The sequence below is a fragment of the Lagenorhynchus albirostris genome, chromosome 9 (genome assembly GCF_949774975.1).
Source record: "Lagenorhynchus albirostris chromosome 9, mLagAlb1.1, whole genome shotgun sequence".
Taxonomy (NCBI): Eukaryota; Metazoa; Chordata; class Mammalia; order Artiodactyla; family Delphinidae; genus Lagenorhynchus; species Lagenorhynchus albirostris.
Genome location: NC_083103.1, coordinates 80,972,367 through 81,116,545, shown reverse-complemented (window position 1 = coordinate 81,116,545; position 144,179 = coordinate 80,972,367). Strand labels below are relative to the sequence as shown.

The following is a 144,179-nucleotide window of genomic DNA, read 5'->3' as shown; positions in this document are numbered from 1 at the left end:
TTGTTGTTCATCATTGCTTGTTTCATCTGTAATTCTTCTAGGTCCTCATTAAATGTTTTTTTGCATTTTGTCTATTGTATTCCCAAGATTTTTGATCATCTTTTCTATCATTATTCTGTATTCTTTTTCAGGTAGACTGCCTATTTCCTCTTCATTTTTTACATCTGGTGGGTTTTTATCTTGCTCCTTCATCTGCGGTGTTCTTTTCTGTCTTCTCATTTTGCTTATCTTGCTGTGTTTGGGGTCTCCTTTTTGCAGGCTGCACGTTCATAGTTCCCATAGTTCTTGGTGTCTGTCCCCAGTGGCTAAGGTTGGTTCAGTGGGTTGTGTAGGCTTCCTGGTGGAGGGGACTAGTCCCTGTGTTCTGGTGGATGAGGCTGGATCTTGTCTTTCTGGTGGGCAGGTCCACGTCTGGTGGTGTGTTTTGGGGTGTCTGTGCACTTATTATGATTTTAGGCAGCCTCTCTGCTAATGGGTGGGGCTGTGTTCCTGTTTTGCTAGTTGTTTGGCATAGGGTGTCCAGCACTGTAGCTTGCTGGTCGTTGAGTGAAGCTGGGTGATGGCATTGAGATGGAGATCTCTGGGAGATTTTCGCCATTTGATATTATGTGGAGCTAGGAGGTCTCCTGTTGACCAGTGTCCTGAAGTTGGCTCTCCCACCTCAGAGGCACAGCACTGACTCCTGGCTGCAGCACCAAGAGCCTTTCATCCACACGGCTCAGAATAAAAGGGAGAAAAAGTAGAGAGAAAGAATTAGTAGACATAGGAAGAAAGAAAGAAAGAAAGGAAGAAAGAAAGAAAGGAAGTAAGGAAGGAAGGAAGGTAGGAAGAAAGAAAGAAGAAAAGAAAGAAAGAAAGAAAGGAGAGAGGGAGAGTGGGAGGGAGGGATGGTGGGAGGAAGGAAGGAAGGAAGGAAGGAGGGAAGGAAGGAAAAAAGAAAGAAAGAAAGTAGACAAAGTAAATAAAGTAAAGTAAAATATAATAAAGTTATTAAATTAAAAATAATTATTAAGAAAAAAATTTTAAAAAAATAACGGACGGATAGAACCTTAGGGCAAATGGTGGAAGCAAAGCTATACAGACAAAATCTCGTACGGAAGCATACACATACACACTCACAAAAAGAGGAAAAGGGGAAAAAAAACATAAATCTTGCTCTCAAAGTCCACCTCCTCAATTTGGGATGATTCGTTTTCTAAGGAATGGAAGGAAGGAAAGAAAGAAAGAAGGAAAAAAGAAGATAAAGTAAAATAAAATAATTAAAATTAATTATTAAGAAAAAACAATTTAAAAAAGAAAAATAATGGACAGATAGAACCCTAGGACAAATGGTGGAAGCAAAGCTATACAGACAAAATCTCGTACGGAAGCATACACATACACACTCACAAAAGGAGGAAAAGGGGAAAAAATCATAAATCTTACTCTCAAAGTCCACCTCCTCAATTTGGGATGATTCGTTTTCTATTCATGTATACCACAGATGCAGGGTACATCAAGTTGATTGTGAAGCTTTAATCCGCTGCTTCTGAGACTGCTGGGAGAGATTTCCCTTTCTCTTCTTTGTTCTCACAGCTCCCAGGGCTCAACTTTGGTTTTGGCCCCACCTCTGTCTGGAGGTTGCCGGAAGGCATCTATTCTTCACTCAGACAGGACGGGGTTGAAGGAGCAGCTGCTTCAGAGACTCTGGCTCACTCAGGCCAGGGGGAGCGAGGGGCACGGAGTGCAGGGCGAGCCTGCAGTGGCAGAGTCCAGCATGACGTTGCACCAGCCTGAGGTGCACCGTGCGTTCTCCCAGGGAAGTTGTCCCTGGACCCCGGGACCCTGGCAGTGGTGGGCTGCACAGGCTTCCCAGAAGGGGGGTGTGGATAGTGACCTGTGCTCAAGACAGGCTTCTTGGTGGCGTCAGCAGCAACCAACCTTAACGTCTCATGCCCTTCTGTGGGGTCCGCACTGTTAGCTGCGGCTCACACCTGTCTCTGGAGCTCCTTTAAGCAGCACTCTTAATCCCCTCTCCTCGCGCAATAGGAAACAAAGAGGGAAGAAAAAGTCTCTTGCCTCTTTGGCAGGTCCAGACTTCTCCCCGGACTCCCTCCCAGTTAGCAGTGGTGCACTAACCCCCTGCAGGCTGTGTTCACGCTACCAACCCCAGTCCTCTCCCTGCACTCCGAAGCCTGAACCTCAACTCCCAGCCCCACCCACCCCCACCCACCCTGGTGGGTGAGAAGACAAGTCTCTTGGGCTGTTGAGTGCCACTTGGCACCGATCCTCTGTGCGGGAATCTCTCCACTTTTCCCTCCACACCCCTGTTGCTGTGCTCTCCTCCGCAGCTCTGAAGCTTTCCCCCTCTGTCACCCGCAGTCTCCGCCTGTGAAGGGGCTTTCTAGTGTGTGGAAACCTTTCTTCCTTCACAGCTACCTCCCACTGGTGCAGGTCCCGTCCCTATCCTTTTGTCTCTGTTTATTCGTTTTTCTTTTGCCCTACCCGGGGACTTTCTTGCCTTTTGGGAGGTCTGAGGTGTTCTGCCAGCGTTCAGTAGGTGTTCTGTAGGAGTTGTTCCACGTGTAGATGTATTTCTGGTGTATCTGTGGGGAGGAAGGTGAGCTCCACGTCTTACTCTTCCACCATCTTCCCCCTCTACTTCGCCTATGTTTTCTTCAGGAAATTTTATGGTTTCCAGTCTTACATTTAGATTCTTAGTCCATTTTTAGTTTCTTTTTGTATATGAGAAAATGTTCTAATTTCATTCTTTTACATGTAGCTGACTGGTATTCCAAATACTACTTTTTGAAGAGATGGTCTCTTCATTGTATAGTCTAGTCTTTTCTGTTGTAAATTAATTGAGCATAAGTATGTGGGTTTATTTCTGGGCTCTCTATTTGTTCCAAGATCTCTGTGTCTGTTTTTTATTACTGTATCTTCATAGTACAGTATGAAGTCAGAGAGCAGGATTCCTCTAGCTCAGTTCTTCTTTCTCAATATTGTTTTGGCTATTCAGGGTGTTTTGTGTTTCTACACAAATTTTAAACTTAGTTGTTCCACTTCTGTGAAAAATGCCCTTGGTATTTTGAAAGGGATTGCATTGAATCTTAAGATTGCCTTGGGTAGTATGGTCATTTTAACAATATTGATTGTTCCAATCCATGACAATTATATATTTTCCCATTTGGCCATATCCTCTTTGATTTCTTTCATTTCTGTCTTGTAGTTTTTTCCAGTACAGGGCTTTTACCTCCTCAGGTATGTTTATTCCTAGGTATTTTATTCTTTTTGTTGTGATGGTAAATGTGATTGTTTTCTTAATTTGTTTCTGATAGTTCATTGTTAGTGAACAGAAATGCAAAAGATTTATGAATATTAATTATGTGCCCTATAACTTTACCAAATTCATTGATGAACTCTAGTAGTTTTATGCTGCTGTCTTTACAGTTTTCTATGTATAGTATCATGTCATCTACAAACAGTGACAGATTACTTCTTACTTTCCAATTTGGATTCTTTTTTATTTCTTTTTCTTGTCTAATTGCTGTGGCTAGGACTTCCAATACTATGTTGTTTAAAAGTGGCAAGAGTGGACATCCTTGTCTTTTCTCTGATCTTAGAGGAAATGCTTTCAACTTTTCACTGTTGAATATGATATTAGCTGTGGGCTTCTCATACATGGCCTTTGTTATGTTGATGTGTGTTCCCTCTATGTCCCCTTTACAGAGAGTTTTATCATAAATGGATATTGAACTTTGTATAAAACTTTTTCAATATCTATTGAGTTGATCATAGAATTTTTATTCTTCAATTTGTTAATGTGATATATCACATAGATTCATTTGTGGATATTGAAAATTCCTTACATTGCTGGGATAAATCTCACTTGATTATGGTGTATGATCCTTTTAATGTATTGTTGTATTTGGTTTGCTAATAATTTGTTGAGGATATTTGCATCTATGTTCAACAGAGATATTGGCCTGTGATTTTTTTTTTGGTGATATCTTTGTTTGGTTTTGGTATCAGTGTAATGATGACCTTGTAGGATGAATTTGGAAGCATTCCTTCCTCTGCAATATTTTGGAATAGTTTGAGAAGGACAGGTGTTAATTCATCTCTAATTGTTTGGTAGAATTTAACTGTGAAGCCAAAGATCCTAGACTTCTGTTTGTTGTGAGTTTTTAAATTACTGATTCAATTTCATTACTAGTAACTGATCTGTACATATTTTCTACTTCTCCCTGGCTAAGTCTTGGGAGATTGTACATTTCTAAAAATTTGTCCATTTATTCTAGGTTGTCCATTTTATTGGCATATAGTTGTTCATGTTTGTCTCTTAAGATCTCTTGAATTTCTGTGGTGTCAGATGAAACTTCTTTTTAATTTCTGATTTTATTGATGTGAGCTCCCTCTCTTTTTTTCTTCATGCTTCTGGCTAAATGTTTATCTATTTTGTTTATCGTTTCAAATGACTAACTCAGTTTTGTTGATCACTTCTATTGTTTTCTAGTCTCCTTTTTATTTATTTCTGCTCAGATCTTTATAATTTCTTTTCTTCTACTAACCTTGGGTATTGTTTTATTCTAGTTCATTTAGGTGTACGGTTAGGTCATTTATTTGAGACTTTTCTTGTTTCCTGGGGTAAGCTTATAGCGCTATAAACTTCCCTTTTAGAGGACACACTGCTTTTCTGTGTCCCATAGATTTTGGATTGTCTTCTCTCCATTTTCATTTCTCTCTAGGTATTTTTAAATTTCCTCTTTCATTTTTTTTCAGTGATCTATTGATAGTTTAGTAGCATATTGTTTAGCCTCCATGTGTTTATGTTTTTGGAATTTTTTTTTCTTGTAGTTAATTTTTAGTCTTATAGCATTTTGGTTGAAAAGTTGCTTGATATGATTTCAATTTTCTTACATTTACCAAGGATTATTCTGTGGCCTAGCGTGTGATCTATCATGTGGAATGTTCTATGTGCACTTGATAAAAATATGTATTCTAGTGCTTTTGGATAGAATATTTTATATATATCTATTAAATTTATCTCATTTAATATGTCATTTGATGTTCCTGTTTTCTTATTGATTTTCTGTATGGATGATCTGTCTATTCATGTAAGTGGAGTGTTAAAGTCCACTACTATTATTGTGTTACTGTCAGTTTCTCCCTTTATGTCTCTTAATATTTGCTTTATGTACTTTGGTGCTCCTTTGTTTGCTGTATATATATTTATAATTGTTCTATCATCTTCTTGGATTGATCCTTTGATCATTATATAATGCCCTCCTTTGCCTCTTGTAACAGTCTTTACTTTAATGTTTATTTTGTCTGGTATAAGTACTGTTACCCAGCTTTCTTTTGATTTCTATTTGCATGAAATATCCTTTTCCATCCCCTCACTCTCAGTCTGTGTATGTTTTTAGATCTGAAGTTACTCTCTTGTAGGCAGCATGTATATTGATATTTTTGTATCCATTCAGCCACTTTATGTCTTTTGATTGGATCATTTGGTCCATTTACATTTAAGGTAATTTTTGATATGTATGTTTTTACTATCATTTTGATAATTGTTTGAGGGTTGTTTTCATACCTATTTTTTTGTTCTTTTCTTTTTTTGTTTTATCTTGTGATTTGATGACTGTGTGTTGTGTTATGTTTGGATTCATTTTTCATTTTTGTGTGGGTATCTATTATAGATTATTGATTTGTGGTAATTATGAGGTTTTTATATAGCAATCTATACATATATATGTGGTTGTTTTAAGTTACTGTTCTCTTACTTTCTAATGCATTTTTACAGCCATGCATTTATACTCTCCTCCACTCATGATTACTGTTTTTGATAACATATATTACATCTAATTGTTTTGTGTATTTCTTAATTTCTTATTGTGAATATAAATGATTTTGCTACTTTTGTTTTTTAACCTTTCTACTAGCTTTGTGTGGATGATTCCTACCTTTACTCTATGTTTGCCTTTAACAGTACAGAGTACATGGTTTGGGGTGTCCCGAAGATTGTGTCCCTGCTAGTTGTCAGAGCAAGTGCCCAAATATTCCCAAGGCAGAGTCTGGCCTGCTACATGTCAGTCTAAGTCAGCAGCCTGAGGGTTTGTGGCTTTCTTGAGTCTGTTCTTTGTCCCTGTTTGGTGAGGCTCATCCAGAAGCCATAGCAGGCTTCCTGGAGAGCTGGGCCAGTGGCTCAGGGAATTCTGAGACAGGTGCCTGCCCAATGGTGGGTGGAGCTAGATCATGAGTCCCCTGGTAGGCAGGTCTGTGCCTAGAGGCCACTGTTGGCTCTGGGGGGCTTAAGTCATCCTTCTTGATGATGGAATGGTATTGTGTTACTGTCCAGTTAATTTCTTGTGCTGTCGCATTCTAGCACTGTCACCAATAGGCCATTGGATGGGGACAGATCTTGCTGTTAATGAGCTAGAGGGAGTATTACACAATGGCACTTGTGAGCTCCAGTGTCCACATGGTAGAAAGAGCTTCCAAAAATGACTGCTGCCAATGTCTATGTACCCACAGTGAGCTGCAGTTGCCTCCTGCCTTTCCAGATGACTCTTGAAGATCAACATATAGTTCTTCCTTTACAAATTTTTTTTATTTTTCTTATTTTTACATCGTTATTGGAGTATAATTGCTTTACAATATTGTGTTAGTTTCTGCTTTATAACAAAGTGAATCAGTTATACACACACATATTCTACCCCCCTCCTACCCTCCCTATCCCACCCCTCTAGGTGTTCACAGAGCACCGAGCTGTTCTCCCTGTGCTATGCAGCTGCTTCCCACTAGCTATCTACTTTACTTTTGGTAGTGTATATATGTCCATGCCACTCTCTCTCTTTGTCACAGCTTCCCCTTCCCCATCCCCATATCCTCAAGTCCATTCTCTAATAGGTCTGTGTATTTATTCCTGTCTTACCCCTAGGTACTTCATGACATTTTTTTTTCTTAAATTCCATATATATGTGTTAGCATATGGTATTTGTCTTTCTCTTTCTGACTTACTTCACTCTGTATGACAGACGCTAAGTCCATCCACCTCATTACAAATAGCTCAATTTTGTTTCTTTTTATAGCTGAGTAATATTCCATTGTATATATGGGCCACATCTTCTTTATCCATTCATCCAATGATGGACACTTAGGTTGTTTCCATCACCTGGCTATCGTAAATAGAGCTACAATGAACATTTAGGTACATGACACTTTTTGAATTATGGTTTTCTCAGGGTATATGCCCAGTAGTGGGGTTGCTGGGTCATATTTGTAGTTTTTTAAGGGATCTCCATATTGTTCCCCATAGTGGCTGTATCAATTCACATTCCCACAAGCAGTGCAAGAGTGTTCCCTTTTCTTCACACCCTCTCCAGCATTTATTGTTTCTAGATTTTTTGATGATGGCCATTCTGACTGGTGTGACATGATATCTCATTGTAGTTTTGATCTGCATTTCTCTAATGATTAATGATGTTGACCATCCTTTCATGTGTTTGTTGGCAGTCTGTATATCTTCTTTGGAGAAATGTCTATTTAGGTCTTCTGCCCATTTTTGGATTTGGTGGTTTTTTTTTTGTTGTTGTTGTTATTGAGCTGCATGAGCTGCTTGTAAATTTTGGAGTTTAATCCTTTGTCAGTTGCTTCATTTGCAAATACTTTCTCCCATTCTGAGGGTTGTCTTTTGGTCTTGTTTATGGTTTCCTTTGCTGTGCAAAAGTCGTCAAGTTTAATTAAGTTCCATTTGTTTATTTTTGTTTTTATTTCCATTTCTCTAGGAGGTGGGTCAAAAAGGATCTTGCTGTGATTTATGTCATAGAGTGTTCTGCCTATGTTTTCCTCTAAGAGTTTGATAGTTTCTGGCCTTACATTTAGGTCTTTAATCCATTTTTAGCTTATTTTTGTGTATGGTGTTAGGGAGTGTTCTAATCTCATACTTTTACATGTACCTGTCCAGTTTTCCCAGCACCACTTATTGAAGAGGCTGTCCTTTCTCCACTGTACATTCCTGCCTCCTTTATCAAACATAAGGTGACCATATGTGCATGGGTTTATCTCTGGGCTTTCTATCCTCTTCCATTGATCTATCTTTCTGTTTTTGTGCCAGTACCATACTGTCTTGATTACTGCAGAGTTCTAGTATAGTCTGAAGTCAGGGAGCCTGATTCTTCCAGCTCCGCTTTTCGTTCTCAAGATTGCTTTGGCTATTCAGGGTCTTTTGTGTTTCCATACAAATTGTAAAATTTTTTGTTCTATTTCTGTGAAAAATGCCAGTGATAATTTGTTAGGGATTGTACTGAATCTGTAGATTGCTTTTGGTAGTAGAGTCATTTTCATAATGTTGATTCTTCCAATCTAAGAACATGATATATCTCTCCCTCTATTTGTATCATCTTTAATTTCTTTCATTAATGTCTTAAAATTTTCTGCATACAGGTCTTTTGGCTCCTTAAGTAGGTTTATTCCTAGATATTTTATTCTTTTTGTTGCAATGGTAAACGGGAGTGTTTTCTTGATTTCACTTTCAGATTTTTCATCATTAGTGTAAAGGAATGCCAGAGATTTCTGTGCTTTAATGTATCCTGCTACTTTACCAAATTCATTGATTAGCTCTAGTAGTTTTCTGGTAGCATCTTTAGTATTCTCTATGTATAATATCATGTCATCTGCAAACAGTGACAGCTTTACTTCTTCTTTTCCAATTTGGATTCCTTTTATTTCCTTTTCTTCTCTGATTGCTATGGCTTAAACTTCCAAAACTATGTTGAATAAGAGTGGTGAGAGTGGGCAACCTTGTCTTGTTCCTGATCTTAGTGGAAATGGTTTCAGTTTTTCACCATTGAGGATGATGTTGGCTGTGGGTTTGTCATATATGGCCTCTATTATGTTGAGGAAAGTTCCCTCTATGCCTATTTTCTGCAGGGTTCTTATTATAAATGGGTGTTGAATACTGTCAAAAGCTTTTTCTGCATCTATTGAGATGACCATATGATTTTTCTCCTTCAGTTTGTTAATATGGTGTATCACATTGATTGATTTTCCTATATTGAAGAATCCTTGCATTCCTGGAATAAACCCCACTTGATCATGGTGTATGATCCTTTTAATGTGCTGTTGGATTCTGTTTGCTAGTATTTTGTTGAGGAGTTTTGTATCTATGTTCATCAGGGCTATTGGCCTGTAGTTTTATTTCTTTGTGACATCCTTGTCTGGTTTTGGTATCAGGGTGATGGTGGTCTCGTAGAATGAGTTTGGGAGTGTTCCTCCCTCTGCTATATTTTGGAAGAGTTTGAGAAGGATAGGTGTTAGCTCTTCTCTAAATGTTTGATAGAATTCACCTGAGAAGCCATCTGGTCCTGGGCTTTTGTTCATTGGAAGATTTTTAATCACAGTTTCAATTTCAGTGCTTGTGATTTGTCTGTTCATATTTTCTATTTCTTCCTGGTTCAGTTTCAGAAGATTGTGTTTTTCTAAGAATTTGTCCATTTATTCCATTGTCCATTTTATTGGCATATACTTGCTTATAGTAATCTCTCATGATACTTTGTATTTCAGCAGTCTCTTTCTTTTTTTCTCCTCTTCTTCTGGAACCCCTAAAATTTGAATATTTGTGCATTTAATGTTGTCCCAGGGATCTCTGAGACTGTCCTCAATTCTTTTCATTCTTTTTTCCTTATTCTGCTCTGTGGTAGTGATTTCCATTATTTTATCTCCCAGGTCACTTATCCGTTCTTCTGCCTCAGTTATTCTGCTGTTGATTCCTTCTAGAGAATTTTTAATTTCATTTATTGTGTTCATCTTTATTGTTTGTTTGCTCGTTAGTTCTTCTACGTCCTTGTTAAACCTTTCTTATATTTTCTCCATTCTAGTTCCAAGATTTCAGATCATCTTTACTCTCATTACTCTGAATTTTTTTTCAGGTAGAGTGCCTATTTCCTCTTCTTTTTTTGGTCTGGTTTGTTTTTGCCTTGCTCTTTCATCTGCTGTGTGTTTCTATGTCTTCTCATTTTGCTTAACTTACTGTGTTTTGGGTCTCCTTTTTGCAGGCTCAGGTTCACAGTTCCCATTGTTTTTGTGTCTGCCCCCAGTAGCTAAGGTTGTTTCAGTGGGTTGTGTTGGCTTCCCAGTGGAGGGGACTGGTGCCTGTGTTCTGGTGGATAAGGCTGGATCTTGTCTTTCTGGTGGGCAAGACCACATCCGGTTGTGTGTTTTCGGGTGTCTGTGAGTTTATTATGACTTTAGGCAGCCTCTCTGCTAATGAGTGGTTTTGTGTTCCTGTTTTGCTAGTTGTTTGGCCTAGGGTGTCCAACAATGTAGTTTGGCTGTTGTTGAGTGGAGCTGGGAGGTCCCTGGTGGATCAATATCCTGAACTCGGCTCTCCCACCTCAGAGGCTCAGGCCTGACACCTGGCCAGAGCACTAAGACCCTGTGTCAGAAGAAAAGGGAGAAAAAAAAGGAAAGACAGAAAGAAAAAAATAAAATGAGATAAATTTATTAAAATAAAAATATTATTAAAATTAAAAAGTATTAAAAGTATTTTAAAAAAAAGAAAGAAAGAAGAGAGCAACCAAACAGAAATGAAAACAAAAAATCCTTGCATTATACAAGTGCTAAAATGTATACTAAAAAAAAAAAAAAAAAGAAAGGACAGACATAACTCTAAGACAAATGGCAAAAGGAAAGCTATACACACAAAAATCACACAATGAAATATACACATACACACAAAAAGTGAAAAAGGAAAAAATATATACATATATAAAAGGAAGAAAGCAACCCAATGAATAAACAAATCTACCAATGGTAATAAGCTCTAAATACTAAACTAAAATAAACATAAAACTAGTAACAAATTAGAAGCAGAAAGGAAACCCCAATTCTACAGTTGTTCCCAAAATCCACTGCCTCAATATTGGCATGATTAGTTGTCTATTCAGGTATTCCACAGATGCAGGCTATATCAAGTTGATTTTGGAGATTTAATCCACTGCTGGTGAGGCTGCTGAGAGAAATTTCCCTTTCTCTTCTTTTTTTGCAGAGCTCCTGGGGTTCAGCTTTGGATTTGGTGCTGCTTCTGTGTGTAGTTCGCCTGAGGGCATATCTTCTTTGCCCAGACAGGGTGGGGTTAAAATAGTAGCTGATTAGGGGGCTCTGGCTCACTCAGGCTGGAAGGAGGGAAGGGTATGGAATGTGGGGAAAGCCTGCGGTGGTCGAGGCCGGCATGATGTTGCAACAGCCTGAGATGTACCACGTGTTCTCCCGGTGAAGTTGTTCCTGTATCATGGGACCCTGGCAGTGGCAGGCTGCACAGGCTCCTTTAAGGGGAGGTGTGGATAGTGACCTGTGCTTGCACACAGACTTATTCGTGGCTGCAGCAGCAGCCTTAGCATCTCTTGCCCATCTCTGATGTCCACGCTTGTAGCTGTGGCTCACTCCTTTCTCTGGAGCTCATTTAGGTGGTGCTCTGAATCCCCTTTCCTCATGCACCCCGAACTATGTTCCCTTGCCTCTTAGGCAGTTCCAGAATTTTTCCCGGACTCCCTCCTGGCTCACTGTGGAAAACTAACTCTTTTCAGGCTGTGTTCATGCAGCCAACCCCAGTCCTCTCCCTGAGATCTGACCTCCAAAGCATGAGCCTCAGCTTCCAGCCCCCATCCACCTCAACATGTGAGCAGACAAACCTCTCAGGTTGGTGAGTGCTGGTCAGCACTGATACTCTGTGGAGGAATCTCTCCCCTTTGCCCTCTGCACCCCTGTTGCTGCACTCTCCTCTGTGGCTCTGAAGCTCCCTGTTTCTGCCACCAGCAGTATCTTCCCACAAAGGCCCTTCCTAGTGTGTAGAAACCTTTCCTCCTTCACAGCTCCCTCCCACTGGTGCAGATCCAGTCTCTATTCTTTTATCTCTGTTTTTCCTTTTTTCTTTTGACCTACCCAGGTACATGGGGAGTTTCTTACCTTTTGGGAAGTCTGAGGTCTTCTGTCAGCTTTCAGTAGGTGTTTTGTAGGAGTTTTCCACATGTACATGTATTTTTGATGTACTTTGGGGGAGGAAGTTGATCTCAACGTCTTCCCTCACCTTCAGTCTCTGTGTGCCTCTTGCTCTTAAGTGAGTGTTTTGTAGGCAGTATATAGAAGTGTTTTTGTTTGTTTGTTTCTTTTATCTTGTCAGCCACCCTGAGTCTTTTGTTTGGAGCATTTATTCCATGACATTTTAAAGTAGATTTTAATAGGTATGTAGTTATTGAAATTTTGTTAGTTGTTTTCTGATTGTTTATGTAGTTCTTTTCTACATTTCTCTTCTTCTTTTAGTGCATTCCCTTGTGGTTTGATGATTTTCTTTCATATTATGTTTGTGTTACTATATCCAAATTTTTGTATATATATTGTAGATTTTTGATTTGTGGTTACACTGGGTTCATACATGTTGATTTGTAACTCTACTTGTTTTAAACTTGGAGTTATTTAATTTTGTACACTTTTTTTTTTGTGGTATGCGGGCCTCTCACTGTTGTGGTCTCTCCCATTGCAGAGCACAGGCTCCAGACACGCAGGCTCAGTGGCCATGGCTCACGGGCCCAGCCGCTCCGTGGCATGTGGGATCTTCCTGGACCGTGGCACGAACCCGTGTCCCCTGCATCGGCAGGCAGACTCTCAACCGCTGCGCCACCAGGGAAGCCCTGTACACATTTTTAAAAATCTACATTTTTACTCCCCCACTGTATTTTGTATTTTTGATGTCATATTTTCCTTTTTCATATCTATCCCTTAACTGTTTTTTGTAGTTATTGTTGCTTTTTACAATTTTTTTCTTTTAATTTTAGTAGTAGCTTATTTAGCTAGTTGATCCCCTGCCTTTACTATATATTTGCCTTTACCAGTGAGGTTTTTCCATTCCTATATTTTCTTATTTATCGTTGTAACTATTTCTTTTTCACATGAAGAAGATTCTTTAACATTTCTTCTACAATTGGTTTAGTATTGATGAACTCCATTATTTTTTTGCTTTTCTAAGAAACTCTTTATCTTTCCTTCAAATTTGAATGATAACATATCTCGGTAGTGTATCCTAGGCTGCAGATTTTTTTTATTATTTTTTTCCTTTCAGCACTTTAAATATATCATGTGACTCCCTTCTGGCCTGCAAAGCTTCTGTTGAAAAATCATCTTATAGCCTTATAGAGGTTCACTTGCATGTTATTCTTTGTTTCTTTCTTGCTGCCTATAAAATTTCTCTCTTTAATTTTTACTTTTGTCTTTTTAATTATTATATGTCTTGATGTTGGTCTCCTTTGGCTCAGCTTGTATGGAACTCTGTGCTTCCTGTACCTGTATAATGGTTTCATTCTTTAGGTTCAGGAAATTTTCAGCCATAATTTTATCAAATACATTTTCAACCCCCTTCTCTCTCTCTTCTCCTTCTGGGACTGCTATAATGTGAATGTTAGTATACTTGATGTTATTCCAATGGTCTCATAAACTATTATGTTTTTTAAAAATTTCTTTTTCTTTTTGATATTTTTATTGGGTGGCTGCCATTATTTTATCTTCCAGATCTCTTATGAGTTCATCTGTACCATCGAAGCTGCTGTTATTTTCTTCTATTTTATTTTTCATTTTAGTTATTGTGTTCTTCAGCTCTTACTGGTTCTTTTATATATTTTCTAGTTCTTTCTTAAGTTTTCACTGTGCTTGTCTATTCTTTTCCCTAATTCAGTTAGCATTAGCATTCTTATTACTACTGCTTTTAACTCTTTATCAGGTAAATTATTTATCTCTGTATCTTTAGGGTTTTTTTCATGCTCTTTCTTTTGAAACATATTCCTCTGTCTTCTCATTTTGTTTAACTTTCTCTGTCTCTATGAAATTAGGTGAAACAGTTACTTATTCCAGTCTTGAAGGTTTTTCTTTGTGTTGGAGGGTCCCTATGCAGTATATGTGTGCCTCATGGTTTGGTGGTATAGCTGAATCTGAAGTGAGCATAGGCTGCATCTTTCCCTGTGTTGTGCTAACAACATCCTTGGTGGATGGCTGGTAGGATTTGGAAGAGCTGTGGATAGAGCCAGGTGCAAGCCAGGGCTTCTCCTATGCTCACTGGTTTACTAGGGCATGGAGATGGGTCCCAAGGTGCTAGAGGAGGACCTCTGAAGGAGTTGGGTTTCCTCAGGGTGTGATGGAAATTTCTGTCTTGGTTCAGGCCATGACCAGGCCTGCAGGCTTGGGGCTGCACTTCCGAGCTTGTTTCACTGTTTCCCTGGTATATACACCTTGGATAGAGGCTAGGTTGGGGTCAGAGATCTGGATCCAAACTACTGAGCTGGTTGGTTCTGTCATTTCCCACATGTGCACATGGACATGTGTGCCTGCAATGGTAATCTCTTCAATGGAGCTTCTTCTACCCCCTCTCAAGTTTGTGCATGAACTTGTAAGTCAGCAATGGCATCCTTTGCCTGAAGCTGGTTTCACTTCCTCCTGTGTGTGTGCACTAAAGCATGTGCTGACAATGGCTGCCTCTGCCCTGGTCAGAGACAGGGCTGGGGCCTGAGCTAGCTCTGTTCCCTCCAAATTTGCATACTTTCATTGGCAATGACAGCCACCAAATTAGCAGGGAGCAGTGCCTGAGCAGGAGGGACTGGAGCAGAAGCTTGTTGCAGTTTGGAGTGTGTTCTGGGGTGGTCCTGGAAAGCCAGCCAGAGCACCAGGTGGTTTTCAGTCTGCTGCTTCAAGAGCAGAGTCTTGGTTACTTACAATCCTCCAGTAAGCCCCACTGGGTTTCAAACCAGCTAAGGGGGCTTGTCTTCCCAGTGTCAGACTCCAGAACTCAGGTGCATCATATGTGGCTCAAACTCTTCACTCCACAGAAAGGATCCCCAAGCCTGTGATATCCCCCTCTTCTTCTGGGTCACCTGCTAGGGACATAGGTCCCAACTAGATAGCTTCTCCTCCCCTCCTACAGACACCATGTGGTTCTGTCTGTACAACCTTGGTTGTAGAAAAGCTGTTCTGCTAGCCATCATGTCATTTTCAGTGACAGTTGTGTCAATAAAAATTAAGAAATAGTCAATCAAAGAAAGAAATGGAGAATCTTATTCAAGCCAACACGAGGATTATAACCTGGAAGACAGTCTTTCAGAAAGCTCTGAGGATTGTTCCACCTGTTAGAGGTCAAGGCACAGTTATATAAGTTTTTGAGACAAAGGATTATATATCAAGGTAACATATTTAGTTTATATAATCTAATGATCTAATAAGTAGTGGGGTCTCATGATTCCTACAGATTTGAGAAAGAAATGTTATCTCCTAAGGAGTTACCTTACTGGCCCCAGAAGGAAATTAATTGCTTTTTTTTTCTTTTCTTTTTTTTTTGGTGAGTAGGCATTCCTATGTCTTCTACGGGGATTTAGTTAGTATATAATGAAGATGCACGGTGCACACTAAAGGCGAGGGAGTAGTTGCTCAAATGGGCAGAGAGACAATTCTATGTTTAAAAATTTTCTTCTGTTGCTTTAAAGATAATTTTATTTCATTAGTTTCTCTATATGTAGTTGTAGTTTTTATGTATTCGTGGAGGGAAGTGAACTCAGCATTCTCCTACTCCTCCATCTTGATGCCACCTCTCTCGGAATTATTCTTAGTATGAATTTCCCCTTGTGTACTAGGCATAACTTGGTTATCCTAAAATACAATTCACATGGAAAAAGAAGATAAAAGGTTAATTTCTCTTTAAGTATCAAATTTCAGAATAATTAACAACTATTCTAGCAATTTGAACTTTAAATGAAGAGTTTTTGTTTCTCCTACCCCATAAAAAAATTGGTGCACACTGTTTTTTTAAATACATCATATGTTTTTTTAATCATATGTTTCTTAATCATTTGAAGACATTATTTGTGAAGGAAAAATTGCTCCATGTTTGGCAAGTGGGAGTTGGCTCCCTATGTCTCTTTAGCATGACCCCATGAGAGATTCCTTGATTTCTGGTTCAAGTAGACATCCCACATTCATTTTGTACATTTCCTGCCTATGACCTGGAATCAACTATTCAATATTTTTCCAAGGATCCCTCATCCGTTTTAGTAAAAAATAATATTTAGAAATTATATCTGCACACCAGAAGTAATCATTGTTACTAGAGTATTATGGCTTCTAGGCCTTTTTCACAGAGCAAGGAAATATATATTTTATTAAAATTGAAGATTCCATGAACTTATTAACTGTCTTCCTACTAGAATGTAAGTTTTATAAAGCCAGGATTCTATAACTTGTGCTATTCTCACTGAAAACAGTGTATAATATTTAGTAGGGTCACAGTACATATTTTTGAGTGAATTAAGATTAATAGAGCCTAAGATATTATTGAATTGTCCTAGCACTGATTAAATTTATGAGACTAGGGCTTCCCTGGTGGCGCAGTGGTTGGGAGTCCACCTGCCGATGCAGGGAGCACGGGTTCATGCCCCGGTCCAGGAGGATCCCACATGCCATGTAGCGGCTGGGCCCATGAGCCATGGCTGCTGGGCCTGTGCGTCCGGAGCCTATGCTTCACAGCGGGAGAGGCCACAGCAGTGAGAGGCCCGCGTACCGCAAGAAAAAAAAATATGAGACTAAAATAGTACAGAACTTTTATTTTACACAAAAGCTGTTGCCAAATTTGTTCACCTAGCAGCGGAGCAATTGATCACATGCATGTCCTCCTCACATATGCATATTTTAATTTTGTAAAAGCAATGATACCACATGTTGGTATTCCCCAAGTAGTCAGTAACAAATATTTGGCAAGAACAATATCTTATTCTTGTTTTGCCTCCCTAGATGTCTGACATTTATTATGTACTCTATAAATATGTATTTAATGAATCAAAATAAACAGGAGAATGTATTATGATTAAATTCAATAATTCATATTTATCTTTCCTACATTTATCTTCATGTTTAATTTTGTAATTTAAATTAATTGCCCTACTTTATCAGATATTTTTCAAAACTATTTTTATTCACAAATATGTTTGACATTTATTCTCCCTTTCACTCTATAAAACATTCATATTTTACAATATATACTGATTACCCTCTAGACCAAAACCATTATTTTAGGTGATGTGGACATAGAAAACAAAGAAGATGGAAAAGGTCATTCTTTCCAGGAGACTCATTTTGTAGTAGAAAAAGACAGGCAATACATAAACAACAGAAAATATCAGTTAGTGATAAGTCCTTTGTAAAGAAAACAATTTACTTAGATAATTTTCTTTTTACCTTGCTCTAAAACAAGCATTCTCTGTTTAAAAGGAAATAGGTTTTCCTCCTCACCTCTGTCATTTTCTCCATCTATGTCACTCTGATTTCTGTGTTTTCAACTTTTATGTTTCTCTGTGTATATAAAATGTCCTTCCCTCTCTTGTATTTGCACATGGAATAGCTCAGGTTTCAAAACTGGAAGAGTGAATTTAAATTTGATTTCTACCAGATATTAACAATGTGACTTCCCACAAGAGCTGTAAACTAGAGCTTTAATCAGTTGTATAATTATGATACAGCACTAACATTTCTCCACAGGACTGTGACTGAATAATACCTGATTGTATATAAAGCATCCACCACAGTTCATGACACTTAGTAGGTGCCCCTTAAATACAGGTAGGTTTTTAGGTTGTCCTACCATTTAGGGATTCTCTGTTCTCTTTTATTGTGACATATTTTTCTCTTGTGCTTTTGTCCTCCAGCCTGTCTTAAGCCTTTTAATCTTACCTTCCTCGTCTTCTTAGAGGACTTGACACAATGTTCAAAAGGGAAGTGACTTTTGATATGAAAGAAAGCTGGCCCAGGGATGAGAAAAACTGGATTCTCATTCAGGCTCATTCCATCTCTCCGGCAATTATGTAGGCTCACTATTCATCAGATAAAGATGCTGCTACCTGCCTGTCCTCTCTAGTTTACAAGGTAATTGTAAGGACACTGTGTATAAAAGTACAAAAGAAACCATATGGCACAACACCTGAATTCACAGTTGTATAAAAGAATAACACAAATCTAACCCTAGCAACCAATATAATCTATTAATCTCTTACTATGTGCCAGATGCCTGCCATGTAATCCACACCCAATTTCTGAGAGGCAGTCTGGCATAATGAAGAACTAGATTCTGCTACCAGACCACCTGAGTTTGAATTCTGGCTCTGCCACTTACTTGCTGTATGACCTTGAGCAAGTTGTCTAACTTCTCTGTGCCTCAGTTTGATTTTCTAATCTGTAAAATGAACTTAATATTGACCAGTTTACAGAATCATCATGTATATTAAATTAGTACCTAATTGAAATGTGTAAGCACATATCACTATATACGGGTTCATTAAATAAACTTTGTCATTTAATCCACATAACAATCTAAAAAAGCTTTATATTATTGTTATCCCCATTATATAGTAAAAGCAACTGAAACTAAGCCCAGGGTGATATAAATTGTAAGCGAGAGAGCAGGGACCTTACATCTAACTCAAAATTTAGAGAGGCTCAGTGTGGAGGGAGGATTGTGGGGGGAGATATTTGGAAATATCTGAAGACATTTTTGGTTGTCACAATTGAGGGAGTGTTATTGGCACCCAGTGGATAGAAGTAAACAATGCTCCTGAGCATCTTACAGTGCACAAGACAGCCCTCTAAAATAAAGAATTATTTGGCTCAAAATGTTGATAATGTTTCCAGATAAAACACTGGACAATTTAAATAACATAGTATTTTTACTATAAGTAAGTCCCAGATATTTAGATAAATATGCCCCATGACATACTTGGGACATTATTTAACTGGGAGTCTTGTCTTTTTATTTGTTAAGTATTAGCTGGAAAGTATCTTAGTAACTCTTCACAAACACTCTGTGAATTGGTGGTACATGAGATACCTCTATTTGTTGTTATGAAAATGAGACTAAGAAAGGTTAACTTACTTGTTTATGATCATTGAACTAGAAAGTAGAAAAACTAAGGTTGGGATACAGGAATCTTATAAATTCATTTACTAGTGACTTTTTACTACACTCTTATTGTCCTTAATTTATTGATTCAGAAATTTGGCATTCAATACATGGGCTGTAATTAAAAAGAAGCAAGTGATTAATAACAGACAGAAAATTACTGAATTTGTGTTACACGTGGAACCACTGAACCAGTTTGCATCTATAGAGGAAACTATAACAGGTCTTCTTAGTCAACTGGGGTGCTAGGTACCAGGTCTTTCTAAAGATCTTATCTTTCATAGTTGTTTTGATGTTTCTCTGCTAAATAAAGACTGAGGACAAAGACAAACATTATTTTAAAGTATTTTTACACCCTCTTCTATTAAAGTTGCAAATGGGAGTAAAGGACAGTATGGAATTTATCTCTAATTATAAACAGAACATGTGTATGGGTGGAGGAGATGAGTAGCAGAACTGTTTCATGGGCCCCCATATGATAAAACAACCTGTTAAAACTGGCCAGAAAAATCACTTAGGTCAGTCTTCTTTTAGGTAAAAAACAGCCTCTATAAGATAAGAGGCTTCAGTTTGGGTGATGATGAGAGCACAGAGGGTCTGTGTAGGTGCTGCTTGGAGTCTGCTTTCTATCTGTGATGCCTGACTAACCGGCCAATCAGAGCTGTGAGGAGGTGCCCATGAGCTTGGGAGCTTGCAATAAATCTGATTGATTTAATCTTCAGCTTAGCAATCTCCCAGGTCAATGCTTAATTCTACTACGTCATTCTTCCCCACCTCCCCAGGTTTATTGAGATATAATTGATGTATAATAAATATTGTGTAAAGGTGTACAACGTGGTGATTTGATATATATTGCAAAATGATTACCCCAGTACATTTAGTTAACACCTCCATCAGCTCAGATAGGTTTATTTGTTGCTGTTGTTGTTGAAAACATTTTAAGGTCTACTCTCAGAATTCTCAAGTACATGATACAGTATTTTAACCATAGTCACCATGCTATACAATAAATCCCCAGGACTTATTCTTATAACAGGAAGTTTTTACTATTTGATCAACATCTCCTCATTTCCCCCACCCCTAGCCCCTGGCAACCAAAATCTACTCTTTGTTTCTATGAGTTCAGGTTTTTAGATTCCACATGTAAGTGAGATAATTTTATATATATATTACATTTTACTTATCCATTTAATTGTAGATAGACACTTCGGTTGTTTCCATGTCAGCCTGTTGTGAATAATATTGTAATAAACATGGGGATGAAGACATCTTTTCAGGATAGTGATTTCATTTCCTTCAGATGTATACCCAGAAATGGGACTGATAAATCACACAGTAGTTTGATTTTTAAATTTTTGAGGAACCTCCATGCCATTTTCCATAGTGGCTGTGCTAATTTATATTTCCACCAACAGTGTATGAGGGTTCCCTTTCTCCACATGTTGGCCAACACTTGTTATCTCTTGTTATATTTATAATAGGCATTGCAGCAGGTGTGAGATGATATCTCATTGAGGTTTTGACTTTTATTCTCCTGATGATTAGTGTTTTTAAGCACCTTTTCATGTACCTGTTGTCCATTTGTTTGTCTTCTTTAAAAAAACTATTTGGTCCTCTAACCATTGCTTAATCAGACAATTTGTTTTTGCTATTGAGCTGTATGAGTTCCTCGTATATTTTGTATATTAACCCCTTTAATTCATATGGAACCATAAGAGACTCCAAGTAGCAAAAACAACCTTGAGAAAAAACAAGCTGTAGGGATCACATATTCTGATTTCAAACTATATTACAAATCTATAGCAAACCAAACTGTATGGCACTTGCATAAAAACAGACATAGACCAATGTAACAGAATCAAGAGCCCAGAAATAAACCCATACATATACAGTCAACTAATATTTGACAAGGTGGTCAAGAATACTCAATAAGATTAGCATAGTCTCATCAATAAATTGTTTTGGAAAAACTGTATATTCATGTACAAAAGAATGAAATTGGTTTCCTATCTTATATCACTCACAAAAATTAACTCACAATGGATAGACTTAAATGTAAGACCTAAAACTCCTATGAGAATACATAGGGAGGAATGTTATCGACATGGGTATTGCAAATGACTTTTTGAATATGACACCAAAAGCACAAACAACAAAGGCAAAATAATAGCATAGGACTACATCAAACTGAAAAGCTTCTTCATGGCAAAGGAAAGAATCACAAAAATGGAAAGGCAGCCTATGGAATTCTACCTCCTTCTTTCATAAGAAGAAATCCTGAGAGACGAAAACAGAGTCTCATTTAAAAATGCTATATATATATATATATATATATATATATATATAGCCACCCACATGTGCAATGCAATAGCTATGTATCAAGATGTGAATGTGCCCTGCCTGGACAGGAAGAACCTGATTGCTCTGAGGATTTTTTTTCTTTGTTTTTTTTCTGACTCATAAGAGGAGAGCCACATGGGACTTCCCTGGCAGTCCAGTGGTTAAGACTCTGCTCTTCCACTTCAGGGGGCACAGGTTCCATCCCTTGTCAGGGAACTAAGATCTTACATGGCTCATGGCATGGCCAAAAAAAAAAAAAAACAAAAACAAACAAACAAAAAAAAAGCAGAAAAGAGAGTCACAAAGGCTGGTAGCATTTGGTTTTATTTTGTTTCATCAAGTTGTGTCTTTAGGAGAGATATTTGGGGGGTGATATTGACTAATTTTTTTTTTTTTTACTGGACTCTATTGTTTGTGTGAGCGATATTTAGCTAGAGGGGAAAGGAAGGAGTCTTCTTCCTTGACCTATATTCTTCAGTTTATGAGAAGTCAGGTACTCAGCTGGACTTTCCTGGCATTTCAGAGGGAAAATGCCAGAAAGTCTCGTGACCTCATTTTCTGAGGTTCTTTAGTGGGTCTTCCTGAATGCTCAAATGTTCATATATGACTGAATTTCAGAATTTGCATGACAGGATTACCATGGGCTGTTGTCCCTAAATAAAATAAATAAAAATGACATGAATGTGACCATTAGTGATTCTGATTTTCCTATCCATATACAACAAAGAAGTAGCACAGGTGAAGCTCCTTCTGCCCTGTATGGTAACTCACCAAAGCAGAACAAGAAGAATGGTTTGGATAAGTACAGAATTGTTTTGACTTAGCTGGGTAGAATTATGGGCATGGGCATCCATGGACTTAGAAAGAATGAAAGGGATCTTGGATACGGTAAATTAGCCACTCCCTGGGACTCCTAGCCATTAAAGAAGGAATATAGAAGAAAGAGAATCTCAGTTATTGAGGTCACAGAGTGTTATTTATTAAGATGGCTATAAGTCTCAACATTTCTGTGCTTCCAACAGATAATAGACTAACAGAGAAAATAAAAATATTTGTTGACTCAGTATATGAGAACACAATAACTCAGATGACGTACTAAATAAAAAGGTGCTGAACCAAGATGAGATCAAAATAGGGAAAAAGGGTAATGTTACAACTATAGCTGAGACTCATGACTTGAGTGACTTTGTGATTCTCAAAGTGTCCTATGCTAGACAAATATTTATTGCCAAATCTGCAAGAAAGATTCTACCCTTGCTTACAATTTGGGATTTTCTTCAGGTAAGATTCCTTAATTCTGTTCAAGGGATGTCTCAATTTACCCTTGTATCTTTGTACCTAATATCTGCTTTCTTATTCACCTGCCAGTTAATAAGTGACTTATGAGCTCTTACCCTCATATTTACTCACCCTCAGGCACCCATTCATGTGCCACAGACCATGCTGGCCTGCTATCTCTGTTCTCCTTTGCTTTGTCCTTGAAAAACCTTCCAGGTCTCTGCTTCATGTTTAGACCATATCTTACTCTCTGTTTGAAGGGGATATTAGAGAATAATAATTCAGTCCTACAGAAATCATTTGGAAGACTTTATTCTAATCTCTCTAAGTAAATAAAAGACAAAGAACTTTACTTTGTTCATTGACAGTAGGCCCTTGTTGTCCATTAAGGCTCTTGAAAGTAGAAGAACTTTCCCCCTCCCCTCCTCTCTACCTAGTTGATTTAGATATGCTTTTAAGCCATTTCTTTAGCAACATTCCCTCCCCCTACCAAAATATACAACTCATGTTTTTCAAAAACAATAGGACAGACATGCCACTCCTTCTGCATAAACAAATTGTTATTCTTTTCCCTACATTCTTTTTTTTACAATTAGAAATCTTAGAAATGTTTTCATAGTCTTCACTGTGAGATACCCAAATGCTTTTCCTTCATGAAAGATACTAAATATTAATGTCAATAGTCAGCTTAACAGGTACAAAATAAGTAACTCAATAGACTGTCTTTCTATAACTTAAAACACATGGACTTCCCACTTTCCTGAGGCCAAAGCTCACAACTCTTAACCTGGTTCAGGTTCATTTTTCTCAAAAAAACTTTTAGTAACTACTAACAAACAGTATTTTTCATCTTGGGCATATGTAACTTAAAAATAAAACATATGGATTTTAGACTGGCGTGGGGAGGGAGTGGCCACTAGAAGTTAAAAAGAAGCATTTCAGATGTTGAAAAGAGTTATAAAGAAAAACAAAATATGATAAGGGGATAGGTTAGGATGGAAAATGACTGAAAGACTACCTGGATTAGTAGTCAGTTAGGTCATACAAGTGATATAAGTAATAAAACCCAGTCTTACAAATATCTAGGGAAATGAAACCATAAATATAGAGGACAATAAGTACAAAGGTCTCAAGGCAGTAACAGGCATGGGGTGTTTGAGAAACACACAGAAAAATTATATATGTTGCTAGGCAAGAATGAAATAAACTCAAATTTTAGCCAGGGACTTGATCATATAGGTCTTTAAATAGCATGTTAGAGTCAAAAGGATATTTTAAGTAGGATGAGAAGCCACTGGAGTGTTTCATTCAGTGTCAATATAATTGCTCAGAAGGCAATTACATTTAATTGTGAAGACAGAGAAATCTCTGACACCTTGTTTCTCCTTAGAGAAGGGACTGTGAGATTGTCTGATGGATGTCTATGATTATGATCTAAGTTTTACTCGAGGATATTTACACTGGTATTTTTGTAGGATCTTTGTTCTGAAAGACATTGAACTGAAGGCAGAAGACTTTTCTGGTCACTATTGGGACAGTGGAAAATAGTAGGATAAGAATAGATATAGAGAGGTTAAGTTTTCAGGCTGTTTCAATTATCTGTATGGGAGACTATGGGTTATGGGAATAGGAGGGTAGCAGTGAGAAGGTAAGAACTGATAAATAGGATACATTTTGGTGGTAGAGTTAACAGGATATGCTAATAAAATGGATACTGGAGGAGGATGGAATTGGTAGAGGATGAGGGAACTAGTGGAGTCAAAGATCTCTAGGTTTTCAACTTGGACAAATGAGTGGAGAGTAGTGTTATTTATTAAGAAGCAGAAACATGAGAGAAAATCAGCTAGTATTATTGAAGATATCAAAAGGTTTTATGCATTAAATTTAAGATGCCTCTTATGTATCCAAGAGCAGATGTTAAAAAGATGGTGGATTACATAAATATAGACATCAGAAGAATTGGAGACATACAGTTGGGAGCTCTCAGTTTAACGTCATGGGAATGGATGAAATCACAATGAGATAAAAAGTAAAAAAGGAGCCTATGATAAAGCACCAGGACAGTTTCACAATCCCTGGAATCAAAGACAGTACTGAACTCTAGATTAAATAGCTCACCTCAATCTGCAGGAGCAATGTCAGGTAGGGAATATTGCTTCCTTGTGATTCAATATGAACTACACATGTGTATATAATATCTAATTATGATTCAATTGTTTTATGAGTCCACATTATATTTGTATTAGCTAGATAATAATGATGATGTTAACACTAAAATAAAACTTAATATATGCAAGCACTGCTCTAAGCATTTCTCATGTAGCAATATTAACTCACAAAAATCTAATGAGGAAGCTGCTATTTTTGTCCTCCCTTTTCAACTGAGGAAACTGAAGAACAGAGACATTAAGAAATCTAAGTTGACTTGGCTAATAGATGGTAGAAAGAATATTCAAGCCTGCTTCCAAAGTTCATCCTTATGACTATTAAGCTATAGTGATTCTTGAACAAGCAGGGTTTTCTATCAAATGATGCTAAAATGATAAAATAGATGTCTATGGGAATCCTGTTATTGGTGACTCAGCATCAAGTACACCTTAATCTCATTGTTTTATTACTCTATTCTAGGATTATAGTAAGTGAAACCAAAAGACCTGTTCTGTCCAGTTCTGTTTCCTTCTTTGGAAGCTCATTTGGAGCTTTTGGGTGCAATGTCCCCCAAAAGTAAGCTAAAGACTAGTCAGGGAAGAAATGATTATCAATATTCTCCAGCTGGAACCTGGCTTCCTGATCATCATGAACACATTTGCTCCAGGAGACTGACATTTGTTCTGAGCTCTGGATCTTCAGCAAGGACATTTCCTCTACCCAATCCTGTCACCAACACCACAGTAGGCCTCATGTTGTCCTGTCACTCACCTATTCCACTGTTGAGCAAGGAAAGGAAAACAACAGCTACAACAACAAAACAAACAAAACATTTCCTCCATTGTTCAATTGAAGCAAGAACCCAGATCTTTTTTTAATCTGGGAGAAGAGAGGGAGGAGCCTATGCAAAACAAAAGTCACTTCCCCTATTATTCTCAGGGACAAGCCAGACAATCCTTATGAATCAGAGACTAGACTTAAAAGAGATTCTTAGTGAATTCCAAGAATTGAGGTAGATCAATAGATTATTATTATCAGACACATTTCCTTCTAGTCTTCACCAAAGAGTCACATGCATGCATTTCTGAATCTTGTGTGTAGATCTCAAAATCAGATAACTTTCCTGACAAAGGAGTTGTCTCTTGCCTGACAATTCATCTCTGTTAACAAGATATTGGACAAAACTATAACTCTTAAAAGCTAAGATATTTTCTTACAAAGTTTTCTTCTTTCAAGAGAATAAGTCCCCTTCTCTGTGATGATTTCTAGGGTATTGGGACCAAGGAGAGAGCCAATATACTAGATATCACAACTCTATGCCACGTCTTTTAAAACTTTTGCAGAAATTCTTGCTAGAAGAACAGAGTCAGAATGCAGAAAACTCATAGGAAAACTTAAGCTTTTGTCCTCATGAAAAATTCCTGGAACTACACAAAAAAGAGGCTGGAAGGATAAGATGATCAATGAATGAAATGGAGAGTAAAATGAAGTGGAAGTTTCCCTAGATACGAAATATGCAGAGGTTCTGAAAGTTATATTTTCTAATTCTGTCTTAAGGCATTATAGGAGTTAAAATACAATTACAGGTAGGTATTTTCATGCATATGTGTGGAATCTAGGAAAATGGTACAGATGAACCTATTTGTAAGGCAGGAATAGAGACGTAGACATAGAGAATGGACATGTGGACATAGAGGGGGAGGGTGGGATGAATTGGGATATTAGGTTTGACATAAATATACTACCATGTGTAAAATAGATAGCTAGTGGGAACTTGCTGTACAGCACAGGGAGCTCAGCTCGGTGCTCTGTGATGACCTAGATGGGTGGGATGGTGGGGAGAGGGAGGTCCAAGAGGGAGGGGATATAGGTATACATATAGCTGGCTTACTTCATTGTACAGCAGAAACTAACACAACATTGTAAAGCAATTTTACTCTCCAAACATATTATTTATGCAATAATGAAATAATAATGATGCAATACATTATATGTAGATGCTAAAATATGTATATTTTAATATATAGATATTAAAAATAATGTCCCTATAAGGGACATGAAAGTTAGTGTAGACTGATATAGGTGGAGAATATTTTCAATGTTCAAAAAATTTGAGATGAATATTGAATATTAGATAAGCTTTGACTAAATGGAAGAGAGGAGGGAAACAAGGAGAGAAAATATTCTAGCAAACTGTACAAAATCATTGAGTAAAAAACTCATGTCTGTTCTTGCTTACCACTCTGACATTTTGCTCTTTTTGTCGTACCCTGAGTTAGAATCTTTTCCCCATTGCCTCTGTTTCATTTCAGAAACTCCTTCTACTATCCATTAGTAGGGAAGAATGAAGAAATAGTTCTGGGAAAAGCTAACAGACAATCAAGTAGCTGTCATATCTTTTAAAGTGTAACTCTGACTATGATGTGGATATGTAAGAAGAAACGCAATGCATCTAACTTGCCTTTATTCTGCAGACTTATCCAATATGAGAGAAGGAGGACTAGTCCTCATCATCTGTAACCCAGAGTTTATCCACCTCTCTAGGCACAATGGGTCCAATCGTGACATCACTTAGGTGAAAGGACTGCTTGAGGATGTAGGCTACAGTGTGCGTGTGGAAAAGAATCTCACATCAAGGGTAAGAATCCCTTCCCTGTGCAGTACATATAAAACTACATGCCCATATAGCTCTAATGACTAAATAGTTTTGTAATTTGAGGTCATTCATTTACTTTCCTGGAGTTTGCTTTCTTAAACTTTAAAAAGTTAAACCTGGTGTCTATAATTGTCTATACCTCCTTTGAGCAGTGTATATACATACATATACAAATATATGACACATACATATTTGTGTGCCCATGTGTGTATGTATTTCAGCCATAATATTGTCATTATTATTGTAGTTATTTGATTATTATTAAACCAAAAACTGCTCACTTTTCTTAGGAATTATACACACACACACACACACTTTGTTCCAGACCGTGGTGATGTGGTAACAGCTGAGGAAGGGGTTCATCCAGAAAGCACTGCAGTCAGAGGACACAGCCACTGACAGAATTGTGCTAACACTGGGGCATGTAGGTATGTGGAAGTGTAGAATATCTTAACTTCTGTCTTCTACTACTCTCCAGTTTCCTTCATTCCTCAGGTAGTGAATCCTACTGGCCAATCACAATTCAAATTTGTTGACAATAGTAGTCCAACGGGTATGATCCATAGTCATAAAACAGGGAAGATAAGAGCAGAGAATGGATCTTGGGACAGCAAGTAAAAAATAACCAGCCCAAGTGAGTGACATCAGGGAGGTAGTGAAGTAGGAAGTGGCCAGAATCCATCTCTCCTCCTGACAGAAACATTCTGAAGTTACTATTTTGGAACTCTGGAGCTTATTTGAAAACTTGCAGCTTCCAGGGAATATCTCACTGGTAAATTTCAGCTAATTTCAGTCCATTTCAACTTTGAGCGCAGTATTGGTTAACCCCTCTCCCAAGTCCTATGGTATGCATTTATGGTGCCACTTCTTGGATCCAGAATGGGCAGTAATAGCCTTGTCCTCCACATATCAGGGTTTTGTGTTCTGACTGTGCATTCCTGCTTTGGATTTCTGAGCAGTGGGTGCAGAAGCTGGATACCATATATTCAATACACATGGATTGAAATGGCTTCTAGGAGACTTAAAGGAGTCAGTTATTATTTTTTGGACACTTATTATTTTTGGACACTCAAAAACAACTGAAAATACGAGGGAAAGTTAGTGTAGACTGAAATAGGTGGAGAATATCTTCAGTGTTCAAAAATAAAAGCCACCACTTGTACCCAGGATCAAAAATACTGGATAAGACCTTAAGATATCAGGCTGATCTCTGGTACAGAGATACACTGAAACAAAAACAATAATAATGAATAATTAATAATAAATAATAGTAACAATAATAGCAACAATATCAATAACAACAACAGAAAACCCTGGGGTAAGAGAATAATATGATTTCCAGTGTCATTGCTTTATAAAATTCAAATACCCAGTTTTTAACAAAATATCACAAGGCACATGAAGAAACAATGAAGCACAAATTATTCAAAAAGAACAAAAATAAAAATGGAAAAAAAATATCCCTGAGGAAGCCCAGACTTACTAGATAAAGTCTTTAAACAACTGTTTTAAAAATGCACAAAAAAGCTAAAGGAAGATATGGGCAAAGACAAAAATAACATATATGTACAAAATGAGGATATCAATAAAAAGATAGAAATTACAAAAAGGAATCAAAAAGAAATTTTGGAACTGAAAAGTGTGATAACTGAATAGAATAAAAAGACAAGGAGAAAATCAAGGAAAATCTTGGTTCTTTGAAAAGATCAACAAAATGGACAAAACTTTAAACTGACAGAAAAAAGAAAGAATGAATATTCAAATTAAAAAAATCAGAAATTGGGGCTTCCCTGGTGGCGCAGTGGTTGAGAGTCTGCCTGCCGATGCAGGGGACACAGGTTCGTGCCCCAGTCCGGGAGGATCCCACATGCCGTGGAGCGTGAGCCATGGCTGCTGAGCCTGCACGTCCAGAGCCTGTGCTCCACAGTGGGAGAGGCCACAACAATGAGAGGCCCGCATACCACACACACACACACACACAAAAAAAATCAGAAATGAAAGTGGGGATATTAATTCTGTCCTTACAGAGATAAAAGAAGTATTATAAAAGAGTATATGAACAATTGTATACCAACAAATGGGATAATTTAGATGAAATGGAAAAATTCTTAGAAACATACAACCTAATAAAACCTAATCATGAAGATAAAGAAATTCAGAATAAACCTATACTAGTAAGGAGATTGAATTAATAATAAAAACCTCACAGCAAAAATAAGTCTCAGACCAGATGTCTTCACTGGTGAATTCCACCAAACATTTAAAGGAGAATTAACACCAATACTTCTCAAAAAAATTAAAGAGGAAAGAATACTTCCTAACATATTTTATGAGACCAGAATTATTCTAATACTAAAGTCAAATAAAGTCATCATAAGGAAATTATAGAATAATATCCCTTGTGAGTATAGATGTAAAAATCCTAACAAAACATTATAATAGAGTCCAACAGCATATTAAGAGGATATTCATCTTGACCAGTGGTGATTTGTCCTGGGGAAGTCAGGGTGTTTCAACATATAAATAATAAATCAGTATAATACACCATATTAAAGGAATGAATGGGGAAAACATGGTAATCTCAGTTGATACAGAAAATGACATATGACAAAATCCAACATCCTTCCATGAAAAAAACTCTTCAGAAAACTAGAAATAAAGGGGAAATTTCTCAGCATGATAAAGTATGTTTATAGAAAACCCACAACTAACATCATACTCAGTGATGAAATAGTGGAAGCTTTCCCACTGAGCTCAGGAACAATAGAAGGGTACAGCTTTCACTGCTGTTATTCAACATTGTAATGGAAGTTCTAGCTTGAGCTATCAAACAGAAAAATAAATAAAAGACTCCCAAACTGAAAATGAAGAGGTAAAATTATCTTCATTCACAGATGACATCTCCTAAATATAGGAAATGTTAAATAATTCACAATCTACTATAACTAATAAATTCAGCAAAGTTGCAGTGTACAAGATCAACACACACAAAATTTAGTTGTTTCTGTCCACCAGCAATGAACATACGAAAAGAAAATCAAAAAAGTAATTTCTTATAAAATAGAACTAAAAATAATTAGATACATAGGAATAAATCTACCAAGGAGATGAAGACTTGTATACTTAAAACTACACAACAATGCTAAAAGAAATTAAGGAAGGTCTATGTAGGTGGAAACACAGCCCATCTTCATGACTTAATATTGTTAAGATATGAATACTACCCAAAGTGATCTACAGATGCAATACAATTCCTCTCAGAATTCCAATAGCATTTTTTCTTTCTTAGAAATAGAAAAGCCAATCCTCAAATTCATATGGAATTGCAAGGGGCCCCGAATAGCCAAAGCAATTCTTGAAACAAAAGAATAAAGTTGGAGGACTCATACTTCCCAACTTTAAAATGTACTATAATGTTATAGTAATTGAAACAATATGGTACTGACATAAGGATACAGATATAGATCAATGGAACAGAATAGAAAAACCATAAATAAATCTCATATATATGGTTAATTAATTTTCTAGAAGAGTGCCAAGACTATTCAAAGTGGAAAGGACAGTCTTTCAACAAATGGTACTGGGAAAACTGGATAAACCACATGCAAAAGAATAAAGCTGGACCCTTACCTTATACCATATATAAAACTAACTCAAAAATGAATCAAAGTAAATTTAACAGCTAAAACTGTAAAACTCTCAAAACATTGGAGAAAATCTTCATCACATTGGATTTGGAAACAACTTCACGTCAGCAGAACAGGCAATAAAAAAAAATGTATAGATAAACTAGACTTCATCAAAATTAAGAAGTTTTATTCCACTTCTGGGTATATATATTCAAAAGAATTGAAATCAGGACTTTTAATATAAATTTGTACACCAATATTCACAGCAGCATTATTCACAATAGATAAAGGTAGAAATAATCCAGGCGTTCATCAACAAATGAATGGATAAACAACATATGGTATAAATATAAATGGAATATTATTCAGCCATAAAAAGAAATGAAATTCTGATATATGCTACAAGATGAATGGGCCTTAAAAACATTATGTTTACTAAAATAAATTAGACACTGAAGGACAACTATTATTTCATTCCACTTATATGCTGTACTTAGAATATGCAAATTCATAGGGAAAGAAAGTAGAACAGAGGTTACCAGAGTTTGGGAGAAGGGGATAAGTGGGAGTTATTGTTTAATGGGTAGAGAGATTTTCTTGGAGATGATAAAAAAGTGTTAGTATAGATAATGGTGATGTCATATAACATTGTGAATGTATTTAATGCCACAGAATTTTACACTTATGAATGGTTAAAATGAAAATGTTATATCATGTAAATTTGCCAGCATTAATATAATAATATGATACAAACAGCAGCAACAACAAAATAGCAATAGCAACGGCCACTTCTGAGCTCCTTCTATACATCAGACACTGCAAAGTGCCAGGCACTTTACATTTATTCTTTCCCTTGTTCAAAGCATCACTGTTAGAAAGGGTGGACATTATTATCTGATGTTTAAAGGATCTCTTTTAGACCATGTAGTTAGTCCTAAAGACATTTGCTACCCACTCAGAACTTAGGTCCTCAGACAGCACATTTTTGGTGTTCATGTCTCATGGCAGCCTGGATAGAATCTGTGGGACTATGCATAGAGATGAAAAGCCAGATGTGCTATCTTATGATACCATATTCCAAATTTTCAACAACCAAGACTGCTCTTATCTTAAGGATAAATCCAAGGTCATCATCATCTAGACCTGCAGAAGTGATGATTCTGATGGGATCCAGAGGTCAGGGATGTGTGTATCATGCAAGGTTTTACTGTGTGTTTTATATCTAGTGAAAATGACCTTGTGCTTCACTTTAGTGCCATTATACTAAATAGATATCTTTGGAAAGAATACTTAGGGGTGACAAATAGAAACTGGTATACACCTTAAATATAAATGCCATCCACTCTCAGTGAACTACAGCAAATGATGATATTAACGTTAACTCTAAATTATCTTTACATAGAATTATTAAAATTGTGCCATAAAATGGCTTTAATTTCAACATTTGCTAATCAAATTTGATGATTTCTTAACTGAGAAGTGTTTCACATGATAGTGAGGGAACAAAATTTAATACAATGCTAAGTAAATGGAAAAAGCCACACCTCAAGTTCTACATATTATATGATTACATTTATATGGCATTAAGAAAAAGGCAAAAGTATAGGGACAAAATCAAGTGAATGATTGTCAGGGGCTGAAGATGGAAGGGTTATGCTGTATCTTGATTGTAATGGTAGTTACATGACTTTATGTATTTATAAAAACTAAGTAACTGTACACTTGAAAAGGGAGAATTTTACTGTATGTAAATTATACCTCAATAAATCAAAACCAAATTTTTTTTTCACACATACACACTGTATTTTATTTTTACAAGAGATAAACTGACATCAAGCATTGTAAATTTATGACCACAGAAAAAGCAACAATGATTGCAATTACCAAACACGAAACACATTCATACTATGCCATAATATTGACATTCAGTCTAGTAATCCTCCACTGTGACAGCTCCTTTACTTTGCAGCGATAATCGATTTGTATATTTTTTGCCTCTGAGTCTCTGTGGGATTTTTTTTTTTAATTCAAACAGAAAGTCACAAAAATTATAATCATCCTCATCAGTTCACACAGTCCCATGTAATTAATTTTTTTAATCTTGATCTTTTGTTGGCACTTTTATGAATTCATCAGTTTTCCATTAGAGTTCTGAAAATGCTTATTCATTCAGTTCAGCAGTATAGTCAGTTACCAGAAACCTGTACTTGTCAGAGTCTTTTTCATGAATTCCTTGAAGATGAAACACTTTTATAGGAACATTTTTGCAAAAGCATCAGAGTACACCCAGAACTGTGTGTAAGTGACAGAAGACTTAAAAATGACCACGGTTAAAGATTTGATGAAGATTCATAACAATGAAATTGACAAGGAAATTTAGTTATTTCTGAGATATACATTTTAAAGTAATAACTAGAATTATGACTTGTAACATTATACCAGAACATATAAGATTTTTAGAGATTTCATGTAATGTCTGAAACATTTATGTTAACATATTTCCATACAAATAACCCAAAGAAAGTCTAGTATTAATTGTTTTTGTTTGTTTGTTTGTTTTTTTATACTGCAGGTTCTTATAAGTCATCAATTTTATACACATCAGTGTATACATGTCAATCCCAATCGCCCAATTCAGCACACCAGCATCCCCACCACACCGTGGTTTTCCTCACATACGTTTTTTCTCTACATCTCTGTCTCAACTTCTGCCCTGTAAACCAGTTCATCTGTACCATTTTTCTAGGTTCCACATACATGCATTAATATATGATACTTGTTTTTCTCTTTCTGACTTACTTCACTCTGTATGACAGTCTCTAGATCCATCCACGTCTCAACAAATGATTCAATTTTGTTCCTTTTTATGGCTGAGTAATATTCCATTGTATATATGTACCACAACTTCTTTATCCATTCGTCTGTTGATGGGCATTTAGGTTGCTTCCATGACCTGGCTATTGTAAATAGTGCTGCAATGAACATTGAGGTGCATGTGTCTTTTTGAATTATGGTTTTCTCTGGGTATATGCCCAGTAGTGGGATTGCTGGATCATATGGTAATTCTATTTTTAGTTTTTAAAGGAACCTCCATAGTGGCTGTATCAATTTACATTCCCACCAACAGTGCAAGAGGGTTCACTTTTCTCCACACCCTCTCCAGCACTTAAAACAAATTATTATGGTATTGCATTCTCTCATAAATATTTTACTTCAGACTTTAATATGATTATTTCACTTGAGGAATAGCTTAGAAGAGAGGAGCAGCAATAGGAAAGAAAAAGGAATGAAAAGATTGTTTTAGTATCTTATGTCTATTGTTGAATAGAGCAGATATTACCTTCCTTGACTTTGCACTGTTGTTATTGTACTATCACTAAACCAAAAACTGCTCACTTTACTTAGGAATAGTCAATAGTATTTTTTACACCATTACTGCCCCTGATCCATAGGTACCTCCAGGTCCAGAAGGTAGTTGCTATTCATCTACATCTTGTTAGATGTCAGTAGAGATACAGTTGTGTTAAGCCTATATACTGTGTGTTTGTGCACATGCGTGCAATTAACTGGAACACCTTCATAAAAGGGTGTCCTATTTATCAATATTTGCTTGTCAAAGAATTGCTAAAATGGGCTCGTCAGTGAATAACAGGGTGGTGTCCCCTCAGCAAACAGTGGAGAGCTGTGGATTAGTGATTCCCAGCAGCCTTAGCAGACAGCTCCATAGAGTCTCCAGAGAGCTGAAGGATGATGGTGACCACAAGACTCATGTGGAGAAGGTTTTTATTGCTTTCTGCTTCTTAACCCCATGTATGTATCTTTTATTTGTAGTCAAGGATTTATGGAGATAAGGCCTGCTTGCCTACATGACTTGGCTCATTATCCCAGGAAAGAACATAGGCTAAAAGTCTTTGGAAGGCATTTTTAAAGGAACAGAGAGCCCATCTAAGTTTCTGAAGCCTTTTTTATAGCTTCTTAATGGTCATCCAGTCTCTTTCTGCCTCTACATCTACACATATGTCAGCCTTCTTTATGCTCTGAGTAAGTGATCAGTCACTAGACATACAACAGTATTGGTTCAGTGAATCTAATTTGCACAATAATATTGTTTTTACTGCTGAGGAGATTTTTAAAAGAGAAAAATGAGGTGAACTCCTTTTCAGAAAGTGTATTTTCTAGTTTGTAAAATAAGAAATACAGTTATAAAATATTGTTAAAAGATCATCATAATTAGTAGCACCTGGTAAAGTGAAATTGCAAACTAGGGATAAAAAAGAGTTTAGAGTTTTAGAGGGTCCAAAGCCCATCATATTTAAGGTGATATAATTTGAAAAAGAAGATAGTATAATAGAGAGAAGAGAATTTCCAGGTCTGGACAAAAACAGGCAGAATTTCTAAAATGCTCAAGTAAAAGCTTATTCTTAATATATATTATTTTATTTATCTAATTATTTTATACCTATACATTTATATGTATTCATGTATTAGATAGATAGATAGATATAGGTATATTCTTATGTAATCTTTAGCACATTTCTGTCAGATAAACTCTGTTGTTTCATTCTTATATAAGGAAGTTTTAAGTTCACAAAAATCGTATAAATTGCCTGAATAAACAGTGGTAGTATTTTGCTAGATTTGAATTCAAGTCAGTTTAACTCTGAAGTTAAGACCATTTTAGCTAAACCAACAAAAACAATAGAGAGACTATATTATTTAGAACCTTGGATAATTCCAAAGTCAGAAACATGTAGACTTTTATGTCCAGGAATGAGCTACTAAAAAAACAGAATATAGCAAACTTAGAAAAGCAGTCTCTGTGACTATTCTAGGAATTGGAAAAAACACTGTTAATTAAGAGAGAACACTCTCAGGGTTACCTGCTGGCTGGCCTGTTATCTAAAGAGGGCATCAATGGTGTTGTATTGAATCATCTTCTGAGCCAAATAGACATAGGTTCAATAACTGCTCTATCAATTTGTAGCTGTTCTGAATTGAGAAAATTTGCAAGATTAGGTGAGAGAATATTTATTAGAAAATATGATCTATAGTATCAATTTAAACTTATCAGTTTTACATTTTAAACCATATAACTTTATTCCCCCATCTATGTTATAATCCTTGCATGATGTCTTCTGTGGTTCAAAGTACACTATGTTACTTTACATATGAAGCCAGCCCAGAAATCTGTCTTTATTTTTCCTACTTGCTTAAGTCTGTCTAGAGATATTCACAATCTATGACATTATTTAAGGGATAGATGTTGTAACACAGGATTTATAATTTCCTTTATACACAGATAATGTCCCCTGGAGAAGTGCAAGTTGTTCTCTCTTAATGTCACAACTCAAATTATGTTCAAAAATATTCTTGGTGTTATCTGACAGAAATATTTGTGATGGTAAGTACCATATTATCTGACATGCTGTGTATTTATTCATACAATCCAAAACAAACGTGTATAACAACTCATCCTCATATTTTATACCAATGACAGAGTATTATTCTCACTGTGACACACCTTGCTTTTTTAATTATTCTAAATTACTAAGCTCTGGTAGATGAAGAAAGTTGATACATGTTGAACTTCTCTATTCAAAATATTAAAAATCTTATAAGAAAGAGATAAAGAATATTGTAGAGAAAAATATAATTTATTAAGATAACGTGGTATGAAACAGTATTTACTTAAATATTTGATTATGGGACACCTTTTGTATAAAAATTTATTTTTGATATATATTTATTTCCTTTATAGATAAGAACTAGAGCTATCTGATGCAGATAAAGCAGTAAAAAAGACAGATGCATTCCTGCTAATATTCTAATAGGAGGTACAACTAGTAAATATCACATTGTTAAAAAAATATGTAATTTCCAACTTCTAGGGAAAAGAATAATGGGGTTCTTTGAGAAAGAATACGGGAAAAGTTCTATGTCAGATGCGGTCATCTGCAAATTGTAAGTTTGGTAGCATGGGGCAATTTTTGTGTGTTTTTGACTGGCATAACATTTATTTACTGGCCAATGGAAGAGAGATGGCAGGGAGTGGGAAATGAGTGAAAAAGAATCTGAGGTAAAGCCTTAAGGGACAAGAATTTGGGATGAGAATCTCAGAAGACTGAGCCAATCAGGTTTCAATGGGGATTGAAGAAAAAATTCTTCAGGGTTAAGGTCTCCAGTGCATAAACACTGAGGTAAAAATTATTGCTAAAATCTAGGAGTAAGAGACTTCTGCTTCCAGCTAAGATGGCCTAATAGAGACTAGATTTATACTCCTATCTAAAATAAACAAACAAAAATAAACAAAATATAATATGAGCAACAGTTTTCAGTGAAATGAACATCAGGTAATGAAGGATACTGATCTCTGAGAAATGTGAAATAAACAAGGACGAGTCCTACAATTACCTCAACTTACTATCTCGAGGAAGTTTCCAGGTGAAAGCACAGGGAGGCAGGAGCAAGGCAGAAGCTGTTTGAATCCCTTAGGAGACAGAACTGAGAATTCAGGGAGAAAAAAATGTAGATGGATTTCACAGAATAAACTATCAAAGAGAAGAAACTATCATAGAGAACTCTGGAGGTCTTCAGAGGGTCCTCATTGAGTTTTTAGAAATGTACAGCATGTGTGTGAGGAAACTACTTGAGTCAAGACAAAACTATCCTAAGGAATTAGAGGGAACAATACTATGGTGCATATACAGAGCCAGGAATAGTGCCTATTGCCACCAGCCAGACTAGAAAATCTCATAATTTGCCTGCAGACTATTCATAATTGTCTTTTCTAAGTTGTAGAGTATAAAAAGCACTGAAATAAATAATTCTGTCCTTCCTAACAGATCTTAAAAGCAAGACCCAAAAAGATCAAACTGTTATAAAGTAACTTAATGAATCTGAGAACAAAGCACAAGAATACATACAAAAATATTCAGCGGCTTCCCTGGTGGCGCAGTGGTTGAGAGCCCGCCTGCCGATGCATGGGACATGGGTTTGTGCCCCGGTCCAGGAAGATCACACATGCTGTGGAGCAGCTAGACCCGTGAGCCATGGCCACTGAGCTTGCACATCCAGAGCCTGTGCTCTGCAACGGGAGAGGCCACAACAGTGAGAGGCCCACATACTACAAATATATATATATATATATATATATATATATATATATATATATATATATATTCAGCACTTGAAAATATATAATTCAAATGAAAATATATAATTCAAAATACGTGACATCTAATTTTAAAATGTCAAGTATGCAAAGAATCAAGAAAGTAAAACTCACCATTAGCTGAATAATAAGTCACTCAAAACTGATCCATAACTGGCACAAATATTAGGATTAGCAGAAAAGGAAGTAAACAGGTATTGTGACAGTATTCTATATCTTCAAATATTTAAGTAGAGTCATGGAAGATATCCCAAATGCCCATTATAGGTGCTGGAGTAAACAAACTGTATTATATGCATACACTGGCATACTACTAAAATCTACACAGTGAATTTTCTAATTAAAATAAATTTAACACTTAGCCTAGAGTGCAGGGAGCAAAACTGGTGCCCACATGCAAAAGCCAGTTTGTTTGTAATTGTACAGAGTTTTAAAACAATAGTCATAGAGCTATCAATATTTAATTTAGATATTTCAAGCATGTGTGAATGTACACACACACACACACACAGAACATTTTAGTAACTCTGGATCCTTATTGTCTTAAGATAATAAGGTAATAATGCCCAAAGTGTTTTATTTTTAAATTTTTTTAATTTAATTTTTATTTTATATTGGAGTATAGTTGATTTACAATGTTCTGTTAGATTCAGGTGTACAGCAAAGTGATTCAGTTATACATATACATATATCCATTCTTTTTCAGCTTCTTTTTCCATATAGGTTATTACAGAATACTGAGTAGAGTTTCCCATGGACATTAAGTCCTTGCTGATTATCTATTTTATATATACTAGTATGTATATGTTAATCCCAAACTCCTAATTTATCCCTCCCTCTCACGTTTTCCCTTTGGTAACCATAAGTTTGTTTTCAAAGTCTGTGAGTCAGTTTGTGTTTTGGAAATAAGTTCATTTTATCATTTTTTAGATTCCACATATAAGTGATATCATATGATATTTGTCTTTGTCTGATTTCCTTAACTTAGTATGATAATCTCTAGGTCCATCCATGTTGCTGCAAATGGCATTATTTCATTCTTTTGCATGGATGAGTAATATTCCATTGTATGTATGTACCATCTCTTCTTTATCCATTCCTCTGTTGATGGACATTTAGGTTGCATCCATGCCTTGGCTGTTGTAAATAGTGCTGCAGTGAATTTTGAGGTGCATGTATCTTTTCAAATTATGTTTTTTTCCGGATATATGTCCAGGAGTGGGATTGCTGGATCATACGGTAGTTCTATTTTTAGTGTTTTAAGGAACCCCCATACTGTTCTCCATAGTGGTTGTACCAATTTACATTCTCCAAAAGTATTTTCAGTAAGTAAATTGATAAGCATGAAGGCCTAATATATGCATTTTTTTACTAGCCCATTTTTCATCAAATATATCAAATATATCTAAAATAAATTGGCCACATTGAGTTTATTTCTGGGATAATTAATTGTACATGTGTTTACAAAAAGCAATGACTTCTTGTCCCTTTCCGGACTCCTTTATTTTTAGTATTAATGAGTCTTCCAACATTCATAACCTGCTTCCCTAATTAATTTCTCCTCCGTAGCACTTACCACATCTAATATTCTGAATATCCTAGTTACGCATGTTCGGTTTCATGTTTGTCTTTTCATTTTGAATGTGAGGCCATGGTGGGTAGGGGACCATTGTTTGTTTTGGCTAAACCCTGGCACCTATAACAGTGTCTGGTATGGAGTAGGTCATCCATATATATTTGCTAGATGAATGAATAAATGTGTTGCACAAAAGATAGAAGGAAAATCTGCAGATAATTAACCTTGGCTATTTTTCTAGTGTAAAATATTTATATTATAAATAATAACACCACTTATTGTTTGTTTATCATGTGTCAGGAAATGTTCTATGCAATTTCCACATTTTCACCTATTTAATGCTCAAAACTGTGTATGTATGTACTATTAATGAAAGCATTTTACAGATAGAGGAAGCAAAGCATAGAAAAGTTCTATACCTTGCCCAAGAACATATAGTTAAAATGCTAAGTCCAACATTCTGAGTCTGGAGCCTGTGCTTTTATCTCTGCATTGCCCCTCAAAACAGAGCCACTTGAAAAGAAGAGTGTTAGATTTGATTCTGGTGAGAAATGTTTCTTTCCTAAAAATAGAAAATATAGGAAGTTCTTTCAGTAGAACTTTTTAGGAAGTTCCCTTCCTAAAAGCTTCACAGAGACAAACAGCTCCTAGGACACAGCCCAGAGTCATGAGGTGGGACCATGGATCACAGTGGTTCATCTTCTCCCAGTACTGTAGGTTGAATGTCTGTGCCAAATTCACATGTTCAAAACCTAATGCCCAAGGTGATGGTATTAGGAGGTGGGACCTTTGGGTGTTGAATTGATCATGAGGGCAGAACCCTTATAACAGAGATTCCCAGAGAGATACCTTGTTCTTTCTGCCATGTGAGGACAGTGGTGAGATATTGGCAGTCTGCAACTCATAAAAGGAACTTCACCACAACTCAACAATGCTGGCACCCTGATCTTAGACTCTGAGCCTCTGGAACTGTGAGGAATACATTTCTCTTGTTTATAAGTCATACAGTCTGTGGTATTTTGTTAGAGCAGCCTGAATGAATGAAGATACCAAAGAATGAGTTGCTTTTGCAGATCACACTTCATTATTATGTGAGTTTAATTGTATATATACTTTCTCACTCTTTTATTATTCTGTAAGCCCCTTTCCCTTCCTACCCTGACGTGAGTCAAGTTCTCGTGAAGGATACACTCCCTGATGTGGCCTAAGTTTCAGTAATCTGATAATTTCTTTGGAACAACAACAAAAAATGCATATATATGCATGTGTCATGGGTATTTTGCAATGTGTACACGCCCTGCTGAAAAGGAAGGTGGAACATGCTTTCAGTTTCATACAACACACCAAGGCTAAGAGAGAAAAGCTATGGCCGGTGAGTTTCTTTCTTTAAAGAATAGTTTTGGAAGGGGCTGGTTTTTGCAGAAACCATAATTAAGTTCTGTGAATGTTTAGGTGAGCAGAACAGAGGGAGTGCAAAGAGAGGGAGGGGTGGGGGCAAAGGGAAGGAGAGAAGGGGCCCAGAAGCCCCACAGTCTTTAAAAAGGGAAGACAAGGTCCAGAAAGGAACCGGGCTTTACTGGCTGGTATCCTGCTGTCATTTTGCAATCTTAACTGAATTCTTAAATGTCATAGTCTGACAGACGATGCAGAATTGGCATAGAATGGTACCGGCAGTTGTTGTCCCCAAAGGAAATGGGCAATCACTATTTCATTATTTTATTATGCACAATTGAATAAACATGAGGTACGTTATGATGACCCCTGGTTTTCAGGTACTAAGTTGGAGGTAGTAAATCTGAGTCTTCAGGCCACACAGTGAGCATATGGGTAATACTGAGGGAAGAATAAGAGATGTGGGTGTCCTCAGGATTACCACACTGTGTGGGGAGGGACATTTTATTGATTAAAGCTAAAGGATTCTATAATCCGTTGCTGAGATGAAAGGAAAATGAGGCTGTTTCTGTGACTTGAGGCATCCTTGTGTTTCCAACAGACAAGGTCCTGAAGGAGAAGAGAAAGCTGTTTGTCCACTCAGTGGGCATGGGTACAATAAATGGCTTGCTGGATGAGCTATTAGAGAAAAGAGTGCTGAACCAGCAGGAGATGGAGAAAGTAAGAGATGAAAATGCTACAGTTATGGATAAGGCCCGAGCTTTAATAGACTCTGTTATTCGGAAAGGGCCCCAGGCATGCCAAATTTGCATCAGTCATATTCGTGAAGATGACTCCCTCCTTGCAGGAACACTGGGGCTTTCCTCAGGTAAGGGTCAATGACTCAGACTGAAGTTCATGTAGGCCATGTTTCTTTATGCCTAACATCTGATTTCTTCATTGGTCATGTTAGTTTGCAAACAACTTCCCTACCTCTGGCTTCAGGGCCCCATTTCTATATCAATGGTCATTCTGCATCCCCTCTGTCTCTTTTCTTCTTTGTTCCTGTTCTTTTGGTGTTACAGGCCTTCTCTTTTTTTTTTTTTTGTGGTACACAGGCCTCTCACTGTTGTGGCCTCTCCCATTGTGAGCACAGGCTCCGGACGCGCAGGCTCAGCGGCCATGGCTTACGGGCCTAGCTGCTCCGTGGCATGTGGGATCTTCCCAGACCAGGGCACGAACCCGTGTCCCCTGCATTGGCAGGCAGACTCTCAACCACTGCGCCACCAGGGAAGCCCTTAGTGGCCTTATTTTGATTAAAGCTTATTTCCTATCCTGAGAATGTCGTAGCTCATTTGTTGAAGGTCATGAGAACAGTCTTGAAAAGCTTCATGCTATATCCTCTAGTCCTCCTAGCAAGGCACTATTGATTCATCTAGTTAGTTAGTTAAAATAGTTAGTTAAAGCCTAGAGGTCCCTAGGAACTTATGTAGTCATCAGACACAAAGGTTTAAGGTCTGTAATCAAATACTTTGTCCAACTTCTCTCCAAAATTTTGCTCTCCAGGTGGAATAAAATATATTTCAGGGATAGTGGAACTCTCAGAGAATAAATTCAACTTTTACAGAAAAGTAAGGATTTTAAGCAGACTCTTTTAGTTGCCCCCTTGCATTTTCTTTTGAATAAGATTGTGCACTAGCATGGTACTCTGGTGGGGACCATTCTGGGAGGCTCAGCTCCCCTACTCTAGTCTCCTGAGGGCCCAGTACAGGTTCAGCCATCTGAGCTGCCACTTCTGTAGTTCCCTAGTTCCTCCATAAAAAAAAAACAAAAAACAAAAAAAAAAACAGGAGCTCTGATGGACTTACAGTTACGGGTTTCTTTTGTGCTTCTGGAAGTCATTCAGGGGAAGAAGATGTTATTTGAAAGCAAGAAGCCATTTTTTTCCTAAGGATTGAGAGAAGCCTGTGTCCCTCTGAGTGACACAGCAAATGTTTTCTGTGTCGAATTTCTTTGTGTGTGTTTTTTTTTTTTTAACATCTTTATTGGGGTATAATTGCTTTACAGTGGTGTGTTAGTTTCTGCTTTATAACAAAGTGAATCAGTCATACATAAACATATGTTCCCATATGTCTTCCGTCTTGCATCTCCCTCCCTCCCACCCTCCCTTGTTTTTTTTTTTTGATACATATTTTACTTTAACCCCTGCCTCAAGAATTAAAGACAATCAATCAATAACAGTAAGGTTCTAGAATATTTGTATAATAACCAAAGTGTCTTCTTCCTTGTCATATTTCTCAACTCAGTCCTTGAACTGTAGAGGCACTTATACAACTCGTGATAATTCTAATTCCTGGAGTCTGCCTCCCTAGTTGTCAGATGATGCCTCCTCTGTCAGGGTTGTCATGACTTGTTTCCTCCTCGTCTATTTGCCAGTTGTTTCAGGGTGCTAGTATATGATAATTGGATGTAATATTTAAATGTACTGTAAAGACAGAGATATAAAATAACTTCTTAGCAGACACAATACTACAATAGCAAGGCCTCCTCCAGAAAATGTTCTTGAATTTATTGATGGTTAATTTAGTCCAGCAGTCTACATGGGAAAGATGGGACAAACTGCAGCCTGCTTCCTTGGACTTGAAGTTTTGTGGGATGTCCTATGGCTCTCCTCCATTCACAACAGAGACATGAACCATATTTTGCCTATAGAAATCTTGTCTTCAATAGGTACTATGAGAGAAAAACTTGGAGTATTTTTAATTTGTTGGCTCATGTCAATTCTTAAGTTTCTGGAATAAGTTTCTCAGGTGGGTGTTGCTACAGTGAGATCCTTATAAAACCTTAAATAAATTAAATCTCAATCCTTGTCCTTGAAATTGACAATCACAATGCATAGTGACCCCAGAGAAGATATTAATAGATTTGAGTGAGTAAGGCAAATGCAGATTACAGAGGCTGTGTGTCTAACACATTGGGGTAAGAATCTTCAGAGACTGTGACTATTTTAATGTCCTTCATCTTTCCTCAGGTTCACAATCTGGAAATTATCTTAATACACAAGAATCCCAAGTGGTGGTTCCTCCTTTCCCAGGTAATGGTATTTTCAAAGCAATGTCATTCTTTGAACCCCACCTTCCCTGACATTAACTACAGATTAATGGGATGAATCCAGGGTAAGGGGTGCTATGAGTAATTCCCACAGATTTATTCTATACCGTTTTCTCTTCTTACTCTATTCTGCTTTAGCAGGAGCTGTTTCTACAGCTTCACTATCATGTTTATACCAACAAATTCTGAATCTGTATCTCAAATCCTGACTAACCACTTGAGTGCCACACTTCACTAAGTGTCTACTGAACGTGTACACTCATATCTCCTGCAGACACTTTTACTCTACATGAGCCCAGAGATAGCTTTCCATCCTTCCCCCACCTTGCTTCCCTTCCACTTTCCTCTATCTTGATTAATGGTGCCACCATCACCCAGTTATTCAAACCAGAAACCTGAAATTACCGTAGACTCTTTCTTCTTCCTCACTTCCAACATTCAAGCAGCAGCCAGATTTTATTGATTTCTCTCTCAAATTCAGATCTGTCTCTGCAGTTCTACTTCTACAATTAGATTTCAGAGCCCCCATTGCTACAGTGTTCCATAATTCTCCAGTCATAACTCTCAATATATTTTTCTTGTAATTTTTTTAGTAAATACATCCTTTTCCCTCACAGAACTTTAAGCTTAATGAGGAAATTGAACATATCTGATTTATTTATAGATAACATCTAATAGAAGTTGACCTGTAATGTGTATGAATATATATTTGTTAAGACTATTTCACTGAATAATGTGGCCAGAGTCACTACTATTTGCTATGCCATTAGAAAATATTTAGCACATGCCAACTGTGTTACAGACCCTATTCTATAAACTATTTAGAGAGTAATGAATGAAACAAGAAAGGGTCTTGCTTTTATTGAACTTACATGAATATATGAGTAGTGAATGAATAGGCATTTAAGAAGCTCCACCATCAAATTAAAGCCAACCGTAAATTTAGGGATGGAAATGACACTACACATATCTGTATCAGTTAAGATGATATGGAACGTTATAACACAGACATATTTATAATGGCTCAGATATGATAGAAAAGCTTTTCCCAAATCACAAAAATTCTAAAATGGGCATTTTTCATCAGAAGGCAGCTTTCCTCCAAGTGCTAATTCAGATACCTAGGCCTCTTCCATCATCTGATATCTGCAACATATGATGTCAGAATAACTGTGGTAATAGCAGTCAAGTTAATGACATTGGAAAGAGTATGTGGGATCATTTGTGATAGATTTTGCTAGGCTTGACCTGGATGAATCACACAGTATTTCAGCTTGCATCCCATTGTCTAGAACTTAGTTATATGGTCACACCAAGTCACTGGATTTGTTGGCAATATAGATCAGCTATGTGTCCAGGAAAAAAAGAATAAAGTGTCTTGTTGAACAGCTAGCCAGTCTCTGCCACAAAACTTAAATGAAAAACTTTTAATTCTACACAATATCGAAGGTAGCACAAGAAATACCTAGGTCCCAAATCACAAAGAAGTTCTTAAAAATATTTCATTCTCTACCCTGAAAATGGTGGTCTCAGCTTTATTGAATCAAGGTCAATATGCATTAGATTTCTTATTAGCAAACTTTATATTTGTCTGAATCTAGCCTCTTGCTTATCAAATAATCAGTGCTTTACTTGTCCTGGAACAGTATTTCATCCACAGTTGTGGATAGATTTCATCACAAAGTGACCCTTTTCTCTTAAAATAAAAATACCCTTAATTTGGAAGAAATTTAGAGGCCACAGAAGCAAATATTTCACCAAGTTTAGAAATTACTCTAGTGAATCAATTAAGGGTGCATATTTTCTTAGCTATTTCATGGGATGGGACACTCACTATAAAACCAAATGCCATAAGAAAAATTAGTTCTAATAAAATCCAAATATTTATCTTTAATGTTTTCTATTGTTCTCCAGACTCCTTTATGAAGGAATACATTTCTTCCACATAATACTGATTTCTATAGTTTTCTCAGATATATCCATTCTAATTATCTCTTACTTTCTCCACAGTCAACACACTTCATGCTACCTTGGTTTACCTGACTATACATCATTTTCTTCAAATTCCCCTTCAAAATTGAATATGTTTCTTGCTTGAATAGTTTAGTTTCTAAAGGATCTTCCAAATATCAAGAAAACTTATTTCTATTTGGAAACAAAGATTACGTTAATTTCTTTAGAAAATACATCACATTATTGGATGGTGTTGAACTTGTGATCAAAGAAACCCCCAAGGCTTTTTTCACATGAACTGCTGTGGAAACTCTTCCTCATATATTTGTGCAATCAATGCTTAGTGCTTTACATCTCTCTAAGAGTACACCTTGGTTTTCGTATTTATCATTCTATTTCATATTAATTCTAGTTCATGTATTCAATATCTTCTCCTTCTCATTATATGTACACACAGTAGAGAGATCTTAAAGGTTAGGACAAAGGCTCACTTTCTTTCTTTCTTACTTTTTTTCTCTCTTTCTTTCTTTCCTTCACATCTCTAATGCCTATCATGCCTGTTAAGCAAATAAATAACTAAATAGATACATAAACATATTTTTTAAAAAAATCATTGAAATAGATTCATTAAGGTCTACCTCCATTATCCTAACTTTCAATTATTTGAAATACGTTTATATCTTAACTATTTTATCTAACATATTGTTTTCTGAGAATTTTATCATGCATGGCCTTAAAAAACTCCCTTTCGATTATTTTAATGAAAAAGATTTGTGAAATGCTGATTCCAAGAGATGAAGCGTTGTGATAACTGTATCACACCACTGGAAATCTCTGGCTTGGAATATATTCCTTTAGCAGAGATGCATTTAATGATGCTAAGGACTAGCCCAGGATTGTCTTCCTAAAGATTAATTTCCTCCTCTGTGGCTTCACACACAGATGATTCTAGGAGGAGCACCAAATGGGACACTCAGGAATGCCATTATTCATAATGTTTCTTGTCTCTTGCAGCTCCTCAGGCAATGCAGGACAACCCAGTTAAGCTTGCATCTTCAGGGCCAGGAGGGAACCTCAAGCTTTGCCCCCTAGAAACAGCCCAAAGGATATGGAAAGAAAAGTCAGCAGAGGTGCTGTGCTCAGAACATAAGGATCCGGGTGAAATATACACTGGAGACCATTCAAAACTGCAGTGTTCTGCCTTAGAGCTAATTTCCTTGAGAGGTTCTGGAAAACCATCCTGCTCTTCCCTTACATAAAGGATTCCTATTTCCCAGGTTTATGTAAAGATTTCCAAGTTTGGTCCAATCCCCTGAGTGAATAATTATAATGATAACAACAATAGTATCTATTTAATGCTTAATATGAATCAGACACTGTTCTAAGGAAGTTGCTATTAATAACACCTTGAACCCTCAAAATAACCCATTTTAGATATCAGGAAACTGAGACATGGATTGTTAACTATTTTGGCTAAACCAGTAAGTCAAGGAATACATTTTAAAATTGAGTCATTATGACTCCAAGCCAGTTCATCTCACACAGCCCTACCTCTCAAAAGTAATTAAATCAAGTGCTCAGCTGCCATCTGGGCATTTGCAAATTTCATTCCACTCCTATGGTAGGACTCATTCTCCCTCCCTGCTTTTATCCATTTACAAGAGATTAGGTTTCTATGTAGGACTAAGGGAGGATAAGCTGTCTTATACCTACAAGATGAATATTTAATTAGAGAGAACGAGACTGTGCATCCAACCTGCATTTCTTACAGATTTACCCAATAATGGAAAGGTCAATCCGCACACGTATTGCCCTCATTATCTGCAACACAGAGTTTGAAAATCTTCCCAGGAGAGATGGAGCTGATGTTGATATCAGAAACATGAAGATGCTACTAGAAGGTCTGGGGTACAGTGTGGATGTGAAAGAAAATCTCACCGCTTCGGTAATGTCTGTCATAATGTAGAGACAATGGTCATGCCCTTTATATTCCTAAATATGTTAGAAAGATTGGTTGTAGAACCAGAAACTTAATCTCTTGACAGTCTAAAATCTAAATTTGTTCTTGTAGGGTACTTCATGCTTCTAACCTAGAGTCTTTTTTTTTTTTTTAACATAGAGTCTTTTAGCAAGGGTCTGGTAAAACTTTTAACTGGGAAGTGTTCTATTAATTCAATAATGTCCACAGCTAAATAAATAAATAAATAGTCCCTTACATTCTACCAGAAATCCCTGAATGCCATCCCATAACACTTTCTTCACCTTTCCGTGAATTGAAACTTAAATTTTCCTTTTGTATTTCATTGATTTTCATATTATTCAGCAATTCCTTAATGTCTCTTTATTGGATTCCAAGGTGCCATGATAAACAATCACATAGTTCAAAATCAGTGGTATGTCTCTTTCAGGATATGACTATAGAGCTGAAGGCATTTGCTGCTCGCCCAGAGCACCAGACCTCTGATAGTACTTTTCTGGTGCTCATGTCTCATGGAATCCGGACTGGCGTTTGTGGGAAGAAATACTCTGAAGAAGTCCAAGATGTATTAAAAGTCAACACCATCTTTCAAATTTTGAACACGTGGAATTGTCCAAGTTTGAAAGACAAACCCAAGGTGATCATTATCCAGGCCTGCCGTGGTGGTGAGTGCTGATGTCTGTTAGAACACAGACGCTGAAGTTTTGATCTCATCCTCTGTATGTATCCAGTATTTTTCAATTCCTTTGAGTCTACTCAAAAAAGGTTACAATCTTTTTTGGTGACAGTAGATGTTCTTTGACATTACAAACAAGATTGTAGCTTCTATGAATTGTATGACTGGTTGGAAGATATTTGTTCCATTTTCAGCTGAGATACCACTTTTAATCTTAAGACTTTGATACTTGGTTGGGATACTTGGATGGGATATATTCATTTGAGGGTTAGGAGAGATAAGATGAGCCTCTTAAGATAAGCGTTGTTGAAAAGATAGTTTTTGAAAGTTATGTGTGTATCTGCATGTGAATTAAAGCTAATGACAAATAAATTAGTAAATATGGTTGAACAGATGTTTAGGGGAGGAAGTTCTCTTGACTACTGATAGAACAAGGGACCGAATCTTGTCTTTCCAGAGAATCAAGGAGTGGTATGGCTAAAAGATTCAGTAGAAGCTTCTGGAAACTGTTCCTTATTGGCTCCAGAAGATTTTGAGGATGATGCCATTAAGAAAGCCCACGTAGAGAAGGATTTTATTGCTTTCTGCTCTTCAACACCAGGTAACGGGTATCTGTGTAAGACACGTTTGTGGGCATTACCAATGCAGAAACTTACAACCATCCATTAGAGTGTGGATATCTGTGTTGAACTTTTCGTGAGACTCTTGAAGACTAACTCAAGCCTTCCTCTCAGTTACACCTTCAATTCCCCTTATCCATGGAGACCAAATAAATATACATATATTTTTACTAAATTAGTAACTAGTAAACTCCCATGGTGCAAAATATTTTCCTGGACTGTGAGAAATAAATAGAAACATATCCACACTGAAGTAAATTAGAATCTGACTCCACATACCAAAAGGTCTACATTTTGGGATCACTCAACAGTTCAATTTGCCTAGACAAGTATTATAAAACTGTGGTATTTATAAAAGGGGTAGGGAGAAGGAGAAAAGCAGACAAAGCATATTGGGTCCCTAAGTTAAAGTTGTTTCAAACAGAAATATGGAGTTTATGAAACAGAAACAACCTGAATGATTCTAAGTCTAGGTTTTAGATTAAGAGTACTGCCAATTATATTTTGACTCTGTCATTTAGTACTCTGTATGTAGCTTCTCTGGGCTTTGTTTGAATTCCTCACTAATATATGTGAATACAAATATCATTGTTGTAAGGATTAAACGAGATAATAAATATGAAATATTGAGCATGACAGAGTAAAGTGCACATTAAATGATGGCAACTATTAAAGATGTTTCTATGTTGTAACTTAATTCAAGGTTTTACCTTGAGTTACTTTCCATATAAAGGTTTAAATAAAAGTCATACACTATGCTTTGGAATTTCTTGGACATTGACATTCTCTTGATTACTTCCAACCTTAAAGACTTGCCTCTGATCAAATAGTTTCATTTCCAGATTATTTTCTATAATAAGGTGCCATCTCTCCGGAGATAGCCTGCTTTTTGCATTCTGTTGATCATAATCTTTTTTTTAAAATCTTTATTGGAGTATAATTGCTTTACAATGGTGTGTTAGTTTCTGCTTTATAGCAAAGTGAATCAGCTGTACATGTACATATATCCCCATATCTCCTCCCTCTTGCGTCTCCCTCCCACCTTCCCTATCTCACACCTCTAGGTGGACACAAAGCACCGAGCTTATCTCCCTGTACCATGTGGCTGCTTCCCACTAGCTATCTATTCTACATTTGGCAGTGTATATATGTCCATGACACTCTCTCACTTCGTGTGTTGACTATATCTTGATGTAGAAATCAATTTTTTTCAACAATTGAAAACAATGACACTAAGCAAAACCTCCACACATTTACAGTTTGTGTATATTTAGCAGACTTAATATTAGACATAACTATTTTTTTTTAATCCTTTGATCCCAGCCTTCCACAAGAGATTTACCTCTGGCAATTATAGACTTTGTAGCCCCCTGTCTTCTTGTCATCCATCTTGGTGATTTCTGTCTCCTTTTCATTCACTTTCCTTACCCTCATTTCCAGATGATTCATAGAAACTCCAGTTCAGTTGTCTTCAGTTTCCAAAAGTAAACCTAGTTTCACATTCTCTGGTATTAATCCCAATTACATTGTATGTAGTGCTCTTCTGAAGAAAAGTGACCTTCCCCTACCTAATTTCACAAAGAACTTACAGAGATACCAGCCTGCAACTCTCTCCCACCTACTTCCTTTAACTGGAACCAGCTTCATAAGACAGTTGTAGTTTTAAATAGGATATTAATCCATTACTATTTTACCTTTTATTACCATGTTTATTGGCAAAAAGGTTTTTAAAGCATGTAACCATGTTAAATGCACAGCTATTGATACTTTTGTTATATATTCCTTTGCATAACTTTAAAATGGCTTATAACTTCTATGTCCCTACTATTTTGTATAATTATTCTTTTTCAATGTCTTTTCCATAAGACTGTTTTGTCCTCCAATAGAATATGATCTTTCCCTCTGAAATTTTTTCTAGGTATGTATTTCTTTGCTGTTGGTACCATTTTCATATTTAGTTAATATTTTCTTTGTCTAAATACCTGATGGTCAGTATTATTTGATTTTAATTAAATTATAAAGTAGATAAACTGAAATATTATTAATATGATTACCTTGTATAGACTGGGTATTATATATCCTATATTCCCCCAGATCCTTGTGATACATTACATCTAATATGAAAATATATCTTTGTGGCAGAAGTTATTACCCTACCCATTGCAGTCAAAGCCATTGCATTTCAGAACATATAATTAACTATCAAGTCACTAAGTAGTACTCCTGGGATCCACACTCAGGTATTTCTTTCTCAAAGCCCAGTCACTCCCTTCCACCCCATTCTGCCTTTCTCTCCTTGTCTACTAGACTTGTGTTTCCTTGAACTCAGAGACTGTGCTGTCCTAACATCTATACCTTATATAGCATACTTCACATGACTTTAACTATTGTCAAGTATCAGTGAAAATATACACACTAAATGATGAATATATTCAGTTTAAAATGGCATACAGTCTGTAGGAAACAACATAAACTCAACATCCTGCCTCAACTGGAATAGAAATCCTAGGACTCCATTTTTGTGGTCAGGCAAGACTTTGCATGAAATTTGGAATGTGCTTTCTTCACAGATAATGTTTCTTGGCGACATCCTGTATTGGGTTCTCTTTTTATTATTAAACTCATTGAACATTTGCAAGAATATGCCTGGTTTTGTGACCTGGAAGAAATTTTCCGAAAGGTAGGTGCTAGATACTTCTTACACTCTACTTACCTGTTTGTTCTAACTCTCTACGGAGCAGTTCTGGACATGTTTTTCTACTAAAAACTGCTCTCCATTTCAAATGAGTTTTGAGGGTCTTTGGTGAGTCAGCCAACCTGGAAGCCAGTTCCAAGTTTTGTGACCTAGAAACCCCCTAGAAGACAATCAATTATTTGAACTCCTCTCTTTTCTGAATAGACAAATGAGTGGACTTTAATTTGCTTGTATTCATATCTATTAGATTCAGTAGCTTTTAAAAGCATGGTCATTCCATCTTAGATGTGTATTGCTGATATGTACAGAGGCACAAACTTTTTGTTTTTATCACTTATTTTGCTATACTTTTTGCAATTTTTCCAGCATGAGTGAAAATTCTTTTACTCAGGAAAAAAAAAAATCTACAGACCTTCTTTTACTTTTAGGTTCGATTTTCATTTGAGCTGCCAGATGGTAGGGCACAGATGCCCACTGCTGAAAGAGTGACTTTGACAAGATGTTTCTACCTCTTTCCAGGATATTAAAAAAGTAAGTTGTAGGGACAGATGTGTGTGTGTAGTATGGGGCGAGGTTGGGGGAAGAGTGCTGAACTACATCCTGGTCAAGATCTCAAGGTCTAATATAATAAACAGTGGATAATGAAAGGATGCCTTTCTGTTGTTTAGTGCAGAGCACACTGCACTCCTCTCAAAGTTCTTCAGAGATAGATGGCCCTTTCTCAAGGTTAGCTGATATAGATTGAGAGGTGGCCAGAGATGATGAAAGCTCAGTTTTAGATGTTCCTCCCCTTTACCTCAGCAGGGCAATATTTAGACATAACATGGGCTCTTCCCTCTTATGAGTCTGTGTGACCACTTGGTGGAGTGATTTTATAACTTGAATTTCTGTTAGTAGAATTCATTTTTTTCTTTTATTTCCTCTTCCTTTTCTTTAGGAAGCCAGTAGTTCTGCCACTGTATACATGTTTTGGGATCCTGTCAGCAGAAAAGAGACATTTCTTTAAACATTCCAATAAATCTGAAATAAAAATGAAAGGCTGTCTTTTTTTTTTTTTTTTCCACCACTCTTAGAAGGCAGAGGATGGAATTTGGAGCAAGTAATGGATTTGGAGTCTTTAGACTTCATAAGACCTGAACTGGCTAACACCATTCTTTCCTTCTAGAAACCATTTGCTAGACTTTCTGCTTTAGGAATACAGAAAAAATTACAGTAGGTACCTGAATTCAAAGAATTTAGAGCTCAACAAGAGATTCAGAGAAGGTAATGTGATAAGTAACTTATCCAAAATCCCAGAATTAGGATGAAAAAGTCATGACTACACTTAATGTAATTCTAACCCTTCCTTAATGAATTTCAGGAATACAAAGTAAGTTTTTTCTTTTTCTAATTTGGGTATAGTCGGTTTACAATGTTGTGTTAGATTCTGCTGTACAAAGAAGTGAATCAGCTATAGTATACATATATTCTCTCCCTCTTGGATCTCCCTCCCACCTCCCCGCTTCCCACCCATCTACGTCACTGCAGTGCAGAAGCTCCCTGCACTGTACAACAGGTTTCCACTAGCTATCTGTTTTGCACGGGGCAGTGCACGTACATCAATACCAATCTCCAAATTCATCTCATGCCCCCTCCCCTCACAGTGTCCACATGTCCGTTCTCTACGTCTGCATCCTTATTCCTGACCTGCAAATACGTTCATCTGTACCACTTTTCTAGATTCCACATATATGCGTTAATGTATATTTGTTTTTCTCTTTCTGACTTACTTCACTCTGTATGACAGTCTCTAGGTACATCCACATCTCTAAAAATGACCCAATTCTGTTCCTTTTTACGACTGAGTGATATGCCATTGTGTATATGTACCACATCGTCTTTATCCATTCATCTGCCGATGGACATTTAGGTTGCTTCCATGTCCTGGCTATTGTAAATAGTGCTTCAATGAACATTGGGGTGCAGGTGTCTTTTTAAATTATGGATTTCTCATGGTATATGCTCAGTAGTGGGACTATTGGGTCATATGGTAGTTATATTTTTTGGTTTTTTAAGGAACCTCCATACTATTCTCCAAAGCAGCTGCATCAATTTACATTCCCATCAACAGTATAAGAGGGTTCCCTTTTTTCCACACCTTCTGCATCATTTATTGTTTGTAGATTTTTTGATGATGGCCATTCTGACCAGTGTGAGGTGAGATCTCATTGTAGTTTTGATCTGCATTTCTCTAATAATTAGTGATGTTAAGCATCTTTTCATGTGCTTTTTTTGATATTGAGCTGCATGAGCTGTTTGTATATTTTGAAAATTAATCCCTTGTCAGTTGCTTTGTTTACAAATATTTTCTCCTATTCTGAGGGCTGTCTTTTTTGTCTCATTTATGGTTTTCTTTGCTGTGCAAAAGCTTTAAGTTTTATTAGGTCCCATTTGTTGGGTTTTTTTGTGTGTTTTTATTTTCATTACTCTAGGAGGTGAGTCAAAAATGATCTTGCTGTGATTTATGTCAAAGAGTGTTCTTCCTATGTTTTCCTCTAAGAGTTTTATAGTTTCCCATCTTACATTTAGGTCTTTAATCCATTTTAAGTTTATTTTTGTGTATGGTGTTAGGGAGTGTTGTAAGTTCATTCTTTTACATGTAGCTCTCCAGTTTTCCAGACACCACTTATTGAAGAGACAGTCTTTTCTCTATTATATATTCTTGCCTACTTTGTTGTGGATTAGGTGGTCATATGTGTGTGTGTTTGTCTCTGGGCTTTCTATCCTGTTACTCTGATCTGTATTTGTTTCTCTGCCAGTGCTGTAGCTTTGCTTTTACTGTAGCTTTGTAGTACAGTTTGAAGACAGGGAACCTCATTCCTCCAGCTCTCTTTTTCTTTCTCAACATTGCTTTGGCTATTCAGGGTCTTTGTGATTCCATACAAATTGTGAATTTTTTTATTCTAGTTCTGTGAAAAATGTCATTGGTGGTTTGATAGGGATTGCATTGAATCTGTAGGTTGTTTGGGGTAGTATAGTCATTCTCACAGTATTGATTCTTCCAATCCAAGAACATGGCATATCTCTCCATCTGTTTGTGTCATCTTTGATTTCTTTCATCAATGTCTTATAGTTTTTTGCATACTGGTCTTTTACTTCCTTAGTCAGTTTTATTCCTGGGTATTTTATTGTTTTTGTTGCAATGGTACATGAGATTTTTTCCCTTAACTTCTCTTTCTGATTTTTCATTGTTAGTGTATAGGAATGCAAGATATTTTTGTGCATTAATTTTGTATCCTGAAACTTTTCAAAATTCATTCATTAGCTCTAGTAGTTTTCTGGTGGCATCTTTAGGATTTTCTATGAATAATGTCATGTCATCTGCAAACAGTGACAGTTTTACTTCTTCTTTTCCAATTTGGATTCCTTTTATTTCTTTTTCTTCTGTGATTGCCATGGCTAGGACTTCCAAAATTATCTTGAATAAGAGTGGTGAGAGAGGACATCCTTGTCTTTTTCCTGATCTTAGAGGAAATGCTTCCAGTGTATCACCATTGAGAATGATGTTTGCTATGGGTTTGTTGTATACGGCCTTTATTATGTTAAGGTAGGTTCCCTCTATGCCCACTTTCTGGAGAGTTTTTATTATGGGTTTTGAATTCTGTCAAAAGCTTTTTCTGCATCTATTAAGATGATTGTATGATTTTTCTTCTTTAATTTGTCAATATGGTGTATCACATTGATTGATTTGAGACAGAAGAATGAATAAGTGAGCTGGAACATACAATGGAAATAACTGCCAAGGCACAGAATAAAGAAAAAAAAGAATGGAAAGAAATAAGGACAGTCTCAGAGACATCTACAACAACACTAAATGCACCGACATTCAAATTATAGTGGTCCCAGAAAAAGAAGAGAAAAAGAAACAGTCTGAGAAAATATTTGAAGAGATTATAGTAGAAAACTTCCCCAATATGGGAAAGGAAATAGCCACCCAAGTTCAGGAAGTGCAGAGTCCCATGCAGCATAAACCCAAGGAGAAACATGCTGAGACACACATTAATCAAAATAACAAAAATAAAATTCAAAGAAAAAAATATTTAAAGTAGCAAGGGAAAAACAAAAAATAACATATAAAGGAATCCCCATAAGGTTATCAGCTGATTTTTCAGCAGAAACTCTGCAGTCCAGAAGGAAGTGGCAGGATATACTTAAAGTGATGAAAGAGAAAAACCTACAACCAAGAATATTCTACCCAGCAAGGCTGTCACTCAGATTTGACAGAGAAATCAAAAGATTTACAGACAAGCAAACGCTAAGAAAATTCAGCACCATCAATCCAGCTTTAAAACAAATGCCAAAGAAACTTCTCTAGGCTGAAAACACAAGAGAAGAAGAAGAAAAAGACCTACAAAAACAAAAACCCCAAAGCAAAAAACAAATGATAATAGGAACATACATATCGATAATACCTTAAATATAAGTGGATTAAATGCTCCAACCAAAAGGCACAGACTGGATGAATGGATACCAAAATAAGACCCATATATATACTGTGAACAAGAATCCCACTTTGGGGGTTCCTTGGTGGCACAGTGGTTGAGAGTCTGCCTGCTGATTCAGGGGACATGGGTTCGTGCCCCAGTCTGGGAAGATCCCACATGTCATGGAGCAGCTGGGCCCATGAGCCATGGCCTCTGACCCTGCACGTCCGGAGCCTGTGCTCCGCAACAGGAGGAGAGGCCACAACAGTGAGAGGCCCATGTACTGCAAAAAAAAAAAAAAAAAAAAAAAAAGAATCCCATTTTGGACCCAGAGACACATACAGACTGAAACTGAGGGGATGGAAAAAGATTTTCCATGCAAATGGAAATCAAAATAAACCTGGGGTAGCAATACTCATATCAGATAAGCTCGACTTTAAAATAAAGACTGTTATAAGAGACAAGGAAGGATACTACATAAAGATCAAAGGATCAATCCAAGAAGAAGATATAACAATTATAAATATTTATGAACTCAACATAGGAGCACCTCAATACATAAGGCAAATGCTAAGTGCCATAAAAGGGGAAATCTACAGTAACACAATACTAGTGGGGGTCTCTAACACCTGACTTACACAAATGGATAGATCATGCAGACAGAAAATAAATAAGGAAACAAAAACTTTAAATGACACAGTAGAGCAGATAGGCTTAACTGATATTTATAGGACATTCTATCCAAAAGCAACAGAATACACATTCTTCTGAAATGCCCATGGAACATTCTCCAGCACTGATCACATGCTGGGCCGCAAAGTGAGCCTCAGTATATTTAAGAAAATTAAAAGCATATCAAGCATCTTTTATGACCAAAACACAAGGAACTTAGGAATCCAGTACAAGAAAAATACTTTAAGAAACAAAACACAAGGAGGGTAAACCATATGCTAGTAACCAACCAAAGGATCATTGAAGAGATCAAAGAGGAAATCAAATCAAAAAATACCTAGAGACAAATGAAAATGAAAGCACACCCACCCAAAACCTATTGGATGTGGCAAAAGCATTTCTAACAGGGAAGTTTATAGCAATACAATCTTATCTCAGAGAACAAGAAAAATCACAAATAAACAACCTACCTTTACACCTGAAGTAACTAGAAGAAGAAGAACAAACAAAACCCAAAGTTAGTAGAAGGAAAGAAATCATAAAGATCAGAGCAGAAATAAATGAAATAGATACAAAGAACACAATAGAAAATATCAATGAAACTAAAAGCTGGTTCTTTGAAAAGATAAACAAAATTGATAAACCTTTAGCCAGATTCATCAAGAAAAAAAAAAAAGGAGAGGGCTCAAATTACTAAAATTAGAAATGAAAGAGGAGAAATTACAACTGACACTGCAGAAATACAAAGGCTCATAAGTGACCACTACAAATGACCATAAGCTAATAAAATGGACAACCTGGAAGAAATGAACAAATTCTTAGAAAGGTACAACCTTCTGAGACTGAACCAGGAAGAAACAGAAAATATAAAGAGACTGATTACAAGTAATGAAATTGAAACTGCAATTAAAAACCTTCCAAGAAACAAAAGTCCAGGACCAGATGGATTCACAGGTGAACTCTATCAAACATTTGGAGAAGAGCTAACACCCATCCTTCTCAAACTCTTCCAAAAAACTGCAGAGGAAGGAACACTCCCAAACTCATTCTAAAAGGCCACCATCACCCTGATACCAAAACCAGACAAAGATATCACACTAAAAAGAAAATTACAGACCAATATCACTGATGAACATGGATGCAAAAGTACTCAACAAAATACTAACAAACAGAATCTAACAACACATTAAAAGGATCATACACCATGATCAAGTGAGGTTTATCCCAGGGATACAAGGATTCTTCAATATACAAAGTAATTTGATTCAACTCTAGGTACATAGTAGTTTACAGTCTTATTGATAAGATGGGACAGTCAACAAACATGAAACAATCAGCAGACAGTACATGACACCCTATGAATAAATGCTAGGGTGACTTGTATGCAAAACAATGTCCCTGTGTGGTGCACAGATAATGAGTTTGGGGTGAAGTTTTCACTTAGCAAGGTTAGACTTAGGAAGAACTGGAAAAACTACTCTTTTACTTGCAAATATGAGCCTTTTCTAATCCTAACCCATTAACAATGAAGGTGAATTTCTGTCCTTTTTTTTTTTTTTGGACTTGTCAAAAATACACCTTTTTTTTTTTTAATTGGCGTACATATATATATTTTGGAGCATAGTTGATTTACGATGTTGTGTTAGTGTCAGGTGTACAGCAAAGTGAATCAGGTGTACATATACATATATCCACTCTTTTTTAGATTCTTTTCCCATATAGGTTATTACAGAATATTAACTAGAGTTCCCTGTGCTATACAGTACGTCCTTATTAGTTGCCTATTTTATCTATAGTAGTGTGTATATGTTAATCTCAATCTCCTAATTTATCCCTCCCACCCCCCTTCACCTTTGGTAACCATAAGTTTGTTTACTACTTCTGTGACTATTTCTGTTTTGTAAATAAGTTCATTTGTACCATTTTTTTTCAGTTTCACATATAAGTGATACCATATGATATTTCTTTCTTGTCTGACTTACTTCACTTAGTATGATTTGCAGCAGCATGGATGGACCTAGAATTTCTGACCTTTTCAAGACCTTCAAGTTGAGCATTTCATAGTCTTTTTTTTTTTTTCCCTTTCACTAACAGTTCTTCTGGATATATATCTTTTGTACTATCACACAGTCATTCTACTACAGCCTGAGACTACTTCTATGGTCAGTCTTTGTTCAGAATATAACAAAAAGAGAGGTGAATAGTCACCCTCAGTAAAAATTAAATGTTAAGGGAAGCTTAGGCAGTTAAAGAAAATCATGAAAGGAACGGAGACAAGGGTTCAGAACTTATTTCCAATAAAAGTGTAAGATGATAGGGAGATGGAGAGGGAATAATACCACCATGATCAGCACAGTTAAAACAGGAAACTAAAGTTATTTGGGTAATCCTTATCCAGAAATGAAAGGGAACCTGTTAGTTTTAACTTCTTCATGATTTGCACTTGTAGCTGAGCAAAGGAGAAATAATGAGAGATCAGAAGCAGAAGGACAGAGAGAACGAGGTGTGGAGCAATGAGGAAAGAAAAAGAAAATGAGGGAAAAACACAGTCAGAGATCCCAACATAGGTTGGAAAATATTTTGTCAATTCATTTTTTTGGAAGAAATAATCCTTCCCAAAGGATTGGGAAATCCATTTGCTGACTACAGGGGACTTCCTGACAGTGAACGCAGAAGTTCTGAGCAGCAGTTTCCCAATCTATGATTAGGAGTCCCCGCCCCCTGAGTGGAGGAAGTGTCCAGTAACTTTCATTTTCAAGCCTGTGCTCTTTTCAAGGCATCAGGAAGGGACTACGGTTGTTACATATGGCTGGTGAGCAAGGGTCCTTTCCTAGCTGAGGGTCAGGAACTTGGGTCTTAGAAAACACTTATTAATTGCTTTGTGACAGGAAGAAATATACAAAAGGGAAGTGAGCCAATCCTGTGCAAGCTAAATTCCTTATTAGCTCTGTGTAACTTGAACGGGGGGACACTGTCTCGGAGATGCTGAAGGAGAGTATGGTGTCCAGATTATCTCAGAGCCAGGAAGAAGTTATTTCCTTTTTTGCAGCTCCTGGTAATCAAAGTGAAGGGTGGATAAGGACAAATAGAGTAAGTTATTTATGTGTGAGAAAACTCTTAAAATTCCTAAATGCACTCTGAAATCTTCTCAGCTTCCTCTTGATTCCATAAAATTGTCCCCGTAATCAGATAAGTGAGTCTTTGAATTCCCACCCCCCCCCTTACTATATCCTATATTGAATTATGCTCTTTGTCTTTGTAAAGTAACTACATTTTCCTCCCATTCTAGCTGTGGTGCTAACTACTCTAGCACAGTATTTCTTGGATTGCTATCACAGTTTTTAACTGGTCTCCCTCTCTCCAGGATTTAACCCTCCTATCCATACTGCATACTGCTTTCAGGTCACATATCTTACACACAGAAACTGGAAAGTATAAGAGATGGAATCATTGGCTATTTATGTAGCTAGTATTCAGGTATATCATATCACTTCTTTTTGAATTTAGAATTTTATTTAATTTATTATTTTTTTATGTAGCAGGTTCTTATTAGTTATCCATTTTATACATATTAGTGTATATATCACTTCTTTGGCTTCATTTTCTTCATTTGAAAAGGAAGAGGTTCAACTAGATCAGTGGTTTCTAAACCTTACAACAAATCTAAATAATCTGTAGACATTAACAAATTTAGATTATTTCCCCCTTCATAACCCCGAATTACTCAACCATGGATAGACTGTAAGCATTTATAATCTTTTAAAGATCTACAAATGATTCTTATGTAGCTGGACTAGGTTTGTCTGCAGATTAGCATTGTTAGGAAAGATGATCAGATCCTTATCTTTCAGTTCTTACCTTCTAGGTATTTACAAATGCAATTTTCTTACTCAGGAACATACAATGGCTCTGTATTGCCTTTTAAAAAATGTCTGAACTTGTCAGACAGGTTTTCCTACCTTTCAAAATATATTTATTCACTTTACCATTAATCTCTCTAAAGCATGATTTCAGCTTCATTAACAAACATTTACTTGCATTCCCCCCCCCTCACACTTTCTTGCTATTGTGTTTCTTTATTTCTTATTTTCCCTGTAGTGTAATTCTTTCCAAGGTTTCTGTCTCATCTCACACATTTAATTTAAGCTCCTAAAATGTAAGGACTGACTGTTTTCTTATCTTCTTCATGGTGCTCATACAGCATTTGACTGGGGAGTAGTACATTAAATTCACACTCATGGCTGCCTCTTTAGCTAGGCAGGATGACCTTACTTGTTATTGAATTGGAATCAGGACATCATTAGATAATAGATATGATAAACTGAAAAGCAGTAGACAAAACAAGTAAAGTGACTCAATAAACATAAACTAATGAGTTTGGTTGCCATTGTTAACTAATTAACAACTATAAGGAAAAAAATGTTAGCTTAGGGAGAAACAAGTTTCTCTGGGAGCATATTGCTCTGACACTCAGTCTAGTCTTAAGCATCAGGGAGAATTTCCTAAAGAAAATGCCATGTCATCTGAGACCTGAAGATAAACAGGAAGCAGTTGAGAAATAGAAAGGAATGTTGGGTGTGAGAAACTGTACACATAAGGATCCCTAAGTAAAGGCTTTGTAGAACCTGAAAGAAAGGTAAAGTGTTTAAAATGTAATGAGCAAGGTGGGTATAGTAGCAGAGGATGAGGCTGAATGAGAAGACCTAGATTAGATTAAGCTGAGACATTTCATGGTTACGTCTAGATTTTTAGAACACTGACTTTGCTTCATTGAGAAGAACAGATTAGAAGGGGACAAGAGTAGATTTATCAGACTCTTAGAGTAATTAAACAAGAAAGGATGTTGGCCTGAACTAGAGTATCAAACAGTTAGAGAGGGAGAAGTAGTCAGATTCTGCAAATATATAGCAGATAAAATCAATACAGTTTGAAGTGAGATGGAAAATAAGATATAAAGAAAGCAGAAGAGGTTCAGTATCACCAGCTTTTACTGATTTGGTGCACTTGACTGTAAGATACCATTAACTAGTACATATAGGGAATGAAGAAGGTGATGAAAAATGAGAAGTTCAGCTTTTAAAAGTTGAGTGTAATGAGTTTGTGGGATACAGAGAAGGGATGAATATATGAGCCTCAATTTGGGGATCCACCTTTGGGCTGAATCTATAAATTCAGGGATAATTTATTTATTATTTAAAGCTAATAACTGAAGACATGAGAATGTGTAGATAATAAGAGGATGTAAAGTAAACATTCTTTGGTTTTATTGTTAACCATATTTCTCCCAGTACCACTTATTCAGTCAACACTCAACCTGTTGAAGGCAGAAATAAATAAAATAGAAACCCAGAATTTAGTCAGAGTAAACATTTCATAGATTAACCTGCATGTTGTTCATAATTCTTCAATCTTTCTGTTCTGACACGTGTATACTCTAGTGTAAGACAAGTGTTTCTGCCACCTTTTCTAAGAAGAAGCATTTTGTGACCTCATCTGCAGAAATTTACCCAGTCTTTTCTGAGTCCCTGAATCACTTTCTATTCTCTTAAGTAACTCTTTACCAAGTATCATGTAAAGTAGTTTGATGATTTGAGTGGGGACTCGATTCTGAACCCCTGAGTTTGAATCCCTTCCTACCCTCTTACTAAACATGGTGTACTATTCACAAAATTTGGATCAAATATTTAACTAACTTCTCTGTGTCTGTTTCCTTTACTATATAATAGAAATATTAATATACATGTTACATGGAATTTTTATTAACTTTAACTTATAAGATTCATATGAAGCACTTGAGACCAATGGGGCTCAATGAATATCAACTATTATTACTGAAGCTGTACTATGTTTAACTTTATAGAATATGGTGTAAGAACAGAATTTGAATCCTAATTTGTGTGATCTGGGCATTTTATTTAAATGATCTGTAAAATAGGGAAAATATTAACCATCTCATTGGATTATTGTGAGGGTCCATCATATTAATATTTATAAAGTATTTAGTACAGAGACTTATAAATAATAAAAATATTGTATATTGCTTTAAATGTATTTCTTTTTAAATCCTAAATGCATAATAGATGTTAGCTGTTATTAAATGAACTGATATTGGGTAACTTTTTATTCATGCTTTGTAATGTCCATGTTTCTTTCTCATAATATTTGCCCAATAAACATTTACATAAATATTTGCCCAATAAACATTTACATTTACTGCCCAATAAACATTTAAGGAATACTTCAAGACAACATGAACAATGAGGCTGGTGCTTCTGGGGCAAAGTTCTTGTTCAATGTCTTGGTGCATTTTTTTTTAGAATATGTCATTTTGTGTCAAGACTATCTTTATATCTAGATGAACTTTATAACTGTCTTTGTAGATTTAATTAAGTATTGATGAGATACCATGCCTTCCCATGCACTATCCATTCAAATAATACCTGTGGTATTACAATAAAATACTTATTAATTTGACTTCCTTAATCACCCACAAAAGTTCTAATTATCCCAGACAGTAATATATTAACCTGATGTCATATTGATCTACCATATTGAAAGATCAGTCATCAGGTTATTTTCAATTCTGAATTTTTTATTGAGACAAGATCAAGTAAAAGGAAGCTTTGTATTTCTGACAGAAGACACACGCAACAAAAACCCACTTAAGATTTTGGAATCTGTGGGCAAAGAGCTCATTACTGGCGTTTTGGATGACTTGGTGGGAAAAAATGTCCTGAAATTGGAGGAAGAGGAGAAGAAAAAAATTTATAACGCCAAGCTTGAAGACAAGGCACGGGTCTTGGTGGACTGTATGCGACAGAAACGCCATGAAGCAGGTCAAATCTTTGTTCAAACCTTCCTAAACATAGAAAAATATTCCACCAGTATAAAAGGTAAGACTGGAATTATTTTCAAGGGATATCTTAAATTTTTCAGATCTACTTGGCTCCAAGGCTGCTCCACTGTCCTCTAAGTTCCCCATCCTCCTATTACTAAAGTATAATTTTCACTAAACCTATCATTGTCCTTTTAGAGGCCACCTTGTCATTTGTGGGAAGGTATCTAATTTCCAATTAGCTTAGAAGTTGAGTCCTTGTGTTTAGGTTGATCATAGAGATCGCTAATTGCAGAGATTTTGTAGTAAGGGATACCTGGAGTTGAACTCAGGTTTCTGTCACTTTGGACACTATGTGACTTCATTCAAGTTTCTTAACCTCCCTAAGCATCAGTATGAGCATCTGTGAAATGGGGACAATTTCAGTCACTTCATCACAGGCTTTGTAAAGCTAGGAACATAATGGCAGACACAGATTGACAATTCCTAATATTTTAGCTCCCTTCTGGAACTCTCCTCTGAACTCCAGATATATTTAGCTCTAGCTGCATATTCAGCATTTCCACTTGAAGGTTCCACTGGCTTCACAAAGCTAAGATATATAAAATGAAACACTTTATTCTCCACATCAAATCTATTACACTTCTTTCCCCTGTTTATCTCATTAGACAGGACTATAATCCACTGAGTTTCTTAATCCAGATCGCAAATGTTTTCTTCACCAATGAATAATAGCTCTTAGCAGAGTGCCAGAGACATAGCAGGCATGTAATGAATATAGGATGAATAGGCAAATGAAGAACATGCATGTAATAAATATTAGTTATCAGAATTATTTTTAGCTTATAATATTTAAATGTTTACTGTGCTTATTCATTTCTGTGAGTTACAAAATATGATCAGGAGAATACTTATTCAATATAAACTGTCCAATATATTAACATCTTTCAAAACTTCACTTTAAATGAATTATGAATATTACTAGAGTCTAAATATCCTCAGATCCAAGTTCACCAGTGATGGACTCAGTTTGGTATAGAGTTTAACCTAAAATTCCAGCCTGAATACTAGAGTTTATCAATAATAATAAGCAATAATAAACAACATGCAACATAACTGTAGAGACCTCACTATAGCAAATAAACTTTTTCAATAATCCCTTCTCTATGGAGAGGGACACTCCCACCAGCAGGAAGTATACACTAGTCTAATAAATGTCCAAGATTGTGGCCTAGGCTATGTTATCATTAACATTTAAGTCGGTCCTTGTGCAGGTTTATTACTTTCTCTTAAACCTGGGATGGGATAAAAACAATTTGGATTTAAAAACAAAATAAGAGAACAGACTTGTGGTTGCCAAAGGGGAGGGGTGTGGGGGAAGGATAGATTGGGAGTTTAGGGTTAGCAGATGCAAACTATTACATATATAATGGATAAATAACAAGGTCCTACTGTATAGCACAGGGAACTATATTCAATATCCTAAAATAAGCCAAAAAGGAATAGAATAGAATAGAATAGAATAGAATAGAATAAAATAAATAAAAACAAGATCAGAGATAATTCAACAAATGGGAATCAGAATTGAAATAAGGGGAACTTCAAAATGATTTTAGCAACCCCAGGAACTAGAATGAACCTTAAACTGAAATAACCTATCCCATCAGCAGAGTCTGTGGCAGGCAGGCGGCAGGTATAGACCGTTTCATGAAGTATCCAGTAGCCCCCTGAGTTCTACTGTACATGGAACCTCCAGAGGAATCTCAGGACACCTAGAGTATACTGGCCCAGGAGAACAGGAAGCTTGGTGAGTGGGGCTATTAGAATATGTAAAAGTCCTAGCCAGGCCTTTTGGGCATGGATATAATTCAGAGGGTTCTTAATGAGATACTGAGGAAATGGAGTGGGGGATAGGAAGAATCTAAGCTATTTGTTTCAATTATTTAGCAGTATATGTACATACTATGTGCCAAGCACTGTTATTCAGTCAGAGAGATAATTACTCAAATTCCTACTTGCCAAGGGAGAAGGACTTGTCTTATCTAATATCAGTATCTTTAGTTTTGTTTCAGTTTAAGGGGTTTCTTGAGCATTTCATTAGGTAACAGATAAAACTCAGATATTAAAGTTTTTATCTAATCTGCTTATTTTCTTATTTCTTTTTGCTGTGCTCTCAGGCCCATGGGTACTCCTTCTGAACAGCAGGCTACACTATATTACATTGTAATGAAATGATTCAGTTTCATGATAATTTTACTATTAGACATAAGATAGTCTAATTTTCAGTTTTCTCTGTAAATGTTGTATCTATATATAGACATATAATGGTCATTAGGAGATGACATTTATTAAATTCAAGAGTACACCAAACTTGTAAATGACCTGGAAACAGGAGACTTTCAATGACAAAACATACCCTCTGACCAGGGACTATCCCAAGACCCTGGACTTCTTCACATTGGCAGAATCTTCTGGAGTAGGAAAGGAGAGTATGTGTCAGTACTTTATCTACAGAAATAAATGTTAAGACAGTTTGGTAGACTTAAAGACATACCATTTGCTGTATCTCCAGAGCTTACATATTTAGCATACTTTTTAGAAAGACATTTATAAAAAAATATTATTTAAAAACTAATGGAAACAAATAAATGAAATTGAAAAAAATTATAAAGTTTAAAAACTGAAAAATTTACAGAAGATAATATTGCCTTTCTAATTAAAATAAAATAAAATAAGAGACTGTCTTGGTTCATTCATGTAAATGAACATAAATGTTTATTCCTTTCATAGACAAAAACCTTGTTATGTTAGGTCTTGATAAACCTCTTCTGATTTTTATTTATGAGGAATCTCTTCCTTCCTTCTCCAAGGGAGGGCTCTGGACTTTCCCATTCTCTTGCACAATCTTAGTCAAATGAGGCCAAACAGTTTCAGAAAATATTACATTTCTCATTTCCAACAAGGAGAAGTTATTTCCTCACATTTTAAAACATGGGTTGAAAATTTAGGGCTGGTTATTCAGCACTTTGGAGGCAAGGACATTCAGAGTAATGTAGCATCTCTGACAAAAAAATTGTACCTTCGACACTGGATGCAATACTATGATTAATGCATAGCATTTCTCCTTTAAATAGCTGATTTCACAACTCGGTGAATCATTGAAGCCTATCTCCTCCGGAAAGGTTAAGAATTCATGCTGAGGTTGCTGAAAAAATAATACCTGGTTGGTACAGGATTTAGGATTCTATTAAGTATTTGAGTGTGTATGTGTCTGTGTTTGTTGTGTGAATTAGGAGTGGACTTGAGATGTCATATTACCCAATATGATAGCTACTGGGCACACGTGGCTTTTAAGTGCATAAATTGTGGCTAGTAACAGGTTAAAATGATACTATTTTGGATATATTGTTAAACAAAATATATTGTTAAATTAATTGATTCTGTCTGTTTATATTCAATGTGGACATTAGAAAATTTTAAATTGCAGTGCCCTCCCCACCTGCAGCTGAGGCCAAGTCAGGAAAGAGCAACAGGCATCTAAAAGCACAGGAAGGCAGAACCTGTGAGATCTGACCTCAGCTCCATCCCCAAGAAATCAAGTGGCCCAACCCCTGAGGGACAGACCCCAACAGACCCCCACCCACCAGTTTTTTCTCCAATGTGCATAGATCAGATCAGGATGAAGGGAGGAGGCAAGACTCTATCACAACCTATGTGTTTGGGGTCAGGTGTCCCCCAACAGGTTTGTCTGTGTTTGCACCTTGTCCTGTGTCTGAGGTGCTGTGGCTGTATCCTCCTCCTGCCCTGGGATATTTGTATCTCCTGGCTTTGTAATAAGTGCTGCATACTCTCAAAAAAAAAAAAAAAAGTGACTCAATGTGAGTGTGACTTAATTCTATTTCTAGTAGATAGCACTCTGATAAATATTTACTAAATGTACTCTTGCTCACAGACAGTAGAAAGTCCACACAGATGAGTAATACCCTAGAGTAAAACCACTGGAAAAATCAAACTGTTTTCATGAGTAAAGGGAAGGCTAACTTTGACCCTAAATCATTAAGGTGTCTTCTTCATAATATCAAAATCTATTATTGCATTTTTGAGTGGATCTGTTTTTACTACCAAGGATTTCTCCCTTCTTTCCCAGTCGTAATACATCTGTCTCCTCACACACAGGTTAGTTACAACTATAACCCAACATGTTAAAAATCTTTTTCCCAGGATAACCCTTTTCTGTCAGTTTTCTTAGGTGATAACTGGGTCACATCGTCAGATATCACAATTTATATTATGCGATGTATTCTGCAGCTCCTGAGGAAATCGTGACTGGACCAGATGAGTCAGCAGAAACTACAGATACCCTCAAGCTTTGCCCTCATGAAGAATTTCTTAAACTGTGTAAAGAAAGGGCTGAAGAGATACTGTGCTCTGTACAGGAAAGAGAGGAAGAGAGAAAAACAATTGCTTTCACTAATTACACAATTTCTTAAAGCATTAGTTACAGAGTGGCAGGGTGGGACAGTGGATTCCTTTTTCATAGATGCTTTGAGCAGGAAGAAATCACATGGCTTCACACAGATTCCAATTCTCTTTCAACCCTATGATAAAATACAAGTCTCTCACTTTTTTCATTTATTTGTTGTCCTATATATTTGGGATTTATTAGAATTTTAGCTGTAGTCATAGAATCAAAATATTTATAAGATAACATGGCTGAGTAGTAATTGTTTGCATTCCAGTTAAAAATTATTAACACCTGCAAAACATTATAAATTAAAATAATACCAGAATGGGCTTCCCTGGTGGCACAGTGGTTGAGAGTCCGCCTGCCGATGCAGGGGACACGGGTTCGTGCCCCGGTCCGGGAAGATCCCACACGTCGCGGAAAGGCTGGGTCCGTGAGCCATGGCTGCTGAGCCTGCGCATTCGGAGCCTGTGCTCCACAACGGGAGAAGCCACAACAGTGAGAGGCCCGCGTACCGTAAAAAAAAAAAAAAAAAAAAATAGTACCAGAATAATGTTACCCAAGGCAAAGGATCTTTATTTTTAGCTGGAGTCAATGGCAAATATCTCCTGGTTTTTACAAAATTTGATCTGAAACTTGATTGTTAAGAAAGATTTGACTAGGTGGAGAAGAAAGAGAAGGAGAGGGTAGGAATTGTTCTAGTCTCCTGAAGATTCTCGAGTAACCATCACAAATATAATCTGGATCATTGTCTGGGCTTTTGAAAAATAATTCCCTTCCAATCTGTACTTCTTTCTATTGTCGATTCAATCCATTACTAAAAGAGAGAAGACAGTGTCTTCTGGTACAGGATAGGAGAGAGGACATCTATGCAAGCCCTTAAAAGCAACAGTGATTGGTGTATGAGGGTTTAAGAGAGATTTAGGTAAATCAAACTCACTGCATATCAATTTCCTGCAGATCTATCCAATAAAGGAGATAAAGGCCCGCACTCGTCTGGCTCTCATTATATGCAATACAGAGTTTGATCATCTCCCTCTCAGGAATGGGGCAGCCCATGACATCATGGGAATGAAGGGGCTGCTTGAGGGCCTTGGCTACAGTGTGGATGTGGAAGAGAAACTCACAGCCAGGGTAAGGGCCCCTCACCCACCCCAAACACATACATATTCAACACATATCTTCCTAACAAGTGAACTTTATAATATTAAGCAAATAACTTTAACAACCATAGGTCTCATTTGCGTGTGTGTTGTGTGTGTGTGTGTGTGTGTGTGTGTGTGTGTGTGTATCTAAGTGTGTGAATGTGTGTTATAAAATAAAAATATTAAGACAGGTGAAATCTATATCTCTTTAGATCTTAAAATATCTTCAGTTCCATAAAACTGTACAAAAACTGATTGGCATATGTACCCACAAAATTCTTAATTCTGAAGTGGGATGATTGAGATTCAGCCCCAATATTTCCCAGAAAATTCTGGAGTAATGAATGTTAGCAGGAGTGTGATCACCATATAAATACTGAATCCTGACTGTTCCAGGGGCTATTTTGGCATTGGGGATGGGTCTGTAAATGAGACAGAAGGTTCCCAGCTCACACTGATCTAGGTTCACTTGGTGGGGGGTGATCAAACTATAAGCAAAACAGAACATTTCAGAGATTTGATGTATCTGTGTGTCTCTAAGATTGAAAAGAAGTGAAAAGGAAATGAAAAGGAAAAAGGAAACATAAGAACAAATTGGTGAGTGAGGAGTAATAATGTTTGATGGAATGGCCAAGAAAGACATTTTGAGGAGGTAATATGGGATCTGACATATGACTATCAGAGACAAGATAACTCTGGAAAGATGTGAATGAAATATATTCCAAGCAGGCTCGACTACAAGTGAAAAGTCTGAACCTAATATGAAACTGGCACTTGAAAAGTACAGAAAGACCAGTGTGACTAGAGCCTAGAGGAGGAGGAAGAATGTCAGAAGGGAGAAGTATACTTATGTCACAAGTTTTATTTTATTCTAAGTATGGTGGGGAGTGCCTTAGAAGGGAAGTGGTATGATACATTTATTATTCAAGGTTTTTATTAAGTAATGAGAGAAAATACAGAGATGAAAATGAAAGTATATAACGACAATAAGCAAATGTAAAATGTATTGAGGACAGGTTATATAATGTCAGAAGGAACAAAAAGTTGAACCCATTGATCCATTATAGAAATAAAAATAAAACTATCATCAGGTAACCACTATGTAAAGCCACCATGCTTGGAACGTTACAGATGTTTCTTATACTGATCATAATAAATAGGAGGTCAGTTTAATTTTAATGCTTGTCCTGTTAAAGTAACCCTTTGCAGTCTTTTTCAGGATATGGAATCAGTGCTGTGCAGATTTGCTGCCTGTGAAGAGCACAAATCTTCAGACAGCACATTCTTGGTGTTCATGTCTCATGGCATCCTGGATGGGATCTGTGGGACTATGCATAGTGATGAAAACCCAGATGTGCTACTTTATGACACCATTTTCCGGATATTCAACAACCGCAATTGCCTCAGTCTAAAGGACAAACCTAAGGTCATCATTGTCCAGGCCTGCAGAGGTGGTAAGTTCTGAGATGAAAATTCCAAAAGTCATAAAGGTGTTTGCAGAGGACTGTAGTATGTTTTGTTTCTAGGGGAAACAATCTTAAACCCCATCCAGTGAAAATAAACTAAATTGAATTATTAGGAAATTCCAATTAGGGGGCTGGTATCATGAGACTCTGTTTTGTTAGCTGAGAAATTTCTGTTCAATTTGATTCAAGGTAAGTGGTGAAGGAGATCACCAGAATTCTCAAATCAAAGTTAAACAAAAATATTCCAACCTTGGAATGAAATCATTTAAATGACAACTTTACTTGTAAATGTTTTACAGACATTTTGACATTCTCTGGCTTGAGAATAATTTCATTTGAAAGTCAGGCTATTATGTGATAGCAGTATCTTTTTTTTTTCTCATATATTATTGAAAGGGAAATGAATAAGTAGATGAGGGAAACTGGGATTGCAGTGACATTTTTCTTTGCTTTTTTTTCCTGACTCCCAGTTCCCTTTTAGCTTTTTGGAACAGTGTTTGAAGATGAAAAGCCAAAATAATTTAGCTATAAAATGATAACTATGCTCTGAAATTATGCAGATAAGGCTTTAACTTCTTTGTTATTCTCAGCAAGTGGGTTCTTCCAATTCTAAAGTGCTGTCACTATTAATTGGCATGTTGCTCAACAACACAAGAAAAAGGCAAACTGTTGTATGTGGGGTGGAGATACACCTGTATGTGTGTATGTATGTGTGCACATGTGTGTGTGAAACTGGTTAGAATAAACATTGTAAAAGAATGAGGTGGGCAATTGTAATAGTCATACTGAGGGAGACACACAGTGTGTAGGAAATTGATGTCTCTACAGCAAATCATGGGGAATTGTGGGTCAGTGACTCTCCAGCAGCCTTGGCAGACAGCTCTTCACAGTCACCTGAGAACCTGGAGGAGGATGCCATTTACAAGACCCATGTGGAGAAGGACTTCATTGCTTTCTGCTCCTCAACCCCACGTATGTGTCTTTCAACTGCAGACATGGATTTGTGGGTCTGAGGCTACCTCTGAAGATTCTAAAAAAACAAGATAAGCTCTGGGCAGCAATTATTTGACACAAATTTTGAATGCTGTCAATATATTTTACTTATTATTCACTTTTAAAAATTGACTTTTATTATATGTTGCACTTTACAGACAAAGGTATAGTAACCATTAAAACAACCTAATACAAGAAAATCCCTTTACCATCACACTAGTTAAAAACAAATGATTGATTCAGTTTTCTATTAAATCCATTCAACATTTTGAGTAGAGTTTTTATGGATCTAGGGACTGATGGCCATTTCTCAAAAATTATCAACTCCAAGCCATTTTCTCCATATTTCCCATCTGGTACTATTTAGAGTGGTATCCCAGCAAGAAGGTGGATGCCCTTTTAAAGGAAGAAGAAAATGATACAATGGGACTTATTAGGACTACTATTAGGGGAACAGTATCTAGTCCTTGAACTTTAGGTAATCATCTTGAGAAGCCTTATATCTGAGGGTTTCTAATTTACATATTTTTAAGTACTTTTACCACTTTATGCAGGTATAATTAACATACAAAAAGCTGCACATATCTAATGTATACAGTTTAATGAGTTTGGAGATAAGTATATACCTGTGAAATTATTACCACTATCTATACCAAAAACATTTCCCTTCCCTCCAAAAGTTTCATTAGATCTTTTTATTTATTTTGCTCACTGTATTGTGAAAGACATCATGGTATATAATCTGTAAACAATCACCTATGTGAACATGAGGAAATTCTTTAATCCTTCTGAGCTTCTATTTTTCATCTGTAAAATGGGATAATTACAATTATCTCTCAAGCCTCCTTTAAAAGCCAAATGAATAAGCATAAGTCACATAGTAGAAAGTCAATTCCCAAAATACAAGGTAATCACTATGCAATGACCTACAGTTTTGATGAGCTGCTTCTTTAGTTCAACTTCTTTATGGAAAATGAGTTAATGAAAGGTTGTAAGTTCTTCCCCTAAACATGTCAAGATAATTCCCAAGCTATGTTTTAAAAGACAAAAAATGTAAAAAAAAAACATGGTGAAGGCCACAGCCCAAGGCTTACCATTCCTTATCGTCATAGATAATGTGGCCTGGAGAGACATCACAAAAGGTTCTCTCTTCATTACTCAACTCATCACATGCTTCCAAAAATATTCTTGGTGCTGTCATCTAGAGGAAGTATTTAGAAAGGTAAGCTCCTCTCTCCTTTTCTAATCATGTATTTGTTCAGGAAGAGTTTACTATTATTTGCCTTTCAAGTGACAATGACAGATTTTTGTCAGACAAACAAAAGTAGAGTGGTACTGGTTTCTGTAATCCATGTGTTTAAAATCTGATTTACAAAAAGACTATGTTAATGTACCACAGCAAAAGATCAAAATAGAACAAAATATTATAACATGTGAGCTTGTGTGTTATGGGCTATAAGTTCTTAAAATTCAAAGAATGGAAAGTATTTTGGATTAATTTTCACTGCTTCATTTATTCAATAAATATACATTGGATGGTCTACTTGGTAATGGGTTATATCTTCATGACACAGGGGTAAATGAGACATATGTGACATAAGGCTACCTAGAACTAACATTCTTGTGAGAGAGATGGGTACTGAATAAGTAGTCCAACAACAACAATAAAAAGTGTGTGATACAGGTTGTGATAGGATCCAAAAGAGAAAGTCCTAGGACACATGAGAGAGAATGTAGGAGAAAAATTCTTTGAATAGAGTGGCCCAGAAGGGAAGACTTGATACTTCTTCCCCAACTCAGGACATTCCTTATTTACCCCTTCCTTCCTAATTTATTTTCCTCCAATAGCTCTTACTACCACCCACCCAGTATATATTTTGTTTGTTTATTGTCTGTATTTACTCACTTGCATGCAAGCTCATGAAGGCAGGGATTTGTTCAACACTCAACAAGCTGGAAGGGAGGAATTAATATTCACTGAATAAATAAATGTATGAATGAGTGAATAAATGTCCCTCCTTTTTTAGGGAGAAAAGTATTGGTATTAAGAACGTGGGAAAGTGTGGTTATTTTTAAACTAAAACCATAAAGAACAATAGCACTCCCATGGGAAAAGAAGGATATACCTTTAGTAAATTGGAGAAGATTGCATTGTAACCTGAGTCACAGTCTCTGTGACTAGGAGCTTAGGAAGTTAAGTCCTATTGGATGAATAGGATTTAGACATACTTTCAAGGGAATTCCTCAGAAGAGATTAGAAATAGTGGATCTAGGTAAGTAGGATCTCATTGATCAGTCTACAGAAAAATACTTCAGAGCTCATCTTGATGGTGAATGTGAATATTGCTCATCATTCAGGCTTTAAGGACAAAATCCTGGGATTTTAACCTTATTGAATTGAGGAGTTAACCTTGTTAGAGTTTGAAGATAGAGGCTCTCTGAGGTCCACTTTTCATGAACGAACACCAAGGGATAATTAATTATCAGATCTGTAGATCAGAAGTGGAAACTAGGAAAAAAATGCAGTTTGAAAAGACTTGAATTAGGCATGAAGTGTGTATTTTGAGATAAAGAGCATATTCTGACATTAGGTGTCATTTCTAAGGGGTAGGGTAGCAGTGACAGGGAATAAGAATGTCCAAGGGCTTGGTTCCATCGATCCTAGGAGCACCCTTCATTCGAAGAATTTTTTGGCTCATTGTGCAAAACATATTTTGAGAATGCATAAGAGGTACGTATCAGCCAGAACCTCTTTTTGTTTTTAGGTACAAAAAGCATTTGAAAAACCAAGTGTTAAAGCCCAGATGCCGACCATTGAACGACTCTCCATGACAAGATATTTCTACCTCTTTCCTGGCAATTGAAAATAGTAAGTATCAAGAGTTTTTGTTGGCAGGCAGAATAAGTGGGACAGTGATATTAGTAGTGAGGTCCAATGACCAATGACAGCCTATTGCTTTAGTAGTCAAATTAGTAAATTAGTATTCCTTGTTTATGTAGTTTGTTGATTAGTTGCTAATTTTTACCTTATTTATATGCATCTGGATCCACCCCTCCATCTCTACAATCATCAATCAATAAATCAATCAACCAAGAAGGTAAGCCAAATCAAGACAGAAAGTAATAAACAGTGAAGGACACAGGGTAACAATTATTAGCATAGACATGTACTCATGCTTCCATTATTACCTATATTCATGTCTCTCTCTCTCTCTTTCTCTCTCTCTCTCTGACACACACACACACATTATTAGTTACCAAATATTGCCTCAGATTAAAAAAAAAAAAAACAGAAAAAAGAGGTGACTGTAGAGAAAGCAGGACTGTGGTCCTCTGAGTGCAGGTGTCATATTACTGATACTGAGCTACCATTACTATACAGTATAAAATGCACCCTGGAAGAGTTTGTGTCAATGAAGACTCTGGTTCTCTGACTGTTCTCACAGTGTAGATCACAGAACATTCTGAGTCAGTTCTCAGATTCTTTTTTTTTTTTTTTTTTTTTTTTTGCGGTACAAGGGCCTCTCACTGTTGTGGCCTCTCCCGGCTCCGGACGCACAGGCTCTGCGGCCATGGCTCATGGGCCCAGCCGCTCCACGGCATGTGGGATCTTCCTGGACCAGAGCACGAACCCGTGTCCCCTGCATCAGCAGGCAAACTCTCAACCACTGCGCCACCAGGGAAGCCCCTCAGATTCTTAATTACTGTTCAGAAACCCCTTCAATCACCCATATTAACACTTAAACAAAAAATTTTTGGTCAAATTATTTTAGAATGTGTTTATTGAGTTTAGACCCAACAATTATTTACTCACTCATAACAGCTTTATATCACACTATATTATAAGCATATTATTAATCTCCCTCTCAGAAACATAATTAAGTTTATATTTTATAGTAAATTTTATCTCAATTCTTGAAATATTTACCCACCATCTTCTACCCCTGGTTTCTGACACCCTGGCTACATAAATGCATAGATACTTCAGCAGAATAGCTTTGACTGCCTAATTAGTCCAATAGAACCATATTTGGGGATTGAATTATTTATTTGACTAATATTTATCACGCACTTACTATGTTCCAAGTTCTGTTCTAGATGCTTGGAATGTACCAGTGAACAAAATAAATGGAGTCCTTGCTCTCAGAAAGCTCATACTTTAGTGAGTGGAGACAGACTCTAAATACACAAGCAAGTTAATATATGTTAGAGAGTGGTAAGAGCTAATAAGAAAAAATAAAAAGGGCTAAAGAGACACAAAAAGATGGATACCGGGGCTTCCCTGGTGGCGCAGTGGTTGAGAGTCCGCCTGCCGATGCAGGGGACACGGGTTCGTGCGCCAGTCTGGGAAGATCCCACATGCCGCGGAGCGGCTAGGCCCGTGAGCCATGGCCACTGAGCCTGCACATCTGGAGCCTGTGCTCCGCAACGGGAGAGGCCACAACAGTGAGAGGCCAACGTACTGCAAGGTAAAAAAAAAAAAAAGATGAATACCATACTGTTATAAATAGATTACTCAATAAAGGCTGCTTTGAAGTAATGAAGTGATTTGAAATCAGAACAAAGAATGGATAGAGTAAGGGAGTGAACCTTATGGCTCTAGTGGGAAATGAATCCCAACACCAGAAATAGGAAGTACGGATGCCCTGAGGCAGATGTGTGCTTAAGACTTTTAAAGTACTGCAAGAAGGCAGCTGGCTAGAGAATAAGAGTGGGAAAAATGGCAGGGTAAAATTCAGAAAAATGGTGAGAAGCTTGATCACATGGGCCTTGATGATCACATGTAAATGTTTTAAAATCTTTTATCCTAAGTGAGATAGGAAACCCTTCAAGAGCTTTTGAACAGAGAAATGATATAATCTAACTTAGATTTTGCAAAGATCACTCTGAGTACTTTTTGATGAATAGACTACAAAGGTCACAGATAGAAGCCAAGGGAAATGGCAAAAGCATATGGAAGAATCACAGTAAGGGTTGGATTGAAGGCTTCCAGGGATCACTATCTTAACCGTCTGTTCTTTTTCTCTTCTTCAGAAAATCACAGGAAGTTCAGCTGTTTCAACTTCAAGAAGCACTTTTACCAGTACAGAACGCATGTTTAACCTTTTGTCTTTCAGTGAAAATGAAAACAAATGAACTGTCGTTTTGGGGGGTCTTCTAATAGAGAATAGAATTTCAGTTAAAATGGTGGATGTATGGAAATGAAGTGGAAGAAGCAAACTGGATTTTCTAGTTTTATTGCATATAATATCTGCACTTCATTGAGTAAGGGGAACTGGTCATGACTTGCCCTCAGCAATAGGGTGAAAGGAGATGGTGCCCATCTGGAGACAAGAGCTGTAAATTGGTCAGCTCCTCCTTTATACACTCATTAAGCCCCAGGCCTAGAATTGTGCAGAAGAAGTTTCCTAATATATTATTTAACCAACATCATAGCTTGAGTTCATTTTTTTCTTCAGTAAGTTATGATTTTAGCAAATTATGCCTATGTGTCTTTCTTCCCATCTATAAGTTAATTTGCTTTCTTGTTGATTATTTTCTTTCCAGATTTCTACATATTTCCAAGCTTCAGGAAAATTTTATTATTTAGCAAATATTTGGTTATTGTCTAAAATAAATTGGGCTTTTGATTCAAGATTGTGTAACTATGTTTGTATGGAAAGACAAATATTATTAGATAAAGAACAGCAAAGAGATTGGGGAGTGTCAGCAATGGAAGAGGAGAATGTTAAAATTTCTGGAAGGGTGAATCTTGGTAGAAGAATTCTGGCCCATGGTCATCTGAGCTACTAAGTAAGGAGATGTACCACTTCTGTTACATACACACAGAATTCTGAATAAATATTTTAGTACATGATGAACTGCATTAAAAAATAAAAGGATTCTCTAGATGTCAAGTACAACCATAATAGGTAATATTTATTATTGTATGTCAGGATTATTTTAAGGATTTTGATTGTTATAAGGGATTGTGTGTATATAAGTAGCTACTTTAACCCTCATAACAGCCCTATAAAGTAATCACTATCAATATTACCATTTTACAGGTAAGGAAACAAAAGAAAAGAGAGCTTAAGTGATGTGCCCAAAGTTACACAGTTAGTAGGTGGCTGCACCAGGATTTCAAGGCAATCTGGCTTGCTCTGGAATCTGAATTATTAACCACTGTACCACCTTACATCTCCAAAGCAAGGAGAAACTGAAATTGTATGGGTTTGAATTGTAATTCAAACTTCAATTTAACTGAAGTTTGAATTGTAAGGTTAACTAACACTACAAAGATTCATGATGTTTAGGTTTCTGGACTTCATTTGTCCATGTGGAGACATGAGACACATCCCAAAGTTCAAAAATATACAGGGAGAGACTTCATTCTCTGACTACTGCATGATAATATTAAAAACCTAATAACATAAAGACTGCCACACATTTCCACATAGTTGGAAATAAGAACACACACAGATAGTATACACATATACAAACATAAATTATGAAATATACATAAACACATATAAAAAGAAGAAAGGAAAAAAGTATAAACTAAGCATTCAACTTGAGAAGTCAGAAAAATACTGAACCACTTAGAAAATAGAAGAAAGCAAATAATAAATATTAAAAAGAAAAAAATTATGAGATGGTAACAAAACAAAAAATTGAACAGATCACTTAAGAAAAATCCTGGTCCTTTAAAAACGAATGGTCAGATAGCAGACGTTCAGCAAGATTGAGTATGAAAAAATAGAATTAGCACAAAGACAATATTAGAGATAAAAAAAGTGCAACAAATAGAGATAAACATAAATTTTAAGAAAACCATAAGAGAATACAATACATAACATAGATGGAATTCTAGAAAAAGTGAATTAACAAGATTAATATATAAAGAAATTAAAAGACAAATGGATCAATAAACATTAAATTAATTATTTTTTGTCATATCTACTGCAAAAATAATTAACAGATCCAAGTGACTGTAGACAAATGTCTTACAAAACGTTTAAGAAATTGATAAACTCAATTTTACATAAATGCTTCCATAAAATGAAAAGATAAGTGAACTCCAATTCTTTTGCAGATCTAGTACAAAACTGATATGAAACTAGAGAGGTAGAAGCAAAGTTAGAAAAATACAGGATGATTTTTCAGGAACATTGATGTAAACATTCTAAATAACATGTTAGCAAAGCAATTCTAGCCATATATGAAACATTACTAATATTTTTTAACCAGCTAGTATTTATTCTGGGAATGCACTTATAGTTTGATAATAAAAATAATTATGATAGCATTCCTCAAAATAAGAGATTAAAGGGAAAATTGTGATATTTTAAGAAGTTTAGAAGGCATTCAATAGTATTCAGAATTTGTTCATAATAAAAAAGAAAAACAGAGAGAAAAGCAATCCCTTAATCTAAAAGCATGTATCTAATAAAAGCCTATCAGGAAAAAAGGAACAAAGTAATAGCACTTAATATGAGAAAATCTATAGCTTTCTTGTACAGAAATATTGAAGTATTATCTTTAGATAAAAATTAAATTTTACACTAGACTTCCAAGACAATAAAACCAAAAGTAAAAATATTTGGAAGCCAAGAAACAAAACCATCACTATTCCTGAAAAATATGACATTATTTATTGAAAATTTCTTAGAATTAATATATAGTCCCCACATTTGCAAGAATTGAGTCAATATACAACATTTAATAGCATTCTTATATTCAAAAGACAACCAATTAGGAAGTACTTTTTGCTTTTTTAAAGCCTCTCTTTGCAAAAGCAACAAATATAACATACTTATAGAAAATTCTAAACAAATAGTTGCAAAGTATATGTGGAAAAATATTTTTTTAAAAATATTGAGTGATATAAGAGAAGATTGACTAGAATGAGGGATAGATCACCATCATTGATAAGACAAATAAATGTAAAAATCTCAATTTTCTACCCATATTAATCTATAAACCCAACAGAATCCCATAGAAAATCTAACAGAGTATTTTCTTGAACTTGACAGATTGTTTATACTGTTTGTTTGGAAGGTGAGACAGTAAGAATAGATAAGAGTAGAAGTGATGGTCATGAGCAAAATTCATGTTTTGAAAGTAAAGTCAACAGACTGGATAAAGTTTTGAAAAAAAAAAAAAAGAATTACATGTTCCACTCTGAATAACCGGAACAATGAAATTGGCTTGAATAACTGTAAGAATAAAATGGAAAACACTCTCAGAGGAGGTAGATGGGAGGTGGGGGTTGAAGTGTCAAGATTGAGATATCTACCAGACATTCAAATAGATGCCCGTTGACATTGGCTATATGAATATGGTATTCAGGGAACAGGCATAGGCTGAATGTTAAAATGTTGGGTGCCTTCCTATACATAAACAGTATTGAAAACCAAGATACTGGATGAGGCTGCTAAATAAGTGAGGAAAAACAGAGCAGAGACAAAAGATATGAATTAACTGGCAAGCGTTACTAGAAGAAGCAGCCAGCTGAAGTAGCAGGAGAATCAACACAGGGTTGTTATTTGAAAGGCGAATGAAGGGTTTCAGGAAGAGGTGAAAATATTACTGTGAAGTGCTTCTATAACTCAAAAAGGCTATTGGGGATTAAATATTTAATTTGACAATGTGGAAGTCACTGGTTACATTAACAAGAGTCATTTTGGTAGGGGGCTAGAGACAAAATGGTGATTGGAGCTGGTTCAAGACAGAATAAAAAACATTTGGAGACAGCAATGATAGACAATGATTTTGAGGAGTTATGGGGAAGTGGGATCAGGGAGGATTTTTTAATATGGAGTATTATAATGTATTTTTATGGTTATAGTGTTGATATGAGTAAGTGGGAAAATCAATGATGTAAGAGAACAATATGACTATTGTTAAACAATGTCCTTGTGTAGGTGAGAGTGAGTGAATAGAATGAAGAGAGTGATGGTTTGGCCTTAGATAGAATTACAGGAGTGAAGGCCAAGTATAGGAGACCAGGTAATTGTGAGTTAGTAGATCTTGAGACTAGAAATATTCTTTGGAATAAAATTATTTGGGAGATTGGACCCAAAGAGAAGGAAGTATAGTCCCAACATATCACTTTTCCAGACAGACTGCAATATGTACATAGCCAAAAATAATGTAAATGTTCTTCATTGGTTCTTTAACATTTGGTTATTATAACAGACAAAGCACAGAAGGCTTGGTTGTGGATACACAAGTGAATGAAAATCTTAATAAGTTGACAATGTAAAATAAAAATATAGGTTAAAAATATTGGTATAATTGGAAGTGAGAAAAGACAGAGGAGATTGTATGAGGGCAAAAATCTTCAATTTACGTAGAAGAAAAGTAAGCTACTGAGCAACACTGATGGAAGAGGAAATGAGGGTTAAATATATTATTTAATATTTAAAAATTGTGATATCAAATATTAGGTAGAATAAGATGTAAATGAGGCAGTGTAAATGAACTGCATCTCATTTTTCAAGGTAATCAATGGCATTGTTTGTATTTGATATATAAGAAAATAGAGGGATAAAATAGGCAAGTTATTGAGAATTCTGAAGATTACCACTAGAAAATAAAAATAGAAATCATTTAGGCAAGTGACATGTAGGATACAGGATCGAAGATTGGGAGCGATACTGCAGAATATGTTTTTTATTAAACACTTTGCTGTACTACTGGATTATTTACCTTAAGTGTGCATAATTTGACAAAATATTTTAAAATTATAATCTATCAACACTTTAATACTGTATAGTCATCAAAAATGAGATAGTTCTTTATGTCTTGACTTTTTTAGAGGTTTGTCATACATTGTCAATTTTTTAAAAAGCAAATTATTGATAATATGGGAAAGAAGTTATAGGTAAATATGTGTTTATCAGTTATCTATTGCTGAGCAACAAACTACCCCAAACTGCAGTGGCTTAAAACAATAAACATTTACTATTGTTCACAAGTTGACCAGTTCACTGAGTGGCTCTTGTCTTTGGAATTATTCATGTGTCTGAGATCACCTGCATGTAGGGTAAGCATCTATACTGACATTGTTGGGACCTACTATATTTTTGGAAAGCATCTGGCTTTCTAAAGTGTAAATACAGAGTGAAGTAAGTCAGAAAGAGAAAAGCAAATATCATATATTAATGCGTATATGTGGAATCTAGTAAAATGTTACAGACGAACCAGTTTGCAAGGCAGAAACAGAGACACAGATGTAGAGAACAAACGTATGGACACCAAGGGAGGAAGGTTGGGGGAGATGAATTGGGAGATTGGGATTGACATAAATACACTAATGTGTAAGAACCTGCTGTATAGCACAGGGAGCTCTACTTCACTGTACAGTAAAAACTAACACAACATTGTAAAACAACTATACTCCAATTAAAAAAAAAAAAAACTGGTCTAGCATGACCTTGGCTGAGACAACTGGGCTTTCCTGTATGTGATGTCTCTTATTCTCTAGTAAACTAGGCCAGGCTTATTCACATGGAAGTTCAGGTGTCCAAGAGGTTAAAGCGCACAATGCTTCTGAAGATCTGTGCTCAGAACTACACAATGTCCCTCTACTGTATCATGTTGGCCAAAACAAGTTACAAGGCCAGTCTGTAGTCAGAGCAAAGGGCATGGATACAAGTAGGCCAATGATTGTGGCCATTAATAAAATCAGTATTGTATTATGTGTTTTTTATAAGAATAGAAAAAGATTCACAAAGATAGAAGCTAAACATATAATTGCATTATATATTTATAGTGTTGTATGTTTGTAATGTGAAATTAAAGAAGCTGGATGATCTTACTCTGTTTCACAAAATTTTCTATTGTTTCATTTTCATGGAAAACTTCTATGTATTATTTTAAGAAATTTTTAAGAGTTCCTTGTGCCTTTAACAGATAAAAGTATACACATGAATCTCATGGATAAACAATACCCAGAACTGACAAAATAGCAAATGAGGAGAGAAGTAAAGAGATCATTTATCTGGGTTTTTAAAACTGTTTGGCATATCTCAGTCAATTTCTCGCTCCCCTTCACCCAAGGCTTCTAAGTTCACACTTCATTTCCGGGGTTGAGGAGACATCAGTCAAGTGAGGCACCCCTACTATTTAGTGGCTAAGGGGTGGCACAGAGACAAATAAGGGTCAATTTGACTTATTAACTGTGTTAAAAATAGTCTGGAAAACAGAACATAGAAACTTATGTTTGTACCCTTGTGTGTGTGTGTGTGTGTGTGTGTGTGTGTGTATGTATGTATTTCATTCTGGTGACTTTGTTACAGTAAGGAGAAAAGTCAGTATTCACTTCCTGTGTTCTAAAAAAGAGAAGCTTCATATCAGAGGAGGAGTCAAATTCTATCCTGTCAAAGTATGAGAGAATTTGAGAAGCTACAGTTTCCTTTTTAGGTAATGCTGGTCCACTGAGAACAAAGAAAGAAAGCTGCTTTCATTTTCATTGCTTTTCCTGCCCAGGGAGCTGGAGCAGCAATGGCTGGTGAGTCACTCCAGGTTTTCTGTTTTTTTTTTTTTTTTTACATCTTTATTGGAGTACAATTGCTTTACAATGGTGTGTTAGTTTCTGCTTTATAACAAAGTCAATCAGTTATACATATACATATGTTCCCATATCTCTTCCCTCTTGTGTCTCCCTCCCTCCCACCCTCCATACCCCACCCCTCTAGGTGGTCACAAAGCACCAAGCCGATCTCCCTGTGCCATGCGGCCACTTCCCACTAGCTATCTACCTTACATTTGGTAGTGTATATATGTCCATGCCTCTCTCTCGCTTTGTCACAGCTTACCCCTCTCCCTCCCCATATCCTCAAGTCCATTCTCTAGTAGGTCTGTGTCTTTATTCCTGTCTTACCCCTAGGTTCTTCATGACAATTATTTTTCTTAGATTCCATATATATGCGTTAGCATATGGTATTTGTCTTTCTCTTTCTGACTTACTTCACTCTGTATGACAGACTCTAGGTCTATCCACCTCATTACAAATAGCTCAATTTCGTTTCTTTCTATGGCTGAGTAATATTCCATTATGGCTATGTTTTGTGGGGAGAAAGAGCTCAGGAGGAAGGAACGGGTGAGAGGAGAAGGAGCAATGAAGGGGGCACACACAAGACACAACTATTTTACTCTGAGACTGTAAGGGATGGAAGCTTGGGGCACAGTAATGAGTATGGTAACAAAGTGTTTTAGACAATACATTACAACTTCTTGGAAAAATGGAAAATTTAGAAAATCCGGACCTATGTTCTTAAATCTTTCTTGTTGATTTTAGGCTTTTCTTTGCACTTTGGACTTGACCCAGAGTTCTCACCTAAATGTTACCTTGTCATAGTGAAAGGCCATGCAGTAAAAATGCAGAGTAACTTGAGTTTCCTCCATATTTCTGCTCTCTGTGTGAATTTTTGTTTATAACAGTGAGCAAACCAGATACAGTTTGTGCTCTCAATCTCTGCACAGAGAGTTGCCCTGTCAGCCCTGCCCATGGAAATAAAAATGCATTCTTTTACAGGTGTAATATGTTTTACTGCTATACATATTGAATATAATGTGTTTTTAAATTAGGTATTGATAAAAATGACAGGAAGTCAGTCAACTCTCACTGACTTACAGTGAAGTTGCTTCACTTCTCTGGACCTCAGTTTCCCCATCCAAAAAAAAAATTAGAGAATTGATCATCCATAAGTATTAGTCTAAGTGTGGTCCTCAGACTAGCAGCTTTGGCACCACCTCAGAAATTGTTAGTAATGTAAATTCATGGGCTCCACCCTGATCTATCAAAAAAGAATTTCTGAGAATGGAGTGCAAAAAGTTCTGCTTATCAAGCTTTTTCAGGAGATTCTTTTTAAAATCGAGAACCACTGGCCTGGAATCAGATATCTAAGCTCCTCTCCGTATCTAAAATCCTATCATTCTCACAGAGAAGAGACTACCAAAAGAAGGTCCAGTCAACATGGTGAAGTTAAGGTCCAGGAATGTGCTTGATGGTATTTTTGATGATTGATGGAAAATAAAGTGTTAAATAGGGGTGAGTTACAAAGATTAGGGGAAGAAGTGGACCACATCGTGAAAAGGACTGGAGACCTGGTTTATGATCTCATTGAGAAAATGCAAATGGCAGGCAAAATATTTAAGGACCATTTCTTCAACCCCAAGAAACAACTGAGTTTAAGTGAGTATCTCAGTAAAGGGCTAGTAACTTGTTCTTTATCTACTATCCTCATGCAGTTTTTGTCTTCGTATTTCTTTTTGCAAGTGGATAATATACTATTCACATTTCTAGCACCTTCTTTGCCTGACTGTCTATCTTATTTACTGCCACAAAATGCCCTGATCTACCCAGTCCCTGTTCTATCATCCCCAGTCTGACGCAGATTAGGTGATGAGTAAATATTTGTTAAAGGAATAAATGGTGCTGGTGTTGTATTAAATTAAATGATAGTCTTTAATTAATCTGTGCTACTCTGGCCATACACTGTGGCCTTTAGAGTCATTCCCAGATACAGAATGATCAGTAGAACAAAATCCACCATCTTATTCTTAGCTGTGGATTACCCAAGGAAAAAATCTCTGAGAACCTGTATTTCTCCTTGTTAAAGGAAGACAAAGGGAAATTGAAAGTTTGAGGAACACAGATGTGTCCTTCTCTCTAGAGCAGGTATTGGAACACTTTTTCTTTGATGAGCCAGAGGTTAAATATTTCAAGCTTTTTGGACCATATGGTTTCTGTAATAATTACTCAAGTCTGCTGTTGTAGTATAGAATCAGTGATAGAAAGTAAGTACAAAATAAGTGTGGATGTGTTCCAATAAAACTTTATTTACAAAAACAGGTGTCAGGCTGAATTTGGACAGTGGGCCATAGTTTGCTGACCCCTAGTTCAGAGTAAAATTATACATCAGTATATCCCCAATTCTTGGAACACCCTCTGAGACTATTTTGCTATTGTTGAAAGACTAACTTTTGTACAACAATGTATTTTTCTTCCTCATAATGAAAAGTGCTATTTCAGAAAACCTTGATTAATGAATTTGAATATTCCTTGAATTACAGAAGAAGAAGATAATGAGCTCTTTTTTGTTTCAGAGAAAATCTGCCTCCTTTTTCACTTGGCACAAAGTTACAGTTTTCTAAAACAAACCTGGAACTTAGAGAATGGGGCAAATCTCCATGCTCCACAGAGTAGTCAGCCCCATGCTGAGCATAGTCATTTCCTAGTCAGTGAAAGGGAAAGAGTTTGAAGTGTATAGGTTCTATAAATTTAGTTCTGCTAACAAATTTTATTTTACTATTATTTCAGGATCTCATCTGGAAACTGAGAATGATGAATCTGAGAGCACTGAGTCATCTTCTTCTTTGACAGGTAACTGACTCCAAATTTCACATCTCAAGTGAAAACTCTTAGACCTCTAGTGCAGTTAGAAAGTATTTCCTTAAAAGCCTAGAAATTCTATGCTCTCAGTCAGTTTTCATCTTTGGAAATACCCTTCAGAATAGAGCATTGATCCTTAAATTTTTTCATTCCACCTCAGAATCTGAAGATGAAAGTGAAAAAAGTAGAGATGAGGAAAAAGTTGAATCAGCCCAGGCATTGGCTCTCCCTCCAACAGGTAACTGCCCCCAAACCCAGTGGCTCATGGGAACCCTCATTCATTACTTGGGATAAGGCAGCTGTACAACGTCCCTACATTATAGTGGAAAGACCACTAAACTGAGGCTCAGAAAATCTGGCTTATTTCTCTCCTCTGCACCTAACAAAGTCCCTTAAAAGTAAGGTTAGCATTTACATCCCTGATATTCAATTCTCCTAAGAATGTAGAAGTTGAAAGTGAAGATTATGAAACTGAGAAGAATGCTAGATTGTCCCAAGTATCTGTTCTAACTATGATAGGTAATATCATGGACACATAATGACATTATTAGAGCAAAGACAGATAAAGAAACTCCTTATGGTGTAGTGGAAAGAGAACTGAAGTAAAACCCAAGAAATCTGTAACACTGAGCCCACCACTGTCACTGATTAACCATATTTGCTGGTATAACCAACGTTTCTGAGACTCACATTTTTAAATGGAGTTGATCACATCTTTGAAAGGATTCATAAAACATCAAAGATATAGGCAACTACCAACTGCACAAAACAGAATAAGGATGTGATTAAGAAACACATTAAAAAAAACAGCATGAGTCACACATACTTATGTGGTCACCAAAGAATCTGATGAATTATTGGGCCACTTTAAAGAACCATAGCATCCATAAAAAGGGTAATGATAGTATTGTCTTCTGAGTACTATATTTTCAAAAGTTACAGAAAAACTTACAAAAGGAATAAAAACTTTGTCATCTTTATTCATTGTTATATTCATTCATACATTATATATTCATACACTAATTGAAAATCTACAGTATGCTACTTTAATTACTGTGTTTATAGCAGTGAGCAAGATAAAGTTACTGCTTTCATACAGTGTAGTAAGGGCAGATATATAGTAAACTCTCAAAAAATAAACAGTATAATTTCAGGGGATGTACACAAGAAAGAGGATTAGGTCATAGAAAGTGATATTGTTGTTGAGGGTAGTGGTACACATGAGTCAGAGTGAACAGTTATGAGAACTCTTTTGAGATTATATTTCAGTATATAACTGAACAATAGGAAGGGAATTGTGCCAAACTTTAAGGCAAAAACATTCCATGGAAAGAGGAAACAAGAACAAGAGCTGTGAGTCAGGAAAGGTCTTGTCATGCAAAAGGGTAATAGAGAAGGCTGGTCTGGCTGGGGAGTAGGAAATGAGGGGAATATGGGTGCAGGAGTTGTCAGATACACTGGGATGGCCACAGTATGTGGGGTCTCTGAGAGAAGGAAAAACAATTCGGATTTTATTTGCAATGCAAAGCCTTTAGAATTTTTTGAGCAGAGGAGTGATAAACATAGAATAGAAAATCTACTTGTAAGCTATTTAAGTGTTTCAGTTAAGAGATAATAGCTTTTAAGCTGGGGTTGCAGTAATAAAGATGATAACAAGTGGTTATATTTGGGATCTATTTTGGAGATAGAATCAATAGAAACTACAGATGGATTGGATATGGGCTAATGAAAGAAATGAAGGATTTGTAGAGACATGAATAGACCTAGAGGCTGTCATACAGAGTGAAGTAGGTCAGAAAGAGAAAAACAAATATGGTATATTAACGCATATATGTGGAATCTAGAAAAATGGTACAGATGAACTTGTTTGCAAAGCAGAAATAGAGACACAGATGTAGAGAAAAAATGTATGGACATCAAGGGGGGAAAGAGGGAGGTGAGATGAATTGGGAAATTGAGATTGACATATATACACTAACCTGTATGTATTTTATACTAATATGTATAAAATAGATAACTAATGAAAACCTGCTGTATAGCATAGGGAACTCTACTCAATGCTCTGTGGTGACCTAAATGGGAAGGAAATCCAAAAAAGAGGAGGTATATGTATACATACAGCTGATTCACTTCATTGTACAGCAGAAACCAGCACAACATTGTAAAGCAACTATACCCCAATAAAAAAAATAGAAAAAAAAAAACGATTCTAAGTTTTGGGCTCGGCAACTGGGTGAAAGATATCAATTCCTGAGAGAGAGAAAATTTGTGGTTTAGAGAAAACTTGCGAGAAACCTATTTGTAGAAGAAGACGGTATCAGAAGTCCTTCCTTGTAAGTTTAGTTTAAAACATGTTACATCCAAGAGAAAATGTTGAATAAACAGGTGATGTACAACTGAGGAATTCACAGAGAGATGTTGGTACCACCTAGAAGAGGCCACCTAGGGAGAGATGTTGATAGAGAATAACAGAGACTCTAATACAGAATAATTCCACTTTGGGAAGTTTGGCAGAAGAGGAAAAGTTAGCAATGAACAGACAGATTTTGAAAGAGTAGCTGGAAAATGTAGGATCACAGAAGCCTAGAGAGCATGTTTCAAGAAAGATGTGTTCAACCATGCTAAATGCTAAGAAAGCAACAAATAGTCAGTGGTAACTTTGATAACAGGTATTTTGCTTAAGTTGTGAGGATAATAGCCATTTTATGCATACAAGAAAAAAATCAGAGTTGAAAGCATGAAAATGGTGAAAATAGACAATGCCTTTAACGACTGTGCTGAGAAGTGGAGGAGAGAAATGGTACAATAGATGGAGGGGAAACAGAGTCAAGGAAATGTGTTTTTAAAAGATAAGATTCTAATATGCCAACGGGGATAGCATAGAAGGGAGAGAGGTAGAAATTGATGCTCTAGAAGATAGGGCTGAATAAATGCTTGAATAAAGTTCCTGTGTGTGAGAGGGAAAGGAACTCATAAGGAGTGGTATCACGCTTAGATCAGAGGAAGAACATATCTTTCTTCTTTTTTTTTTTTGCGGTACGCAGGCCTCTCACTGCTGTGGCCTCTCCCGCTGCGGAGCACAGGCTCCAGACGCGCAGGCTCAGTGGCCATGGCTCACGGGCCTAGCCGCTCCGCGGCATATGGGATCTTCCCGGACCAGGGCACAAACCCGTGTACCCTGCATCAGCAGGCGGACTCTCAACTACTGCGCCACCAGGGAAGCCCCATATCTTTCTTTTTGGTAGGAGGGAAAGAACAGAAGGTTCTTTGTTTTTTGTATTTGTTTCATCAGTATCTTATAGTTTTCTGAGTACAGTTCTCTTGCTTCCTTAGGTATGTTTATTCTTAGGTATTTTATTCTTTTTGATTCAATGGTAAATGGGATTGTTACCTTAATTTCCTTTTTCTGGTCTTTCATTGTTAGTGTATAGGAATGCAAGTGATTTCTGTGCATTAATTTTGTATCCTGAAACTTTACCAAATTCATTGATGAGCTCTAGTAGTTTTCTGGTAGCATCTTTAGGATTTTCTATGTATAGTATCATGTCATTTGCAAACAGTGACAGTTTACTTCCTCTTTTCCAATTTGGATTCCTTTTTTTCCTTTTTCTTTTCTGATTGCTGTGGCTAGGACTTCCAAATATACGTTGAATAGTAGTGGCAAGAGTGGACATCCTTGTCTTGTTTTTGATCTTAGAGGAAATGCTTTTGGTTTTTCACCATTGGGAATGATGTTTGCTGTGGGTTTCTGGTATATGGCTTTTATTATGTTGAGGTAGGTTCCCTCTATGCCCACTTTCTGGAGAGTTTTTATCATAAATGGGTGTTGAATATTGTCAAAAGATTTTCCTGCATGTATTGAAATGATCTTATGGTTTTTATTCTTCAGTTTGTTAATGTGGTGTATCACATTGATTGACTTATATATGTTGAAGAATCCTTGCATCCCTGGGATAAATCCCGCTCAAACATGGTGTATGATTCTTTTAATGTGTTGTTGGATTCAGTTTGCTAGTGTTTCATTGGGGATTTTTGCATCTATATTCATGAGTGATATTGGCCTATAATTTTCTTTTTTTGTGATATGTTTGGCTCGTTTTGGAATCACGATGATGGTGACCTTGGAGAATGAGCTTGGGAATGTTCCTTTCTCTGATGTATGTGGCCCAGGATGTAATCTGTTGTGGGGAATGTTCCATGTGCACTTGAGACAAAAGTGTATTCTGCTGCTTTTAGGTAGAATTACCTATCGATATCAGTTAAGTTTATCTGGTCTAATATGTCATTTAACTCTGTGTTTCCTTACTAATTTTCTGTCTGGAAGATCTGTCCTTTGGTGTAATTGGGGTATTAAGGTCACCCACTATTTATTTTTTATTTATTTTTATTTTTTGCGGCACGCGGGCCTCTTAATGTTGTAGCCTCTCACTGTTGTGGCCTCTCCTGTTGCGGAGCACAGCCTCCGGACACGCAGGCTCAGCAGCCATGGCTCATGGGTCCAGCCGCTCCATGACATGTGGGATCTTCCTGGACCGGGTCACAAACCCGTATCCCCTGCATCAGCAGGCGGACTCTCAACCACTGTGCCACCAGGGAAGCCCAAAGTCACCCACTATTATTGCATTACTGTCATTTTCCCCTTTCATGGCTGTTAGCATTTACCTTACATACTGAGGTGCTCCTCTGTTGGGTGCATATATATTTACAATTGTTATAATTTCTTCATGGATTGATCCCTTGATCATTATGTAGTGTCCTCTTTGTCTTTTGTCCTCTTTTGTCTTTATTTTAAAGTCTATAAATATTGCTACCCCAACTTTTTTTTTAATTTCCATTTACGTGGAATGCCTTTTTCCATACCCTCACTTTCAATCTGTATGTGTCCCTAGGTGTGAAGTGGGGTCTCTTGTAGACAGTGTATATATATATATATATATATATATATATATATATATATATATATATATATATATGGGTCTTGTTTTTATATTCATTCAGCCAGTCTACGTCTTTGAGATGGAACATTTAATCCATTTACATTTAAGGTAATTATTGATATGTATGTTCCTATAGCCATTTTCTTAATTGTTTTAAGTTTGTTTTTGTAGGTCTTTTTTCTTTTCCCTTCCTCTTATGTTCTCTTCTCTTATGGTTTGATGACCATCTTTAGTGTTGTGTTTGTGTTGATTTTTCTTTTTTATGTATATATCTATTGTAGTTTTGGGGTTTGTTGTTCCCTTGAGGTTTTGATTTAGTACTCTATATATGTACAAGATTGTTTTATGTTGCTGGTCTCTTTCTTGCCTAGAGAAGTTCCTTTAGCATTTGTTGTAAAGTTCGCTTCGCAGTGCTGAATTATTTTAGCTTTTGCTTGTCTGTAAAGTCTTTGATTTCTCCAACGAATCTGAATGAGAGACCTACTGGTTAGAATAATCTTGGTTGTAGGTTTTTCCCTTTCATTGCTTGAAATATATCGTGCCACTCCTTTCTGGCCTGCAGAGTTTCTGCTGAAAAATCAGCTGATAACCTTATGGGGATTCCCTTGTATGTTATTTGTTGCTTTTCCCTTGTTGCTTTTAATATTTTTGTTTGTCTTTAATTTTTATCGGTTTGATTAATATGTGTCTTGCTGTGTTCCTCCTTGGGTTTATCCTGTATGGGATTCTCTGCACTTCCTAGACTTCAGTGAGTGTTTCCTTTCTCATGTTAGGGAAGTTTTCATCTACAATCTCTTCAAATGTTTTCTCAGGCCCTTTCTCTTTTTCTTCTCCTTTGAGTCCCCTATAACGCAAATTTTGGTGCATTTAATATTGTCCCAGAGGTCTCTGAGACTGTCCTCATTTCTTTTCATTCTTTTTTCTTTATTCTGTTCTTGGCAGTGATTTCCACCACTCTGTCTTCCAGCTAACCTATTCATTCTTCTGCCTAAGTTGTTCTGCTCTTTATTCCTTCTAGTGTATTTTTCATTTCATGTATTGTATTGTGCATCTCTGTTCTTTAAATCAACTAGTTCCTTGTTAAATATTTCTTGTATTTTCTCAATCCATGCCTCAACTCTTTTTCTGAGATTTTGGACCATCTTTAATATCATTACTCTGAATTATTTTTCAGGTAGATTGCCTATATTCTCTTCATTTAGTTGTTCTTGTGGGGTTTTATCTTCTTTCTTTATCTGGGACATACTTCTCTGTCATCTCATTTTATCTAACTTTCTATGTTTACAGTCTCCTTTCCACAGACTGCAGGATCTTAGTTCCTCTTGTTTCTGGTGTCTGCTCCCTAGTGGGTGATGTTGGTCAAGGGGCTTATGTAGGTCTTCTTGTGGAAGGGACTGGTGCCTGCCCTCTCACAGATGGGCCTGTGTCTTGTCCCTCTGATGGGCAGGGCCATGTCTAGGGGTGTGTTTTGAGGCAGTTGTGAGCTCAGTACAACTTTAGGCAGCATGTTTTCTGATGGGTGGAGCTGTGTTCCTACCTTGGTTGTTGTTTGGCATGAGACTTTCTAGCTCTGGGGCCTAAAGTTTGTTGGATGGGACCAGGTCTTTCTGCTGAAATTTGGACCTCTGGGAGATGTCCATTCAATATTCCCTGGGGCTTCTACTACCAGTTTCCTTGCCTTCACAGTGAGTGATAGTTAACATCTGCCTTCCCAGGAGACCCTCTAAGACCCCTAGGTAGTTGTAGCCTGGGTTCCTATGGAGGTACTGCTTTGTGCTGTGTCCCTCCAAGAGTGGAGTCTCTTTTTCCCCCAGCACTGTGGAGCTCTTGCACTCAAGCCTGCTGGCTTTCAAGACTAAAATGCTCTGTGGCTTCTTCCATCCAATGCCAGACCCTCAGACTGTATTGGAGGGCTATTTTATGTGGAACCTCTCTGTGTAGCCTGCATGGGTTTAATATTTTTTGGTGCAAGGGTTGTTTTTAATATAGATGTCTGCCACCTCTTTCCTCACTGTATGATGACTGTTATTCCCTTTATAGGAGGTGTGACTGATGTTGTAGTGTCCAGAGCTTGCACTGGATATTGAGCAGGGCCTCCCCTTTGCCCTGTGGTTGCTACTTCCTTGCCAGAGGTGGGGTATGATCCCTAGTTGTTGGAAGAGAGGTCCCCAGATCTGTTTCTTAGCTGTGTTTCTGATCTGTGGTTGAGGTAGGCAGGATTGCAGTACTCCTACTGGGAAGGAAGCCACTGAGTATTCCTCCTCTGGAGCTGTTCACCTATGGGTGTGCTCTGTTGTGTCACCTTTCACCCATTGTGAGAGCTCTCAGGTTACACTGCTGTTGGCACTGCTTTCAGTCCCACCTTAACTGTGGGTATGCCAGCCACTGGCCCTGGTATCTCTCAGATGTTTTTTCACCAGACCTCCAGCATAGATCCACTGAATTGAGGTCCCAGGATTGCAAGTAGTCATGGATCTGGACCTACTGTGGGTGCTATGGGGGCAGCTCTGACTCTAGCCTGGCCCAAACCCTATGTATATGTGCCCACAAAGTCTACAAATGCTAAAGCTAGGTCCATCTTGGCTGTGGGAGCACTTGTTGCCCATTCAGACATTCTGTAGGTGCTGAGATTACAAGGCTGGTCACGGGGGTGTCAATTGAATCTTCACACAGCTGTGAGGAGAGATTTGAGTTTTTCTTCCTTAGTTGCATGTTCCCTGTGGGCTCAGCTGTGGTTTCAGCCCCACCTCTGCATGTGGGCCACCCACAGAGGTCTGCCCCTGAGTCTTCCCTGGAGCACACGAGTCTGCCCCAGTGGGGAGGGAGCTTGGATGCAGCACTGAGGCCAGGGTCACAAGAGCCCTGGTGGTTATGGGAATGCAGTAAGGCAGTGGTCCTGGGCATGAGGGAGCTGGCCTGGGGAGGCAGCGGCCAACATGTGGGGAGAAAGGCTGCAATGACATCTCCACCCCTTGTCACTTAACCTTAGCACTTTTCTTCTACGGCAGTCCAGGTTTCCTCCACAAGAATTCCTGGTTGTGGATTTCCTCACTCCTGTCCCCTCAAGCTATCTCCTTGCAGCCAACAGCAGTCCTTTCCCTGGGTTTGCTCTCCATACACCATGTTCCAACACCCAGGCCCTGTGCACACCAGTGGACACGCATCTCAGGCTGGGGCATGCAGGGCTGTGGCACAGACTGTCTGTGTAGTTCTCACTCTGTCCTGCCTGCCACAAACCAGTTGCTGCACTCTCTTCCAACAGCCTCAGAAGCTCCCCTTTTGTCCCAACTGATCTTCCCACAGGTGAGGTGCTTCCCTGGATGCAGCAACCTCTCCCCTCCTTCAGCTCCCCAACCCAGGGGTGCCGTTCCCATCCTGCTTCCTCTCCTCTTCTTTTTCCCTTCTCCTTTCCTCATCTTACCCAGTTATGCAGGGATTTTTCTTGTCCTTTTAGGTGCCTGAGGTCCTCTGCTAGTGTTTTATTTTATTTTATTTTTTGTTTTTGCAGTACATGGGCCTCTCCCTGCTGTGGCCTCTCCCGTTGCAGAGCACAGGCTCCGGACGCGCAGGTTCAGTGGCCATGGCTCACGGGCCCAGCCGCTCCGCGGCATGTGGGATCTTCCCGGACCGGGACATGAATCCGTGTCCCCTGCATCGGCAGGCGGACTCTCAACCACTGTGCCACCAGGGAAGCCCCCCTCTGCTAGTGTTTAGCCATGTTCTGTGAGAATTTTTCCATTTGTAGATGTATTCTTGATGTATTTGTGGGGAGATATGAGCTCCATCCACATTCTCCTACTTCTCTGCCATCTTGACCTCCATCAATGATATTCTTATGCAAAAATATTAGAAGGAATAGAATGTTTGTTGCCTAAGGGAAAATGTGAACCAGGGGATACTTGATAGCTATTTTGAAGTATGAGAAGATAACTCTTCATTAACAAGCAGTCATTAACTTTTAATCTGTGCCAGGTATCATTCTAGATACTAGGAATACAGAGATTAAACACAATTAATATAAAAATAATTATTTATATGGGGCATTTACATAAAAAAATAGAAACATAGGGAAAGATAAATTGAAGTCATGGGAGAATTCATGGGCTTTACAGGAAGAGGAATTAGATGTTTCTTTCTGTATGTTCCCAATGTGGAAAATATATATCAGTGCTTGGAAAGTTCACACTTTATGATGCTCAGAACTGTTCAAAAATGCCTTAGAATGTTGTAAGTACCCTGTTAGTGGAGATATTTCAGAGAGTGGTAATAATAAAGTAGGCATATAGTCAGCAGAGTTCAAATATCTGAATAATGACCTTATTAGGCAAGATGAACATTAGGCTTCCTTCCCAATCTTAGATATCATGTTTATGTGAGTCTAGTGTGTTGGGTCTGAGAAAGCAATCAAAGTTATGACCACTACCAAAAACAGAAATTTATGGTGGGTTCAGTAAGAAGCAGAAAGCAAAAGGGGGAGTATTCAAGATTTGTGTTTTAGTCATTTTAAATATGAAATGATTTTCTTATTATACTAAACTTTGTGGTGGGCTGGCAGTAAGCATTTCTGGAGAATGAAAGCCCAGTCAAAAGATCTGCATGACTTCATGGCAGTGGATGCTACTGTTTAATGAGCTATTTTTTCTCTTTTAGCTCCTCAGGAAACACAGGCTTCCCAACATGGGAAGTTAAAACTTTGTCCTCCTGATCATTTCCATACACTGAAGACAACAAAGGCAGATGAGGTGATATGCTTTGGAAGATTTTCCATTTAAACAAGATACTGGGACTCACTCAATTTTAGTTCTTGTTACAAACGTCCTAAGATCAGACCAAAGGCACAAGATGTTATTTAATCATCTTATCTAATTAACTGGTTCTTACATTTGATTTCCTGTCTCTTCCATCACTCCTATCCTGAACTCCTGAACTCCTATCCACCACCCAACCAAAGCCAAGTTCCTAGAGTGTATACTCAGACCTAGTATATGTTTTCAATTTCAGGTATTGTCTCTTTCCTCAAGAGAATTTATTTCCATTTCCAGGCTCTCCAGCCATCCACTATTTAATTGAAAGGGCCTGTTTTGTATGAACTTTGGAGGCAAAATTAGGAGGTCTGGAGCAACTCATTTTGTGTCTGTTAATTGCATTTATATCCAGTAATGGAGAATGAAGTCTGGACATGCCTGGCCCTCATCATCTGCAACAAAGAATTTGACTGTCTTTCTAATCGATATGGTTCTGAGGTTGACCTTTTGGGAATGCAAGATTTGCTTGAAAACCTTGGATACTCAGTGGTTGTAAAAGAGGATCTCACAGTTCTGGTAATGGACCAGGAGAGTGGGACAAGCTTCCTTCCCTCCTAAACAGTTTTGAACTTCTTTCTTAGCAGCTGTAAGAATAAAATGCATGTTATAGAAATTATATTTGCTCCAGAATATGATTCCCTTTATTTCAGCCTCCTCCCGTGCACAGTCTCATAGAAAATATTTAGATCAGCTCTATGTAGCAGTATTTCCCCCCAAATGTGGGATCTTTCTAAAGTTCTCAATCTGGGAGGCATCTATTACTTGATAGCCTGGGTGAGACATAAGCTCTGGACCCTGAAAGTTACTGATATCTACAAAAAAAGCTTATGAGACTTTTACAATCTCAACATCATGTGTGTAAATGTAAAAGTGTGTAGAAAAAAATTGCACATACACACATAAAGAAAATGTTGTTATTCTGGCCATGCCAAAAATAATCCCAGAGGGCTTTAGACAAACCATTTTAAACCTAACTTTCTGCTGTTCCAAGATGAAGGAATTTGTTGTGTTTCTAATTTTTGTCAATAGAAAGTTCTCTCTGTCTCTGTCTCTGCCTCTGTCTCTGTCTCTCTCTTTTTTAATAAAAACTTACAGGAACTCCAACATGTAAAACAGATGAAAGCAAAGCTCTCGTATTAGAGACATATCATCTCACTTGCCCCTCATTATACTCCATCTCCCAGTATCTTCTTAAGTGTAAGCTTCCATTGAAAACCATTGGGCTAGATGTTATGTAAAATCTCTACTAACTTTAATATTTTACACATCTAATTTCCTGGTTTTATGTCAGAATGTAATTTCTCTTACAATTCCATTCAGTCCAAATCACCTGATTCTTTAGTGCTTGCTCCTTTTTGTGAATTCCACCTAGTATTTGAGTATAAACTATATAAGGAGAATTCCTCAATAGTAATTCTGGAGTGTTTTTCAGGAAATGGAAACAGCACTAAGACAGTTTGCTGCCTGCCAAGATCCCCAATCCTCAGACAGCATATTCCTTGTATTTATGTCACATGGCACCCTGGATGGAATCTGTGGGACAGACCCAGATATTCTTCGTGATGATACCATCTTCCAAATTTTCAACAGCTGTAACTGCCAGAGTCTAAAAGATAAACCCAAGGTCATCATTATGCAGGCCTGCCGAGGCAGTGAGTCTGAGTTCAGGAAACCCAGGGAGTGGCCATGTACTTCTTTCTATTAGTCTAGTGTCTAACCTTCATTTTCCCAGGAATGGGGAGAGAAACAATATTTCAGTACAACTCTTAGGTCCAGTCCAGAAAGAAATTGTAATAAGCCTGTACTATTTTTCTTTTTTTTAAGAAATGATAAGTAGCCTAGAATAATGAGGAATATCCTGATTATTTGGGACTAGGTTTTCAACATGGTCATTCTAAACTTAAGTGGGCTTTATGTGGTTCCCAGTCAGTGAGGCAGTTTTTCTAGTAGCAAGACATTTGCATTTTTAATAAATGCCATATTGAAAGGAATAATTGTAAAAGACTTTCTGTGTGTATGTGTGTGTGTTAATATAACATCTTTTATAAGACATGGATGTCTCAGAAGGTGCTGGGATTTTTTGGGTGACTGACATGAGAGAAGCCTCTGCATATAGGTATGACCAGTTCTTGCAGTGTTCCATCTGGAATGATGCCATTACAAACGGCCATGTGGAGAAAGACTTCATTGCTTTCAAATCTTTGACTCCATGTAAGTGACTTCAGAGAGAAAAATTTCTAGATCTCCTATTAGTTTCTTGATCACAGGCTTGGTTATGATCATATCTTATCACTAATATAAGAACATTTCTTCCCTAACTAATGAGATATTTAGGTGGGGAAGATATTTAAGTATTGAGATTTTCATGACTGGAAACATGTATGTATTGATACTGGAGGAAATTTTCAAAATAAACAGGACTTCGGTGAAGACCCAGATTTAAGATAGTCTATACATAAGTCAAGAGGTTTTTTAGATGTAGCAATGGCACAGAAATGTATCATCTTCTCAGATTTGGTCCACCTGATGATCTACTAACAACTAAATGAGCCAACCAGTGAAACTGTAAAGCTTGCTCAACACATGCTTGCTCAACACCTATCGGCCTGTTATTTGAATCTAGTCTTAGGTTATTAGTTAACATTCAAATACCTGACTTCATGAGAGTGCAATCAGTGACTGAAAATCCTTCTTTGGCAGGAAAGTCAGAGTAGAAGGTAGAAATAAAAGATATTCTTGATTGCTCATGGTCATACCTGTAGAAAATCTATTTAACAGTCATTCGTGATATTGTTTTATCAATGATTTAGATAACAAGGGAAGTTTTAAAACCTAGTTTATACAAGTTCTAAGTGCTTTAGTGTAGTAATTTCAAATTTTAATGTGCATGGGAATCATTGAGAACCTCATTAAAACATAGATTTCTGATTCAGTATGTCTGGGGCAGGGCCTGAAATTCTTCACTTTTTAAAAGCTCCATGGTGATGCAGTGTTGTTGGTTCATGGCTGCTTGTGACTAGGAAGGGATTAGAGGACCCTCTGAGTCTACCTGGGGAAATAGGAAAGAGACCATACAGGAAACACCCATTACACAACTGGAATAGTTCTACTTCTCTTTGTTTTACATATTGGAGTTTTAATTATATTTTATTTGAAAGAAGAGTTCTGTGCTTTTAGCTATTAAAGGAAGTTCAAAAAGTATATGCAGTCTGATACATACTCTAAGAGATTATTTAATTTAATTGAGGAAATAAAGTCTAATATGTGAAATTCTTGCATTAATATTTTTATATACATAACTATGTGCAGATAATGTACTAGGTGCAGGGCATGTGATACACAGTTAAAGCAGGCATGGTCACTAAACATTACAGATTACAGAGTGTATGGTCAGGCCAGAGAGACAGAAATTAATTGGGGGAAAATATCTGTTATGTTTAACAGAAATAAATAATGATTGTCAAATGTGATGTGTTTTAAAGAAAAACTTTGTGCTCACATTTGAAAGATGAAGGAATTACCCATATCAAGGGCATGAAAGACAAAATCAAACAGACTCACTTATGTCACATGGTTTTAAAATGGAGCCGAGAGGCCATTAACGAAGTGAGCTTTATGCACATCCTCACCAGCTGAAACATGAACTTTTTTTTTTTTTTTTTTTTTTTGCGGTATGTGGGCCTCTCACTGTTGTGGCCTCTCCCGTTGTGGAGCACAGGCTCCGGACGCACAGGCTCAGCAGCCATGGCTCACAGGCCCAGCTGCCCCACGGCATGTGGGATCTTCCCGGACCGGGGCACGAACCCGTGTCCCCTGCATCGGCAGGCGGACTCTCAACCACTGCGCCACCAGGGAAGCCCTGAAACATGAACTTTTGAGCTGGACCAAACTACAAATATGCCAAATATTCCAATAACTCTGCAAGAATACCTGCTACTTGCTCCAGCAATGGACTTTTGCTGAGTGATAGCGTTGGCAACCAATCATGTTCAGTCAAGTCTAGCTTTCTGCCTTGCAACACCAATCAAAATTCTTTGTAAGCAAATTATGTAAAAATTCCCTTTTTTGTCTTTACAAACCTCTGATTTTGACCCTTAGTGGGACACTATTTGGATTGCTACCCTAATCTGTGTGCCCCGAATAACAATTCTTTGATCCCAAATAAATGTTTTTGCTTGATTATTGCCTCTTAACATTTTTAGGCTGACAAGGGTAAGAGAGGAATATTCCAGACAGAAAAAAAAAAAAGCAGTGTACGAGGAAGGCGTGAGAAAGAAAGAAAGGAGCTTAGAAAAGAGAACCAGAGAACCAGTGTGGCTAAAACACAGAGCCAGGGGACAGTAACCAGAAGGAATTTGGAGAAGTACACAAGAGCCACATAATTTGAGGCCTCATATGTTAAGGAAGGATTTGGTCTTTTGTACTAATATATTTTAATACTAATTTTACTTTATACTACTAATTTTACTTTATACTATTTCATTGCTTAGGTGACCTTTAAGCAATGAAATGATAAGATTTTCTTGCTTTTTTTTCTTTTTAAAAAATTTATTGAAATATAGTTGATTTACAATGTTATGTTAGTTTCAGGTGTACAGAAAAGTGATTCTTTTTTTACATTGTCTTTCATTATAGGTTTTTACAAGATATTGAGTATAGTTTCCTGTGCTATACAGTAGGTCCTTGTTGGTTACCTATTTTATATATCATAGTGTGTATATTTTAACCCCAAACTCCTAATTTATCCATCCCCCCTTTCCCCTTTGGAAGCCATAAGTTTGTTTTCTATGTCTCTGATTCTATTTCTATTTTATGAATAAGTTCATTTTTATCATTTTTTTAGAGTCCACATATAAGTGATATCATATATTTGTCTTTGTCTGCCTTACATCACATAGTATGATAATCTCTAGGTCCATCCATGTTGCTGCAGATGGCATTATTTCATTCTTTTTGATGGCTGAATAGTATTTCATTGTGAGATATATATATATATAATCTCACATTTTCTTTATCCATTCATCTGTCAATAGACACTTAAGTTTCTTCCATGTCTTGGCTATTGTAAATAGTGCTTCTATGAACATTGGGGTGCATGTATCTTTTTGAATTATGGTTTTCTCCAGATATATGCTCAGGAGTGGGATTGCAGGATCATATGGTAGCTCTATGCTTAGTTTCTTAAGGAAACTCCATACTGTTTTCCATAGTGGCTACACCAATTTACATTCCCACCAATAATTTAGGAGGGTTCCTTTTTCTCCACACCCTCTCCAGCATTTATTATTTGTAGACTTTTTGATGTTGGTCATTCTGATTGGCGTGAAGTGATACCTCACTATAGATTTGATTTGCATTTCTCTAATAATTTGTGATATTGAGCATCTTTTCATGTCCTTTTTGGCCATCTGTGTGTCTCTTTTAAGATGATCACTGTGAGGATTCTGTGGAGAACGAATTACAGTACAACAAAATTAGATGTAGGGAGATAGGTTAAAATGCTATTGCAGTATTACAAGCCATAGGTGATGATATTCTTGGGATGAGGTAAATATTTGGATCCAGGAAATAATTAGTATATAAAATTTATATGGCCTAGTAGTTTAGCAAGTATGTCTGATGAACATGAAGACATGATTGAGGTGACTCAAGTTTGCAGTGGAGAACTATGGTTTATTCATTAAAATGGAAATCCTGCCAGAAAATTTGAGATGCCTTTGGCATATTTCAAGATGAAATGAAGAGTGGAGAGTTACATAGCTGTATATTCCAGAGGAGAGAGCGTTTGAATTTTGGGAGATGCTTGCCTAAGAATGATATCTAATATTCTAAAAATGGATCAATTTATCTAGCAACAGAGAATAGAAGGAGAATAGATCCTAAAGCTAAGGTTTGAAGAACTCTAGAGTTCACGATCTGAGACAGAAATATTAGTCAACAAATTATACTAAGAAAGTATGGTCAGGGAATAAGAAAACTAGGAGGATGTGTTGTCAGAGTTATGAAGAAAGAATCTGTTGGAGTTACCAATATTTTCTGATGTGAATGGGAGACCAGGTAAATGTGGGGCCTGATAAATGACCATTAGACTTAATGAATTAAAGGTCATGTATGACCTTGGGGAAAGTCATTTGGTAAAGTTGTTGTGGGAAGGAGAAGACAGACAGGAGTGAGCAGGCTAGGAGGAAATGAAGATGTTGAGTATAGATAAATTGGAGAAATTTAACTATAAAAAGGAAGGAGAAATAGGAAGGTAGTTGCAGATAAAGTGACCAGAGAATATTAGCTTTTTCTGATAAGAGAAATTTGATCACATTGCAATGGTAAAGAGAGGTAATAATTCAAAAGATGTTCACCTAGAGTCTGTCATACTGAGTGAAGTTAAGTCAGAAAGAGAAAAACAAATACCATATGCTAACACATATATATGGAATCTAAGAAAAAAAAAAAAAGGTCATGAAGAACCTAGGAGTAAGATGGGAATAAAGACACAGACCTACTAGAGCATGGACTTGAGGATATGTGGAGGGGGAAGGGTAAGCTGGGACAAAGTGAGAGAGTGGCATGGACATATATACACTACCAAACGTAAAATAGATAGCTAGTGGGAAGTAGCCTCATAGCACAGGGAGATCAGCTTGGTGGTTTGTGACCACCTAGAGGGGTGGTAGAGGGAGGGTGGGAGGGAGGGAGACGCAACAGGGAAGAGGTATGGGAACATATGTATATGTATAACTGATTCACTTTGTTATAAAGCAGAAACTAACACACCATTCTAAAGCAATTATACTCCAATAAAGATGTTAAAAAGAAATAGATGTTCACTCAATAAAACAGTGAGTGCAAAAAATTATAGTATTAAAACAGTATGGATGAAGAGCAGGCCCAGAGTCAAGGACTGCCAAGACCTGGCTTCTTTTATTCTATTATGTAGTAAATGCTCAAAGGATTTATGTTCTTTTCTACTACTTGCAGTCCTAGAGGTTGTAATGTTGGTCCTGCCTACTAAGAAAGTCAAAGGAATTTATAATTGAGGGTCTATGATGGCTTCTTTGGGACTGTTATGTAAACATCTCAGCATTGTCCAGATTTGACCTCCCTCCTTCCTACGAAGCACCAGAATCAAACTTTGTTCAAAAGTTATGGCTCTAAGAGTCTTGTACACTTATATGGTGGCTGAATCCCCCCATTATTTTAAAACTGTTTATTTTAAGGCAATGTTTCTTGGATACTTGACACAAATGGCTCTCTTTTCATTTCCCAACTTATCTACTACTTCAACGAATATTCTTGGTGTTACCAGTTGGAGGAGATTTTTCGAAAGGTAGGAATCTCTATGTCTTTTCAATTTATGTCCCAGAAAACTCTGTAGAACTGTTTGCAAAGCTTTTCTGTGAATCCTGAAGCTCTTAAGTCATCTTGATGCTCCTTCCTGTACTCCAAGTTTATTTAAAGAGGAAGTTTTTGGAAGCACACTACGTAGAACCAGAGTGAGTTTTTCTTATTCTGATAGGCTTGCTTATTTAATGAGTGCTTTTGAGAGTACTATTTCATTTGTGTAGGTACTATATCCAAAGAAAAGCTAAAAAGTTCTTCTGTTTATATTGTACTATCTGACCACAGCCTTAATACAAACTGTATACTATATACTCACTTCTGAGAAGAAGTCCAGAATTCCCTTTTAAATTTTTTAAAAAAGATTTCTTTACTATTTTAGGTTCAACATACATTTGAGACCCCAAATGTACTGACCCAGATGCCCACGATTGAAAGACTATCCATGACACGATATTTCTACCTCTTCCCTGGGAATTAAAATCATGCAAAGCATCCAGGTAAATGTATCCAAGAAGTGGATTTGGGTGCTCCCTGCTCAGAGTCTATACAAAAAGTCTGTACAGAATGGAGAACAATGACAGAGTGCTGCAGCACCGTAGTCACCGAGGCTTGCCTTATCTGCCTTTTCTTACTGGCTGCTGGTGAAACTGTAGTTTTATTTAACTTTAGCCATTGTATAATGACTGCACATGAAATGATAAGTCCAATGGTAGCTTGCTAGAAAACATTTCAGTCCTCATTTCTCTCAAGGATCTACTCAGTGAATATAAAATATTTAGTTTTTATGCATGCACAAAACCAAATAATAGGACATGCTATGTAGAGCAGGTGTTTAGCTTCCTGACTTCTGAGAAGTCAGTTTTGCTGAGTCACATCCCTTCTCTGTTTGTGATGAGGGCTGCCTGGACCACAGTGTCAACTGTTATTGCTGGATCTATGCTGAGGCAATGAGCTTCTAGCGTAGATCTTCCCATTTGGGGATGACGGGTCCATAGCCCTTTTGTGAAGATACATCTCACAGGAGAGATGAGTTCTATTTATATCTTATCTCTAGAAGCCCAATTACTCATGTTCTCTTCTCTTTATTTTTTCCAGGAAAATTAAGGCATTATGGTTCCTATGAATCTACTATTTTAAAAGGTCAACTTAATTAAGAATATTTTTATATAAACTTCCCAACTGCCCATCCTCCAAAAATAACAGGGTAAAATCACTCCTATACTACTGCTGTATTAATGCTTCATAAATTCTTTTAAAATTATGCTTGCTTTCTCATTTTACCATAAATATGTCATGCTCATTACAAAACAAATTTTAAGTATAGAAAAACAAAAATTTTAATGAAGAAATAATACTTGTTAACCTTTTTGGTATTTCTAGATGCAAGTCTAAATACTTCTACATTTTTTTGTTGCCAAGATCTGTCATATGCATACAAGAAATAATGCTGATAATGATTGGCAGAGGAATGAAGATACATGTCTCTTTTTAATACTGTTACTAATTTAATAGATAAAAATAGTCAATTTCGGGGGACTTTGAAGATGGCGGAAGAGTAAGACGCGGAGATCACCTTCCTCCACACAGATACACCAGAAATACATCTACACGTGGAACAACTCCTACAGAACACCTACTGAAGGCTGGCAGAAGACCTCAGACCTCCCAAAAGGAAAGAAACTCCCGACGTACCTGGGTGGGACAAAAGAAAAAAAGAAAAAAACAGAGACAAAAGAATAGGGACGGCACCTGCACCAGTGGGAGGGAGCTGTGAAGGAGGAAAAGTTTCCATACACTAGGAAGCCCTTTCGCGGGCGGAGACTGCGGGAGGCGGAGGGGGGAGCTTCGAAGCCGCGGAGGAGTGCACAGCAATGGGTGCGGAGGGCAAATCGGAGAGATTCCCGCACAGAGGATCAGTGCAGACCGGCACTCACCAGCCCGAGAAGCTTGTCTGCTCGCCCGCCTGGGCGGGCGGGGCTGCGAGCTGAGGCTCAGGTTTCGATTTCGGTCGGAGCGCAGGGAGAGGACTGGGGTTGGTGGCTTGAACATAGCCTGAAGGGGTTAGTGCACCACGGCTAGCCAGGAGGGAGTCCGGGGAAAGGTCTGCACCTGCCTAAGAGACAAGAGACTTTTTCTTCCCTCTTTGTTTCCTGGTGCGCGAGGAGAGGGGTTTAAGAGCGCTGCTTAAAGGAACTCCAGAGACGGGCGCGAGCCGAGGCTAAAAGCGCGGACCCCAGAGACGGGCGGGAGATGCTAAGGCTGCTGCTGCCGCCACCAAGGGGCCTGTGTGCGAGCACAGGTCACTATCCACACCCCTCTTCCGCGGAGCCTGTGCAGCCCGCCACTGCCAGGTTCCTGGGATCCAGGGACAACTTCCCCGGGAGAACGCACAGTGGGCCTCAGGCTGGTGCAACGTCACACCGACCTCTGCCGCCGCAGGCCCGCCCCGCAAGCAGTGCCCCTCCCTGCCCCCCGGCCTGAGTGCGCCAGAGCCCCCGAATCAGCGGCTCCTTTAACCTCGTCCTGTCTGAGCAGAAAACAGACGCCCTCCAGCGACCTACACGCAGAGGCAGGGCCAAATCCAAAGCTGAGCCCCTGTGAGCTGTGAGAACAAGGAAGAGAAAGGGAAATCTCTCCCAGCAGCCTCAGAAGCAGCAGATTAAAGCTCCACAATCAACTTGATGTACCCTGCATCTGTGGAATACCTGAATAGACAAGGAATGATCCCAAATTGAGGAGGTGGACTTTAGGAGCAAGATGTATGATTTTTTTCCCCTTTTCCTCTTTTTGTGAATGTGTATGTGTATGCTTCTGTGTGAGATCTTGTCTGTATAGTCTTGCTTCCACCATTTGTCCTAGGGTTCTATCCGTCCATGTTTTTTTTAAATTTTTTTCTTAATAATTAATTTTAATTTTAATAACTTTATTATACTTTACCTTCTTTCTTTCTTTCTTTCTTTCTTTCTTTCTTTCTTTCTTTCTTTCTTTCTTTCTTTCTTTCTTTCCTTCCTTCCTTCCCTCCTTTAGACAACGAACCATCCCAAATTGAGGAGGTGGTCTCTGAGAGCAAGATTTATGATTTTTTCACCTTTACCTCTTTTTGTGAGGGTGTATGTGTATACTTCTGTGTAAGATTTTGTCTGTATAGCTTTTCTTCCAACATTTGTCCTAAGGTTCTATCCGTCCCTTTTTTTTTTCTTTTTTCTAAATAAGTATTTTTTAATTCAATAACTTTATTATACTTTATTTTATTTTACTGTATCTTCTTTCTTTCTGTCTTTTTCCTTCTTTCCCTCCTTCCTTCCTTCCTCTCTCCCTCCCTCCCTCCTTTCTTTCCTTCTTGCCTTCTTTCCTTCTTTGCTTCTTTCTTTCTTTCTTTCTTCCTTCCTTCCTTCCTTCCTTCCCTCCTTTCCTCCTTTCTTTCTTCATACTTCTACTAATTCTCTCTACTTTTTCTCCCTTTTATTCTGAGACATGTGGATGAAAGGCTCTTGGTGCTCCAGCCAGGAGTCAGGGCTCTGCCTCTGAGGTTGGAGAGCCAACTTCAGGACACTGGTCAACAAGAGACCTCCCAGCTCCACATAATATCAAATGGCAAAAATCTCCCAGAGACCTCAATCTTAACACCAGCAACCAGCTTCACTCAACGACCAGCAAGCTACAGTGCTGGACAACCTATGCCAAACAACTAGCAAAACAGGAACACAACCCCACCCATTAGCAGAGAGGCTGCCTAAAGTCATAATAAGGCCACAGACACCCCAAAACACACCACCAGACATGAACATGCCCACTAGAGAGACAATATGCAGCCTCATCTACCACAACACAGGCACTAATACCCTCCACTAGGAAGCCTACACAACCCACTGAACAAACCTTAGCCACTGGAGACAGACATCAAAAACAGCGGGAACTACGAACCTGCAGCCTGCAAAAAGGAGACCCCAAATACAGTAAGATAAGCAAAATGAGAAGACAGAAAAACACACAGCAGATAAAGGAGCAAGATAAAAATGCAACAGAACTAAAAAATGAAGAGGAAATAGGCAGTCTACCTGAAAAAGAATTCAGAATAATGATAGTAAGGATGATCCGAAATCTTGGAAATAGAATGGACAAAATGCAAGAAAAATTTAACAAGGACTTAGAAGAACTAAAGATGATACAAACAATGATAAACAACACAATAAATGAAATTAAAAGTACTCTAGATGGGATCAACAGCAGAATAACTGAGGCAGAAGAACGGATAAGTGACCTGGAAGATAAAATAGTGGAAATAACTACTGCAGAGCAGAATAAAGAAAAAAGAATGAAAAGAACTAAGGACAGTCTCAGAGACCTCTGGGACAACATTAAACACACCAACATTCGAAATAGAGGTTCCAGAAGAAGAAGAGAAAAAGAAAGGGACTGAGAAAATATTTGAAGAGATTATAGTTGAAAACTTCCCTAATATGGGAAAGGAAATAGTTAATCAAGTCCAGGAAGCACAGAGAGTCCCATGCAGGATAAATCCAAGGAGAAATATGCCAAGACACGTATTAATCAAACTGTCAAAAATTAAATACAAATAAAGCATATTAAAAACAGCAAGGGAAAAACAACAAATAACACACAAGGGAATCCCCATAAGGTTAACAGCTGATCTCTCAGCAGAAACCCTACAAGCCAGAAGGGAGTGGCAGGACATACTGAAAGTGATGAAGGAGAAAAACCTGCAGCCAAGACTACTCTACCCAGCAAGGATCTCATTCAGATTTGATGGAGAAATTAAAACCTTTACAGACAATCAAAAGCTGAGAGAGTTCAGCACCACCAAACCAGCTTTACAACAAATGCTAAAGGAACTTCTCTAGACAAGAAACACAAGTGAAGGAAAAGACCTATAATAACGAACCCAAAACAATTTAGAAAATGGGAATAGGAACATACATATCGATGGTTACCTTTAATGTAAATGGACTAAATGCTCCCACCAAAAGACACAGATTGACTGAATGGATACAAAACAAGACCCTTATATATGCTGTGTACAAGAGACCCACTTCAGACCTAGAGACACATACAGTCTGAAAGTAAGGGGATGGAAAAAGATATTCCATGCAAATGGAAACCAAAAGAAAGCTGGAGTAGCAATTCTCATATCAGACAAAATAGACTTTAAAATAAGGACTATTAGAAGAGACAAAGAAGGACACTACATAATGATCAAGGGATCGATCCAAGGAGAAGACATAACAATTGTAAATATTTATGCACCCAACATAGGAGCACCTCAATACATAAGGCAAATACAAACAGCCATAAAAGGGGAAATTGGCAGTAACACATTCATAGTAGGGGACTTTAACATCCCACTTTCACCCATGGACAGATCATCGAAAATGAAAATAAATAAGGAAACACAAGCTTTAAATGATACATTAAACAAGATGGACTTAATTGATATTTATAGGACACTCCCTCCAAAAACAACAGAATACACATTTTTCTCAAGTGCTCATGGAACATTCTCCAGGATAGATCATATCATGGGTCACAAATCAAGCCTTAGTAAATTTAAAAAATTGAAATTGTATCAAGTATCTTTTCCGACCACAATGCCATGAGACTAGATATCAATTACAGGAAAAGATCTGTAAAAAATACAAACACATGGAGACTAAACAATACACTGCTTAATAATGAAGTGATCATTGAAGAAATCAAAGAGGAAATAAAAAAATACCTAGAAACAAATGACAATGGAGACACAATGACTCAAAACCTACGGGATGCAGCAAAAGCAGTTCTAAGGGGGAAGTTTATAGCAATACAAGTCCACCTTAAGAAGCAGGAAACATCTTGAATAAACAACCTAACCTTGTACCTCAAGCAATTAGAGAAAGAAGAACAAAAAAACCCCAAAGCTAGCAGAAGAAAAGAAATAATAAAAATCACATCAGAAATAAATGAAAAAGAAATGAAGGAAACAATAGCAAAGATCAATAAAACTAAAAGCTTGTTCTTTGAGAAGATAAACAAAATTGATAAAACATTAGTCAGACTCATCAAGAAAAATACAGAGAAGACTCAAATCTGTAGAATTAGAAATGAAAAAGAAGAAGTAAAAACTGACACTGCAGAAATACAAAAGATCATGAGAGATTACTACAAGCAACTCTATGCCAATAAAATGGACAACCTGGAAGAAATGGACAAATTCTTAGAAATGCACAACCTGCCAAGACTGAATCAGGAAGCAGTAGAAAATATGAACAGAACAATCACAAGCACTGAAATTGGAACTGTGATTAAAAATCTTGCAACAAAAAAAGCCCAGGACCAGATGGCTTCACAGGCGAATTCTATCAAACATTTAGAGAAGAGCTAACACCTATCCTTCTCAAACTCTTCCAAAATATAGCAGAGGGAGGAACACTCCCAAACTTGTTCTACGAGGCCACCATCACCCTGATACCAAAACCAGACAAGGATGTCACAAAGAAAGAAAACTACAGGCCAATATCACTGATGAACATAGATGCAAAAATCCTCAACAAAGTACTAGCAAACAGAATCCAACAGCACATTAAAAGGATCATACACCATGAGCAAGTGGGGTTTATTTCAGGAATACAAGGATTCTTCAATATATGCAAATCAATCAACGTGACACACCATATTAACAAATTGAAGGAGAAAAACCATATGATCATCTCAATAGATGCAGAGAAAGCTTTTGACAAAATTCAACACCGATTTATGATAAAAAACCTGCAGAAAGTAGGTATAGAGGGAATTTTCCTCAACATTATAAAGGCCATATATGACAAATCCACAGCTGTCATCATCCTCAATGGTGAAAAACTGAAAGAATTTCCACTAAGATCAGGAACAAGACAAGGTTGCCCACTCTCACAACTGTTATTCAACATAGTTTTGGAATTTTTAGCCACAGCAATCAGAGAAGAAAAGGAAATACAAGGAATCCAAATCAGAAAAGGAGAAGTAAAGCTGTCACTCTTTGCAGAGGACATGATAATATACATAAAGAATCCTAATGATGCTACCAGAAAACTGTTAGAGCTAATCAGTGAATTCGGTAAAGTAGCAGGATACAAAATTAATGGACAGAAATCTGGCATTCCTATATACTAATGATGAAAAATCTGAAAGTGAAATCAAGAAAACACTCCCATTCACCACTGCAACAAAAAAATAAAATATCTAGGAATAAACCTACCTAAGGAGACAAAAGACCTGTATGCAGGAAATTATAAGACACTGATGAAAGAAATTAAAGATGATACAAATAGATGGAAAGATATACCATGCTCTTGGACTGGAAGAATCAACATTGTGAAAATGACTCTACTACCCAAAGCAATCTATACATTCAATACAATCCCTATCAAACTACCACTGGTATTTTTCACAGAACTAGAACAAAAAATTTTGCAATTTTTATGGAAACACAAAAGACCCCAAATAGCCAAAGTAATCTTGAGAACAAAAAAAGGAGCTGGAGGCATCAGGCTCCCTGACTTCAGACTATACTACAAAGCTACAGTAATCAAGACAGTATGGTACCTGCACAAAAACAGAAAGATAGATCAATGGAACAGGATAGAAAGCCCAGAGATAAACCCACGCACATATGGACACCTTATCTTTGATAAAGGTGGCAGGAATGTACAGTGGAGAAAGGAAAGCCTCTTCAATAAGTGGTGCTGGGAAAACTGGACAGGTACATGTAAAAGTATGAGATTAGATCACGCCCTAACACCATACACAAAAATAAGCTATAAATGGATTAAAGACCTAAATGTAAGGCCAGAAACTATCAAACTCTTAGAGGAAAACATAGGCAGAACATTCTATGACATAAATCACAGCAAGATCCTTTCTGACTCACCTCCTAGAGTAATGGAAATAAAAACAAAAATAAACAAATGGGACCTAATGAAACTTCAAAGCGTTTGCACAAAAAAGGAAACCATAAGACCAAAAGACAACCCTCAGAATGGGAGAAAATATTTGCAGATGAAGCAACTGACAAAGGATTAATCTCCAAAATTTACAAGCAGCTCATGCAGCTCAATAACAAAAAAAACAAACAACCCAATCCAAAAATGGGCAGAAGACCTAAATAGACATTTCTACAAAGAAGATATACAGACTGACAACAAACATATGAAAGAATGCTCAACATCTTTAATCATTAGGGAAATACAAATCAAAACTACAATGAGATACCATCTCACACCAGTCAGAATGGCCATCATCAAAAAATCTGGAAACAATAAATGCTGGAGAGGGTGCGGAGAAAAGGGAACACTGTTGCACTGCTAGTGGGAATGTGAATTGGTTCAGCCACTATGGAGAACAGTATGGAGGTTCCTTAAAAAACTACAAATAGAACTACCATATGACCCAGCAATCCCACTACTGGGCATATACCATGAGAAAACCAAAATTCAGAAAGAGTCATGTACCAAAATGTTCATTGCAGCTCTATTTACAATAGCCCGGAGATGGAAACAACCTAAGTGCCCATCATTGAATGAATGGATAAAGAAGATGTGACACATATATACAATGGAATATTACTCAGCCATAAAAAGAAACGAAATTGAGCTATTTGTAATGAGGTGGATAGACCTAGAGTTTGTCATACAGAGTGAAGTAAGTCAGAAAGAAAAAGACAAATACCATATGCTAACACATATATATGGAATTTAAGAAGAAAAAAAATGTCATGAAGAACCTAGGGGTAAGACAGGAATAAAGACACACACCTACTGGAGAACGGACTTGAGGATATGGGGAGGGGGAAGGGTGAGCTGGGACAAAGTGAGAGAGTGGCATGGACATATACACACTAACAAACGTAAGGTAGATAGCTAGTGTGAAGCAGCCACCTGGCACAAGGATATCGACTTGGTGCTTTGTGACCGCCTGGAGGGGTGGGGTAGGGAGGGTGGAAGGGAGGGAGACGCAAGAGGGAAGAGATATGGGAACATATGTATATGTATAACTGATTCACTTTGTTATAGAGCAGAAACTAACACACCATTGTAAAGCAATTATACCCCAATAAAGATGTTAAAAAAATAGTCAATTTCATTGGAACATATCTTTAATGTCTTTATTAGCTAGATCTTAATATGAATTATTAATTCATATTATTTTCCTATTTTTTTTCAAGTTTTTTGTGTATTTCTTATCAACTTATGCAAATACTCCCTGTATTAGAAGGAAGGATTAGACCATGTTCTTATGTTATTAGATCATGGTCATATGTTAGCAAGTATTTCTTAGTTTGATATTGTATTTTGTGTATGATATTATGTGACATGTAGAACATTGACATTTTCAGTAATGACATCCACTTATATTTTTTCTGCATTTACTTCTACTTTTTAAATTAAATATTGCACTACTTCATCCATAATATTTTAAAATTGCTTTTAAGATTTTTTTATCTTTCTCTAAATTATATATGTTGTTTCCTATGAATTGTGGGATACAATTATTAAGAATATTATTGATATTTTTTCCAACGAATTACAAATTGTGAAAGAAATACTTGTTGATTCATGCTTCATTTTCTTACTAATTGTTTAATATTAATTTAGAATGTGCTCTGGGCTACTTGTTTTTTGATAATATATAATAAAGATACTAGACTTTGGTTTTTACATTAGGGAATCTTTGACTACCAGAGATTGGAATCCACTCAAACTAGTCTCAAAAAAAAAAAAAACCCACCAAAATAACAGTCTTAAAGTAAGCATACAACAGGTAATCTAATATTCCTACAAGTGGAAAACAAAAAAATAGCCATGTCTCTGGAAATCTGGTCTAGAAAATTGAAAGTCAGGAAATCATTCTCTCTGATTAGCCCCTCCAATGTAGCATGGGTCTTTCTTTTAAATCTTGCATCTATAAAAATCTATAATTTTTAATAAATTAGCTAACTTCTCTGACACAATTTTCCAAGTATGAAGTGGATACACTAACACTTGACTCATATAGAGCAGGTACAATATTATGTGTATGAAGTGCCTCCCTGTTACACTGCCTGTCACATAGTGAGTAATTTTGATAGTAGAAGTCATTACTGTTACATGCACTGATTTATCTTTCAGGGCTATGCCACATCACACTGTTAATTACTATTGCTTTATAGTCTTCTTTAGTTCTCCCTGTTCACAATCTTCTTATTCTTGTATTGTATATGTTTTCAGATGAATTTTAGAAAGATGTTATAAGTTTTCTGACAACTAAAAGGGGGTTTTAATGGAATTAAAATAAGTACATCCTTAGGACTATGTTTTATGTAATCATTAAGCCACATATTATATTTTTATCTTTAAGCAAAAGTTAAGATTTTCCTTCAAATAACTTCCTCAAATTTTTCAATAAAGGTATTCCTGAATAGATTGTATTTTTTACTGTTTTGAATGAAAATAACTTCCTCCATAGTTTCCAACTGGTTATTGCTGTGAGTGTTAAGAAAGGAAAATGACAGGCACTGTTGATTCTTAATTATATATAAATTTAATTCAGCAGCCATATTGAACATTCATTGTTGTAGAGAATCTTTCACTTAGTTTTTCTTTTGAAAATTCTACATATAAAATTTTGTTATCTGCAAATCATAAACTTGTCTTTCCCTTGCCACTATTCACAGCTTTTATTTCATATTCATGAAATTTTATATTTATCACATACCTCTAGATAAAATAAACATTAAAATAGTGATAGTGGGCATTCTTAATTATTATTTTAGTGGAAATGCCTCCAGTGTTTCATCAGTAAGGATAGTTTTCCTTCTATTGATTTAAGCAAGATTTTTTGATAATAAAGTGTATATTTACATTGTTATTTTCATATGTTTTTTCTCCCTCTAAGAGATGAATGTTATTTGGGCCCTTATGTAGACTAGAGCAAAGAGAAAGAAAATATGATCTTTCTATTTGAACTACTGATAGAGTATATTAATAGGTGTTCTGATATCAAGCAATGATTATATTACTGAGACAAAATCTTTGTCAAGAAAAAAGAAGAGATGAAAAAGTACATGCCCAATCCCTTTCAGAGGATCTTTTCTTCCAATAAGCAATTAACCGTAACTTAGTCAAAAAGCAAATCATACCTCCAATGGAAGCTGAGAAATTAAGTGTTTATTGAATGTTGCCACATGCCTAACCAAAAAAATTGGAGTTTCTACTAGGAAAGGAAAAAGAAAACATATTTGGTCTCAACAGTGTCTCTACCATACATTGTTTCCATAGTCAATGGATACCTAATATCCCATTTAATGGATATATTAGAATGTATATTACTAATTTAGGTAATTTCCAAATTTTTTATCTTAAGCAATTTTAAAATTTAAAAAATCCTTATAAATATATCTTTAAGTTTCTCTCTGATAATATTATTAGGATAAACTCTCAAAACTAAAATGACAGGGTCAAAAGCATTAAAATTTTAAAATTCTATGTAAGGTATTATTCAAAAAATTGTCCACATGTGCCCTTCCCATGAGCCAAAAGTGATATAGTCTCTTTTTCTATATTTTCATCAATATCATGCATGATCAATCTCCTTAATTTGTCAGGTTAAAACAAAATCATTTTAATTTTTATGTATTTGATTTATAAATTGATTAAGCTTCTTTCCCACACTTACTGGTCATTGTATACTATTTAAATGTTAGCTGGTGCCTCCTCTTGCCCACAAGTTCTATATAGGGTTGTCTTAAACTCATAGGAACTGGCACCTAGGCTACCTCAGTGACTTCAAACCCTTCCAGGGCTTCTCCTTCTAACTAAAAGCACATTCTTACTTCAGAATTTGCTAAAACCCCTGGCTGGAAAAATAACCCCTCCCTTCCCCATATCTATAAGACTTGCTACATCCCTTCTTTGGATGTCTGCTAAATTACCTAACTTTATCAGTGAAGCTTTCCCTAACCACTCTAAATAACACAGCATGCCCTTTCCTGTCTCTGATACTCTCTACATCCTTACCCTGCTTCATTATTTGTTTTACAGTACTGATTACCATACGACACACCACATAATTTTGTTTTGACTATTTATATGTCCATCTCATTTCATGAGACTATAAGCTCCATGAGGGCAGTGACTTTGTTTGTTATTGTATTCACAGAGTGTAGAATAGTGTCTGGCACAGAGAAGACACCAATTTTTGACTAGGTGAATCAATACATCTAGAAAACATTTTGCCATGTAGCTAGAGAGATAAAATATGTAATACACTTTGCAAATAGCTTTGCAATACAAACTTTTTTTCAGTGCAAAACTTAGTTTTTGTTGAGAATTGCTATTTCTTATTTTATTAAACCTAAGCCATTTTTTTCTAGATTCTTCTTGAGAACATCTACTATTTATGTGCTAGAAATTCATAATACATTCTTTTCTTCACAACCAAACATTTTTCATTCTATAAATACTGTTTGTGTGATTGTTCTCTGACTAATTCAATAGTGGCCATTGGAGATACAACAATGAAAAAGATAGACAGGTTTGCTACTTATATAGAGTTTATTTAACATAAATATCTAAAACACACTGTTATCAAATGAATGTTTGTGTTCCCCCCAAAATTCATACGTTGAAATCCTAATGCTCAATTTGATAGTATTAGAAAGTGAGGACTTTGGGAGATGCTTAGGTCATGAGGGTAGAACCCTCGTGAATGAGATTACTGCCATTATAAAAGTGGTTCCAGAGAGATTCCTAGCTCCTTTCCTCTTGTGAACATATGAGGGGAAATCTGTGACCAGAAGAGGGACTTCACCTGACCTTGCTGGCACCCTGATCTCAGACTGGAAGCCTCTGGAACTGTATGCAGTACATTTCTTCTGTTTATAGGTCACTAGTCTGTGGTATTTTGTTACAGCAGCCCAAATGTTAAAATGAATATCATGTTCTGAAAACTGAACTAAGAATCTCAGTCCAATTCTGTTTTTTCCAAAATTATTATGTTGATGGCTGGCATTTCCATCCCCACACTTTTCCTTGCCAGAATCCCAGCTTTGTAAGTTAGCTCCTTCTTTTTCCTCCTTTGACATGAAATCAATCACCAAATCTGCCAGCTTTACTTTGGCATTTCCAAATCTTCTTTGTTCTCCCCATAATCACTCTCACCTGTTCAGGTCAAACCCCCTTTATTTCTCATCTGAAGTAATACATAGACTCATCACTGGTCAACATAAATTCACATTTGTCTTCCTCTAATACACTAGACTATCATTGGTGAGATTGCTCTGAAATGAATGTCATTCATCATTCACAAATTTATTAGTTCCCTATTCTTTTCAGAGTAAGCTACAAACATACTCTCATAACTCACAAACTCTGTTGTGTCCTTACTTCCTCCAAAATTTCCTCTTCTATTTTGAATCCCAGCTATGTTGAAATACTTTCAAGTCTCCATGTTTTATGTGCCTCTGAATGCATTATATGCCTTTCTGTGTACTAACCTTGCTTCCCTGGAACAACTCACAAAACACTTTATAAATATTTTCTTATTGAAGATTCAGTTTTCCAGGGTAATTTTCTTTGATACTTTTCTCCTAGCTATGGGTACTCCTCCAACATGTTCTTTTTTCTTTCTTTTTTTTTTTTTTTCGGTACGTGGTCCTCTCACTGTTGTGGCCTCTCTCATTGCGGAGCACAGGCTCTGGACGTGCAGGCTCACGGGCCTAGCCGCTCCGCAGCATGTGGGATCTTCCCGGACCGGGTCACGAACCAGTGTCCCCTGCATCAGAAGGCGGACTCTCAACCACTGTGCTACCAGGGAAGCCCCTCCAATATGTTTTCACATGTTCTTGAGGGGCAGTATTTATCAGGCACTGTCCACACAGGACAACAAAAGATACTATTGTATATAGATAAAGAGATGAAACTTAATATACGGATTTATTAATTTGGTATTCAAACACTGTAAAAGAAAAAAAGGAATATTGAGGAAACACTAAGGTGATATCTGCAGGAAGCATTTACTAATCAATCTAGGGTAGAGGGAATTCAAAAGAAGTAATTGTGTTATCAAAACCTAAGTTATTCAGAGGGGAGGGCCTTCGAAATTAGTACTCAGACCTCTGAGAAAGGGCATAATGGTGTAGCTTTGGTTTTTTAAAGCCTGATCATGGAAATTCCGTGAAGTAGACTCTAGACCTCTGAGGAAAAGGCTCTACCCACTTTTGACGTGAGTTCTCTCAAGGGGATGGGATGAAGCTGCTTCTAGGAGTGTTGCAATAAGCCCAGATCTGAAACTAATTACCGCTTCTGGAATAAAGGGTCATTGCTTTGCCAATGCTGACAGGAATAGATAAACAAGTAATTTCTTCTCTTATCCTTATGCTTTCTTATCTCTGTCTTTACCCTTTATTGGTAGAGCCTAACTGGATGCTAGCTGACCAAAGAAAAATTGTTTGCAGAATTCCAGCCCCAACATCATGAAGTAGAATATGGAAGGGTGAATTTGAAATTAATAAAGAATCGTTTAATGATTGGTACAGTGCCGGGCTTTGTGTTCTGTAGGTTGTCAAGGTCATTCTGCTCTTCTTTTCTCAGTGCTACATTAGTATTACCACAAAATTCAGGTTGTTCATAACTGTATCATTCAGGATTCAGTCAGAGAAGCAAAACTACCTGGAAGCTGATAAAATGGTCTGCGTAAAGATAATGCCTGTGTCAATGACTGGGGCCTAAAGTTCACTGGGAAAAAAAGAGGTGAGCGAAGATGGACTTGAAGTGAAGGAAGCAACTCAGCTGAAACCTACAAGGATTACATAGAAACCAAGATAAAAGTCATCAGTCTTTCACTGTCTCCAAGCCTCCAACTTCAGAGATGGCTGTGTCCTTCAGGACTCACATCTGTAATTCAACATTTATCAGACCCAAGAGATGAGAAAGCTGAAGGAGGAAATCAGACTGGACCTGGAGGAGTTTGGGGCCTGGCTGTTTTTCCAAGCTAAGCATGTAGGTGGTAATGCTGTAAATTGTCTCATGTCCTTCACTGACCTTCCATATTTAAAGAAAACATGGCTGCTGCCTCACTGACATTCCAAATCTCATGAAAATATCTCTTGTGGCTGAATCTAACTTTGAACTTGCAGGGAAGGAAATTCTGAGAAACCTAGTTCCAACTTAGTAAGTTGACACAATACAAAACTAAAAAGTAACCTGCATTTGGTACCCTATAAACATGTATGTATATATGCTCATAATATTGATTCACTGAGTCTCTCTTCCCTTCTACATTCTCTTCCTAGATGATATTTTTCAATTTTATGGTATTTAATACTATCTATCAATATATTTTAAAATATTCTCACTGTATATAATTGATAGTTTTGTCTTCTAAATTTCACATTAGTATTTAACTAATTACAAACTACATATCTCCCTTGGAGCATAATTCCAAAATTGAATTTGTGTAAATTACTCACCTGTACAGTCCCCAACTTACTTCTTTTCCACTCTTCTCACTTTTTTTTTTTTATCTAGTGATACACGTATAGATAAAGAAACTTGGGAGTATCTTTGATATCATTCTCTTCTGAAAACCCCACTTAAATTTTGTCACCTAGATATATAGATTCCCTCTCTGTTTCATCCATTTCTCAACATCCTATACTTTCAGTCCAGGCTGAGACACCATCATCTCTCACCTGAACTACTGCAAGTGTGTCTTGATGCCATTAAAACACGCAAATTCTCCTTTTTTGTTGGGGATATATTGGCGAATAGAAAGAATAGGTTTTGTGATTATGATACTCATCAAATTAAATGGCTCAGGGCTTCCCTGGTGGCGCAGTGGTTGAGGGTCCGCCTGCCGATGCAGGGGACACGGGTTTGTGCCCCGATCCAGGAAGATCCCACATGCCTCAGAGCGGCTGGGCCTGTGATCCATGGCTGCTGGGCCTGCGCGTCTGGAGCCTGTGCTCTGCAACGGGAGAGACCACAACAGTGAGAGGCCCGCGTAACGCAAAAAAAAAAATAATAAATAAATGGCTCAGCCAATGGCATTCTGTAATGGGCATTTTCTGTACTGCTGAGAATATTCAATTCTACTCTGGAAAACAAGAAAACAACAAAGTGGATGGAATTCATAAGAAATGTTAAGTATAAATAGTAATATGCTACAAAGTAAACATATGAGATATAAGCAAAACTCATAGGATAGGTTTATATATAATGAATAAAAAGTAACTCTTGGAATGTAGGCAGAATTCATATGATTTAGTAAGTATAGATAGTAAGTTAGTAAGACTGACAAAGACAGAATAAATATAAAATATAATGAAATAAAAATATGCTGCTTAAAGATACAAAGGGATGAAAGACCAACTTTGTGATCATGCAACCTCTAGACTAGGACTTGATCATATATGAATTTAACACCATTTGTTGACAATCCAATAGAGTCCCATTCTGGTCATACAAGTGCTCTATCCAAGGAATGCAAGTAAGACCAAAGGCTGTTAAACAAGCTAATTGGCAGCTACCCTTGCATCAAGTACAATTCCCCTGCAACTCTGACAGAACAGGTGTGTGTCATTGGCTCAAGATATATCCCTCTGTTACTCTTCCTTGATCCAACCTCAACTCTGGTCCTCATCACTAAAACTTCAGTTGTGAAGGTTGATATAGCAAGAGAGAAGCAGGATTTATGAACATTGGGAACATCGGGACTCAAGGAGAGTGGTCCTTTTAACCTGCTTGCACCTATCTAAATGTGTTAATTTGACCTATTTCATTCTCCTTCCTTCTTGCTCAGTGTTTTAATTGACTTGATAAGCCACGTTTTCACTTTTATTTAGTCTGAAAGACTTTCTATTTCAAATTCTGGGATAGCTTCTCGGTTAGTATATTGAAGACTACCACTTCATTAACATAATTTCCTACATAATACTTCTCAGCTAATGCTGTGGGCTTTTGTGTTGAAAGAAGACTTGCAAAGGAGGCAAATGCTTCGAGAACAATAATGCCAAGGCTATTACTTTTCAAGTCAGATCAAAATCAAGTTTATAGGATAAATTTACATTCTTTAGTGAGACTAAACCATGTACTCTTTAGAGGATATTTAATATGCTTAAAACTCATGTGTTTTCCCTTGAGTAATTTGGGAAAAAATTATCTTTAACATTTACTGGTGGAGAGAATGAAGAAGATTATCTATCTCAAGGGAATGGAGCCCTTGGCTTTTATCAGAGTTAGCCAACCTTAGGCTGAAGAAGCCTCCATTAACATCAGTCCAATATATGAGATGCCAGACTTTGAAAGATCCAAAAAGGAAAAGGGAGTCTAGGATCCTTTGAGAGTTTAAGGAAGGCAAATAGGAGAAATGTTCTAATTAAAGTTGGCCTTTAAAAGAAGATATGCATTTTGAAGATGAGAAGAAATTATATAAGTGAAACTTACATAGAATACACATAGTTTCCCTAAACTAGTGTGCACATACATACATACACACACACGCACACACACACACTCTGAGATATGAGAGAAGGAAGACACACCTCTCACACCTCCCACTCGGCCTTGCTTTGGCATGCTTCCATAGCCCTTCAGTCTCAGAAATGTTCAATCCTCTACTGGATTTGAGTGTATCTTTGGTCTGACATGACAATTCTCAAGAAGAATCACTCACATTTTCTAAAAACTTTAGAACTGGAAAAGGAGAGTGTTGACTTTCTTCCTTATCTAAAGAAAACTATATAGAGAGAAGATGGTGAGGTGATACCTTATTGTAGTTTTGATCTGCATTTCTCTAATAATTAGTGATGTTGAGCATCTTTTCATGTGCTTTTTGGCCATCTGTATGTCTTCTTTGGAGAAACATCTATTTAGGTCTTCCACCCATTTTTTGATTGGGTTGTTTGTTTTTTGATATTGAGCTGTATGAGCTGTTTGTATATTTTGGAGATTAATCCTTTGTCGGTTGCAAAAACTATTTGCAAATATCTTCTCCCATTCTGTGGGTTGTCTTTTTGATTTGTTTATGGTTTCCTTCACTGTGCAAACACTTTTAAGTTTAATTAGATCCCATTTGTTTATTTTTGTTTTTATTTTCAGTACTCTAGAAGGTAGGTCAAAAAATATCTTGCTGCAATTTATGTCAAAGAGTGTTCTGCCTATGTTTTCCTCTAAGAGTTTTTATAGTATCCCACCTTACATTTAGGTCTTTAATCCATTTTGAGTTTATTTTTGTGTATGGTGTTAAGGAGTGTTCTAATTTTATTCTTTTACATGTAACTGTCCAGTTTTCCCAGCACCACTTATTGAAGAGACTGTCTTTTCTCCATTCTCTGAACCACAATTAACCAAGAAATTTCTCACCTTAGTTACTCCACAAACTCTGTTTACTTGCTGTTTACTGGCATAAAAATTACTGTTTTTTCTCCTTCAGTGCATTCATCACAATTTGTAATTATATATTTTCCAGTGTGTGTGTTTGTTTTATTTTTTTTAATGTTTATCTTCCCTTAGTACTAAACATTCCATTAGGATTAGGAACATGCCTATTTTATTTCTGTATACATAGCACCTACCATAGTATATGAAACAGAATTGTTCCTCAGAAATATTTATGATATGGGAAAAATTCCCAACTAAGATATATGTTCCCCAAAAGTATATGAATTCACCAATGCTGGATATACTGGATGTTAAGCTAGATGGAATGGAAATAAAATCACTTATAGATAAGAATTTAAATACCATTTATGACTCAAATTCAAAGTATTTTATCTTCATGCCAAGATACTAGAAGTCCATCGATCCATGGAATTCTAGCATCTTGGCATGAAGATAAAACATGATCCATGGTCTCCATGATTCTTTCAAGAGTGTTAGATATTGATAAGGACTCATAGAATAATAAAAAGAGTTGCAATTTGAGAGATTTATTCCTCTTTACTTCAATTCTATTTGACCACAAGAAAATCTTCTTCACAATGATATTTGTACTCTCCAGAATGGATTTCCAAAAATAAAACTAGAAACCTTCACTTCCATTCAAATCACTAGATCAACCTTTTTTCATGTTCTTTAGATTCCACATGTAAGTGATATCATATGATATTTGTCTTTCTCTGTCTGACTTACTTCACTTAGTATTATAATCTCTGAGTCCATCCATGTTGCCCCAAATGGCATTATTTGATTCTTTTTAATAGCTGAGTAATATTCCATTGAATAAATGTACCACATCTTCTTTATCTATTCATCTGTTGATGGAAATTTAGATTTCTTCTCTGTCTTGGCTATTATAAACAGTGATGCAATGCACATGAACTTATTTACAAAAGAGAAATAAACTCACAGTCTTAAGAATGAACTTATGGTTACCAGGGGGGAAGGGTGGGAGGGAGGTATAGACTGGGAGTTTGGGATTGACATGTACACGCTGCCATATTTAAAATAGATAACCAACAAGGACCTACGGTATAGCACAGGGGAGTCTGCTCAATATTCTGTAATAACCTAAATGGGAAAATAATCTGAAAAAGAATAGATACATGTATATGTATAAGTGAATCACTTTGCTGTACACCTGACGTGAACACAACATTGTTAATCAACTATACTCCAATATAAAACTATATTGGAGTAAAAGTTGATGTAGTGATTTTAATGGAAGTTAGAGATACAAAGAGAGATAAAATATGGTCCTTGACTTTAAGGCACAGACAGTTTGATGGGGAGTCTTCTCAAAAATAGCTATTTAATGTTCAAGGTAAGCATCTGGGACAAAGGATACACAGAGAACAGAAAGGAGGAGCAAATAACCTAGAGGTGCACTATAAAGAAAGAGTCTAATATTTGAGTCTTAAACATTGGGTAAATGATAGATAAGAAAGGGCAGAGAAGATAATTTCAGACAAAAAATCCCAACATAAGTGTAATATAAGCATAGATGAATGATGGCAAGTTTCATTAATGGGATTATATCTCTTTTGAGGTACTGGTTCTTAAAATGCAAACTGTAATCATTGTTTGTCTGGGACTGACTCAGTAAATTCCCTGGAAAGGAAGGATAGTTTTTATGGCTAGGGTCCTATGCCATATGCCATATACAGACTCTTGCTGAGATTTGCTCTTTTATTTAAACATACTATATGCTTGGATCTCTTGCTCTTTGCCTCTCTCTACCACCATCACACCCACTCTCAATCTATTAAATGGTGCTTATGTGGCTAAAATTCCTCACTCTGTCGATCTCTTTTCTGCGGGGAAGTGTCCACTCCTCCTCTACTTTGATTTACCTAGTCTCGAGGTACTCAAGTCCCTTCCTGAGTTGTCATATTGTTTCTATCTGACAATTCTACCTTTATTAATCTCCATTAACTTAAACTCTAACATGTTTACATGTCAATCTTCTGGTCCAGACCCTTCCTTCACTCTCAACTTTTGACTATCCACACTACTAAGAATGAAAGTGTTAAGCAACTTTAGGAAATGCTGGATTGCAACTTAAATGTATAACCTAATCAGAATATTGTTTCAGGAAATGTAAAAGAAAATTTTCAACAGACCAGAAAAATAAGCAAAAAACAATTTATTGCAATAGGGGAGAAAGTTTGAAGTCAACTCCATTGAGAAAAATACAGGAAGAATCTTTAAGCACTGGGGTGAGCTAGTGGAAAAGTACTGAGAGACATTAGTGGAGAGATTGGTCAATGCATTAGGCCATATGTGTTTGCTGATTGGTGTTTATGGAATTTAGGATCCTGCCTTCTCACCAAGACTGGAAGATAGGGGCACTATATTTCTTGAGAAAGACATTCTTGGATAGTAATACTGGCAAGAGACTAGAAGAAGATTTACATCTCAAGGAACAGAGAGAAAATCTACAATTGTAAGTTTTCTAAGGTAAATGCTCTAAGAAAAGGGAGGTCAGAGTCCTATAGTGAGGTAACAGCCTGTCTAAAATTTAGTCATGCCAAGGAAAATGTTAGGCTGTCTTGGTCAGAAAGCAAGGTCATTAAATGCAGTCCCCAGCCCACAGTTCTAAGCATTATAAGCCTATTTCATTTTTCTACATCAAAAAGTTCATGGTAGGATCAGAATCATATTCACTATTGCCTCTACAGTTTGGAAAATAAGACAAGCTTCTAAAACAGAGCTCCCCAATGGACTAATTAACGACTGTTGAATTTTAAAGTCTTACCATGTAATCTGTCTTCAAACAGGTTTACTGATCCAATTCCATCTCCTTACATCGTGATTACACTCATCCAGGAGGGTAAGAAGGCTCTTTTAAATGTTGCCATCTTCCCCAACTCAAAAATTATTTTTCACTATATCCTATTTTACGGATGATCTATGTAGACTTTAGGCTTTGGAGCACAGCCTATCCAAAACAAGAGCCTTGTTAATAACTTCCATGGATGACGGTTTATTGATAACTTCCATGGATGACAATATATTGTTTCTGTGTCATGATCTTTGAAGTCACAACATGATCTAATTGAAGAAACATTTAAGGAATTCTTCTAGTCAAAAAAAGTACAATATCCCAGTAGTTGTTAGATTACCCACCCTTTACCCTAGAGAGTTGCACTAATTGCCCACTTTTCAATTAGATTTTGATTTTCAGGAAACTTTGACAATGCTTGTCCTACATATATCTTTAAACTTGATGTGGTAGGATCTAATAGTTACTACATTTTCTGTGAAATATTAGCCACCTATATATCAATGGTCACCATGCAAACGTTTCATATTTTAAGTTTAACTTCATTTGTTTGTGGTAATGGCAGAGAAGGCAGGGTTTTGTAATCACTGACCTAGTAAATTCTCCAAGAAAATATACAGAAAAATAAAAAATAACTTCTAATATTCAAAGTTGGTTCATTTCACTTCAGTTTTCAGTAAAAATTTTACCTCTTCTCAGAATCTTGCACTGACTACTCTATCTAAAGTAGATTCCTGCCCTACTCACCCTCCATTGCATCACAGCTTCTTTCTTTCACAGCATTTATCATGATCTGCATTACTTTTAAAATTTATTTATTTACTTTATTGTCTGTCTTCCTACTAAAATACATTTTTTTCATTCAACTAAACTTTTTCTTTAATAGTCTATTAGCTTTCAAATGTATAGAATAAAGTCTATCAAAAACTGGACATTCTTGAACATTTTTCCCAGAGAAATGAATATTTATGTTTACACAAAAACTTGTTTATGAGTGTTTATAGCAACTTTATTTATAATAGCCCCAAATGGGAAATAAGGCAAGTATTCTTCTATGAACAAATGATTAAATAAAAAGTAGTACCTCTACATGATGGAATACTATACAGCAGTATAAAGGGATGGACCATTAACACAGCAACTTGGGTGGATCTCAAGAAAATTGTTCTGAGTAAAATAGTCAATCTCAAAGATTATGTACTGTTTGATTCCATAGTTACAAAATTCTTGAAATAAGAAGAAAATATAGAGATGAAGAGCAGACCAGTTTTGTCAGAGGGTAGAGATGCGGAAATGGGAGTTTGCTGTGGCTACAAAAGTATATCAGTTCATCAACATAACAGTGGTGGTGGTTACAGAAATCACATATATTAAAACTGTGTGTATTTTGGAGATTAATCTTTTGTCAGTTGCTTTGTTTACAAATATTTTCTCCTATGTTGAGGGCTGTTTTATTATCTTGTTTATGGTTTCCTTTGCTGTACAAAAGCTTTTAAGTTTCATTAGATCCCATTTGTTTATTTTTGTTCTTATCTTCTTCACTCTAGGAGGTGAGTCAAAAAAGATCCTGCTGCACTTTATGCTAAAGTGTGTCTGCTTATGGTTTCTTCTAAGACATTTATTGTGTCTGGCCTTACATTCAGCTCTTTGCTCTGTTTTGAGTTCATTTTTGTGTATGGTGTTAGGGAGTGTTCTAATGTTATTATTTTACATGTAGCTGCCCAGTTTTCCCAGCATCACTTATTGAGGAAGCTGTCTTTTCTCCATTGTATATTCTTGCCTCTTTTGTCATAGATAATGTGACCATATGTGACCATAGGTTTATCTTTGGACTCTCTACCTGTTCCATGGGTCTATATTTCTGTTCTTGTGCCAGTACCATACTGTCTTTATTACTGCAGGTTTGTATTATAGTCTGAAGTCAGGGAGCCTGATTCTTCCAGCTCCGTTTTTCTTTCTCAAGATTGCTTTGGCTATTCAGGGTCATTTGTGTTTCCATACAAAGTGTAAATATTTTTGTTCTCATTCTGCAAAAAATGCCACTGGTAATTTCATAGGGATTTTACTGAATCTGTAGATTGCTTTGAGTAGTATAGTAATTTTCACAATATTGATTCTTCCAATCCAAGAACATGGTATATCACCTCATCTGTGTTGTCTTTGATTTCTTTCATCAGTATCTTATAGTTTTCTGCATACAGGTCTTTTGCCTCTTTAGGTAGGTTTATTCCTAGGTATTTTTTTTGTTTTTGTTGCAATGGTAAATGACATTGTTTTCTTAATTTATCTTCCTGATCTTTCATTGCTAGTGTATAGGAATGCAAGAGATTTCTGTGTATTAATTTTGTGTCCTACAACTTTACTAAATTCTTTGATTAGCTCTAGTAGTTTTCTGGTGGCATCTTTAAGGATTTTCTATGTATAGCATCATGTCATCTGCAAACAGTGACAGCTTTACTTCTTTTCCAATTTAGTTTCCTTTTATTTCTTTTTTTTGTAAAGGTATGTGAGCATGGCTTCAATCTAAAATGCAATACACACACACACACACACACACGCACACATATATTTTCATCTCTGGAGCTGGGAATAAGAAAGTAGGGCATATGTTTTTAATGAAAAAATGGACAAGATAACTTGAACACAGCAATTACTTCAGCTGTCTATCATTATGTTTTTATTTTATTTTGTATTGAGACAGTGTTGTTTTCTATATTTTTATGAGAAATATTAAATTGCAGTTTCCTTAAAGAGGCATTTATTTAAAGTGTATAGTAAGTGCTATACTTGCTGTACAGAATCTGCAATCATTGTTAATTGGTGAATTTCCAACTTGCTTGCTGTGTTGAGAGCCTCATTATTTTGTTATTATTCCTTTTTCATTTGTACTTCAAATTTGTGTAACAAAAATATACTAAACTAAAATTACACTTTCAAATACATAATACTATAACTAAACTACTTTCTATGCTTTACAGATGGTGCAAGCTCGACAGTGACAGGTTTTGCATATCAATGACTCCTTTATGCCAGTTAGTCAGAATCATGTAAAAGTTATTTGTGGTGCTGACTTTCACTTTACTAAAATAATTTTTAAAATTACTTTTCATTTTATGTATGAATTTACAACATAGATTTGAAAATAAAATCACAATACATTTTTATTCATTTTTTATTTTTTAAAAATTGTATTTAGGTATACAACATGATATTTTAATATACATATAATAGTGAAATAATCACTACTTTCAAACCAATTAACATATCTATCTTGTCACAGATTTACAATTTTTTGCATGTGTGGTGAGAGCACTTGAAATCTACTCTTAGCAATTTTCAATATGCGATACAGTATTATTAACTACAGTCATCATGCTGTGCATTAGATCTCTAGACTTCTACATAACTGCAATTTTGTACTCTTTGACCAACATCTCCCCATTTCCCCACCCTTGATAACCACTGTTCTACTCTCTGCTTCTACACATTCAATATTTTTAAGATTCCATGTATAAATGAAATCATGCAGTATTTCTCTTTGTGTATTGCTTATCTCACTCAGCATAATGTCCTCCAGTTTCATCCATGTTGTTGCAAATGTAAAGATCTTCTATTTTAAGGTTGGATTTATTCAATAATTTCTTTATTTATCCATCTGTGGACACTTAGATTGTTGTTTCCATGTCCTGGCTATTGTGAATAAGGCTGAAATGAACATGACAGTGCAGATACCTCTTCCAGGAACTGATTTCATTTCCTTTGGGTATATACCCAGAAGAGGAATTGTTAGATCACATAACAGTTTTATTTAATTTTTTGAAGAACCTCTATTTGATTTTTTGAAGAACAATTATGTTCCATAATGGCTGTACTAATTTTCATTCCCACCAGCACAGTACAAGCATTCTTTTTTCTCCACACCCTCAAAAACATGTTATCTTTAATCTTTTTTGATAATAGCTATCCTGGTATGTATGAGGTGATATCTCCTTATGGTTGTGATTTGCATTTCCCTGAAGATGAGTAATATTGAATACCTTTTAAAACATCTGTTGGCCATTTGTATCTTCTTTGGAAAAACATCTATTCAAGTCATCTGCCCATTTTTTTTATTAGATTGTCTTTGTTATTGAGTTACTTGAGAACAACACATTTTTATTAGTGAGAAGATATTTACTTTAGGTAGTACTTTCATTTTTACTTTCAGAGATCCAATTACCTGTACATTGTTGTTTTCTGTTAAAGTAACTTTGAAAGGAAATTGTCATAGTTACTATATTTTTTCTCTAATTTGATGGAGAATTAAATGAGAAATGAAACAGATGAAGGTCAATTTATAAGCTGACATGATAAAGTCATGTTACATGATGAAGAGTTCACCTTGAAATTTCCAAGATTAGTCTAAATACTTTTAAGTCCAAAATAGTTGAAGCAAAATGGTTAAGGTTAGGGTATTGATAAAGATTACTGTGCTCTCCCTTAGAAAATTTCTGGGTTTCTCCCTTTATTATATCAAGTTGGGCCAACCTCATGTACATAACACACAGCCAGACAATGTGGCTACCTTAAATTCAAGAGCAATTCAATATCTCATACTGGTAAATATCTTTAATCATTTAGTCACCAATATTTTTGCAGAAGAAAATTTTGTAGTAATTAAATGGGTGATTTTAATATTATTTCATTTATTCAAAGAACTATTAGATAAAGTATTAGACATGAAGGGAAGAGGGAAAGAACAAGAAATGATATACCTCATCCCTTACCTTGGAATTTAATGGAATTTATCTATATATAAAATATATTTGAAACTACATTAACTTTAATATAAAAATGAATTATAAGTAAGGGCTCTATGTTAGCAATATGAGGCAGATTTTTGTTTTTGTTATATTATTTATTTTATTTTTAATTTCAGGTTTATTGAGGTACAATTGACAAATAATATTATAAGATATTTAAAATGTACATCATAATAATTTGATATATATATGTATTGTGAAACGGTTCCCCATCCAGTTAATTAACACATCCTTCACCTCATATGCTTATCTTCATTTTTATAATATTTATGTTCTACTCTCTTAGCCAATTTCAATTATACAATACAGTGTTATCAACTATAGTCACCATATTTTAAATTATCTCCTCAGACCTTCTTTTTTTTTTTGTGGTACACAGGCCTCTCACTGTTGTGGCCTCTCCCATTGCAGAGCACAGGCTCTGGACACGCAGGCCCAGCGGCCATGGCTCATGGGCCCAGCCGCTCTGAGGCATGTGGGATCTTCCCGGACCGGGTCACGAACCCATGTCCCCTGCATCGGCAGGCGGACTCTCAACCACTGTGCCACCGGGGAAACCCCCTCAGACCTTCTTATAGCTAAAGTTTGTACACTTTTACCATTTTCTCCTTGTTTCTCCCACACCCCAGCCTCTAGCAACTACTTTTCAAAATTCTGTTTCTATGAGTTTTATTTTTTTTTAGGATTCCACATATAAATAATAGAAAACTTAAAGCTCTACATTTTTACTCTCCTCCCTCCATTTTATGCTTTTGATGTCACAATTTACATATTTTTACCTTCTGAATCCATTAACAAATTATTATAGTTATAATTATTTTTAATACTGTTATCTTTTTAATTATTTATGGCCATTTCTTTAAGATCTGTTTCTGGAGTTTTATCATGTTCTTTTGTTTGAAACATATTTCTCTGTTTCTTCAATTTCCTAAACTCTCTATGTTGGTGCTATACATTGGATATAAAATCACCTCTCCCAGTCTTGAAAGTGTGGTCTCATGGAGGAGATAAAACTTATTGTTCAGCCCAGCCCAAGCTCTTGATTCTTTCTCAATCCTTTGTGATTGTCCAAGCTACCATCTTTGTTTAGCAGCTCCTAGTAGTTGAGATTGTGTCAAGACTAGTCAGTGTTCCAAGGGTGATGATCTCAGTCAACACCTAGATTGGAAGACAGATGCTCAGGAAGTGGATTTTAAAGTATGAAAATAGGCCTATTTCAGGGAAAGACTATCTGCACTGAACCCTGAAGGATAACTGGTAAAGAACTATTTTTTTCCTTGCTACAGTTCTGCAGGGCTAGGGAATGGAAGCCCATCTGGCTAATGGAGCCAGTCAATCAAGGGGTACATTCTCTGGGTGGCTGCTACAAAAGCTGGAGAACAAGATCTGTGAACAAGCTTCTTCCAGGGAGACTCTAGGTACTTGGAGTGGGTCAGAGGGAGAACACAGAGATTGCACCCATAGGACTCCTGGATCTAATGAAAGGATCACAGTCATACTCTAGATGCACACTAAATTAAAAGCTTGACTCTCAGGCTGCAGCTTTTAAAGTATGCAAATAGGCCTCTTTCAGAGAAAGACTGAGAGATTAGTGTTTCTGTCAGCTCTCCCTGTGTTGAGCCCTAGGGAGATAGCTTGTTAAGAATTGCTTCTTTGTTCTCAACAGTAAGAAATGGAAAGCACTTCCTCTGAGATCAGGAGCAAGAAGAAGGTGTCCACCCTTGCGACCTTCATTCAACATAGTTTTAGAAGTCCTAGCCATGGCAATCAGAGAAGAAAAAGAAATAAAAGAATCAAAATTGGAAAAGAAGAAGTAAAACTGTCACTGTTTGCAGATAATATGATGCTATATATAGAAAATTCTAAATATGTTACCAGAAAACTACTAGAGCTCATCAATAATTTTGGTAAAGTTGTAGGATACAAAATTAATACACAGAAATCTCTTACATTCCTATACACTAACCACAAAAGATCAGAAAGAGAAATCAAGGAAACAATCCCATTTACCATAACATCAAAAAGAATAAAATACCTAAGAATAAACATACCTAAGAAGGCAAAAGACCTGTACTCAGAAAATTATAAGATACTGATGAAATAAATAAAAGATAACACAAACAGATAGAGAGATATACCATGCTCTTGGATTGGAAGAATCAATATTTTCAAAATGATTATACAACCCAAAGTAATCTACACATTCAATTCAATCCCTATCAAATTACCAATAGCACTTTTTATAGAATTAGAACAAAAAAATTAACAATGTGTATGGAAACACAAAAGACCCCAAATAGCCAAAGTAATCTTGAGAAAGAAAAACGGAGCTGGAGGAATCCAGTTCCCTGACTTCAGACTATATTACAAACCTGCAATAATCAAAACAGTAAGGTACTGAAACAAAAATAGAACTACAGATCAATGGAATAGGATAGAAAGTCCAGAGATAAACCCATACACCTATGGTCACTTTATCTATGACAAAGGAGGCAAGAATATACAATTGAGAAAAGACAGTCTCTTCAATAAATGGTGCTGGGAAAACTGGACAGCTACATGTAAAAGAATGAAATTAAAACACTCCCTAACACCATACACAAAAATAAACTCAAAATGGATTAAAGAGCTAGATGTAAGGCCAGACAAAATCTCTTAGAGGAAAACATTGGTAGAATACTCTGACATAAATCACAGCAGGATCTTTTTGAACCACCTCCTAGAGTAATGAAAATAAAAGCAAAAATTAACAAGTGGGACCTAATTAAACTTAAAAGGTTTTGCACATAAACAAAACAAAAAGACAACCCACAGAATGGAAGAAAATACTTGCAAATGAAACAACAATCAAGGGATTAATTTCTGAAATATACAAACAGTTCATGTGGCTAAATATCAAAAAAAATACAAAAAAACAAGAAACCCATTAATAAATGGGCAGAAGATCTAAACAGACATTTCTCCAAAGAAGACATACAGATGGCTAAAAAGCATATGAAAGGTGCTCAACATCACTAATTATCAGAGAAATGCAAATCAACATACAATGAGGTATCACCCCACATCAGTCAGATTGATCATCATCAAAAAAATCGACAAAGAGTAAATGCTGGAGAGCATGCTGAGGAAAGGTTATCCACCTACACTGTTGGTGGGAATGTAAATTGGTGCAGCCACTATGCAGAACAGTGTGGTGGTACCTTATAAAACTAAAAATAGAGGTACCATATGATCCCACATTCCCATTCCTGTGCATATATCAAGAGAAAACCATAATTCAAAAAGATACACATACCCCAATGTTCATTGCAACACTATTTACAATAGCCAGGACATGGGTGCAACCTAAATGTTCATCAACAGATGAATAGATAGAGAAACTGTGTACATATATGCAATGGAATATTATTCATCCATAAAAAAGAACTAAATAATGTCATTTGCAGCAACATGGATAGACCTAGAGATTGGCATACTGAGTGAAGTATGTAGACAGAGAAAAACAAATATCATATGATATTGTTTATATGTGGAATCTATAATAGGGTACAAATGAATTTATATACAAAACAGAAATAGAGTCACAGCTGTAGAAAACAAACTTATGGTTACCAAGAGGGAAAGAAGGAGGTTTTATAAATTGGGAGATTGGGATTGACATGTACACACTACTATTAATATATATAAAATAGATATCTAGTAAGAACCTACTGTTTAGCACAGGGAACTCTACTCAATATTCTATAATGACCTATATGGGAATAAGAACTAAAAAAGAGTGGATATATATATGTATATATATATAACTGATTCACTTTACTGTAGAGCAGAAACTAACACAACATTGTAAATCAACAATTCTCCAGTAAAAATTATTTAAAAGAAAAAGAATTGCTTCTTTGTCTGCTACAGTCTTGTGCATCTCATGGATGCAAGCCTCACTGACTTTCAGAATTAGGTGTTTTGTGGGCTGTGCCGCAGGTGGACGTATTAAAAGATGAGGTGCTATATATTGGATCCAAACCCTTTGAACCTCAGGGAGAAGCTGGAATCTGTGAGTTCCCTCCAGATGGTATTTTACTGTGCCAGGGGTGGTGCTTATGGCAAGAGTGTGTCTCAGCCTGTCCTACCCATTTTGATGTGGGTACTGTGGGTTTTTGTTAATTTCTGGACTTCTTTCAGAAAGAGTTGGTCTGTGTGTGGCTGTGAATTCAGTGCATAGGAGGAAGTGAGTTCCTGACCCTCCTATATCACCCTCTTGGACTGGAACCCCCCTTTTTTTTTAATATTACATTCCTTTCTATATCTCCAGTGTTTCACACTTAGTAGACACTCAGTTCATGTTTGTTTAATTAATGAAATGCCATTGTGGAAACAGTTAATTGTATTTTTACTCTTAAAAGACAGTTAGGTAAGTGTGTAATTTCTTCATTGTTTTATATGATAAGATTTTATTTCTCTCCAAAATGTGATGGCTGGTCAATAATAAAGGAACAATAAGAATAATACTCCTACAGTCATAAATAAACACATAAAGAATGAGAGAGGATGAATGATGTGACTTGTTTTGGAGATGGTGGAAAGTAATAGGAGTTTTTGAACATAGAATGCTAGCCTTCCACTTATCCTTATCTTCTACTTAGAGCCACATAGCTCCTGTATAACTCTTGTGTAGATATCATGTGTAACCACAGCTTCTTTTCTGCTGATATCTTCTGACTTTGGTCATATATCTTCCAGCTTAAAAATCTCAAAGTCCTTTATAATAGCATCATTCAACGGTTTGTTTCAATTTATATTCTTAATTTTCTAATGTCCCCTCATTTGTAAAGCTACTGAAATCTGACTCCTGTCACAACTACCTCACAGAAAATGCATTTTCCAGGGTCACTAATCACTCTTAAATCCAAAGGAAAAATTTAGTTACTTGACTTCTCTCCAAAAAAGTCATGGTTTATTTTTAACCTCCTATATTCTTTGCATTCAGTGGCACTTCTCTCATTAATTTTCCAAAGACAGGCTCCACTTTTACAACTTACTTTATATTTGGTATTCTCAGTTCCTTATTTATAGACTCACTTGTCCTCTTTTATATGTAGAATATCTTATTTGTTTCTATGGATTCAGTGGCCATGTATACAGACATGGCTTTAAAATCTGTATTTCCTGAGGTCTAGACCCATAAACCCAACCCTTTATTCAAACTGTCCAGTGGATGTATTGCAAGTTCAAATGTGATGTCATCTTATCTCTGATTGCCCAGTATATTGTCAGGCCACCGAAAATAGCTGTTCTCTTGCTTTCTGTACATCCCCTGCTCAACCAGTGCCTGCTTCACCTACACAGTATTCACATGACTGACCTTCTTACATATTTGCCCCCACCTCAGCTAGTGATTGTTCTAATCTTTAGATCAAAACATCTCTACCATGATAACTTAAAAAAGTGGTAGTGAGGGCCATGTCCCTCTGCTAGTTTCCCTAGTAACTGATGAGCCAAACTGACATCAGTTCCCCCTATAACTGGTAACCTCCCCCTCCCCCTCAGTGCAAAGACTGCCACCATGTCCTGCCCACACATTGGTGTGTCACTCCAGGACCTTGCTTCAGACATGTAAGATCCTCTTATCCATTAAACTATTGATATCTCTGCTGCGGATACGGGATGTTTCTTCAGTCTTGAAGCTGAGTAAGTACAGGGCTTGCAGGCTTGCAGGGTGCAGTTCAACACCCAACATGCTATACATCTAAATTTCTCTGTTGAATTAATTGTACCAGCAGCAAAGCCAGAAACAAAGAGCCCTCCTTGCCTTCTCCCTTTTTTTCTACATCCACACCAAATTGACCTCTAAATCCTATGTCTCTCAAAGCTACCCATTATCTCCATTTCTATTGCCAAAATTTTCATTAAGTCCAATATTGCCTTTCACAAGAATAATTTTTCATATCTCCTTACTGGAGTCCTTACCCTATGAAAGTTTTCCTGCTTTAAATTCTCCAATATTTTCCCATTGTCCTTAGGATTAAATCTACCAGACCTGATCTACCATAGTCAAGCCTTGCCTTTCATAATCTCTAGGTACTCCCTGTCTTGTACTCTAAAATAAAGTAACAACCAATCCTCTTATCCCTTCATTGTTCTTTTTTCTTTTTAAAAACATCTTTATTGGAGTATAATTGCTTTAGAATGGTGTGTTAGTTTCTCCTTTATAACAAAGTGAATCAGTTATACATATACATATGTTCCCATATCTCTTCCCTCTTGCGTCTCTCTCCCTCCCACCCTCCCTATCCCACCCCTCTAGGTGGTCACAAAGCACCGAGCTGACCTCCCTGTGCCATGCGGCTGCTTCCCACTAGCTATCTATTTTACGTTTGGTAGTGTATATATGTCCATGCCACTCTCTCACTTTGTCCCAGCTTACCCTTCCCCCTCCCCATATCCTCAAGTCCATTCTCTAGCAGGTCTGTGTCTTTATTCCCATCTTATCCCTAGGTTCTTCATGACCTTTTTTTTCCCCCTTTGATTCCATATATATATATATGCTAGTATACTTTGTTTTTCTCTTTCCAACTTACTTCACTCCGTATGACAGACTCCATGTCCATCCACCTTACTCAAATAACTCAGTTTCATTTTTTATGGCTGAGTAATATTCCATTGTATATACATGCCACATCTTCTTTATCCATTCATCCGATGATGGACACTTAGGTTGCTTCCATCTCCTGGTTATTGTAAATTGAGCTGCAATGAACATTTTGGTACATGACCCTTTTTGAATTATGGTTTTCTCAGGGTATATGCCCAGTAGTGGGATTGCTGGGTCGTATGGTAGTTCTATTTGTAGTTTTTTAAGGAACCTCCATACTGTTCTCCATAGTGGCTGTGTTAATTTACATTCCCACCAGCCGTGCAAGAGTGTTCCCTTTTCCCCACACCCTCTCCAGCATTTATGGTTTCTAGATTTTTTGATGATGGCCATTCTGACTGGTGTAAGAGGATATCTCATTGTAGTTTTGATTTGCATTTCTCTAATGATTAAAGATGTTGAGCATTCTTTCATGTGTTTGTTGTCAGTCTGTATATCTTCTTTGGAGAAATGTCTATTTAGGTCTTCTGCCCATTTTTGGATTGGGTTGCTTGTTTTTTTGTTATTGAGCTGCATGAGCTGTTTGTAAATTTTGGAGATTAATCCTTTGTCAGTTGTTTAACTTGCAAATATTTTCTCCCATTCTGAGGGTTGTCTTTTGGTCTTCTTTATGGTTTCCTTTGCTGTGTAAAATCTTTTAAGTTTCATTAAGTCCCATTTGTTTATTTTTGTTTTTATTTCCATTTCTTTAGGAGGTGGTGCTGGGAAAACTGGACAGGTACATGTACAAGTATGAGATTAGAACACTCCCAAACACCATACACAAAAATAAGCTCAAAATGGATTAAAGACCTAAATGTAAGGCCAGAAACTATCAAACTCTTAGAGGAAAACATAGGCAGAACACTCTATGACATAAATCACAGCAAGATCCTTTTTGACCTTCATTGTTCTTGCTTTCCCTTAGACATGCACCACACCTCTTCATGAGACCACTTGGTGTGCATCTCTGCTTCCTCTTTTTTTTTTGATAGATAACTTTTAATCATCATTTTGGTCTTAATATCAATCTATTACTTTTTTTTTTGATTTTCCTAATTTAGGAATGTTGGGTACCAATATCTGTTTATCTCCTTTCATAGCATTTATCATTCTTTATTTTAATTGTTGCTAAATGGTATATCTCTCTGTTAGATAAAATACAAGGAAGACATTGTCTGCCCCTGTTACTAGTATAATGCTTAAAACATAATATAGATAAAATATATATTTGTTGAACAGATAAATGCATTAGTAACAACTAAATGAAGTATATTTTATTTTCGCTAACTCATACACAATGAAACAAAATATTCATATGTATATATATGTGCAACTAGACAGTGTAAAAAGTACAAATATATTGACTTTTTCATTAAAAATGAAGTGGAAACCTTACATATTTGAGGTATTCTGGTATGTACTGCAGATGAAACAACCAAGAGGAAGAGGTTGTACCTCCTTTTTCAGCATATAAAGTTCAGTTATTAAATGCTGTTCAACAATGTGCTTATGAGATAGTGTCTTTCACTGTTTTATATATAAGTATAGTAAAATTCACTCTCTGTTGTGGCTACAATATTTTTGTTTAACGCTAGCCTTGAGGCAGGAAAAAACCTTTCTTGGCGTTACCCAAGAAAATGTATACCATGAATATTAGTGTGGAGAAAATACATTAAATTTCTTTTATCTTTTTAAGAGAAACAGAAGAAAGGTTTCTTTTACACATCACAAAGCATTTCACTCCAAACATTACTACTGAATATTTCTTGATTATTGTGTCTTCTAGATTTGATCTTTTCTTTCTTTAGGTATTTAATATTCCTCTTGGATTTTCTTGTCAGAAAAATTTAGTTAGAGCTAGATTCCCTGATTTTTAAAGCATGCCTAGTAAAGTATCAACCAAAAACTATTTATCAAGTATCTCAAAGGTTGACATATCTAAGACCACTGCCACTGTCAAATGTCCAATCTGTCCAAGATAGAGACCAATGTTGAGCCCTTGATAGAGCACTATCCATAGAGGATAACAGCAAAGCATTTGTTGGAATGTTGATTACATTGAATTTCTTCTCTCCTGGAAAGGTCAGTAAGTCATTGTGACTGGAATAAATACATATTCTTGGTTAAGTTTTCATTTATTTCCTATCCACAGGACCTAAACAAGTACACTCTCCAAGGTCATATATATCCCCATCTACATATGATTTTCAAATAATATTATGTAAACCAAGGAAACCATTTTACAGCAAAGGAAGTGTGGGAATGGGCATATGATCATAAAAATCTACCAGTTCTAATACATACTACAAAGACTGCCAATCTGAAAGAATGATGAAAGATCCTTTTAAAGGTGCAGCAGAGGTGTCAGTTTGGATATTATACATACTCTGTTAAAATGGCACACCAATCTTCTGATGTAGGTTACACTCTAAATCAATAATCATTTTATGATGCTATGTCCCTAGTAGGTAAAACACATGAGTCCTGGAATTCTGAGAGCAGAGGAGTGGCTCCACTTCCCAATACTCCTAATGATTCAATAGGAGAGTTTGTGCTTCCTGTTTGTACTACTTGTATATCTTTGGTTCCAGAAGTTTCCAGAGGACATATGATTCTCCCAGAGCACCAAGGAAGAATCTCATTAAAATTTAGCTATGACTAATGCTAGTCATTTTGGGCTCCTTGTGCCAAGGGTCTAGCAAACAAAGAATGGAGTTATTTTCCAGATATGAGTAAATGACCTTGACTGTCATAAAACAGGGTTGATGTTATGCATTGAGGGAGGAGGACAGGGAACTACACTTGGCATCCAGAGGGTGAATTGGGGTAAGTCTTGGTACTCTCCTCCTTAACTTAGATGACAGATTATAAAGTACAGCAGCCAGAACGTTAGAAAGATATTAGTGAACAGGATCTTGGACACCTTAGTGATGTGGGTCTGGGTCATGTAACCAGATAATTCTCCAAAACTAGCAGAGATACTAGTTAAATGTGAAGGGAATATAGAAAGTAGAAAACAAAGGAATTATGAATATCAATTGTAGCCCTGGGAACAGTGCAGCACCTGGAGCCATACTTCCTCCCACTTTATGTTAGTTTCTCTATGAAAAGAGACAGTTTAGAATTCTGAAGGAGCTGTTCCTAGATGGAGTAACCTTACATACAAATCAAGTGCATCTGATTGGCTCAGTGAGACACTGCTTTGTGTTACGCAGATCCCCCTTTATTACTAAGACACTCTCTTCCCCAAGGAATGCTGGCTGCTGAGGGTTCTCTACTAAGCCCACACATGAATTAGACTAAGAAGAAGAGAACAGGCAAAACCAAGAACATGTTCCTTCCTATGGTATAGCCCACATTTAATTACTAGGGGGGGTGAGGTATACAAATATATAGTCCCATTATTTTATATGTCCCTAAAATTTCACCCTAGCATGAATGTGCTCCCCATGAGATTAGCCAAAGCCTCAGTTGAAATTGCATTGCATTTAATATTCTTTCTCAGCCCAATGCTGTTTTTTATTGTCCCTCATATAAATTGTTTCTAAAGAATATTCCTCAGCAAACTTCCTGCACTAATCTTCATATCAGAGTGTGTTTACCAGGTGACTCAACCTATGCTAGGCTAAAAGTGTTTATATACTATAAAGCACCATATTATTATTGGAAAAATAAATGATCCATGAAATATTTTTTATAATAACATGGAGAATGCCTGGAATATAAGTACTGTAGCTAATATAAGAAAGACATGGTGGCTGTATCAATTTACATTCCCACCAACAGTGCAAGAGGGCTCTCTTTTCTCCACACCCTCTCCAGCATTCATTGTTTGTAGATTTTTTGATGATGGCCATTCTGACTGGTGTGAGATGATATCTCATATGGAGGTTCCTTAAAAAACTAAAAATAGATCTACCCTATGACCCAACAATCCCACTACTGGGTATAGACCCTGAGGAAACCATAATTCAAAAAGAGACATGTACCAAAATGTTCAATGCAGCTCTATTTACAATAGCCAGGACATGGAAGCAACCTAGATGTCCATCAAAAGATGAATGAATAAAGAAGATGTGGCACATATATACAACAGAATATTACTCAGCCACAAAAAGAAATTAAATTGAGTTATTTGTAGTGAGGTGAATGGACCTAGAGTCTGTCACACAGAGTAAACTAAGTCAGAAAGAGAAAAACAAATACCGTATGTTAACACATATATATGGAATCTAAGGGGGAAAAAAAGGTCATGAAGAACCTAGGGGCAAGATGGGAATAAAGACACAGACCTACTAGAGAATGGACTTGAGGATATGTGGAGGGGGAAGGGTAAGCTGTGAGAAAGTGAGAGAGTGGAATGGACATTTATACACTACCAAATGTAAAATAGATAGCTAGTGGGAAGCAGCAGCATAGCACAGGGAGATCAGCTCGGTGCTTTGTGACTACCTAGAGGGGTGGGATAGGGAGGGTTGGAGGGAGGGAGACACAAGAGGGAAGAGATATGGGGACATATGTATACGTACAACTGATTCACTTTGTTATAAAGCAGAAACTAACAACAACAAAAAGATAAAACATAAATGTCCTTCTAGAGAAGATCATCCAATACTTTCTATGGTAAGGGTGATGAGGAAGGTAGAGGAATAAAACAAAACACTGATTGAATCTATGTAGATTGACCATAATACACTGGACCAAAAAAGACCACTTTAAAAGCAAATTCCATTGGAATATTATAGATAAACAGAAGTATAATTAACATATTGAGGTAGACAGCATTATCTTTTTTTTAAATGTCAACTATGTCACAAATTGCTCTATGGAACATATTTAGCAATCATATGAATATTTCACAATTAAAGAAACCTCAATGTCCTTAAATGATATAGTAACTCTCATGCACTGAAGATTGAAGATATAAGATAGTGTTTCAAATCACATGGAACCTGGGCACTTGATTAGCATCATTTTTTTTTAATCCCGAATTTTAAAATATTTTAAGTCATTAATATACACAACTTTTCATGGAAAACATTCTATTTATTCTTTTTTAGATCAGGGATGAGCTAAAATAGATGTTTGTATATATGTTTCTAGATATATAGTTATATGCAATAAAGAAGAGAAGAAAATGTTACATTCATTCATTCATTAAACAAATGGTCATCTAGTGGTTGGATAGTTACTATTTTATATTTACTGAGCAGAAACAATGTCGCAGGAGATATGTTAACAGATTTGTATGCATTTCCTATTTTCATAGTGCCCTATTCTATACTGAAAGATACATTTTTTTATAATCTCAGTTTCAAATAAAGAGATAGAGGTTTGGAAAGTAGAAGGAATATTTTCCATGTCACATAACTGGAAAATATTTAAGTTGCAATTTAAATCCTGTCTCTAGAGCCTAACATAAAGTAAATAATGTCAGTAAGACAAGTAATCACTGGATTACTTGAGCAGAAGAAAATATGATAAGACATAAAAAGAAGTACAGATGCAGTGTTAAGGGAGTATGAAAACGAGAGATGTAATATTTTTATTTCCCCTAGATTGACAGTTGAAGGTGTGAAAACTTTAAAATATTTTGATTGAGTACATGAACAATTTATCATACAGAAAAGGTACTATGAATATGCATGCTCAAACAGAAATAAAATATACTATCTTAACATAATGTAACATAAAGTCCATATTTACATCCATATCACTTTTGTCTGGCTGAACTACATTCAGGTCTGAAAAACTCAAATGAGTTGACTAACGTGATTTTTTTGGTGGGGAAGAGGGACTGGTTACTGATACAGATTAATTAAAATTAGTAACTTACTTTGTGGATGTGGAAACAGTCCCAAATAAAATTCTTCTTTGAGAGCGTGGCAAGAATTTTTTGAGCTTATTTTTTTATCACTTTTTTCTCCCATTCCTCCATTCTTGCAAGTAGACAGAGACACCTTGTTTAATACATGCTAAGAAGTTTGTGGCAGGGTTTCTTGGCTTTGATTTCCCAAAGATGGAGAAAATATATGAAGAGACAGTGATTTATAACATCAAAATATTAATCTCTGAAGTGAGAGAAAAGAGATAGGTGTGGAGACCAGTGAGCATCAGAGTTGGAAACTTTCTAGATCAAAATTTTGTTTGCAATAGGTACATAAAGTAACTGAACAATGGCTGATGCATTTCCATTTCTGAATCAAAGAGATTAAAAACAACTCATTTATAAATTTCATGTTTAATATTTCAAACTGCATTTTATAGCATTTTTATAAGATTCACACAATAGAAATCCTTCTCAAAGTTAAAGAAATTCCTCTAATTACATCAGTTACAAATGATTTTTGGTGCACATTTTTCTAGTCTATTATGACACTTATTTTTTGTAATTAAACTATATGTTAATAAAATGTGAAACACCAATTTCCATTCATAAATTCTATTCTCTTACCTATAAATTATTTTCCTGGGTGAAAATGTCATTCATGATCTTGAACTAACAATACAGTTACGTGTTTCTGCTTAAATTATAAGTAGAGTGAGTGCATTAAAGACATAAGTGTAAGACTAGAAGCCATAAAACTCCTAGAAGAAAATAGGCAGAACATTTTTTTGACATAAGTAGTAGCAAGAGTTTTTTTTTTTTTTTGGATCAGTGTCCTAATGCAAAAGAAATAAAAGCAAAAATAAACAAATGGGACATAACTAAACTTAAAAGCATTTGTACAGCAAAAGACACCATTGACAAAATAAAAAGACAACTTATGGAATGGGAGAAAATATTTGCAAATGCTATGTCAAATAAAGGGCTAATATTCAAAATACAAAAACAGCTCATAGGGCTTCCCTGGTGGTGCAGTGGTTGAGAGTCCACCTGCTGATGCAGGGGACACGGGTTCGTGCCCTGGTCTGGGAAGATCCCATATGCCGCGGAGCGGCTGGACCTGTGAGCCATGGCTGCTGAGCCCGTGCATCTGGAGCCTGTGCTCAGCAGTGAGAGAGGCCACAACAGTGAGAGGCCCGCGTACCACATAAGAAAAAAAAAAGAAGCTCATACAACTCAGTATAAAACAAAAACAGATTAAAAATAGGCAGAAAACATAAATAGACATTTTTCCAAAGAAGTCATACAGATGGCTAACAAGCACATAAAAAGATGATAAACATTGTTAATTATTAGAGAAATGCAAATCAAAACCACCATGACATGTCACATCACCCCTGTTAGAATGTCTATCATCAAAAGGTCTACAAATAACAAATGTTGTCAAGGATGTGGGGAAAAGGGAACCCTTGTACACTGTTGGTGGGAATGTAAAGTGGTACAGCCACTTTGGAAAACAATATTGAGGTTCCCCTCAAAACTAAAAATAGAACCATTGTATGGCCCAGGAATTTCACTCCTGAGTATATATCTGAAAACACCTAAAACACTAATTCAAAAAGATGCATAGGGGCTTCCCTGGTGGCGCAGTGGTTGAGAGTCTGCCTGCTGATGCAGGGGACATAGGTTTGTGCCCTGGTCTGGGAAGATCCCACATGCTGTGGAGCAGCTGGGCCCATGAGCCATGGCCACTGGGCCTGTGCGTCCGGAGCCTGTGCTCTGCAATGGGAGGGGCCACAACAGTGAGAGACCCATGTACCACAAAAAAAAAAAATGCATGCACTCCACTGTTCATAGTACCATTATTTATAATAACGAAGATATGGAAACAACCCGTGTCCTTCAACAGATGAATGGATAAATAATGTGAAATATATATAATGGAATGTTATTCATACATAAAAATTTGAAATTTTGCCATTTGCAACAATGTGGATGGACCTAGAGAGTATTTTGCTTAGTGAAA

At 36.6% G+C, this 144,179-nt stretch overlaps 3 protein-coding genes across 5 annotated transcripts; all 3 read left to right on the top strand.

The window, feature by feature from the left end:
- The first annotated feature begins 41,778 nt into the window (after nt 1-41,778).
- Nucleotides 41,779-53,174, top strand: CASP1 (caspase 1). The gene is made up of 9 exons (XM_060157931.1): nt 41,779-42,013; nt 44,156-44,218; nt 47,203-47,318; nt 47,960-48,133; nt 48,597-48,831; nt 49,300-49,443; nt 52,033-52,142; nt 52,586-52,688; nt 53,095-53,174. Exons 1-8 carry the CDS (start codon nt 41,794-41,796, stop codon nt 52,682-52,684), a joined length of 1,161 nt encoding a protein of 386 aa, XP_060013914.1. The 5' UTR covers nt 41,779-41,793; the 3' UTR covers nt 52,685-52,688; nt 53,095-53,174.
- A 6,845-nt stretch (nt 53,175-60,019) lies between these two features.
- On the top strand, nt 60,020-77,820 carry LOC132526269 (caspase-13). Of its 3 annotated transcripts, none has more exons than XM_060160303.1 (9): nt 60,020-60,104; nt 63,934-64,185; nt 68,436-68,547; nt 69,555-69,726; nt 70,957-71,191; nt 72,032-72,175; nt 73,309-73,418; nt 74,962-75,065; nt 77,231-77,816. In XM_060160303.1, the coding sequence occupies exons 1-8, from the start codon at nt 60,098-60,100 to the stop codon at nt 75,058-75,060; spliced, it is 1,131 nt and encodes a 376-aa protein (XP_060016286.1). In that variant the 5' UTR covers nt 60,020-60,097; the 3' UTR covers nt 75,061-75,065; nt 77,231-77,816. The 3 variants fall into 3 exon arrangements, with proteins under 3 accessions (XP_060016286.1, XP_060016285.1, XP_060016284.1); XM_060160302.1 differs by having other exon boundaries at nt 60,046-60,104; nt 63,931-64,185; nt 77,744-77,820; XM_060160301.1 differs by having other exon boundaries at nt 60,046-60,104; nt 63,931-64,185.
- Nucleotides 77,821-85,121: 7,301 nt separating this feature from the next.
- On the top strand, nt 85,122-118,160 carry LOC132526535 (caspase-12-like; the record flags this gene model as incomplete). Its single annotated transcript, XM_060160878.1, is given in 11 exon segments — nt 85,122-85,206; nt 85,209-85,379; nt 86,508-86,570; nt 86,740-86,817; nt 96,167-96,259; nt 96,665-96,837; nt 97,754-97,973; nt 98,386-98,532; nt 103,536-103,645; nt 104,039-104,156; nt 118,081-118,160. Coding segments are annotated over 10 exon segments (1,239 nt in total), but the record flags the coding sequence as incomplete, so codon positions are not given.
- Nucleotides 118,161-144,179: the final 26,019 nt, after the last annotated feature.

Coding starts and splice junctions, on each gene's coding strand:
- CASP1 (XM_060157931.1), top strand. CDS start 41,794: ATGGGTACAATAAATGGCTTGCTGGATGAGCTATTAGAGAAAAGAGTG. Junction 42,014..44,155: donor AACACTGGGGCTTTCCTCAG/GTAAGGGTCAAT, acceptor ATCTTTCCTCAG/GTTCACAATCTGGAAATTAT. Junction 52,143..52,585: donor TGGAAGAAATTTTCCGAAAG/GTAGGTGCTAGA, acceptor TTTTACTTTTAG/GTTCGATTTTCATTTGAGCT.
- LOC132526269 (XM_060160302.1), top strand. Junction 64,186..68,435: donor ATATTCCACCAGTATAAAAG/GTAAGACTGGAA, acceptor TGTATTCTGCAG/CTCCTGAGGAAATCGTGACT. Junction 71,192..72,031: donor TGTCCAGGCCTGCAGAGGTG/GTAAGTTCTGAG, acceptor ATGTCTCTACAG/CAAATCATGGGGAATTGTGG.